The sequence below is a fragment of the Daucus carota genome, chromosome 3 (genome assembly GCF_001625215.2).
Source record: "Daucus carota subsp. sativus chromosome 3, DH1 v3.0, whole genome shotgun sequence".
Lineage (NCBI taxonomy): Eukaryota > Viridiplantae > Streptophyta > Magnoliopsida > Apiales > Apiaceae > Daucus > Daucus carota.
In genome coordinates this window covers 16,736,866-16,867,818 of record NC_030383.2, presented here as the reverse complement: position 1 = coordinate 16,867,818, position 130,953 = coordinate 16,736,866, and the positions used below count along the sequence as shown (strand labels likewise).

The 130,953-nt window shown below is 34.8% G+C and overlaps 8 protein-coding genes and 1 long non-coding RNA gene across 13 annotated transcripts; 3 read left to right on the top strand and 6 right to left on the bottom strand.

The window, feature by feature from the left end:
* Positions 1-14,462: 14,462 nt before the first annotated feature.
* On the bottom strand, positions 14,463-14,922 carry LOC135151627 (uncharacterized). The gene is made up of 3 exons (XR_010290352.1): positions 14,881-14,922; positions 14,672-14,820; positions 14,463-14,590 (listed from the first exon to the last, which is right to left on the bottom strand). It is a non-coding gene; the product is annotated as an uncharacterized LOC135151627 (long non-coding RNA).
* A 16,864-nt stretch (positions 14,923-31,786) lies between these two features.
* LOC108210468 (uncharacterized) lies at positions 31,787-36,874 on the top strand. Its single transcript, XM_017381764.2, has 4 exons — positions 31,787-32,567; positions 33,674-33,898; positions 34,729-35,109; positions 35,892-36,874. Exons 1-4 carry the CDS (start codon positions 32,016-32,018, stop codon positions 36,363-36,365), a joined length of 1,632 nt encoding a protein of 543 aa, XP_017237253.1. The 5' UTR covers positions 31,787-32,015; the 3' UTR covers positions 36,366-36,874.
* Positions 36,875-64,690: 27,816 nt separating this feature from the next.
* On the top strand, positions 64,691-76,266 carry LOC108212334 (protein Rf1, mitochondrial). The gene is made up of 4 exons (XM_064089837.1): positions 64,691-66,691; positions 69,594-69,743; positions 73,037-75,489; positions 76,127-76,266. The coding sequence occupies exons 1-3, from the start codon at positions 64,924-64,926 to the stop codon at positions 74,782-74,784; spliced, it is 3,666 nt and encodes a 1,221-aa protein (XP_063945907.1). The 5' UTR covers positions 64,691-64,923; the 3' UTR covers positions 74,785-75,489; positions 76,127-76,266.
* On the bottom strand, positions 68,530-71,585 carry LOC108214577 (uncharacterized). The gene is made up of 5 exons (XM_064090463.1): positions 71,450-71,585; positions 70,645-70,801; positions 70,422-70,529; positions 69,094-69,168; positions 68,530-69,007 (listed from the first exon to the last, which is right to left on the bottom strand). Exons 2-5 carry the CDS (start codon positions 70,776-70,778, stop codon positions 68,776-68,778), a joined length of 549 nt encoding a protein of 182 aa, XP_063946533.1. The 5' UTR covers positions 70,779-70,801; positions 71,450-71,585; the 3' UTR covers positions 68,530-68,775.
* A 1-nt stretch (position 76,267) lies between the features above and the next one.
* Positions 76,268-80,538, bottom strand: LOC108214576 (sucrose synthase 7). The gene is made up of 14 exons (XM_017386651.2): positions 80,332-80,538; positions 80,084-80,216; positions 79,794-79,948; positions 79,473-79,665; positions 79,202-79,320; positions 78,885-79,101; positions 78,661-78,756; positions 78,378-78,551; positions 78,175-78,291; positions 77,918-78,084; positions 77,551-77,775; positions 76,890-77,456; positions 76,664-76,802; positions 76,268-76,546 (listed from the first exon to the last, which is right to left on the bottom strand). Exons 1-14 carry the CDS (start codon positions 80,406-80,408, stop codon positions 76,268-76,270), a joined length of 2,658 nt encoding a protein of 885 aa, XP_017242140.1. The 5' UTR covers positions 80,409-80,538.
* A 756-nt stretch (positions 80,539-81,294) lies between these two features.
* LOC108210522 (protein argonaute 1) lies at positions 81,295-90,479 on the bottom strand. 3 transcript variants are annotated; one of them, XM_017381849.2, is made up of 22 exons: positions 90,352-90,479; positions 88,536-89,341; positions 88,219-88,427; positions 87,982-88,131; positions 87,715-87,848; positions 87,373-87,482; positions 86,493-86,599; positions 86,220-86,358; positions 86,031-86,147; positions 85,488-85,595; positions 85,292-85,363; positions 83,856-83,978; positions 83,618-83,777; positions 83,275-83,534; positions 83,021-83,163; positions 82,737-82,799; positions 82,588-82,651; positions 82,318-82,453; positions 82,167-82,240; positions 81,970-82,064; positions 81,840-81,871; positions 81,295-81,682 (listed from the first exon to the last, which is right to left on the bottom strand). In XM_017381849.2, the coding sequence occupies exons 2-22, from the start codon at positions 89,331-89,333 to the stop codon at positions 81,471-81,473; spliced, it is 3,306 nt and encodes a 1,101-aa protein (XP_017237338.1). In that variant the 5' UTR covers positions 89,334-89,341; positions 90,352-90,479; the 3' UTR covers positions 81,295-81,470. The 3 variants fall into 3 exon arrangements, with proteins under 3 accessions (XP_017237338.1, XP_063946783.1, XP_063946784.1); XM_064090713.1 differs by having other exon boundaries at positions 87,982-88,427; positions 90,352-90,475; XM_064090714.1 differs by lacking the exon at positions 90,352-90,479 and adding an exon at positions 89,534-89,672 and having other exon boundaries at positions 87,982-88,427.
* Positions 90,480-95,508: 5,029 nt separating this feature from the next.
* LOC108214987 (uncharacterized) lies at positions 95,509-104,557 on the top strand. 3 transcript variants are annotated; one of them, XM_017387275.2, is made up of 9 exons: positions 95,509-95,608; positions 96,651-96,785; positions 98,536-98,691; positions 98,793-98,891; positions 99,505-99,826; positions 100,219-100,353; positions 100,921-101,003; positions 103,803-103,908; positions 103,983-104,557. In XM_017387275.2, the coding sequence occupies exons 3-9, from the start codon at positions 98,555-98,557 to the stop codon at positions 104,088-104,090; spliced, it is 990 nt and encodes a 329-aa protein (XP_017242764.1). In that variant the 5' UTR covers positions 95,509-95,608; positions 96,651-96,785; positions 98,536-98,554; the 3' UTR covers positions 104,091-104,557. The 3 variants fall into 3 exon arrangements, with proteins under 3 accessions (XP_017242764.1, XP_017242765.1, XP_063946553.1); XM_017387276.2 differs by lacking the exon at positions 96,651-96,785 and having other exon boundaries at positions 95,511-95,608; XM_064090483.1 differs by lacking the exons at positions 95,509-95,608; positions 96,651-96,785 and adding an exon at positions 98,294-98,408.
* LOC108214988 (NAC domain-containing protein 54) lies at positions 104,506-109,498 on the bottom strand. The gene is made up of 3 exons (XM_017387278.2): positions 109,233-109,498; positions 108,543-108,823; positions 104,506-105,022 (listed from the first exon to the last, which is right to left on the bottom strand). The coding sequence occupies exons 1-3, from the start codon at positions 109,387-109,389 to the stop codon at positions 104,735-104,737; spliced, it is 726 nt and encodes a 241-aa protein (XP_017242767.1). The 5' UTR covers positions 109,390-109,498; the 3' UTR covers positions 104,506-104,734.
* A 2,325-nt stretch (positions 109,499-111,823) lies between these two features.
* On the bottom strand, positions 111,824-116,202 carry LOC108213472 (homeobox-leucine zipper protein HDG11). The gene is made up of 10 exons (XM_064089158.1): positions 115,738-116,202; positions 115,226-115,343; positions 114,932-115,120; positions 114,334-114,801; positions 114,130-114,231; positions 113,808-114,017; positions 113,529-113,709; positions 113,139-113,407; positions 112,963-113,052; positions 111,824-112,684 (listed from the first exon to the last, which is right to left on the bottom strand). The coding sequence occupies exons 1-10, from the start codon at positions 115,860-115,862 to the stop codon at positions 112,280-112,282; spliced, it is 2,157 nt and encodes a 718-aa protein (XP_063945228.1). The 5' UTR covers positions 115,863-116,202; the 3' UTR covers positions 111,824-112,279.
* Between the last annotated feature and the right edge of the window lie 14,751 nt (positions 116,203-130,953).

Here is a 130,953-nt window from a genome sequence, read left to right as displayed (position 1 = left end):
GGGAAGTCTTGGAAATCACCTTCTTCTGCCTTGCTAGAATCTTTTTTTGTGGCATTATGAATCAAAGCCACTTGAAACGCTAGTCGGTCTCCAACAAGAGTGAGATCAGGAGGATCATTATACTTAAAAAACTCAACGCTTCTTCTCCCATTCTTATACTTGATCATGTTGTTAGCAAGAACATTTAGCGTTCTGTCATACAAGAACTTGGATAGAAAATCCTCATCTTTGAGTTGAAAGCTTTGAAATTGTTTTGACAAAGAGCTGAGCTTTTTAGAATAAAAAGAAAGTTGAGCTCTTTCTATAGGATTCCAATTTTGATAAGTAAGAAGCCTTTGCAGTTGTAATAACATATGATCAAACAAAATATTCATATCTGATATACCTCTGGAAGTAGCAGCTTTCCTCATTCTCTTCTCTCAGTCTTTGGCAAGACAACCCTTGTTACTGCCTTCTGAAATTTGATAGTGGTGGATCATTCTTCAATATTTGTGGGCGTCATCCATTATATTCCAAATAATTAAATATTTACAATTTTAATGAGCAGGTTTAACTTTTAAGTGATTATTAAGAGTAAAATAGAAATAGGTGGCCGGCAATGACAATGACAAACAATGTGTAATCTTATGCCATATAGGACAATGTTGTATTTTAATTCTGGATTTCGGATTAGAGCATCTACAACAAAAACTGCCATAAGGGCTCATAGCAAGTGAGTCAATATTATTTTAAAAATTCTCGAGTGATGTTGCATATGGTCTTTCCAAATTTTGATATGTGCATATTTTGGCCGCAAAGGAGGTAAAGAAATTGCTTGGAAAGCTATTTTTCCAAGATCAATCCAGAACAAAGACATCAGAATCATGAAAGATAATAAATCATATTCATAATAAAATACAAACAAATAGTGATCCAGTAGGAATATTACAACCAAAGATACAGAGGCAACACTGTGACAACAGACATATCATGAAACCACAAGAAGCTTCACAAGTTCTGAAGCCAAATATAACATAAAACCAAATATAAACAAGTACTTATTGTGGTTGTTCCCATCTCAAGGGCTGTTGGTGGATGGTGGTGGGCTGAAGAAAGGAATAGATGGGAATGTCGTAGGAATGTTAATGTTTGGAATGGTAGGGAATGATGCAGGCAAAGGAGGAAGTGCCACCTTCGGGATCGTAGTAGGCATGGTTGGAAGAGTTGGAATAGTCGGTAGTGTAGGGAGAGAAGTAGCTGGCAATGGTGGTAGACCTCCTACTCTCGGAAGCGTTGGCATGGTAGGCAGTGGGGGCAATGAAACCTTAGGCAATGTCGGAATAGTTGGAAGTATTGGCACTGAAGTTTGCAGCAAGTGGCGAGCTCCCAAACTCACATCAATGACGGAAAGTGACAAAACTGCAACCAAAGACAAGATGAATGTAATGCATGGGGAGCAGAAGTCAAACGGAGTCAAAGTTTTCTCAAGACAAAGGAAGAAACATGTGACAGGGGCAAAGTAGGAAAAGGCAGAAGGGAATAAAGAATAAAAGAAATATGTGGAAAAGGTGAAGGGTGGGGCCGTAGGAGAAAGAGGGGAGATAGAAATAGAGAAGGCATGTAATTGAGGGTTTTTATCGAATTGGTGAATTAGTAGTTTATTTTGGGAGAGTAACTGGGGCTCTCGAATTTCCCAGATCCTTGTAATCAGGAGAGTCCGAGTACTAGTAATTGGAGTTTGTTTCCTTGTTTTCGTTTCTATATTGTGCGTTGAGGTGTTCGTTTGTGTTCTCTGTCGAAACTTGCTTGTTAGGGTTGATATTTACATCTCTGTGCATCTCAAGTGGTATCAGAGCGATACGGTCCATGGCACCCACTACGCCATCGTTTCCTCAACGTGTTGAAGAGCTCGAAGATGCAGTTGGGGGTTTGGAGGCGAAGTTAACTGGATTGGTGGCGACGGCGGTTGAAAAGGCTGTTGGGGTTATGAAACAGTCATTGGTAGATCTGTTGTTGGAGGGTCAGGCGGCCGCAACACAGAAACACACCGCGGCGATGGAGGCAATGGGGGGTTTGTTGGAGGGTCGGATTGGTAGGGTTCGTGAGCACCACGACACGATTCTTCACTCTATCAAAACAGATCAGGAGCTCTTTCAAGCAGAGATTCGAGCTGCCATCGCTGGGTTGCAGTCGGTTTCGTTCCCACACTCAGATCGGGTCGATCCGAGTGTTCATCAGCATGATTCCAACTCGCTTGGTCCATTTCAGTCACCACATCGTGGCTCCCAGGGCAATAACCTGTTTGGGGCAGGATCCAACGATAGAGGGTTTTATGGGGGAGGGGGCTCCGGCGGCGGCCCGGGGCACTGGAGATACCGTAAATTAGACATGCCCCTCTTTGATGGGACAGACCCGGATGGGTGGATCATGAGGGTGGAGCGCTACTTTGGGTTCTATAAGTTGTCTGAAGAAGAACGATTGGAAGCTGTGGTCGTCGCACTTGAAGGCGATGCACTACGTTGGTATCAATGGGAGAACAAACGTCACCCCATCAGACGTTGGAATGACCTCCGGGCTTTTATCCTGCGCCAGTTTAGGCCTATGAGTGGTGGATCTTTGTATGAACAGTGGCTCGCGACGGCACAGACCAATAGTGTGGGGGAATACCAGCGTAAATTCATTGAAACTGCCGCGCCACTGGATCGCATCTCTGAAGAGGTGCTGCTGGGTCAATTTTTGAATGGATTGCGGGATGACATCAAGGCTGAGGTACGGTTGCTAAGCCCCTTGAACTTAGAACAAGCTATGGAATTAGCGTTAAGAGTTGAGGAAAAGAATGCTGCTATATCACCTAAGAAAACAGGGGTCAGTTGGTATAAATCGAGCACTGCTTCGTATACTTCTAAAGGGTCTACCCCGTCGGTGGCTACTTCACTGGGAACACTGCCTCCCTCTGTGTCTGTTAAAAACTGGGCTATTGGTTCCAGCGACTCCTCATCTGTCGCCTCACCCAAGTATTCAGGGACTGGTACACCTCGAGCAGGGGGCGAGATGCGTCGTTTATCCGAGAAGGAACTGCAGGACAAACGTGCAAAGGGATTGTGTTTTAAATGTGATGACAAGTGGGTTGCTGGACACCGCTGTAGGCGACGAGAATTGAGTGTATTACTGATGGATGATGATGAAGAGGAAGGGTCGGATGGGCTGGGCAGCGAACCCCCTCCTTCACCTACGGAGGAGCCGGGGGTTGAGGGACGTGGACAGCCCGAGGTATCACTGAATTCGGTGGTTGGGTTATCAAATCCCAAAACCATGAAACTACGAGGCCTGTTGGCTGACAAGGAGGTTATTGTGCTAATTGATCCAGGGGCCACGCACAACTTCGTGTCCCTGGCAACTGCTACATCTTTGAAATTGCCGATCACGGAGGATGCTGGGTTCGGGGTGTCGTTGGGGAATGGTACTACTGTTAAGGGCAAAGGACTCTGCAAAGATGTTATGTTGCAGTTAGACGGGGGTGTGGTAGTAAAGGATGATTTCCTTCCTCTGGAATTGGGAACAACGGACGTTATATTGGGAATTCAATGGTTGGAGCAATTGGGTCCTGTGACGACAAATTGGAAAACCCAAGTTATGCAGTTTAAAGTGGGCAGTAATCTTGTCACCCTGGTGGGCGATCCATCACTAGTAAGGTCCAAGGTGTCTCTTAAATCCATGATGCGCACCTTACGGAAGGAGAAGCAAGGGTACTGGGTAGAGGTGCAGCAAATGCAAGCATTAGCCCCAAGTCAGGAACCGGTAATTCCACCTTTTCTGCAGAACATTGTGACGCAGCATACTAGAGTTTTTGCTGAGCCAGAAGGGCTGCCTCCAGCCAGAGGGCACGATCACGCCATTCCCCTGAAAGAGGGCAGCAACCCAGTAGGGGTACGGCCATATCGGTATCCCCATAGCCAAAAGGATGAAATCGAACGGATGATTCAGGAAATGCTTATGGCAGGGATCATAAAACCCTCCACGAGCCCTTTCTCCAGCCCCGTACTTTTAGTTCGCAAGAAAGATGGCTCGTGGCGTTTTTGCGTGGATTATAGAGCCTTGAACAAAGAAACTATTCCTGATAAATATCCAATCCCGGTCATTGATGAGCTTTTAGATGAACTACATGGTGCTCGAGTATTTTCTAAGCTCGACTTGCGTGCGGGATATCACCAGATCTTGGTTAAGCCCGAGGATACACATAAAACTGCCTTCCGAACCCATGATGGTCACTACGAGTTTCTTGTAATGCCGTTTGGGTTGATGAACGCACCGGCTACATTTCAATCGTTAATGAATGATATTTTCAGGCCTTACTTGCGTAAATATGTGTTGGTGTTCTTCGACGATATTCTGATCTATAGCAAGACGCAAGCAGAGCATCAGATTCACTTGACAGTGGTGTTAGACACGTTAGCAGAACATAGTTTATATGCGAACCTCAAGAAGTGTGCCTTCGGGAAGTCTGAGGTCGCCTATTTGGGTCATGTAATTTCGGAGCAAGGGGTGGCTGTTGATAGTGACAAGATTAAGGCTGTGTTGGAATGGGAAACACCCAAATCTCTCCGGGAACTCCGTGGGTTTTTGGGTTTGACCGGTTATTACAGGAAGTATGTCGCTGGGTATGCGCAGATTGCTGGCCCTCTCACTGACCAGCTCCGTAAAGATAATTTTGGCTGGAATTGTGAAGCTGCCAAGGCCTTTGAAGCTCTGAAGAAAGCCATGACTAACCCCCCTGTATTAGCCATGCCAGACTTCGGAAAAATGTTTGTCGTGGAAACCGATGCCTCGGGGTATGGCATCGGGGCTGTCTTGATGCAAGACAACAGACCGATTGCTTTCTTCAGTAAATTGTTGGGTGTGCGGGCTAGACAGAAATCGATATATGAAAAAGAATTAATGGCAGTGTGTTTGGCAGTTCAAAAGTGGAAGTATTACTTGCTTGGGAGGCATTTTGTGGTGCGGACAGACCAGCAGAGTCTCCGCCACATAACCCAACAAACCGAGGTTGGCAGTGATTACCAGAAGTGGGTAAGTAAACTAATGGGGTACTCGTTTGATGTGCAGTTCAAACCAGGGCGTTCGAACTTGGTAGCAGATGCACTATCGCGTAAATCAGTTGGGGTGGTACATCTGGGTGCGTTACTGGCGTCTGTAGGCTGGGACTGGTTAGCGTTGGATCAGGAAGTAAAGGCTGACCCTGCCTTACGCACCATTATCGACGACATTAGCCAGGGCAAAAGTAATTTGGAGGGTTTTACTGTGGTAGATGGCAGACTTCTGTACCGAGGACGGGTGGTACTTCCTCGTACTTCCAAATTTAAAGAGCTTTTGTTACGGGAATACCACTGTACTCCGGTGGGAGGGCACTCAGGAGAACTGAAAACCTATCTCCGTCTCGCAGCAGAATGGCAGTGGTCTGGGATGCGGAAAGATGTCACTATGTTTGTTCAGGGGTGTAATACTTGCCAACAGCAGAAAAATTCCCAACGCTTACCTGCAGGATTGCTTCAACCACTCCCCATCCCATCTCTAATTTGGGAAGATATTTCGATTGATTTCATCGAGGGGCTTCCCCTGTCATTGGGCATTGATACTATTTTGGTTGTGGTGGATAGGCTTACAAAGTACAGCCATTTTGTGGGGTTACGCCATCCTTTTACAGCGGTGTCAGTGGCTGCTGTGTTTGTGAAGGAGATTGTTCGACTACATGGTATTCCAGCATCTATTATTTCTGACCGTGACCGCATTTTCTTAAGCAGCTTCTGGCGTGAACTGTTTAGGCTGCAAGGAACTGAGTTAAAGCGCAGTACTTCGTACCATCCCCAAACGGACGGTCAAACCGAGATTACTAACAAAACCTTGGAGACTTATTTGCGCTGTTATGCCGGCAACCACCCTCGCCAATGGGCCAAGTGGCTGCCATGGGCAGAATTCTCGTACAATACCTCTCCACACTCCTCCACAAAATTTACACCATTTAAGTTGGTTTATGGGCGAGATCCTCCTACCCTCATTCGACTTAGTCATGGGGCCACTGTTGTTGGAAGTGTGGAGGAAGTACTCCTGGAACGTGATGCTATATTGGATGAATTGCATGTGAATTTAATTAGAGCCCAGCAACGCATGAAAATGGCAGCAGATGCTAAGCGTCGTGAGGAAGAGTTTGCAGTTGGAGACTTGGTGTATCTCAAACTTCAGCCTTACCGCCAACATTCCTTGGCTAGGCGTCCCTTTGAGAAGTTGGCTGCGAAGTTTTATGGTCCTTTCAAAGTGATACAGCGGGTGGGAAAAGTAGCCTATAAGCTGGATTTACCCCAGGACAGTAAACTTCATCCTGTGTTTCATGTTTCCCAGTTAAAGAGGGCTGTGGGGAACCAGCCATCCCACCCCACTGTCCCAGTGCAGCTGTCTACTGATTTGGAGTTGGTCGTTCAACCTGAGCATTTGATTGCAGTACGAAACAAAGGGGGCCCCAATGAACGTCAGCTTGAGGTGCTGCTGAAGTGGCAGGATTTACCTGCATTTGAAGCTACCTGGGAGGATGCTGACATGATCAATCAGCGTTTCCCTGACTTCCACCTTGAGGACAAGGTGAATCTTTGGGAGGCGGCTAATGTAATGCATGGGGAGCAGAAGTCAAACGGAGTCAAAGTTTTCTCAAGACAAAGGAAGAAACATGTGACAGGGGCAAAGTAGGAAAAGGCAGAAGGGAATAAAGAATAAAAGAAATATGTGGAAAAGGTGAAGGGTGGGGCCGTAGGAGAAAGAGGGGAGATAGAAATAGAGAAGGCATGTAATTGAGGGTTTTTATCGAATTGGTGAATTAGTAGTTTATTTTGGGAGAGTAACTGGGGCTCTCGAATTTCCCAGATCCTTGTAATCAGGAGAGTCCGAGTACTAGTAATTGGAGTTTGTTTCCTTGTTTTCGTTTCTATATTGTGCGTTGAGGTGTTCGTTTGTGTTCTCTGTCGAAACTTGCTTGTTAGGGTTGATATTTACATCTCTGTGCATCTCAATGAAGCAATGCCTAGAAGTAGCCATTTTTTCAAGTGAAAAAGAGTTGAATGCTGGTTTATAGCAAGTGAATTCTGAGAAGAGGTTTCTGTGATTTGAGTTAAAAAGAAAGTACATTTGCAATGTCTATTTATAGGATGCATTTGCTACTTGTTTGATGAGATGCAGGTGAAAATTGTGAAGTTTTTGTTAGTTTACCTTCCAAAGTCCATATCACCAAAAAATTGAAACATCTGTGTATACTAGCTTTGTAGGTAAACATCTGTGTAAACATTTTTTATCATTAATTATATCTAACCTTGATGACGGTTATATTTAGACAACATCTAAATATTTAGTAAGATTTTACATTATTATTATTTATTAAATAATAGATTATATATTTATAATAATTTAAAATAATAATAACACGTATTTTAAAAAATAATCAATAAATATAGTCAATCCAATTAAATCATAATATCTCACCGATTTGATAATTTTACAAAATATTTTACGAATTTAGTTTAATTAATTGATTCGTCTAAATTAACAGATCATTTTTAACAAAATTTTAGCTGATTCATATATATATATACTAGCCTATAACCCGTGCGAAGCACGGGCGGGTATATAATTAGTAATTTAATTATTTAAATTCTAACATCATTTTATTAATAATTTAGTATTAATGAGTTTAATTTTAATTAAATTATATTAACCAACTGATTATACGTTCTCAAGAAAATTTGACTTTTTTAATTTATTATCTATTTATAAATATTTTTCTGTTATTAATATGTGATGATTATTATTCAATTAATTTTAAATCAGTTTTCATATATGAGAATGTATTGTCATAAGTGTTTTTAGTATTTAATATTATTCAATTAATTTTAAACCAGTTTTCATATATGAGAATGTATTGTCATGAGTGGTTTAGTATTTAAAACTATAACATCATTAATATATATATATATATGTATATAAATACTTAGATATAAAATTGTTTATGATTTAGATATGATTAAACCCTGACATATTGTTAATATGCATATTATTATCCAACTTAAATAGTTTTATGTTTTTTCTAAATTACTTTACAATTTTGATCTTATAAAATTCAATGGTTTTTTTAAGAAATTATTTATCCTGACTTGTTAAGCTAGGCATAAGTGCATCACTAATCTGTGACGGCCAATATGTATGCTTATAAAAATACATTTTGTAATTTTTTGAAAAATTTAGATGCAAATCTTTACGGAGACCTAATTTTTACCATTTACTGAAGTACCTTGGTTATAGTCTTATTCGTTGAAAACATATTGTCAGGTCGTCTTAGATTTATAGGGCCGTTTGGGTAAACTTAAAATAAATGCTTCTTGCTTAAAGTAAAGAAGAAATTAGAAGCAAGCTAAAACTTATAAGTGATCAAAAAGTGTTCGGGAAAAAAGTAGAAATCATAAAATAAAAGTTACTACTCCCAACTTCTTATAATTACTTCTTAACTTTTTACACAAATGGCACGGATAAGTGTTTTAACTTATATATAACTCAGAAGTAGCTTTGGCACTATAAGCATCTTTAGCATCCAGGCTAAGCGAGTAGTAGATTCACCATAAATACCTGAGATGGAAGAAATACACTGATTAATAGAAAAATGCATGACCTGATTGAGAGCAGGGCCTTTCAAGACAGGATGAATAAATTTTAATCTCTAGAGCAGTAAATTATGCGCAAAACAGAACTTGTAAACAAAATCTATAAGGTTTCAGCATATCATTTCTAAGTCGGTCCTTTTAGCTCAAGGCCAAATTATACACAACTGATAAAGAAAACAATGCAAGACCAAGAAAAGTTGCACTGTATTATGATAATAAATGATTTTTTATGTGCTTTATCAAATATACTTTTATTCATTTGAACTACTTGCTCAAGGGCTTCGAGTTCATGTGCTTGTAAACTGTAATTACTTTGTCTTGTCCTTGGATCTCCAATGGAGAAACTATGTTGTATGCTGATGAGTCTGATGAGTCTGGAGTGCATATAGATCCAGGGGGAAGTAAAGCATTATAAGTAATGGATTAGAATCTAAATCAAGAAAAAGATTGGCCGTGCCTCTAAGGGGTTTCGGGGAAGATTTGGCCCTACCGAGACATTCCTCTAGAATTTGCCCCTACATAGAACCTATTCATTGGACGAAAAAAAACGTAAGGGCTGTTACAAACCTATTTTCTCCCAGAATAAAATTTCAATTTAGATTTCTTATATTTTTAATTAGTTGTATCTAAGTTGTTTTAGACAGATTGAGCTATAATATCATGTATCTATAAAGCTTCTGCTCAATTCATGGCGAGACCCTTATAGTTTTGTCTTGATTCTCTTGTTCTGTTGTTCTATATTGACTGCTTAATTAATATGCTACTGGATTTAACTGAAATGTCTATCAATTGAATACCAAGCACATCTACAAAGAGAAATGGCCACAGCCTACAGATTGCAAACCTGTGAGCCTGAGTGAAAAATTTTGGTGCACCTACCACCACCACCACCTCCAGATGCAAGCAGATTTGTCTGAACTTGGTGTAATCTTGTAGTCTAAGCTCAAATGTACAAATTCACTTGAACAGGTTGTGCCTGAAAATTCAAAACAAATAACTAAAACACTGGTAATTGTTACCTTTAACGCGAAGCTCCAAAAGCATCAGCAAAAAAGATGAGGTCGTCGATAGGATCCATCTCAAATCCTGCTACTAAAGATCGTGCATAAGCCATTGCCTCTTCTTTCTAGAGCACAAATTTTTTAGATTGCAGGACATGCTTAAGATGATTGCTGTCATTAGCAAGACAAATAGTTGCTCCAGAAGAACTTATAGCTTTCATATTGCAATAGGATAAACAGAAAGATGATCTTACCTAGAATTTTCATCTTGCATAGCATTATCAGCTCCATATGAACTACCACTACACTGAATCATATAAAAAAACATAGGCAAAATTTTGTAAGCTTTCAGTTTTTTTACAATATTACATATGTAGTAATGTTTATATGCAACAATAATAAGAAGATACCTTTGTGGATCCATTTAATACAGCAGAGTTTTAATCTGAGCAAACTCTTGCTCTAACGAAACGAATCTCTCAAGAACTTCAGGCGTGCCAACAAAGGCATAATCATCCAAGTGATAGCTCTGAACAATGTCATTGTTCTGTAATATGATTTCCATAAATCCTCTGTATGCGCAATTAATTAAAGAAGTGTCAAATTCGCCATATATCTCCAACAGTAAGCCTGTCGAAATCATTTCGCATGCTAAGATAAGATCATCATATAAAATGTTTTATAGTAAAGGTAAACACAAACTTTCATAGTAAAGGTAAACACAAACGAAAAGAAGATGCCAAATATTTAACATTTCTTGGCCCCTATTTAGTGGTTAAATTATAAAAATGAATTGGAAACAAAAAACATTAACGGATCCCAAACCGAATTAGCTGTGAACTAAAAATTAACATATGTCACTCAACTGAGCTATAAACTTCGAAAAACACGAATTACAAAACCAATTTTCTGAAAAATCAAATTGATGCAAAGAATCGATATAACACAAAACGACATATACACATATTATGATTAAAAAAAGGGGGGGGGGAGAAAAGAAAAGGCGAGTGTAATAGTACCTTTCTTCAGGCTGAAGCTTGATTAGCCTATATAATAGAAGAGAGCGATTAGATAATCTAGTTACAGAAAAATATATAAATATGTGTTTCTGCATTCACGGAGAGAATTGGTACCTTTGCCTGAAGAACTTGAAGTCAGTACCTCTCATTTCTAGCCTTCACAAATATGTAGCCGAAGTAGTAATTTCAGTAATGATTAATAAATAATGAGACCTTTCGATTTCTGCAGGGCACCCTCTTTGAGTTCTCTTTTCTCTGCCGTCTTCATCCTTTAAAATTTTTTGAGCTTCATCTTGTGTAGTGTCTGATCCTCCGAAGTTTGGCAGGAAAAATGGGAGGTTAGTCCTCCACTCAACTCTTAGTCCCTACCCAATTGAAAAAAAGTGCAAGTCTAAATTTTAAATTAGAAAGTACACATTTAACTAAAAAAAAATTATTTCTTATGAAAATAGAGCTTTCCCACAGCACACTCGCTTACAGAAATATTCAAAGGTCTAATAAAGGACCAAAAAATTGTTTATAGTTAAATTCATAATGCAACACCAACAATAACCGTCCCATTCAAAATCCTTTAAAAGCATTGAATTTTACAGAAGAATCATACAATCATGGTCAATACAAAAAACACAATTCCATACAAACATATACCTTATTAGCAAAATGGAAGATTTGTTTTGGACGACACATTTCAAATTGTTTTGGACGACACATAGAGTTGTTTTTGACACTGGTGGCATTCGAGAAATGCATTTTTAGCACCTACTACATTAGATAAGCTGCCAAAGTACAAAGTCCTACAGTAACATGATGAAACCCTGGACTCACCAGAACAAACTGAGAAGACATGCCTAGTAATCACTGGAACAGTAGACAACTTTAAATCAATTAATGAATCTAGAACCATATAACTGAAAAGAAAGAAAATCTTAGCAAGATCATACTTGAGTTTAAATAGGAAAAAAACCCGAAAATAAACAGTGAACAGATTTGGCAAGAGATAATACTTTACATAATACTTGCGCACTTGAGCTGTTTTCAAATACATCATCAAACAGACCTGATCATTATCATCTACAGGTTCTGAAGGGGACTTCTTGGTGTCGGACGGCTTATCAGCCCCACAATTCTGTCTATTGCACTTTGTCCTAAAAGGATAATTGATATTGTTGCATTTCTCACACTTCCAGCTCCCCTCTGCATCTCAGTTTCTGTAAGATAATAGATTTTTATAAGATATAGTTGAAACATGAAATATATTATGATTTTTCTTAGAGGGGATAGAAAAAACATTATATGGACATCTGATAGTTAAATTCAGTACTGCACATGGGGGTTCTGCCTATGTGTATGTGTGTGTTAATGAGGGAGGGGAAGATAATAAATTGCTAGATAGAATATCATTTTAAGTAGAACAATACAGGGATAATGCCATCTGAAATTCGCAGCTTAGTCAGTTCAGTAGCAGTTATTTTAAGCTTCTCAGCCGCCTGCAAATAAAGGAAGTAAAAAAAAAATCTTCCGCAAATTAAACCAGCAAGCCAAGATCTCAAAGTTAAAAATAAAGTTTCTACAACCTTCAGAGATACTTTGGCAGTCTTCCAGAGAATTGCTGTGCATGCTTCAGGACTGGAATGATATATACGAAGGCAACAAAGATTAATACATTAAACTGGTAGATATGTATATATTGGATCTGGAGGCATTCAAAGGAATAAAACAACCTTGTTCACTTGCTAAAACAGGGTACCACTAGTTAAAGTCTGCAAGATACTCTACACATTAATAAAACAAAAATCCCCCAAGTATATTTCTTGATAAGTCTGGATGAGTTCAAGATAAATAATTTTACTCCCTTTGCAATTTACATGAAGTTTTCCTTTTTACACGACTCAAATGCACCTTCACGAGGGTTCTTTGTGAATATGACATCTGCCTTATACTTTGATTAAATTATAAATTAAAATAGAAAGAACGCAATTTACTTGCACATTAATCTTCTTAAACAAACTTTCACTAATTTCTTATCATTAGAACAAACTACAATTCAGTCGAAATATACTGCTGCCTAAATTTGAACATATGACCATACCATATAGCAAATTTTCTCATAGAGCATCTACAATTGCATAAAATGTTTAGTCATTCACGATGTCAGGCGCAAAGAGCACATGGGTTTTAAGAGGCAGAAGGCAACAACACAAAGCTTATTAAAAGTGTCAATGCTAATCCTGATTATCTGATGTGAATGCTGAATTTTAAGGATAGTGATATTACCCAAGTATTGAAATTGTCATACTACATAAAACACTAGAAAGAGAATGTGCCATAAAACCAGAGGAAAACCTGAGAAAAGCACAACAGCAGAATGTAAATACAATAAAAAGGTTACAAAAGGAACTTAGAGGGATTTATTTGAAAATCTCATCCACTTTAGATGTGAATGATAAGATAGCTACAAAAACACTTACTAAAGCAAATGAATTTGGTCTAGAGAATAAATATCTAGAGGAAATGCTCCATCAAACCAAGAAAGAGGTTGGGTCAGTTCAGGGCCTTTATGAAGCAAAATTGCTTGAACTTTTAAAGCAAATACATTCCAAGACAAAACAAATGGAGCAGGTATAATTACAAAGTTTCTCTGCTATTACCAAAAACATGTTGAATTTTGGAGTGTTTCTGGCAAAGATTTCTCTTGTGTGCAGGCATCCAAGGGGGCTCATTGTTATAAGTAGAATATTAACCTAACATAACCAGAGTATCCAAACGCACCAGAACTAATTGAACTCCTGAAATTCAAACTAAGCTCACTCAAGTATGTTAATTTCCCCGGAACAACACTATTGGACGAATTACCATTCTGCCTACCTATTTCTGACACAACTTTGATGAAATGAATCCTTATAAGCAATTAAATTAGATAACAAAGAAAGCTAGTTATTTAGAACATAGAGAACTCATATTCATATATATATATATATATATATATATATATATGTACCCAGATGATACCTTCAGGTGTCTCCTTATCGAGAACCCTGAGTGCAACCACCTGGTATGTACTGTTCCTCTTCACATTCTGGTACATAGTAACCTCCGAATCCTCATCCACAGACGACGAACCTGAGCCCATTTTTAGATAGTGAAAGCATGAAAAAGTAGTGTATGTGCTGATATTTTTAATACATGGTTGTTCATGTATACTTAATAATAACCTGAGCCCATTTTTAGATAGCTGCACAGCCCCTGCACTGGTTAATATTCTCTGCAGTGAAATTATATAAAATCTAGATTATCATAAATCTCTCTAGAGGATATGATTCTGCTGCAGCTCACACCTTTAGCAGGGCATTAAGATCGTCGTGAGGATGTGTATTTTTCATTTCAAATTTGGCTGGCTCTTTCAGGTTTTTCTGGCCATTAAATCTACTCATTTTATCTTCTGAAGCATAGGGTGATACTTCAGGTTTCATATTTTTCTTCTGCTTTGGCTTCTCTGGCTCATAGCTAAACGGTGTAGAACTGCAGGCTAATGGAGGGAACCAACTAAACACTTAAAAATAGATAGATAAATGTAGATTATACCATGTTAGATGTAAAGGTGTAATACAGAAGCATTAGAAGTTTAAATATCTGAATCAACAGTACTTTGTTTACCAGAATCGATTGTACATTGCAACAATAATTATTTGAGCAGCTCTTAAGTGTATCTTGATAACAATTAAAACTCAAAAAACCAAGCTAATTTTAGGTCTAAGAAAATCCTAAGTGTGAATATGAGTAAGGTAATTTAGTTTACCTCTTTTAATTATTTCTTCGCTTCTTTGTATTTGTATTGTATGTCAAGCTACCAATCTCTCGCCGAACTACCTTTGCCTCTTCTCAGATGATTGCTGCATCTCTGTGCTCGTGCTCAAACTTTTAAGGTTCATTTTCATCGAAAGAAATTAAAAGGAAAATATGTGCTAGGTAAATACTTCACCTTTCGGTTCGACTTCAGTGACTGCGCCTACTGGCTCTGGTTCAATAACCACAACAACCGCATTTGATTGGAATACAGCTCCCAGCTTTGATGCCACTACTTTACAGCTTAAACCACTTAAAATACAATTGTCGTTTCTCATAGAAATTCTGATGACATAGGTGAACATAAGCATAGGAGCAGGACGATTAGATGGTTAAAAAGCAAACCTTCTTTTATTATACTGTCATCCATGGCCTTGTATTCCATGTATCCAAATTCAATGGATCACTTATTCCAATGGAACCACAATGGCCACTTTTTGATTCACAACCAGAAAGCAGTACAGGTCTCAGAACATATTTAACTTTTCCCTGCATGCAAGTAATAAAAGAGTTTATATTTACCACTTTTAAAGAATAAAACCTTTAACATAACTTCACCATATTCTTAGCAAGATGAAGAAGAAAACAGCCTATTAAGCTGACATATTTGTTGGGATTTCGGGGCAACAAACGCAGCGGATAATCGACGTAAAATCAAAATTTTCTGAAACCCTAACCCGAGGATCCATCTATAAAGTACGGCTGATCATGGAGATACGAAATAATACCTTGTTGAAGCTTTACGTTAGCGAAAGATGGAGGTCCGGAACGAGCAATCACCACGCAGCCCTCGGTCTAAGGATCGCGTCTCTAAGCAGTCCACACGAACGTCTGATCGCCAAAGATCACCGGAGCCGGTACTAGCCGAATGCAGCCTCTCTCTCTCTCTCTCTAGCCTCTCTTGATCTGGAGCTGCTAGGGTTTTAATAAAACGATCTTATGACACTTAACCCTAAAACAATACATCATTATGTATTTATAGGGAAGAGAGATAGATGGGCCAAACCCTAATCGGATTTGGGCTTCTCCAAACCTAATCCGATTTTGGTTTTAATATTAAATTCGAAATTCTAATGACTTAATTAAGACCGGCTCAATTAAATAATTTATTTCGAATTAATCATTTAATTTAAATTCAGAATTTAAATTAAAACTCCTTTAAACGTTCAAAGTGTGTGACCCTTTAGGTTATTATTACGTTGGCAATAATTTTAATATCCAATAATAAAATTATAAACAATGAGCGGCATCTAGTAATACATCATTGCTACCCAAGTAATAATAATAATTGGTGATTCAATTAAACCTTTTGTGAATAATGTACAATGTAATATAATCCCTTTAACCTTATATTATAGATCAGACTCAAGGCATGTATTGTGTCATCCTCTTCATCGTCTAATCCGAATTTCCTTGATCAATGAGTAGACTATTAAACAAATCAATATTTGAGCACGGCCATGCATTTTATAGTCTCACTCAATCAAGAGGCCAATAATATCACTCCTAAAATAGGAGGGTTAAATCCTTTCTAGATCATTCATATTTCTCATACGATTCATAATATACCCAATGTACATTTCATCATCACCCGGTCAAAGGTAACTTTTAGTGCAACCAAAGTATATTAATTCTCATATAGAAATATAATGATATCAAGTCAGAGGATCATTACATCATTATCACAGTGAGAATTTCCAATGACACTTATTAACATGTAAAATCTCACGGTGGGTCATTCCAGTGCCATGTGTCGATACATGCACTTATGTTCTTGACTTTAGCATTACTATACCTATGATCAATGAGATGTGATCATCAGTCAACAAACATACTAGTCTTAATGCATCATTATTGTCCCTTAACAATAATACTCGACTAGGGACATTTAGGAATATGATATTATTCTCATAATCTCATTTCTAAGTCACGTACTTAGAGATATAGAATTACATATAATATTCCAAGGATATTTATTATGCTTTCAATTTATTACGCAGTAAATAAAGACACAATAAATATTTATTCAATAATCAATATAACATAATCCATAAATGTCAACGATAGAACACAATAGTATTGTCTCTAGGACACCAATACTAACAATATCTCACTTGTACTAGAGCCAATCTCTGATGTATCTAATACCCATGGAACTAGTATGACCTTCGTGCTTCTGCTGCGACAAAGCCTTGGTCAGTGGATCTGCAATGTTATCATCTGTATGCACTTTACATATATGTATATCCCCTCGAGTGTTAATCTCTCGGAGTAGGTGGTATCGTCTGAGTATATGCTTGGTGCGGGAATGAGATCGGGGTTCCTTAGCCTGTGAAATGGCTCCATTATTGTCACAATACAAATCTATCGGATCTGATACTGAAGGAACCACATCAAGTCCTGTAAGAAATTTCCTGATCTAAACAGCTTCCTTGGCTGCTTCACAAGCAGCTATATACTCAGCCTCCATTGTAGAATCGGCAACCGTCTCTTGCTTTGAACTTTTCCAACTAACAGCACCTCCATTTAGACAAAATACAAAGCCAGACTGAGAGATCGAATCATCTTTGTCTGTTTGGAAACTAGCATCTGTGTAACCTTTTACAACTAGTTTCTCTTCTCCTCCATATACCAAGAATTGATCTTTAGTCCTCTTTAGGTACTTAAGAATATTCTTGACTGCCGTCCAGTGACCTTCACCTGGATTAGACTGGTATCTACTCGTCATGCTCAAGGCATACGAGACATCAGGACGAGTACATATCATTGCATACATTATGGAACCAATTGCCGAAGCATATGGAACTTTGCTCATACAGTCCTTATCATCCAATGATTTCGGACTGTTTTCTTTCGAGATCAATATCCCGTGAGACATTGGGACATATCCCCTTTTTGCCTCTTGCATCCCAAATCGATGCAATACCTTATCAATGTATGTACTCTGACTTAGGCCGATTAGTCTTCTTGGTCTATCTCTATAGATCCTGATCCCTAATATATAGGTCGCATCGCCCAAGTCTTTGATCGAGAAATTTTTGCTCAACCAAGTCTTAACAGCCTGTAAAGAAGGTATGTCATTCCCCATTAGTAATATGTCATCCACATATAGCACTAGGAATGCCACATGGCTCCCACTCACTTTCTTGTAAACACAAGGCTCATCTTCATTTTGAATGAAGCCAAACTCTTTGACTGTTTCATCAAAACGAATATTCCATCTCCTTGAGGCTTGCTTCAATCCGTATATAGATCGTCGCAACTTACAAACCATTTTGAGAAATCTCGGATCGACAAAACCTTCAGGTTGTGTCATATACACATCCTCTTCTAGGCTTCCATTCAAGAAGGCAGTTTTGACATCCATCTGCCAGATTTCATAGTCATAGTAAGCAGCTATTACAAGCAAAATCCTGATGGATTTGACCATAGCAACTGGTGAGAAGGTTTCATCATAGTCAATACCATGAATCTGTCTGAAACCTTTTGCAACTAGTCGTGCCTTATAGGTCTGAACATTTCCATCCATGTCGGTTTTCTTTTTGAAAACCCATTTACACTCAATAGGTTTAACTCCCTCGGGTAAATCAACCAAAGTCCATACTTGGTTTTCATACATGGAATCCATCTCAGATTTCATGGCATCAAGCCATCTCTTGGAATCTGCAGTGTTCTTAGCATCTTTGTAGGTTAGAGGCTCATCATTATCCATAAGCATCACATCACCAGTTTGAGTCAAGAGAAAACCATAATATCTCTCTGGCTCATGGCGAACCCTACTAGATCTACGAACAACCTGTGTTTCCGGAACAGGATTACTCTCAATATTTTGATGTACATCCTGCTCAGGTTCCTGCTCTGGTTCAATGTTATCATGTGGTTCTCGAACTTCATCGAGATCTATTATCCTCCCACTGTTTTTCTTAGAAAGCGTCTCTCTTTCAAGGAACACAGCGGTTCGAGCAACAAACACTTTGTTCTCAGAAGGATTATAGAATGAATAACCTCTTGTTTCAATTGGGTATCCCACAAAATTACATTTATCAGACTTAGGTCCTAGCTTGTCAGAATTTTGACGTTTCACAAACGCCTCACATCCCCAAATTTTCATAAATGACATGCTATGACGTTTCTCAGTCCATATCTCATATGGAGTGTTCTGGATCGTTTTAGTAGGAACTCGGTTAAGTGTATAGGCAGCCGTCTCTAGGGCATAGCCCCAAAAACTAATTGGAAGATCTGCATGACTCATCATTGATCGCACCATGTCCAACAAGGTACGATTTCTCCTCTCGGAAACTCCATTCCATTGTGGTGTTCCAGGAGGAGTAAGTTGTGATACAATACCACACTCTTTTAAGAAATTCTTAAATTCTTGGCTTAAGTATTCACCTCCACGATCTGATCGTAGAGTCTTAATACTTTTGGTAGTTTGCTTTTCTACTTCAGCTTTGTACTCTTTGAACTTTTCAAAAGAATCGGATTTATTCTTCATAAGATACACATATCCATATCTACTGAAATCATCAGTAAATGTTATGAAGTAGTAAAAGCCACCTCTTGCCATAGTTCGCATTGGACCACATACATCACTATGTATTAGTTCCAATCTCTCAGTGGCCCTCTCACCTTGTCCTGTGAAAGGTGCTTTAGTCATTTTTCCAATGAGACATGGTTCGCATGCTTCGTATGATTCAAAATCAAACTTATCCAAGTATCCATCCTTATGTAACTTGGAAATGCGCTTCTCATTTATATGGCCTAAACGACAGTGCCAGAGGTATGTTTTATTTGAGTCATCAGTTTTAAGACGTTTATTATTCACATTATAGATGGGAGTATCCAAGTCAAGAACATATAAACCGTTAAATAAACGTGCAACCCCATAGGTAACATCATTCAAAGAAAAGGAACAACTATTGTTCTGAATTGAAAAAGCAAAACCTTTCTTGTCCAAACAAGAAACTGAAATAATGTTTCTGCAAATTGCAGGCACGTAAAAACAATTCTCAAGTTCTAAAATAAGCCCAGTGGGCAACGATAAATGATAAGTCCCTACAGCTATAGCAGCAACTTTTGCTCCATTGCCAACTCGTAGGTCGACTTCTCCCTTTGCCAACGTCCTACTGTAACATCTGGGATTATCCGTGTAATTATTTGAATGATTAATGAATATTATATGAATATTATGTGAATTTCTGTGAATTAATTAGTTCCTGTTCTATTAATTTAGTTATGTATTTCTGATTAAATTTGAGGAATACCAATTTTTATATGCTCAATACAAAATATAGTTTATTTAGATATTTTCATATCGATTTATGCATTGTCGTATGATTTTATATTTGATTTATGGATTTAATTACGTATATTATATTTAATTATTAATTATTTTGATTTTACGAAAACTGTCAACCTGTAACGGTACCGAGATTTTACTTCCCGAAAATTTCAACAAAATTCACCTTTAGCCTAATTTGAATATTCCGGACACTTTTCATGTTTTGACTTTTTCGATCCGGAGTACGGTTTGTTCCGGAGCCGGTCCGGCGGAGTTTTTCGGTATTTTAAATTATCGATAATTATCTGGTTGTCTCGATAAACGTGAAACTAGATATTTTGATTATTATATTCATCCTTATCTTATAATAATTGCAATGGGACCCGCATACTAATGACTAATTAAAAAGCCCCGTTTTGATAGTTATCTCGAAAACCGGTACCGATTGAACCTGTTTTATTAATATAAAGCTATTAAACATTGTATTTTCGTGTCATATGTGATCCAAAGGGGTATTAATTTTCATAACTATAAATAGCCTTAACCGCACTTTATTTCATTTGGGGAAATCATAATCTCAGTTAAACACGGGTTTATCGAGAGAGTGTTCTTCGTGTTCTTGAGATTCAAACGAAGATTTGGAAGCGTTATCGGACTCAGATTTCAGTGTTCAAGTATCCAAATCGAAGGTTTTGAGGAGTAGAAGCTGATTTTGTTATTAAAAACATCAAGAGATTCGCAGGTGAGGAGAGATTTAAGGTTTTTAATTCGAAATAATTAAGATTAAATTAGGACTTTTTGATTTTGGAGTTGTTTATGTGATTTCTTGATTGTATGTTGTAGAGGACTGAATTGTGATCATTTTGGTATATCATATGCGTGGTTTGGAGTTCAATAACATAGTTAAAAGTGGGTTTGATTTTTCTGTGTTCAAGAACTAGGGTTCTTCGTAGCTTTGAATGATTCTAATTGAAGTTTGGGCGTTTCTTAATTGTTAATTGTATGCTTAATTGGTTTATATGGGTGGATTGGTCGTGAGGAGAGGAACTCAACCATGTGATTGGAATTGACGGACGACCTCGGAATCGGTCGCCGTGTTCTGAAGAACAACTCGTCGGCGGCGAGTTTGTTCGGTCTTTTTCCGGCCGATTCCGGCCTTTTCTGATGAATCTGATTGCATGGATGAGTTGTGGAGGTTGAGTACTCTATATCTGCACTTTATGGAAGCCGTTGGTGGCCGGAATCGCCACCTCCGGCGAAGCCAGGGCGGCGGCTGCAAAACTTGCAGTTTGCCCCCTGAACTTTTGGAGGTGGTGAAGTCTAGCCACCCAAGTTCCAATTCTGTCATTTTGACCCCTGAAGTTTTGAATTGTTGCAGCTGGCACCCTGCGACAAAAGTTTTAAAACTTTACAAAATAAACCTTTTCAATTTATTTTCAAAAATCATTTTCAAATTATTTTTTTTATTTCAAAAATAGTTTTTAATTATTTATTAATTCAAAAAATAAATCTGATTTAATTTATTAATTATTTTTAATTAATAATTAATTATTATAATTGGTCAATTAATTTAAATATTAATTGATTAATTGTTTTAATTAATTATTAATTAATTTTAATTGATTTATTAATTAGATTTAATTATTTTAAATGATTTTAAAATTCCGAAAAATAGTTTCGAGCTTTGAAATATTATTCTAAAATATGTTTGAAGCTCGTTAATTGATTTCAAATGATTTCGGATTTGATTTCGAGTATCCAAAATTGATTAATTATTTATAAAATGATTCTTTGACCCGTTTTAATTCCGAAAAATGTTTCAAAATCCATATCAAATGCCAGAAAACTCCTTTTGACTTCAAACCTTCTTTGAAAAATAAATTTTATTGAATATCTTATTTGATATGTGTTATATGATATCTGATGGGTGTGTTACATGCCTATGCGAACCTTATATGATTGTTTTTGACATATCTTTTAATCCGTAAGTCGGATTTAAATGAAACGAAGGGTAGTTAGGAACTCGTTACGAAGGTGTGATGATAATAATAGTATGAGATTATATATTGATAGATGATTGTTGTGATTAGCAGAACAAATGAGGTGTAGAAAGGAAAAGCAAGTGGCGATAGAGTAGTATAGCGAGCAAGTGTAATTGAAACTTGAGATCAGCTATATAAGGCAAGTTCCTTGATACTTTCCTTCAATTATATACTGTATCTGTTGTAATTATTTAGTGAGCTTTCTGATTAAGCCCGGTGACCTATTGAATTATAGCATGGATTATTTATCCTATTGATTCTTGAACCTTCAACCAGATTTCTTGAATTATATTATGGATTACTTATTTTATTAATTCTTGAGCCTTTGACCTGATTCTTTGATACCTGCTACGAAACCTATTTCAATTGTAAACCTTCAATTTTTAAAACTTCTAAATGATTACTATAAGAACCTAATTTCATATCTAAAACATACCCTCGATACCTCAACCAGTTATCAATCACCCATCTTTCAGACCTTAACCAGTTAATCAACCCCAAATAACGTTTGTTATGATATATACCTTACAGTTGATTGAGACTTTCCATAAACTCCAGTTTCTTGATCTTAAAAGCATTTATTTATACTTGAATTCTTTTTGTGAACCTAGAAACCTTCTTCATAAAAACACTAAACTTTGATATGCCTTGCCATCCTATAAGGCAATGTCTGATTCTTTGCTAAACCATGAAGATATTTCTTAGTCCTTCTTTGAGATCCATCTGAGACACTTTGAATAGTAGTCTGTTTCTGCTTCAAAATTTATTTATGATGTTGATGTTTCTATTTTATTGAATAATATTGTTGATTATCTTGATTGTGATAGAATTGGATAGTTTTCTAAACTTGGACCAAATGAGTGGTCAGACCAGATGAGTGGTCGCTTTAGGCCAATGTGTGCCTTGGATCCAGTAAACGAGCATGGTGGGACCTGCTCGGGGTTAGTGTCTGACTGATCAGCAGCCTAACCTTTGATTTTTTAAAAATAAATTTAATATCCAATTCTAATTGATACTCTAAAAACAAATCTTGATATTGAAATTGATTCCATTAGACACTGGTTCCCTTCAGCTTTTGATTAATATTTTAAATGGATATTGTTATACTTGCTGAGCTTGTTAGCTCACTCTTGCGATACTTTATGTTCTTTCCAGTGAAGGCAGAGAAAGTTGGTAACGATGACCCTCAGGCTAGTGGTAAGGCCAGGATTCCAGGCTAAGAGATGGAGAGAGCTATCAGCAGCAATTGGCTTTATATATATGTACTAGTTTGAATAACAAGACACAAATGAGGTGTAAGCTTGTAAGAATTAAGTTTATATTTTGGGATTTGGGTTTGTAATAATTAAAGTTATGTTGTGGCTTGTTTTATACTTTAACCTGTTGCGATCCATGGACAATTAAGGGTCACTGCATATATTATATTAATTACAGGTTTATGTTATGGTGTGGACCCCAAACTTCTGACCCGGGTTTGGAGGGCGCCACACCTACTTCCCTGTAGCTCCTGCACATTTATACAAATGTGAGAACCACATCCAGTATCTAATACCCAAGATGTTGAAGTAGACAAATTGACTTCTATAACATAAATACCTGAATCAGAAGCGGCAGCAGCCTTCTTCTTCTTCAGATCCTCCAAATAAGCATGACAGTTCATCTTCCAATGACCTGGTTTCTTGCAATAGTGACAATCACCCTCCTTCTGAACACCACCTTTCGGCTTCAAGGCCTTAGTTGGACCAGGTTTCGGATTGGCATTAGAATTAGATCCCATCTTCTTCTTGCCTTTCCATTTACCCTTTCCTTTGGCCTTCCCCTTATTCACCATCAATATGGGAGTAGGGGACGCCTTCTAAATGTTGGTTTCAGTAGTTTTCAACATTGCCAACAATTCGGCGGGGTTCTTGTTTATCTCATTCATATTGTAATTCATTACAAACTGAGAATAGTTATTGTTTAGAGATTGCAAGATCAGATCAATTTGGTGCTCAGGACCAATCGGGGCACCCAATTTTTCAAGATAATCAATATACCCTATCATCTTCAGAACATGCGGTCCTACCGGATCACGTTCACCCTGCTTACAAGCATTCAAAGATTTGAAAGTATCAAACCTCTCCTGACGAGCCTGGCCCTCAAACATAAGCTTAAGGTGCTCAATCATATCATAAGAATCCATATTCTCATGTTGTTTCTGAAGTTCAACACTCATGGTCGCTAACATGAGACATTGAACATCCGTGTCATCATCGATATGCTTCTGATAAGCAGTATGCTGAGCACGGGTTGATCCTTCAGCGAGAGGTGTAGGGCGAGGAATATCTATGACATAGAGCTTGCGCTCTTGTTTGAGGACAATCCTCAAATTCCTTTGCCAGTCAAGGAAGTTGGTTCCTGTCAGCTTGTCCTTCTCAAGGACTGATCGTACAGAGAAGTTGTTTGAATTATTTGCCATTGGATATCTACAATATTTCAAATGCATAAGATAAATTAGTCTACATATGTTTATTAAATTATGTTCAAGTGATTATAAATATATATTCAAAATATATATCTCCCACTATTTTGTTCAAATCAATAGCCCTAACTATTAATTCGGAAAGCATTTCTGCAAATCTTTCTAGTGAGCCAAGATCCATATTTCATCCATGTTTTAAGTTAGCGTGGGCTAATACTCTCAAAACATGACTATTTAGGTAGACAACATTTGTCAATTATATCAAATATAACTCTTGGATAGTTTGGCGGAGCAACCCTTTGCACATATTTATGTAATAAATCTCACCAAACTCCATGCCTCTAAACCCACAATCCTATTGTGATGGTTTAGTTAAGTTAGACCCAATAATTCAATAACTAAGTACATTTACTTATCACGTCTTCCCATGATTGATTAAAGCACTTTGCTTTGGCAAACCTACTTCTTTCAATCTAGATCTTGACGAGTATTAATCATTGGAAGGCATCTGATTAACTTAATATTTTAATTAGGGATTTTATTAAAACGACCATGATCCTGTCATAAAGAGATCCTCAATTTTTCCTTGAATCAAATATTTCAAATCAATACTCTTTGATTGGTTGAAAACCCGACCTGAGGTGTTGGCACAACGGCTATACTTAAAAACCCCAAATCCGACGGAATCTTCCTCTCATTGAATATCGAAAATCCATAATTAATTCTGTGTTTCATAAACACGAGAATCTCATGATCGTTGTATTCCTTTTTAAAATCTTGAGTCGTTACAGATTTTATCTTGTTTAAACAAGCATGGCATGGGTGTCGTATCGAATACATACATCTTAATCTAATTAAGCATGCATCTCTATAACTACGCATACATATCATCATCTCATGCATCATATATGTAAAGTGCAGTATGTAAACGTGCATGGTTATGGCCTTTATCCTATATGATTCTTTCAAGCTAATGAAAGAATCTAGGTCAATCTATGGTGAAGATGTATAACTATTACAAGTCTTCATGCTCCTTGATTGCCCCTCCTTGTGGATCATCCTTCAATCTTCAAGTACATTACAATGAATAATTGAATATAACCTATTCTAATGTACTTACATGAGAAAACTCGAGTTACATTCGAGATTAAAATTACAAGAATAAATATCACGACATGCAAGTCGTATTTATACAACCAAAACCAAAAACATTAAACTAGGGGTCCTTAAGGCCATAACCAGCACCATGCTCAAGTAAACAAACAAGAACACATAACCATACAAAGCGGGGGTCCGGGGGCGGCAGCCCCTTTGCCTCTTCTCAGATGATTGCTGCATCTCTGTGTTCGTGCTCAAACTTTTAAGGTTCATTTTCATCGAAAGAAATTAAAAGGAAAATATGTGCTAGGTAAATACTTCACCTTTCGGTTCGACTTCAGTGACTGCGCCTACTGGCTCTGGTTCAATAACCACAACAACCGCATTTGATTGGAATACAGCTCCCAGCTTTGATGCCACTACTTTACAGCTTAAACCACTTAAAATACAATTGTCGTTTCTCATAGAAATTCTGATGACATAGGTGAACATAAGCATAGGAGCAGGACGATTAGATGGTTAAAAAGCAAACCTTCTTTTATTATACTGTCATCCATGGCCTTGTATTCCATGTATCCAAATTCAATGGATCACTTATTCCAATGGAACCACAATGGCCACTTTTTGATTCACAACCAGAAAGCAGTACAGGTCTCAGAACATATTTAACTTTCCCCTGCATGCAAGTAATAAAAGAGTTTATATTTACCACTTTTAAAGAATAAAACCTTTAACATAACTTCACCATATTCTTAGCAAGATGAAGAAGAAAACAGCCTATTAAGCTGACATATTTGTTGGGATTTCGGGGCAACAAACGCAGCGGATAATCGACGTAAAACAAAATTTTCTGAAACGCTAACCCGAGGATCCATCTATAAAGTACGGCTGATCATGGAGATACGAAATAATACCTTGTTGAAGCTTTACGTTAGCGAAAGATGGAGGTCCGGAACGAGCAATCACCACGCAGCCCTCGGTCTAAGGATCGCGTCTCTAAGCAGTCCACACGAACGTCTGATCGCCAAAGATCACCGGAGCCGGTACTAGCCGAATGCAGCCTCTCTCTCTCTCTCTCTAGCCTCTCTTGATCTGGAGCTGCTAGGGTTTTAATAAAACGATCTTATGACACTTAACCCTAAAACAATACATCATTATGTATTTATAGGGAAGAGAGATAGATGGGCCAAACCCTAATCGGATTTGGGCTTCTCCAAACCTAATCCGATTTTGGTTTTAATATTAAATTCGAAATTCTAATGACTTAATTAAGACCGGCTCAATTAAATAATTTATTTCGAATTAATCATTTAATTTAAATTCAGAATTTAAATTAAAACTCCTTTAAACGTTCAAAGTGTGTGACCCTTTAGGTTATTATTACGTTGGCAATAATTTTAATATCCAATAATAAAATTATAAACAATGAGCGGCATCTGGTAATACATCATTGCTACCCAAGTAATAATAATAATTGGTGATTCAATTAAACCTTTTGTGAATAATGTACAATGTAATATAATCCCTTTAACCTTATATTATAGATCAGACTCAAGGCATGTATTGTGTCATCCTCTTCATCGTCTAATCCGAATTTCCTTGATCAATGAGTAGACTATTAAACAAATCAATATTTGAGCACGGACATGCATTTTATAGTCTCACTCAATCAAGAGGCCAATAATATCACTCCTAAAATAGGAGGGTTAAATCCTTTCTAGATCATTCATATTTCTCATACGATTCATAATATACCCAATGTACATTTCATCATCACCCGGTCAAAGGTAACTTTTAGTGCAACCAAAGTATATTAATTCTCATATAGAAATATAATGATATCAAGTCAGAGGATCATTACATCATTATCACAGTGAGAATTTCCAATGACACTTATTAACATGTAAAATCTCACGGTGGGTCATTCCAGTGCCATGTGTCGATACATGCACTTATGTTCTTGACTTTAGCATCACTATACCTATGATCAATGAGATGTGATCATCAGTCAACAAACATACTAGTCTTAATGCATCATTATTGTCCCTTAACAATAATACTCGACTAGGGACATTTAGGAATATGATATTATTCTCATAATCTCATTTCTAAGTCACGTACTTAGAGATATAGAATTACATATAATATTCCAAGGACATTTATTATGCTTTCAATTTATTACGCAGTAAATAAAGACACAATAAATATTTATTCAATAATCAATATAACATAATCCTTAAATGTCAACGATAGAACACAATAGTATTGTCTCTAGGACACCAATACTAACAATATTGTGGTGATTATGCAACATCAAAGAACACATATATAGATGACTCGGCATTGACACACTTAGTAGGGAAAAATCCCAAAAAGTATGTATCTCAATATAAGAAAAGTCTGAATAAATGCACTTCTTTTTTCAACACCTTTTAGTGGAGTACATAAGGAACATTTCTTCAAGGAGAGCGGGTAAAAAATTTTGAAACTTAAAAATCAAGAGGTCCTCCCAATAATCCAAACTAAATCCAATGAATGTCCAGATAGTGAAGGATTATTCCATTCTGTCATGAATACAAAAAATCTTCAAAAAAGGGAACTACGAGAGAGAGCCAACGCAAAATCCAGGTGTTATAAGATATTTAAATATAGTGATGCATTCCAAAAGCTTTCAAAGGACAAGAATATACTACACTGTCAGTAATCAGTATAGCCTTGGTGATGAACTTCAACATGAGCTAGTACAAAATTTAAGAACCAAAAAACTTGCTGAGAAACATCTGACCTTACACTTACCTTACACCAGTCTACTAAAAGATACTGCCTATAAATATTGCTCTTTTTGCAAATCAACATAAATTTATATTATCTATTTAGATTTGTATAATGAAAGAATATAACATATAAAAGCAACTGCTACGTTTGATTGTATTCACTTTTATATTATTGTTCTTTCTGAATTATAAAGATAAAAGAGCAACAAGAATTGAGGCTCTTTAATAAGTAAGATCACTTATAAAATATTGAATAATTGAGTATCAAACCTCTTTGACTGCTTCCACCAAAGTCACATGGAATTCCCTAAAGCAATGAGTCCCGAGATCTCCATATAAAATGGCAACTGGACCCCCAAAATTTGAATCAAAATGTACATGATCAAAGTTATTTAATCATTTGCACAGATTTTACAATTCTCACTGCCTAGATAATTTCTAGAGCAGAACTCACGAGTTGCTAGGTTTACGAAGCCATTGAGGTAACTCCACCACATCAAAAAACACTGGATCTGGAGCTGCTAGGGTTTTAATAAAACGATCTTATGACACTTAACCCTAAAACAATACATCATTATGTATTTATAGGGAAGAGAGATAGATGGGCCAAACCCTAATCGGATTTGGGCTTCTCCAAACCTAATCCGATTTTGGTTTTAATATTAAATTCGAAATTCTAATGACTTAATTAAGACTGGCTCAATTAAATAATTTATTTCGAATTAATCATTTAATTTAAATTCAGAATTTAAATTAAAACTCCTTTAAACGTTCAATGTGTGTGACCCTTTAGGTTATTATTACGTTGGCAATAATTTTAATATCCAATAATAAAATTATAAACAATAAGCGGCATCTAGTAATACATCATTGCTACCCAAATAATAATAATAATTGGTGATTCAATTAAACCTTTTGTGAATAATGTACAATGTAATATAATCCCTTTAACCTTATATTATAGATCAGACTCAAGGCATGTATTGTGTCATCCTCTTCATCGTCTAATCCGAATTTCCTTGATCAATGAGTAGACTATTAAACAAATCAATATTTGAGCACGGCCATGCATTTTATAGTCTCACTCAATCAAGAGGCCAATAATATCACTCCTAAAATAGGAGGGTTAAATCCTTTCTAGATCATTCATATTTCTCATACGATTCATAATATACCCAATGTACATTTCATCATCACCCGGTCAAAGGTAACTTTTAGTGCAACCAAAGTATATTAATTCTCATATAGAAATATAATGATATCAAGTCAGAGGATCATTACATCATTATCACAGTGAGAATTTCCAATGACACTTATTAACATGTAAAATCTCACGGTGGGTCATTCCAGTGCCATGTGTCGATACATGCACTTATGTTCTTGACTTTAGCATCACTATACCTATGATCAATGAGATGTGATCATCAGTCAACAAACATACTAGTCTTAATGCATCATTATTGTCCCTTAACAATAATACTCGACTAGGGACATTTAGGAATATGATATTATTCTCATAATCTCATTTCTAAGTCACGTACTTAGAGATATAGAATTACATATAATATTCCAAGGACATTTATTATGCTTTCAATTTATTACGCAGTAAATAAAGACACAATAAATATTTATTCAATAATCAATATAACATAATCCTTAAATGTCAACGATAGAACACAATAGTATTGTCTCTAGGACACCAATACTAACAATATTGTGGTGATTATGCAACATCAAAGCACACATATATAGATGACTCGGCATTGACACACTTAGTAGGGAAAAATCCCAAAAAGTATGTATCTCAATATAAGAAAAGTCTGAATAAATGCACTTCTTTTTTCAACACCTTTTAGTGGAGTACATAAGGAACATTTCTTCAAGGAGAGCGGGTAAAAAATTTTGAAACTTAAAAATCAAGAGGTCCTCCCAATAATCCAAACTAAATCCAATGAATGTCCAGATAGTGAAGGATTATTCCATTCAGTCATGAATACAAAAAATCTTCAAAAAAGGGAACTACCAGAGAGAGCCAACGCAAAATCCAGGTGTTATAAGATATTTAAATATAGTGATGCATTCCAAAAGCTTTCAAAGGACAAGAATATACTACACTGTCAGTAATCAGTATAGCCTTGGTGATGAACTTCAACATGAGCTAGTACAAAATTTAAGAACCAAAAAACTTGCTGAGAAACATCTGACCTTACACTTACCTTACACCAGTCTACTAAAAGATACTGCCTATAAATATTGCTCTTTTTGCAAATCAACATAAATTTATATTATCTATTTAGATTTGTATAATGAAAGAATATAACATATAAAAGCAACTGCTACGTTTGATTGTATTCACTTTTATATTATTGTTCTTTCTGAATTATAAAGATAAAAGAGCAACAAGAATTGAGGCTCTTTAATAAGTAAGATCACTTATAAAATATTGAATAATTGAGTATCAAACCTCTTTGACTGCTTCCACCAAAGTCACATGGAATTCCCTAAAGCAATGAGTCCCGAGATCTCCATATAAAATGGCAACTGGACCCCCAAAATTTGAATCAAAATGTACATGATCAAAGTTATTTAATCATTTGCACAGATTTTACAATTCTCACTGCCTAGATAATTTCTAGAGCAGAACTCACGAGTTGCTAGGTTTACGAAGCCATTGAGGTAACTCCACCACAACAAAAAACACTGCCCCACCAGTGTCCACCCAACAACATTTTCCACCTGGACTTCTCAGGTTCACACCTGAGAGCAAAGTATCTACCTTTTTGGTTTGCTTCTTATGTCCATCGGGAGAGTTGTAGCTAACATGATCATCTAGCGGGAAAGAGGCAAGAGATTCCTCAGCCAAGTGCTGATAAACAACTAATCTAGAAGATGTTGAACGAAGAGTGAGAGTAAATTCAAAAATTGATGCTAAATGATTAACAGTGGTTTGGCACTGTTTACTATTTTCTCTAAGCAATCAAATAAATACTCCCCCCCCCCCTCTCAGCTACATTTTAATTATCCGAAGCCAAAATACTTAAAAGTTAGTTCTTTTTTATTCAAGGTACTCATAATCGATAACCAAAACGGAGAAAATCAACTCCAAATTAGATTACAATAATCAAGAAAATCAAGAATAAACACCTAAAATAGCTTATGTAATCAAGCAACAAAAAAAACAAGAATGAATGCATAATGCATAAAAAGGAGATTAAAAAAGTACCCAGTTTCCAAAAGCAAAGGAGTGCCAGACCATTTGGCCTTAAGAGCAACTTGTACATTTTTAGGTCTTCGAGTTTGTGCAGAAACACGAGAAGAAGATACACAAAATAACAGTATAATAACAATAAGTGTTACAAACCTAGATCTAAAATGGAGCTCGCCGAGATGGAGAGGAAGACAGAGGCGGTGGTTGAAGTGTATGTTCTGTGGTATTTGCTTTGGTATGTCCATTAGGAGATAGAATTCTATTAGGAAACGTTTTTAAGTAACGCTCCAGGAACGAAAAAAAAACTGACCAAAAAAAACTGACGAAACCAAAAAACGTGAACAAAAAATGGGACTACAAATTATACCTATGTTGATTTATTATAGTATAGTATAAATTTTCAGGAGCACCCTAGCAGATGCTCTGGCTACAATAAAACTCTGAAGCTGCTTCGGAGAGGCTTCAACTTCAACTGGTTCCTTGTCTTTCACAAAAACCCTGCGCCTCAATCTCAAAATTATTACAACCATCTCTAAACTCTATACATCAAATACTCCTCAAAACCTTAAACCCCCGTTACAAATCCCCGAATTTCACACACAAACACACAGTGAGAATGTCAACACTATCAAACTACATCATCGGAGAGCAAGGCTTTCTGAAACATCGCTTCTTGGGCTTCTTAATCTGGCAAACAATCACATCTCTCTCACTCTACTCTCTCTCCAAACTCACCCTTTTCTCATTTTTCACTCCTGCCCCTAAACTCACTCCCTCTCTCCTCTCTCTCTTCCTTCTCCTCACTTTTCTCCTCTCTAATCTCCTCTTCTCGACGGCCCTCCACCTCATTTGCTCCCCTCATCAACCCCTTTCTTTCGCTTCGCCTGTCGAGATGCTTTTCGGGGTTTTTCGATTGCTGTTCTTGTCTGGTGCTGGGCCTGTTGGGAGTGAGGGGAGGAGGAGAGTTGGGGCTTCTTTAGGGTTCGTGGGGTTTGTGTTTTTTTGTGGGGTTTCGGGTGCCGTGGCGGTGGGGAGTGTTTGTTGGAGCTGTATGGAGTTTGGTGGGGGGTTTAGGGAAGTTGGGTTTAAGGGGTTTGTTGTTGGATTGGTTTACGGGTTGGTGTTTGTTTTTAGGAAGAGGTGGATTATCGAGTTTCCGATTGTTCAGGTGAGTAGCTTGTTTTTGTTGGATTTAATGTGTTTGTTGTTGTGGTATGTTTTGGTTGAATTTGAATGTAGCTTATAAGTTAAGCTACTGTATAATATTTGACAAAAAATGTGTTGATCAGAGTGGAAATGTTCAGGGCTGAAATAGTTTATTAATACTATGATTCATTGTTTAAATTGTCTGTTTTTGTTTTGTTGAAGCTAGTTAGAGTTATTGAATCCTTTTGATTTAGTATAGAAACCGGCAGGGTGAGAGTCAAGTAGTTGCAATTTGGTTGCCTGTCTTTAGAAGATTGTATGCCAAATGACATTTGAATACTAAGTCGACAGTTGATCAACTACACTACTTAAAGAGTTCAACTATAGAATAAATATTTCCTTAATTACTTGCATAAGTGTAGAAGTGAATTCAAACTACAGAAGAATCTTTCTTTGGTCATGAGATAATAAGTATCCAGATTCCATAAGTTTGCCACTTCTAGTAGATTCCTGCTTTTTAGCTCTAATATTATCCCTCATTATTGTAAATGATTGGTTTCATGAAAATGTATGGTTTCAAAACAATGGAATTCGTTGCAGCCATGGTCTTGAAAGTTTATTTTCATTAAAATTTGTTGCAGGCCAGAAATAACTTTTGTGTTCATTTTTTATACCATCTTGATTTAAAGTTTTTTTTTTGGTGTTCTTTGTTGCCTCATTATTGTTGATAGTGATTATTTGACCTGTTTATGAGAAAATAGTTGATCAGATCATGAATTGAAATGTAACAGACAGATCAATACGTTAATAAATGGTGTTTAAATTATTAATTTTACTGTCTGTTTATTTGCAACTCATGTTTGAAAAATGTTAATGAGTTAATGAGTTGAAATTGGAATTGTATCTGTGACATAATTCTCTGGCTTCTTTTGACTAAGGGGAAGCATTGAGAAGTTTTGTGTACTTGAATACAACTTATCACATTTTGGAAAGATAGGAGGGGAAGAAACTGTCTGCTTAGAGAAACTTATTGTTTGAAAAAGAAAAATGAACACAGACATAGAAGGCATACTGTCATGTATCTTCCTTATTTTGATTATGGTTGCTGATTCATGTTTTCATTAACAGCGCCCATTATTCTTCAGCTTCAAGATGGGAATACCTTCTTCTCTTAGACGAGCTTTGAAGCTTTCATGCACTGGATACCTCATTTCAACTTTTCTTGCATTCTTTTTACCTAATGAGTTCAAAAGTATGGTCACATTGGGAAAATTCATAAATGAGCAGATCCTCCTTTTTATCGGAATCTTTCTAGTTCTTATTTGTTGGGAACTATGTCTTCATCTACATCAGGTTTGTTCTTTAAGCACTTGCGGGGATGATTGAAACAATTCCTTACCTTACATTCTACTTCTTCTTTTTTGTTGTTTTGTACTTTAGATATCTGTGGTCCCTAGTACCCTTCTTTGAAAATGTTTGCAAATTTTTTCTACCAAAGACTTCCTGTGAATGTTTTTTATTGTTCTCCCATTATGATTTTAATATTCGCCGTTGTAGTTTTGTTAAATTCAGGTGTTCAAACATAATTAGCAAATAAAACTCAAAATTTTAAATTGGCATATGGCGAATATATCAGAAGCCATAGTACCTTTTAGTTTTCATTTGTAGAGAAGGTCAGGAATTTTGTGGTTATATTTATCAAAATAATTCTACTTAGGACTTCCAGAAAATAAATAATTTTATATACATTAATTTGTATGTGACATTTCTAGTTCATCTCGAAGGTAATAAATTTTTGGGGAAGATAATAAAAGAATAAATATTATTGGAAAAATGTGAAGACAGTATAGAGTAACACAATAACTGAGCAATTAGGCTCTTTTGTTAGGCTTAGTATATTAGATATATAAAGATTAGTATAGTATTTATCTTGGTGGAATTGTGGCTTACTGGACACTAGAACTTTGGATCTGCATATATTTGCAACTATAGAGATTAGAGATATAGTAAAGATACTCTCATTGACATTAGAGTATATACCAGTTATTTTCTTTTTATAACTTGATACGTTGAGTAATGTCAAAGTCTTTCCTGTAGTCACGGTTTTGATTCTAAAGTAAGCTGAAATACATATCTGTTTTGATTAAATGTCAAAGACATAAATTTTGTTAACGGCTATTTAGGTTCTGCACACGAAGAGATACTCGTTTGCACCCCCAAAAGGTTCAGCTGCAGCTGAAACAAATCCTAGTGAACCTCTTCTTGCAGCTCTGGAGGAAAGCCATGCAAAGACTCTTCTGAAATACCTGGCTTACCTTGACCTTTATATGGTTTGTGAGGGTAATGCTAATACGTGGCGCCGTGCTGCCTTTTTTGAAGAAAGTGGTGAAACCTACAAAAGAGTTATAGCTGTTTGCCTTAAGCCTCTTGAACAACTGGCCGTGGAGTTGGGTGAATGTGTTGAGACTGATTCTGCTGATGCTTTCAAAGTGTCTAGTCAATTAAAATCACCGACTGAAAGGGTGGCAGAGTCAAGACTAGAACAAGCATTTTATAATATCCAGGTATATACGTATTCTCTAAAACTTATTTGATAGTACTCTTTCAGTCTCTATCTCATTTTCACTATCAATCTCTTATTCCGAAGCTTGAATTTGTACATGTTTAAGCATCTTTGTGCTCCAAACTCTGTAGGTAATAGAAGAGATCCTCAACTTTTTCTCTTAAGCAATGCTGTTCAGGCGATTCATGATATAAATTACATCTATGTAGAACTTGGGATTTGTGAACAGATAGTATCAAACCTTTATTATAAAGTATAAATAAAGTTATTTCTGCCCTTAAAATGTGGTTTTTAATATATTATGAAGTACTCCCTCTGTCCCCTAGGTTCTTTACGTTGGGGACGGAGGCACGCATTTTAAAGTTCCTACAAAAATATAGTTTCATAAATTATTTTAAAAAAATCTTCTGAATAAAAGTATAATGTTTAAATTTTTATACCAAAAAATAACTTTAAAAAAAAGTTATGAAACTATACTTTATAGGAGCTTTCAAATGCGTGACAAGTAGTGGAAAAAAACGGTAAGGAAATGAGAGGGACGGAGGGAGTATAAATTATGTTATAAACCAATGTACATTTATATATATCCTAAATAATAGGAGTATTATTAAAACACATTGTGAAATTGTGTGCCTAGCTTCGAAGAAGCGTGCGCCTCGCTTTTTCACTTTACGCCTAGGCTCTAGGGAGTTTTGCGCCTCGGTTTTAATAACACTGGAGTTGATTCAATTAGCCATTAGATTTTTCGCTTAGTTTCAGATCCTAACTGTATATACTGCGCAGCTATGTGCATGGAGCGCTGGAATTACAGCTTCGTTGACTGTACATTCACGCAAAGAGGATCGTTTTGGTGTAGCTCAGCTTACTGAGAGCAATGCTGCTGTTGTATCAACTTTATTATCTTGCTTATTAGCTGTTGAACTATGCATGGGAAAGAAGACCAGTGTACATTCTGCACAGTATTTAACAGGTCCCGCTGGTATCAAATGGGCAACTCTTAGCAATGGAAAGAGAGACCCAGCAGTGAGCACAGTGGGAAAGAGGAAAGGCAGTCCACTGTACTCGAAGGCATATGTAATGGCAGACATTCTAAGGACATCAATATACCGTATTGTCTCGGCCTTTCACAAAGAGATGCTTGATAGTACCAAGTCCGGACTTCATGACAAGGACTGGATCATATCCTCAAAGCCTTGTTATGGAAGCCGTGAACTTCTATTACAGAAATTAAATCTTTTTCTAAATTTTGAAGGTTAAACGATGATACATTTGCGAAGCAAGAAGATATCCTTGTATTAAAAGGTTTTGGGAATATGACCAAGTTGGGTTGAGGCAACATGATTGGCGAAAAACAGAGTTGTTACTTTGCTTTTGCTTGATAAACTACAGTATGTTATAGTCCTTTTCAAAGTAAAATATAATATGCTCTGGTGTTTGGTGTTGCCCTTTTTTTGTAGAAACATGTTCATTATTATATCCTTTAGTTGGTCGACGGTTGATCAAGTAATGTGCGATAGAAAGAGAGATCCTTATAAGCTGTATCCTGCCACGAGACAAAGTATTTTGCCTTGGGGGTCTTGAGGAAACTTCCATATTATTGTTGTTGAAGCACTGGCAGTAATCTGTGAGGCTGCAGTTGAGGAGTTTTGTAGTCAAGTTGGTGAATGTTGAATTGATTGAGGTTGTCTTGTTTGATCATCGATGTTTTTAAACTTTTGTATGGAGCATGAGTTAGAGCAATGTTTTATGATCCTTATTTTTCTTTATCTTATTTTCCACGTGTATTATCTATTTATCTAATAATTCCTGAATGATGCCCAGTCACAAAGTCCACGTAATTCGTTAAAAGTCACGTAAATGCCACATAAAATCCACCTCAATGGTTACTTTAAATATGTAATCTCATATTTTCAGCCTTGATTTCTGCTTCCTATTCTAGAAATGCCAAGTCATAAAAACCAGCTCATTGAGTACTTTAAATTATCATCACATAAATTATTTATGTCAAGTATACCACACAATCCCATAAATTAAGCAATCATTCCAGCTTTCGTTTTTAATTGTCTTAACTAATATGTAAAGCATGATTTTTTTTTCAAAATCAAATCAATTCTTATCATCTATTTGAAAAATTCAAATTCAAATTCATCCTCTAATCTTTTTTGTTTTTCTCCTCCTCTCTAAGTATGGTTTCAAGCTCTATGTTAGTTAAATAATAAGTATAACTTGCACGAGAAGTTTACTAATTATAACAGACTTTACATTACTAATTTTGATTCTTTTAATTGATTTCATATGTATGTGTATATATCCATATATTTGCGTATCTATAATTGTAATTAATTACCTTCAATGTCTCTCTGATTAAATATGGGAAGACTTCCAAGCACTCCGAAGACTTTATTGTACGATGTTGCATGAAAAATTAAAAATTAAAAATTGAATTATCTCTTAAATTGCTAATCTCCTTTTCTTAAAATATTTATAATTAAAATATATTTAAAAAATTCAAACAATAATTTTCTTATCTTTATACATTTAATTTATTTCACATCTACATGTATATTTTCGTACATTTACCTATTTTTAATTGTAATTGCTAGCTTCTTATTTTTTTCGAATGAAATTTGTAAAGACTTCCTAAGCACTTAGAAGATTTTTTGTATGATGTTGCATCAAAAATTCAATAGATTGGAAAGGTGATTACTTCTTAAACTGTTAATCGTCTTTTCTTATTATATTTAAAAATAAAGTATAGTTAAAATATTTTCATGAGATTATATAAAAAAGAATAAGGTATTAATGCACGATTAAATATGTTATACTATTAAAAATTATGATTTGACTATTGTTTTGTTAAATTTATTCATGTGTTATTGTTTTCTTCATTATTTTATTTTTTTCAGTTTTAATAAAGTAATTCTTATATATAAAAAAATATGAGATGTGTCATTATATATGTTTTACTCTCTAATTTTTCGTTTTAAAATAAATATGAAATTAGTTCAAAATTATATACCAGAGCACTAACATAACGTCGTAATGGTAATATGTTGTGAAGCAGCATTTAATTGATATTTAATTGTTTTGAATTTTTTTAAATTTGTTTGAAAAATAATATCTTTTGAGGATCGAAATTGGATCTGAGAGCACATTCAATTTTATTTCACGATCATCATATCAAGATCATAATTTCAAAATAGCATTAATCACGCATCCTTGAATCGTGCCACTAATCACGACGTCAGTTCAGATTTAAGTTTTGCTACTTATTTGCATATGATATTCTTATCAGATCAAAGCAAAATATTTGAATTTCACATTCGAAACCATTCTTTCTTCGACGCCTCTAATCGTGACGGGTATGTTTTCTTGCTTGGCTTTCGAACTGATTTGTGTCCTCGATCAGATTTTGCGGCAGTACTACTGATCTTGGCTTTCTTTACACATTAATTTCTCTATCTACGGACTTTGCTTTGTGCTTATTTACTGTATTGTATAATAGAATTCTACTTATCTTACACAAATCACGTTGATCCGTGTATACATCAGGTAGTATCCGTCAAAGCCTCTTGCGACGATGCTTCGACAATGGATGACGTCTCGAAGTCGAAAAGAGATTAACACAATTGGTCGTGAAATAGGTCTGCACTATTTCTAGCTTAATTTACAATATTTGCTCCATTGTGTATATTTGTTCATTCTATTATTGGTGTACGGGTTCTGAAGTTTGTTGTTTGAACGCTGCAGGTATCATAATCAACACATGATTTTGTATTTAACGTGTTTGATAGTTTGCTACAAAGAAAAGCGGAGAAATCCGTCCTCACGATTTTAGTTGATTTCATAATTTGTAATTATTTTTTTTTACATTATTTTTGCATAATTTCCATTCGTATTGATAGTGATTATGATGCATATATGTCCTCTAATGCAATTATTGAGACACTTTTTGTTATTGAGTTTTCCTTGCAGCTGCTGAATATAGATGATTCGTACAGGCCACTATCGGATGTTCATCGTGTGAAGATTTATATTCACTTTTCCTCAACATCTGCTTATTTCTCTAGACTTTTTGTTTACATCTTACCGTGGGTCATTATTGTTTGACAAGAAGCACCGAGAATGAATATGACGCAATTTTCGTCCAGATACATGAATCTAGCCTGTTGTTATATGTAAATAGGGAAAAGTAATCAAAATATTGATTTTGAATGATTTTTGCATTAATCCTTTTTTGTATAATATATAGTTCTTTCCATATTCACTATATTCAATTTTCAAATCTCGACCTTTTTTTTATAATTTCAAATTAATGGAGTCCTTTTTCACTTCAAAATTTTAGCTCTTGATAAGGAAATTTTTATATATTAGATTTTTAAATATTCGGATACATGGATCTAGGTTATAGCTCAGATCCAGATAGGGAAGTTAGACTCTGTTTGATTTTTACTGATTTTGACATTAATTACTAAAATACTTTTTTATTTACTTTTTGCGTTTCAAATTAAGACCTTTTGTTATAATTTCAAACAAATATAGTACTTTTTTCACTCCATAATTTTAGCTCTTGATAAGAAAGTTTTTTTTATATATATTTGCCTTTTTAATTTTTTGGATACATGGGTTTAGCCTGTTGTAGCCCATATATAAATAAGGAAAAATAGTCAAAGTTTATTTGGTTTAACTGATTTTGGTCGTTATTATTACAATCCTTTTTTGTACAATATATACTGGTTTCCATATTCAATACATGTGATTTCCAAATCAAGACTTTTTGTTATAATTCCTAATCAATGATGCCCAGTCAACAAGTCCACGTAATTCGTTAAAAGCCACGTAAATGCCACGTAGTCCAGAAATGCCACGTAATAAAATCCAGCTCAATGCGTACTTTATGTGACGCCCCCGGCCCGGGATGACCTCAGAAACCCGACCCGGGGATGCCAAACAAACTAACCAACTTAATATATGCTTACACAACCTTAACAACACTTAATAATATAAAGTTCTTACAACGTCTTCAAGTTCGTAACAAAAGATTACATCACAAGCTCCTAACTTAAACACAAACACAAGCATATTACACTAGCATCTTCCTTTACTTGCTACAAGCCTCTCGTTGTCACTAAAACCTTAGTTCATCACATTCTTATCCTTTCCAGAACATCCTTCTCCAAAATTCTTTCCTGAGAAAGTTAGTGACATAAAAGAGTGAGCTCATAAAGCTCAGTAAGCATATATTGTACGATTCAACTGAGGTTTACCCAAGAAACTAAAACAATCTTTCGATAAAATAATCATCAAGAATTTATCCATATCATCAAAGGTTCATCACAGCAAAATAGTTCACATAAGATTAAAACCGAGTATTCAAGCATGATTAGTTCATCAATTCATCAAGTTGGGATCCCGGCCAGCTAAACAATCGGTTTAGCTTTACTTCCAATAAGGAAGCATCATCATCAGTTCATCAAATATCAATGCAAGAATACCCGTTTTTCATCAATAAAATACCATTCCAAAATCAAATCATCATTTAAATATTAAAACATCAACAGTGAATAAGTACAGTATATACTTACCTTAAATCGCTTCTAAATTTAAATTCTTTCTCGGTCTCGAACCTCGGTACTATTAACCCGTCCTAACAATATACATCATAATTCTCGATCAACAAGTTTTACTTTATTAGATCTCAAAGCTAGAATTTCTACCAACTAAAACCTTACTAACTAATTACAATTAAATAATAATTATTAAATCAATAAATAAAAAGGAATAAAATACGAGGACTTACAAGTTAAAAGCCTTCAGTTTCCTAATTAGGAAAGTTGACTATCATCGGGTATTTATATAGGGAAAGTATGAGAATTCTTCAATCTTGCTCGATGTGGTACAAAGTATCCACCAATTTTGAAAGTAAACACACGCGCGCACAAGTGACAACATCTTGACAAAATGGCAAGCTGGGTGAAATTAACTGTGCCTCTATGACAATCGCCGCAGATGTGCATACTTGCTTCTTAACATTTAGTTGTTACTAAGGATTGAGGTCTTTTAATTTATAGCCATAGAAATTCTTTTATGTTATCAAGGTGGTAGTACGGCTTCACTTCCTTTGTATTTTCATAATATCCCACATAGAGATTGTTAGGGAGTATCCACTTCTCTAGTTCTATAAGAATGCCTCACTTAGTAACTTGTTTAACAAATTTTATCTTGTCCCACATCGAGTGGAACAAGAGTGCCACTACTTGAAATTTCTATATAATCTAGTTGAAATATTCCTTTTAACCACAAGGGCTTGCAATGCTCATCTTGGCTCCACCTTGTTGAGCCATAAAAACTTCTGAAATGCTTCTTGCTCATCAACTCCACCCGAGTTACTAAAGAGTTAAAGAAACCTAGATCGAAGTTTAAGCTTTTATGAACTTGTGGAGAATGCTATCCCATGGCATCCCACATTGAAGAATTTATAAGTATAATTCCCTCAAACCTTATAAAAGAATTATATTGCTTTCTCCACATAAGGTAGTGAGACTAATTTAAGTTTTCACAATTATTCTTTGTCCCACATCGATGGGTTTAAGAAAGTATCCTTTATTAAGTCTATATATAATGGACTTGGGCTTAAAATTACACCATCTCAATTCTATGTTGAGTTCAGGTACTACTCTCAAGTGAAAGCTTAATAGTGAAACTACCTTGAAAATTAAAGTTCAAAATTTTAAATATAAGCGAAGCATTTGGGTGTTCACAAACACTCGGGCACTCACTTTTTCCCCTATTGAAATGATGTGAAACAAAAGTCTTCTGTGAACATTTTAGGAGTAAAAAGGCATCATGTCTTTTGCCTATAGTTCTTGAGAATCCCACATCGAAAAGGTTAAAACATTGATAACCTTATTTCTCTATATAAAGTGACTTAGGACCAACCTGCTACTTAAAACAACTGGACTTGGAAGCTCATGCAGCTTTTAGTTTATAAATATTTAGTCCCACATCGAGAAGATGTAATACTAACTATCATACTTGCTCTATAAGAAAAGCCTTACTACAAATTTTATTTTCAAGACAACAGAAATTCTCCTTCCTACTAGATTTGTCTAGTAAAAGATGCAACAATACACAAGACAAGATTTATTTAATACTTTAATCAAATATTGTAATAATATGAGCACATAAATTTATTTTACCTAATTAAAATTCTGTCGGGATATTACATTCTTCCCCCCTTAAACTAATTTCGTCCTCGAATTTAAACTCAATTCGTACCTGACTTATTGAATAAATGGGGATACTTTGATTTCATCATTTCCTCGGGTTCCCAAGTTGCCTCCTCCACATTATGATTTCTCCAAATAACTTTGACCAAAGGTATGATCTTAGTTCTCAACTTCTGCTCGCGACGATCTGCTATTTCTACTGGGAGTTCTTCGTACTGCATATTTTCTTGAATTTCTATTGGTTCATAATCTATGATATGCGATGGATCCGAGACATACTTCCTCAAATATGACACGTGAAATACGTTATGAATATGTCCAAGACTTGGTGGTAGTGCTAGTTCATATGCCACTTCTCCAATTCTTTTAAGAACTTCGAATGGCCCGATATACCGAGGACTCAACTTTCCTTTCTTGCCAAATCTCATAACACCTTTCCATGGAGAAATTTTAAGAAACACAAAATCTCCTTCCTTAAACACCACATCTCGGCGATCCTTGTCTGCATAACTCTTTTGCCTACTTTGAGCCGTTAACATCCTCTGTTGTATCAACTTCACCTTCTCTGTAGTTACACGAATTAACTCAGGCCCCAACAATCTTCTTTCCCCAAGTTCATCCCAACATAATGGTGTTCTACATCGACGTCCATAAAGAGCTTCATATGGAGCCATTCCAATTGTCGCTTGATAACTATTATTATATGCGAATTCTACTAAAGGTATATGTCCTTCCCAACTTCCTTTAAAGTCCAACACACAAGCTCTTAACATGTCTTCTAAAATCTGAATTGTACGTTCTGATTGACCATCAGTTTGAGGGTGAAATGCCGTGCTCATACTTAGTTTTGTACCCATCTCTTCTTGAAAGCTATTCCAAAATCTCGAAGTAAATCTAGGATCTCTGTCAGACACAATTGACACAGGTACTCCATGCAACCTAACTATTTCTCGTATATACAACTTTGCTAACTTCTCTAGGGGTGATGATTTTGATATAGCCAGAAAGTGGGCACTCTTTGTTAGTCTATCCACGATAACCCAGATGACATCATTTCCTCTTTGTGTCATTGGCAATCCTAATACAAAATCCATGGTGATGTGTTCCCATTTCCATTCAGGGACAGGTAATGATTGTAATAAACCTCCTGGCCTTTGATGCTCCGCTTTCACTTGTTGACAGACTAAACATCTTGCCACCCATTCCGCAATTTCTCTCTTCATCTTAGGCCACCAAAAATGTTGCTTTAAGTCCTTATACATCTTCGTAGATCCAGGATGTACCGAAAAAGATGATGAATGTGCGTCCGACAATATTTCCTTCTTAACCTCTATATCTGATGGTACACATATTCGATCGCGAAACCTCACGATGTCGTCGTTTCCTTTCCTAAAATCCTTCCTTCCCGATTCTGAATTAGAATTATTCAAAATTTCCTTTAATCGTTCATCTTGAATCTGACTTACCTTTATCTTTTCTAATAACATCGGTTTGACCTTAATTTGACACAGTAAGCTCTCATCCCTCTTTTGCATACCAAATTCTACTCCAAGTCTTTCTTCTTGAACATCCAGTGATTCTACTACGACACTCGCATAATTCCCGACTTCCTTCCTACTTAACGCATCAGCTACAACATTCGCCTTACCAGGGTGATATAAAATTTCACAATCATAATCCTTTAACAACTCTAGCCATCTTCTCTGTCTCATATTTAAATCTTTCTGTGAAAAGAGGTACTTTAAACTTTGATGATCTGTAAAAATTTTACACTTTCCTCCATACAAGTAATGCCTCCAAATTTTAAGCGCGAAAACTACTGCAGCCAATTCTAAATCGTGGGTAGGGTAATTCTTTTCATGATTTCTTAATTGTCGAGATGCATAAGCAATTACCTTATCACGTTGCATTAACACACATCCTAATCCTTTTCTTGACGCATCACTATAAATAACAAAATCTTCAGTTCCATCTGGTAATCCAAGTACTGGAGCAGACGTTAGTCTTTTCTTTAATTCAATAAAACTTTTCTCACATTCCTCCGACCAAACAAACTTAATGTCTTTTCTTGTGAGATTTGTTAATGGTTCAGCTATCTTAGAGAAATCTTGAACAAACTTCCTATAATACCCGGCCAAACCTAAGAAACTTCGAGTCTCTGTCACCGTCCTTGGCCTCTCCCAATTCATGATCACCTCAATCTTTGAAGGATCAACCTGTTAGGAATCAATAATTTTTGATGATAACATAAACATTTTGTAACATGTCTTACTTAGAACCTTTATCAAATTTCAGTTGTAATTGTTATGTTTCTTGTCTTTGGGAATTATCAACGGATGGGTAGAATAGGATGGCTAATTGTAAATATCCAATGCCATGTAATTTTATCTAAGTGAAGGATATTCAACTGATGAGATGTAACTATTCAACTGATGAAGACTGGATGATGTTTCAACTGATGAAAATCAAGCATTCAACTGAAGACAAAGTATTCAACGGATAATGCTGAGGAATTCAACTGATGAGACTGGAACAGCATTCAACTGATGGAGTTTGTAATTCATTCAACTGATGAGCCAGGCATTCAACTGATAAAGTCAATAGCAGTTGAAAGCAACCAGAACCTTCAACTGATGAAGCAAAGAGCAGTTGAAAGTGACTAGAGCTTAAGTCTGACAAATCACATGGATCGAATTACACTAAAATAGACATGGAAGCCTAATTAGGAAAATAAAGAAGAAGCAGAAACATACTTATCTCATGCAGTGCAATCTGGATCAAATCAAGATGATGGTCAAAGATGAAGACATCTCAGAAAGCATGCATAAGACAAAGTTGTGCAGCATTGTTTTTAGATTAGAGTGCATTTTGTAATCTAGCTAAAAGCTTTGTAAAACTTGGAGTATATAACCAAGTTAGTAGCATCAGTTGAACTTGTTCAAATTACTTGAGAGAAAAATCTGAGAGTTAGAACTTGTTTGAGTGATGAACCAGCAGCTGTGCGAATTGTAAAACAATCCACAGATTCTTCTATATAAAATCTCACGGGTGGATCATTCAATCCACCCGTATTTTTAATACTTGGTGTTTTTCTGTTTATTGTGTTCTTAGTGTATTGTTCTTGAATCTTTTAAATTTGTAAAAGATTGTATTCAACCCCCCCCTTCTACAATCTTTCTCATAGTTGGTGTAAAATAACAATTGGTATCAGAGCGAGGTTCCCAACAAACAGGGAAAAAGATCAACACTGCTAGAGAAAGATGGGAAAGAAGGATGCTGGAGTGAAGATTCCTGTTCTTGACAAAGACAACTATTTTCACTGGAAAGTGAGAATGCATCTGCATCTGTTGTCCATTGATGAAAGCTATGTGAACTGCATTGAAAAAGGACCTCATGTCCCCATGAAGGTCTGCACAAGTATGGGAGCTGATGGTGAAGACATGGTAGGTAAGATGATTCCAAAACCTATCCATGAATATTCTCAAGAAGATACTGAAGAAGTGCACAAGGACAAGAAAACCATGAACCTTCTGTTCAATGGTTTGGATCAAGAAATGATTGATAGTGTTATTAGCTGCACAAGTGCCAAAGAAGTTTGGGACACCATCAGGACCATCTGTGAAGGAAATGAGCAAGTGAGAGAGAACAAAATGCAGCTTCTGATTCAACAATATGAGTCATTCCATTTCAAGGCTGGTGAAAGTTTGAGTGATACATTTAACAGATTTCAAAAACTGTTAAATGGTCTAAAGCTCTTTGGAAGAGTATATCAAGTTAAAGACTCAAACTTGAAATTCTTGAGAGCTCTTCCTAAAGAATGGAAGCCCATGACAGTCTCTCTCAGAAATACACAAGAGTTTAAAGACTATACTCTAGAGAGACTGTATGGAACCTTAAAAACTTATGAGCTTGAAATGGAGCAAGATGAAGAAATTGAGAAAAGCCAAAGGAAAGGACATTCATCTGTGGCTCTAGTTGCATCTCTGGAGGATACTGTCAAGGACAAGGGAAAATCTCAAGTTGAAGAAACTGAGAAGTTGGTCAAAGAGGAGAACTCAGAGTCAAGCAAAGGAAGAAGAAAGGAGAAAGAAGTAGCTGATTCTGGTGAAGAAAGTGATGGAATTGATGAACATCTAGCCTTCCTGTCAAGAAGATTCTCCAAACTGAAATTCAAAAAGAATTTTAATTCTGCAAAATCTTTTAAAGGCAATCCCAAGTCTGATAGAAGCATGGTAGACAGATCAAAATTCAAGTGCTTCAATTGTGGGAATGCAGGTCACTTTGCAAATGAGTGCAGAAAGCCTAAAGTTGAGAAGAAGTCAAGTGAAAACATTGACTACAAAAAGAAATATTATGAACTTCTCAAACAAAAGGAAAGAGCATTCATCACAAAGGATGATTGGGCAGCTGGAGATGATTCTGATGAAGAGGAGGAGTTTGTCAATCTAGCTCTAATGGCCAACTCCACAGATCAAGAAGAAAACACTGGAAGCAGTAGTCAGGTATTCACTACAAACCTAGTTGAGTTAACTAAAGATGAATGCAATGCTACCATTAATGAAATGTCTACAGAATTGTATCATTTGCATGTTTCTTTAAAATCTCTCACTAAGGAAAATAGTAGAATTAAGGAAGCTAATACCTTTCTTAGTGATAGAAACAGTGTTTTGGAAGCTCAATTTATTGAGTTTGAGAAGCTGAAAATTGAGTGTCAGACAGCCAAGGATGATCTCTTGGTTGTTCTGAAAAGAGAAGAGATCATAAGAAAGCAGCTTGATAAGGAACAAGAGATTATTGCCAAATGGAAATCTGGTAGGGATGTTTCCACCAATATCATCAACATGCAAGGTAGAGAGACCTTTGTAGAAAATGAGTGGAAGAGGAATAAGAAAGTGCTTGAGAAATCTGGGAGCAGTTCAGGTGATGAGAATACTGATGATGATCATCAGTTGAAGAACAAAGTCTCAACTGATGAGAGTCATCAGTTGAACAAAAACTCATCAGTTGACAAGAGTGTTCTCAAGAAGCTTAACAAGAAATATGGTCCTGTTAAAAAGAATTTTGTTAAAGGTGAGAATAGTTCTTCTGAGACCAGTGATAGTGTTAATAACACTCTTCATTCCAGTAACAAGAACAAGAAGAAGTTGGATACTAGTGAGCATAAATCTGAGGAGACTAAAAAGAAGAAAGGAAATAGAAATGGCAAAATAGGAGTTAACAAGCACACCAATTACACTCCCAATGCTAGTGCTCTTAGGAAAACCTGCAGTAAGTGTGGTAGTGTAAATCATTTATCTGCTAATTGTAAAACTGTGGTTGCTCCTAATTTATCCTTGCCTATTCCTATGACATCTGTTCCTCACATGAATTTATCTGCTATGAATATGATGCCTGGTTTATTGCCTCACAATCCTTATTCTCAGCCTAACATGCCATATATGTTCAATCCTTATTTCAATGCCTTTAACATGCCTCAATTTCATTCAAACTTGCATGGAATGAACAATTTATGCATGTCTCAAAGGCCTGTGTTTGAAAACAGAGTTGATGTTCCAATTTCTCAACCAAAACCAAAGATTGAACCAATTCAATCCAAGGAAAAGGTTGAGAAAGTGGAAAAGGCTGCTAAGACTAACAAATCTGGACCCAAAGCAATTTGGGTACCAAAATCAACTTGATCTGTTTGTAAAATGTGTGCAGGGAAACCACAAGAAGAATCTGTGGTACTTGGATAGTGGATGCTCCAGGCACATGACTGGTGATTCCTCCCTGCTCACAAAGTTTGTGGAGAAAGCTGGCCCTAGCATTACCTTTGGAGATGACAGCAAAGGATATACTATGGGATATGGCTTGATTGCAAAAGAGAATGTCATCATTGATGAAGTTGCATTGGTGTCTGGTCTCAAGCACAACTTGCTTAGCATCAGTCAGCTCTGTGACAAAGGTTACAAAGTCAGTTTCACTCCTGCAGCCTGTGTTGTCACCAAAGGAGATGACAACAATGTGGTTCTGATTGGACAAAGAAAAGGAAATGTGTATGTAGCTGACTTCAATTCTGTCAAGTCTGAATCTATCACTTGCCTTCTCAGCAAAGCAAGCTCAGATGACAGTTGGCTATGGCACAAGAGATTGTCTCATCTAAATTTCAAAACCTTGAATGAGTTAGTAAAGAAGGACTTGGTAAGAGGTCTACCAAAGCTGGAATTCTCAAAAGATGGACTTTGTGGAGCCTGTCAGCTAGGAAAGCAAAAGAGAAGCTCTTTCAAAAGCAAGACTCTTTCATCAATTGTGAAACCCCTTCAGCTCTTGCATATGGATTTGTTTGGACCAGTCAACATCATGTCTATTTCAAAGAAGAAATATTGCCTAGTGATTGTTGATGATTTTTCAAAATTCACTTGGACTTTCTTCCTGCATTCTAAGGATGAAGCTGGGAAAATCATCATCAATCATATCAAGGCATTAAACAACAATCCAGATGTCAAAATTGGAAGGATAAGAAGTGACAATGGGACAGAATTCAAGAACTCAGTGATGAAAGAATTTTGTGAAGAAGAGGGAATTATTCATGAGTTCTCTGCACCAAGAACTCCACAACAAAATGGTGTTGTTGAAAGGAAGAATAGAACTCTTATTGAGGCTGCAAGAACCATGATTAATGAAGCTCAACTTCCAACCTATTTTTGGGCTGAAGCTGTGAACACTGCTTGCTTCACTCAAAACATTTCACTAATTACCAAACCTCATAATCTAACTCCCTTTCAACTCTTCAAAGGAAAGAAGCCAACAATTAGCTTTCTTCATGTATTTGGATGCAAGTGTTATGTTCTAAGAAATCAAGGTGAAAATCTTGGAAAATTTGAGGCCAAGGCAGATGAAGCTATTTTTGTTGGATACTCTGATGGAAAATCATTTAGAGTATATAATCTGAGAACCAACATTGTTATGGAATCAATCCATGTGGTTTTTGATGATAAGAAGATTCAAGGATTTTCAGATGAAGGATTTCATGATAATCTCAGATTTGAAAATGAAGGTGAAGGTGATCTGTATGACAGTGATGATGATGATGACATTATTCAAAATGTTGGAATTAATCCTGGAATTAATATTCCAACTGATGACCCTCTGGTGCAAGAAACAACTGCAAGTGGAAATTCAACTGAAGCATCAGTTGAAACTACATTGGAGGGATCAGTTGAAACACCTCAAGGATCATCAGTTGAAAGAATGTCTCAAAGTTTCAATCAGTCTAGAAATAATGAGATGTCAAATTTAGGGGGAGCTTTCCAACATGGAAACCTGAACTTCAATAATGAAGCCACATCATCAAGGCAATCACTTCCACCACAAAGAAAGTGGACAAGGGATCACCCCTTTGAGCTAATTATTGGAGATGCAAATGCATCTGTACAAACAAGAAGAGCAACTCAAGATGAGTGTTTGTACAGTGCATTCCTTTCACAGGATGAACCTAAAGTCATAGAAGATGCTCTCAAAGATGCTGATTGGGTTCTTGCTATGCAAGAAGAATTAAATCAATTTGAGAGAAACAATGTATGGAAGCTGGTACCCAAACCTAAAAACAGAACAATTGTAGGAACAAGGTGGGTATTCAGAAACAAGGTGGATGAAAATGGAGTTGTCACCAGAAACAAGGCAAGGCTTGTTGCTAAAGGATACTCTCAATCTGAAGGAATTGATTTTGATGAGACCTTTGCACCAGTTGCAAGACTGGAAGCAATAAGAATCTTCCTGGCCTATGCTGCTCATGCAAACTTTAAAGTTTATCAAATGGATGTCAAGAGTGCTTTTCTAAATGGTGAACTGGAAGAGGAGGTATATGTCAGTCAGCCTCCTGGTTTTGAAGATCCAGAATTTCCAGAGTATGTTTACCTTTTATTAAAAGCTCTCTATGGACTAAAGCAAGCACCCAGAGCATGGTATGACACTCTGTCTCAATTCTTGTTAGATAATCATTTTTCCAGAGGAACTGTGGATAAAACACTATTTTACAGAAATGTAAATGGTGCCTTTATTCTGGTTCAAATTTATGTAGATGATATAATCTTTGGTTCTACAGATGAGAAACTTTGCAAGAAGTTTGCTAATCTAATGAAAAGTCAGTATGAGATGAGCATGATGGGAGAGCTCACCTACTTTCTTGGTTTACAAGTTAAACAAGTAAAGGAAGGTATATTCATAAATCAAACTAAGTACATTTATGATCTACTTAAAAAGTTTGATTTATTGGATTGCAAAGAAGCTAAGACTCCTATGCCAACAGCCACTAAATTAGAATTAAGTCCTAATGAGAAATCTGTGGACATCTCTAATTATAGAGGCATGGTTGGTTCTCTTTTATATTTGACAGCTAGTAGACCAGATATTATGTTTTCTACATGTCTCTGTGCTAGATTTCAATCTGATCCTAAAGAATCACATCTTATTGCTATAAAAAGAATATTCAGATATCTTAAGGGAACACCAAATCTTGGTATTTGGTACCCTAAAGACTCTGGATTTGATCTAATTGGATATTCAGATGCTGATTTTGCAGGATGCAAAATTGATAGAAAAAGCACAACAGGCACCTGTCAATTTCTTGGTGACAGATTGATTTCTTGGTTTAGCAAAAAGCAAAATTCTGTATCAACCTCTACAGCTGAGGCTGAGTACATTGCAGCTGGAAGCTGTTGTGCACAATTATTGTGGATGAGAAATCAATTACTTGATTATGGATTAAATCTCTCAAAAATCCCAATATTTTGTGACAACACCAGTGCTATTGCTATAACTGAAAATCCAGTACAACACTCAAGAACCAAGCACATTGACATCAAATATCACTTCATAAGAGAACATGTGATGGCTGGTACTGTTGAAATGCATTTTGTTCCAAGTGAAGAACAGATTGCAGATATTTTCACAAAGCCTCTTGATGAATCCACATTCACAAGGTTGGTAAGTAAATTAGGTATGTTAAATTTCTCCTAATTTAGAGTGAATTTTTCTGTAATTTGGCAGCCAGAATTTGATTAATTTTGATTTATCAAAATTGAATTAATTCTGGATAAAGTCTATAATATCTCAACTGATGCTTGAAACAATATCCTCTTGCGTTGTTTTTCATTCAACTGATGACACCAGTTGAAGACGCCTTCAACTGATCCTCATCAGTTGAATAGGAAGTTTAAAGAGGCGCTTATTTCATCCGTTGAAAGTATTATCAGATCTGAGCCGTTGAAATTTCTTTTGTCTCTCACCTACTTTATACACACGATCGTGTGTGTAATTTTTGTAGAGATAAATAAGAGTAATTTCTTCTCAACGGTAATTTCTCAGCCAATCACAGCAATTTTCTGAGAAAGTATTTAAGTGTTTTAATTCATTTTCATTTCTTTTCATCTCACTCTTTCGAATTCTCAAAGCTCTCTTCTCTCTCTGTGCAAAAACAAGTTCTAATCTCTCTTCAAGCTTTCTCTGTAACTGCAATGGCACCAATGAAGAAGTATACTGCACCGAGTGGGTTTATCTATGAGAAGAACAACTTTGCGGCATTTGTGGATACCAAGGCCGTGGAGGAGAAGGAGTATCACAGGATGATGGAGTTCATCAAGTCAAGCCAGCTCTCTTATGCTATGACTGAAGCTCCCATCATTCACCATGAAATAGTGGAGGAGATGTGGACCTCTGCAGAGTTTAATAGTGAGAATGAAACTCTAACTTTCTCTATTAAAAATGAAACTCATTCTGTTAATGCTGATATTATGAAAGCATGCTTTAAGATTCCTGAAGATACTGTTTTATCTTTGCCTAGTGATGTTCAGTTGGTTAATTTACTTTATGCTATGAATTATGTTTTACCAACTGATGCCTTAGGTAAAATAGAAAGGAGGGGTCTTAGGAGAGAATGGAGTTATTTATGTGATGCTTTTATTAAGGCATTTTCTGGTAAAATCAGTAATTTTAATGCTCTTACTTCTCAGATTTTACAAATGCTTTACATGTACCTGACTAATGAATATTTCAACTTTGGTGGTTTGATGATCCAAGAAATTGGGGAGAAACTAGGTGATAAAACTGATAGACCTAGGAATATTTATTATGTCAGATTTCTTATGATGCTAGCTAATCATCTCAATGATAAGCTAGTTATTACTAACAAGGAAGCCAAGCTTCCCAGTTTTGTGCAGGAAAAGAGAGTCTTTAAAGACCTCTTTAGGATGAATTTATATCCTTCCTTGGAGGTGGTGTACCTGCCAACAATGGAGGCTGGAAAGCACAAAGAGGTACATGGCTTTCCTACTACTCTTTCTCAACCCTCACCTTCTTTGCTTTCTGCCATCAGGGCTGTTGAAGAGGCCCATCAACAGTCCACACAAGTGGCAAAACCTTCTAAGAACAAGTCTTCTAAACCAACCTCAGATGCCTCCCAAAAGACATCTGTTGTAAAATCCAAGAAACACAAACCTGAGGGGAGTGTGATTGGAGGTTGTGAGGGGGAGGGAAAGGGTGAACATAAAAGAAGCCCTAAGAATAAGGATGGAGAGATGTGTGTTAACCAGCCAAGCCACTCTGCAGTCTCCCAAAAGACTGTAGATGTTAATATGGAATTAAACTCATCCCTAGCAGCATCCTCCCAAAAGGATGTTGCTATTGAAAATAGTCCTCAACCAGGGACACAGTCAAAAAGGGGGAGGGACACCACTTCTTCACCAATAAAAGCTTATGGGAGAAAGAAGCTGAGAAGTGAAAAACTGAAGCACTCTGCACACACACAGGCATCCATTCTGGATTTTATGCCTTTAACTTCTCAAAGTCAGATTGATGTGACTCCAATAAATGTGGAGTCACAGCCCCTCTCTTCATCTCAACCAATCACCCATATTTGTGATCTTACCATTTCTACTCCTCAAACACAATCCCCAACCTCTTCTGTGGATGTGGAATTAATTCACACCACACTTGTAAATTCTCCATCTTTGGATTTCATGGAGAAGCCCCCATCTGAGATTGATCATCATCATTTTGATGATTTGTTGGATCTTTCTCTTCCATTTCCTTCTTCTGTGACAGTGTGTTCTGTGGATTTTCCCTTAAAATCAATCACCACAGACTCAACTATCACAGCTTCTAAACCTATTTCTTCATTTTCTTCAACTGATCTCCCTCATCAGTTGACAAGTGTTTGTCCTTCAACTGATCTGCTTAACAGCGCTCATCAGTTGAATGCCTCTTCTACTCATGTTTCAACTGATGTCTCTCATCAGTTGACAACTGCTGCTACTTCAATTAATTTACCTCTTTCTACAGCAGTTGATCACATGGTAGCACAAACACTTTTAGGATTGAGTGGAGTGAGCTATGGAGTGGAGAGGCAGCCTAGTGAGCTGGCAAAAGGAGAGGGTGTGGAGAGTCTGGCATTTTCTTCTAGCCAGGAAAAAGGAGAGGATAAGAGTGACCCTTTAGTAAGGGTAAGTGAGGGAGAGGTGAGTTGTGTGGTGAGCCAAGGGGAGCCCTTGATGCAAGAAAAGAGAGAAATTGAGAGAAATGCAGGTGTCAATGAAGGGTTTAGTGAACAAGAGTTTCAAGCTGAATACAGATCCATATTGGATGGTGTTTCACTAGACCCTGAGACTTTTACTCATGGGATGTCCTCCATTCAAGACTTTGCCAGATTGGACAATCAAGCAGCTGAGAGGCACCTCAATCTGATTCACACTACATCTTCAATGCTTAGAGCAAAGGAGGCATTAACAGCTCTGCCTGCCAATGCTGGAGATGATTTTCATTATGATGATAGTGATGAAGACCTCAATGATGCTCTTGAGGAATCCCTTGTTGAACAACCTACAACTTCTCTACCTTCATGGCTCTCCATGCAATCTGCAAATGCAATTGTTGTTAGCATGGAGCTGGAAAGGCAAGCCTCCACTCTTCTTCAATCACAACCTGGAAGCTCATCTTCCTCTCAAGCCATCTCTGCCACCATTGCCAGTCAAGCTCTAGAAAACCTCAAGCTTCACAAATATCAATCCCTCCACTTTCAGAAAGAGATAGAGCATCTCAATTCTCTCATTGCCTCTGTTAAGACTGATCTGACCAAACAAATTGATGAAAAGCTTCCAGCTCAGGTCAAATCAGCTCTTTCTGGTTCTGAGCAAAAACAACTGCAATTGGAAAAGCAAGTAGAAGCTCTGGAAGGCAATGTATATATCTTAAACTCTAGAATGGATGAGATGTTGCAGCATCAAAGAATTCAGACTGGACTCCTTCAACATCTTCTTCTTGCCTCTGGTGCTTCTCTTCCCAGTCCATCCCTTACACTTGCTGCTAACAAAAAGGGGGAGAAAGAATTACCAACTCCTGCAGAATTAATCAGTCAAATTCCTCCTCCTTTCCACACTGAAAGGGAAAAGCAAAAGATTGAAAGGATGAAAGAATTGGACTCCATTGCAAAGAGAGTGGCTCAACTGGGCAAGAAATCATCTACATCTTCTACAGCAACCACAGCTCAAATCTCTTTTCCAACCACAACCACAATTCTCAGGGTAATTACACCTGAGATTGTTATTCCCTCCAAGACAGAAAAGGGTGAGCCATCATTCTTGAATGAGTTCAAGCCAATTCTGTTTCCAAACAATTGTGGTTACTCCAGGCCTGGAAAAGACTCAAGCTCAATCTACTTTCCACTAGCCAGGCCTGACAAAAATGAATACAAGCTTCTGGGCCAAGAAATCAAAAGTTATAAAGATTGTGCAGATGTGGCCTTAAAAGCTCATTTTGCCATCATCCACAGAGAAGGCCAGAAGCTGTTTATTGGAACTGGCCATCCTCACTACTCATTTGCAAAAGCTGAAGAGGTGGCCAGAGAATGTGAAAAAGAGGAGTTTGAATCCCAACTCTCTTTGAACCAAATAGAGGTGGATGAAAGGTATGCTATTGAGCTGGAAGAGGAGTTGACAGCTGAGCTTTTAAATGAGAAAGGATTGCCTCTTGAATCTTCTCCAAAGAAAAAGAGAGTCAAATCTAAAACTAAGATGCCTGAGGCAGCCAAGAGAAGAGAAGAAGTGCCAGAAAAGCCTATCTCAAAGCCTTCTTCTCCAATCAAGGATACCACAGTAGTACATCCAGATGTCAACTTCCATGATGAGCCAATAATGCCAAAGGAGGAGCCAATTGACTTGGAAGATATTCCAATTCCAGCTTTTCTTGTCCAAGAATCTTCCAAGCCAAAGAAGAAGGTCAAGTCTGTGGCTAAGAGGATGGCTAACCCTCCTAAACCTCCAAAAGAACCTGAAAATCCTGATGACTATCTGATCATTGCTAACATTGAAGAAATTTCTGAGTTGGAGCTGGAGCTGGATGATCTTCAAGAAGTAAGAGGAATAGAAGCAACTTCAAAGTTACCTGAAAGATTGGTATTCTCTTACAAAAACAAGGGTGATGTCATCTGGCCTCTTCACAGAGTTCTGAATTCTGAGGGATTCAGTTCTCTAACAAAAATATATGGATCTATGAAGAGGACTGGAGGATTTACACCACCTGCAAAGCAAATGGTACTAAAGAGAATCCTTGAGATCAGGAAGGAATGGAACTCAGATGCTAGTCTACAAAGAAGGCTGAAAATTCCCTACACTGGAAAGAAAATTCATCATGAACCTACTCCAGTTATGGAATTTAGGGACAATCAAGGTGTTAGGAGATTTTTCAGACCTAAAGATCAACTCAAGGTTGCTAGCTTGAATACTCTGAAGACTCTCCAATCCAAGCTCAACAGACAAGATAGTGATGAAGAATGGTTCTACAGGATCTTTCAGAAGCAAATCAATATTCTTGAAGAAAAACTTAAGTCCAGAAGAAGAAGATCTTCTAGGAACAAGTAACTGCTCAGTCTAGAGGAGCATAATCATCTGTAATCTTTTCTAACTCTTGTATTTAAATTCTGCATTTTATTTTATTAATGTTTTTGTTATCATCAAGTGTAGAATTTATGTCTGCATCTTCTCCAGTCATAAATTGGGGGAGATTGTTAGGAATCAATAATTTTTGATGATAACATAAACATTTTGTAACATGTCTTACTTAGAACCTTTATCAAATTTCAGTTGTAATTGTTATGTTTCTTGTCTTTGGGAATTATCAACGGATGGGTAGAATAGGATGGCTAATTGTAAATATCCAATGCCATGTAATTTTATCTAAGTGAAGGATATTCAACTGATGAGATGTAACTATTCAACTGATGAAGACTGGATGATGTTTCAACTGATGAAAATCAAGCATTCAACTGAAGACAAAGTATTCAACGGATAATGCTGAGGAATTCAACTGATGAGACTGGAACAGCATTCAACTGATGGAGTTTGTAATTCATTCAACTGATGAGCCAGGCATTCAACTGATAAAGTCAATAGCAGTTGAAAGCAACCAGAACCTTCAACTGATGAAGCAAAGAGCAGTTGAAAGTGACTAGAGCTTAAGTCTGACAAATCACATGGATCGAATTACACTAAAATAGACATGGAAGCCTAATTAGGAAAATAAAGAAGAAGCAGAAACATACTTATCTCATGCAGTGCAATCTGGATCAAATCAAGATGATGGTCAAAGATGAAGACATCTCAGAAAGCATGCATAAGACAAAGTTGTGCAGCATTGTTTTTAGATTAGAGTGCATTTTGTAATCTAGCTAAAAGCTTTGTAAAACTTGGAGTATATAACCAAGTTAGTAGCATCAGTTGAACTTGTTCAAATTACTTGAGAGAAAAATCTGAGAGTTAGAACTTGTTTGAGTGATGAACCAGCAGCTGTGCGAATTGTAAAACAATCCACAGATTCTTCTATATAAAATCTCACGGGTGGATCATTCAATCCACCCGTATTTTTAATACTTGGTGTTTTTCTGTTTATTGTGTTCTTAGTGTATTGTTCTTGAATCTTTTAAATTTGTAAAAGATTGTATTCAACCCCCCCCTTCTACAATCTTTCTCATAGTTGGTGTAAAATAACACAACCGAAATCCCTTCTTCTGAAACCACATGTCCAAGAAAACTTACTCTCCTTAACCAAAACTCACATTTTGAAAACTTAGCATACAACTGCTCTTTCCTCAAAGTTTCTAAAACTATCCTTAAATGTTCTTCATGTTCCTTCTCAGTTTCCGAGTAAATCAGAATATCATCGATAAACACAATCACAAACTTATCCAGATAATTCCTAAACACTCGATTCATCAAATCCATGAATACCGCAGGTGCATTTGTCACCCCAAACGGCATCACTACAAACTCATAATGACCATATCGAGTCCTAAACGCCGTCAATGGAATGCTTTCTTTCTTCACTCTCAACTGATGATAGCCTGAGCGCAAATCTATCTTCGAAAAGTAAGTGGCTCCTTGTAATTGATCGAAAAGATCGTCTATTCGTGGAAGTGGGTATTTATTCTTTACCGTTAACTTATTTAGTTCTCTATAATCAATACATAATCGTAGAGAACCATCCTTCTTCTTTACAAATAACACTGGTGCTCCCCAAGAAGAAACACTTGGTCTAATATACTTTTTATCCAACAACTCTTGTAGTTGTACCTTGAGTTCCGCTAACTCGGTTGGTGCCATCCTATACGGTGCTTTCGATACTGGTTGTGCCTCCGGAACCAATTCAATACCAAACTCAACCTCTCTTTCGGGTGGCAATCCTGGCAAATCCTCGGGAAAACATCTAGAAACTCTCCAACCACATGGGTATTCTCAAGTTTATTTTTAACTTCCTCCTCACCAATCACATAAGCTAGAAATCCTTCACATCCTTTTCTTAACATCTTATAAGCTTTCAGAACTGATATCATGACACTAGGTTTTTCTGACCTGTCTCCTTTAAAATAAACTTTCTTTTTATCTAGCCTCCTTAAACATATCCGCTTTTTACTACAATCCAAATTGGCTTTATACTTCGTCAACCAATCCATTCCCAAAATCACTCCAAAATCCTTTAATTCTAAAGGTAACAAGTCTACTAGAAAAGTATGTCTGCTAATTACAAGGGGGCAATCCTTATAAACTTTGTTCACAAACAAATTCCTACCATTAGGGAGTTTTACTAGTAATGCATTATCTAAACTTTGCGCAGGAATATTCAACTTATTCACATACTTCAAATCCACAAAAGAATGAGTTGATCCAGAATCAAACAAAACATGCATATCTTGAGAACAAAGTTGAAGTATACCTGACACAACATCATGAGATTTTTCAGCATCCTGAGTTGTCATTGCGTAGGTTCTTGCCACTGCCCTAGGGGCTGATTGCTGAAAAGGTCTTGTTGTAGAAGTCCTATTTCCTTTAGTTTCAACTTCTTGTTTGACTCCTTTCTGTGGGCAGTCCCTCGATACATGACCTGGTTTTCCGCAGCTATAGCAAGAAATTACTTTCGGTTTTGGGCATCTTTGTCCCACATCGATGGGTTTAAGAAAGTATCCTTTATTAAGTCTATATATAATGGACTTGGGCTTAAAATTACACCATCTCAATTCTATGTTGAGTTCAGGTACTACTCTCAAGTGAAAGCTTAATAGTGAAACTACCTTGAAAATTAAAGTTCAAAATTTTAAATATAAGCGAAGCATTTGGGTGTTCACAAACACTCGGGCACTCACTTTTTCCCCTATTGAAATGATGTGAAACAAAAGTCTTCTGTGAACATTTTAGGAGTAAAAAGGCATCATGTCTTTTGCCTATAGTTCTTGAGAATCCCACATCGAAAAGGTTAAAACATTGATAACCTTATTTCTCTATATAAAGTGACTTAGGACCAACCTGCTACTTAAAACAACTGGACTTGGAAGCTCATGCAGCTTTTAGTTTATAACTATTTAGTCCCACATCGAGAAGATGTAATACTAACTATCATACTTGCTCTATAAGAAAAGCCTTACTACAAATTTTATTTTCAAGACAACAGAAATTCTCCTTCCTACTAGATTTGTCTAGTAAAAGATGCAACAATACACAAGACAAGACTTATTTAATACTTTAATCAAATATTGTAATAATATGAGCACATAAATTTATTTTACCTAATTAAAATTCTGTCGGGATATTACACTTTAAATATGTAATCTCATATTTTCAGCCTTGATTTCTGCTTCCTATTCTAGAAATGCCAAGTCATAAAAGCCAGCTCATTGAGTACTTTAAATTATCATCACATAAATTATTTATGTCAAGTATACCACGCAATCCCATAAATTAAGCAATCATTCCAGCTTTCGTTTTTAATTGTCTTAACTAATATGTAAAGCATAATTTTTTTTCAAAATCAAATCATTTCTTATCATCTATTTTAAAAATTCAAATTCAAATTCATCCTCTAATCTTTTTTATTTTTCTCCTCCTCTCTAAGTATGGTTTCAAGCTCTATGTTAGTTAAATAATAACAATAACTTGCACGGGAAGTTTACTAATTATAACAGACTTTACATTACTAATTTTGATTCTTTTAATTGATTTCATATGTATGTGTAAATATCCATATATTTGCGTATCTATAATTGTAATTAATTACCTTCAATGTCTCTCTGATTAAATATGGGAAGACTTCCAAGCACTCCGAAGACTTTATTGTACGATGTTGCATGAAAAATTAAAAATTAAAAATTGAATTATCTCTTAAATTGCTAATCTCCTTTTCTTAAAATATTTATAATTAAAATATATTTAAAAAATTCAAAAAATATTTTTCTTATCTTTATACATTTAAATTATTTCACATCTACATGTATATTTTCGTACATTTACCTATTTTTAATTGTAATCGTTAGCTTCTTATTTTTTTCGGATGAAATTTGTAAAGACTTCCTAAGCACTTAAAAGATTTTTTTGTATGATATTGCATCAAAAATTCAATAGATTGGAAAGGTGAAAACTTCTTAAACTGCTAATCGTCTTTTCTTAAAATATTTAAAAATAAAGTATAGTTAAAATATTTTCATGAGATTATATAAAAAAGAATAAGGTATTAATGCACGATTAAATATGTTATACTATTAAAAATTATGATTTGACTATTGTTTTGTTAAATTTATTTATGTGTTATTGTTTTCTTCATTATTTTATTTTTTTCAGTTTTAATAAAGTAATTCTTATATATAAAAAAATATGAGATGTGTCATTATATATGTTTTACTCTCTAATTTTTCGTTTTAAAATAAATATGAAATTAGTTCAAAATTATATACCAGAGCAGTAACATAGCGTCGTAATGGTAATATGTTGTGAAGCAGCATTTAATTGATATTTAATTGTTTTGAATTTTTTTAAATTTGTTTGAAAAATAATATCTTTGAGGATCGGAAATTGGATCTGAGAGCACATTCAATTTTATTTCACGATCATCATATCAAGATCATAATTTCAAAATAGCATTAATCACGCTTCCTTGCATCGTGCCACTAATCACGACGTCAGTTCAGATTAGGGGTGTTCGCGGTGCGGGTGGTGCGGTTTTTTCCTAAAACCGCAGACCAACCCGCATATGCGGTTTGGTTAAAAACTTAAACCGCGACCGCACCGCGTAAATCAAAAACCACGTAAACCACACCGCATAAATGCGGTGCGGTGCAGTGCGGTTTATGCGGTTTGTGCGGTCTAACAATTTTACTTTTAAAATTATAAAAAAATTAAAAATTAAAAATTACAATAAAATTTAGAAGTCACTAAATAATTCGTCTCTTCATTGAGTGGCCAAATCAACATCCGAGTGTAAAATCACATTACAAATAGTCAATTACAAACTCAAAAGCAGCTTCATATTTGGCATACTAGACAGTGGCAGGAGCTATTACAGTGGTATATAAAAACAAGTACATGTCAAATGAACTGTGAAGAGATGAGAGTCGTAGGGTTAATATTAGGTTACACTATTGTTGGGCTGGGCTAATCTGAAATATGGGCCAAAATAAATATATGATATAAATATTATATATACATATATTATATTATATTATATAAATATTATAATATATATATATTATATGTGGTGCGGTGCGGTTTGAACCGCGATACCTAAATCTCAAACCACAACCCGCACCGCACCGCGCGGTTTGTAAAAAATTCAACCCGCAACCGCACCACAAAAATTTAAAACCGCATTTTGTGGTGCGGTTCGGTGCGGTGTGGGCGGTTTGTGCGGTGTGGGCGGTCCGGTGAACACCCCTAGTTCAGATGTAAGTTTTGCTACTTATTTGCATATGATATTCTTATCAGATCACAGCAAAATATTTGAATTTCACATTCGAAATCATTCTTTCTTCCATGCCTCTAATCGTGACGGGTATGTTTTCTTGCTTGGCTTTCGAACTGATTTGTGTCCTCGGTCGGATGACGTCTCGAAGTCAAAAAGAGAATAACACAATTGGTCGTGAAATAGGTCTGCACTATTTCTAGCTTAATTTACAATATTTGCTCCATTGTGTATATTTGTTCATTCTATTATTGGTGTACGGGTTCTGAAGTTTGTTGTTTGAACGCTGCAGGTATCATAATCAGCACATGATTTTGTATTTAACGTGTTTGATAGTTTGCTACAAAGAAAAGCGGAGAAATCCGTCCTCACGATTTTAATTGATTTCATAATTTGTAATTAATTTTTTTTACATTATTTTTGCATAATTTCCATTCGTATTGATAGTGATTATGATGCATATATGTCAAATAATGCATTTATTGAGACACTTTTTGTTATTGAGTTTTTCTTGCAGCTGCTGAATATAGATGATTCGTCCAGGTCACTATCGGATGTTCATCGTGTGAAGATTTATATTCACTTTTCCTCAACATCTGCTTATTTATCTAGACTTTTTGTTTACATCTTACCGTGGGTCATTATTGTTTGTCAAGAACCACCGAGAATGAATATGACGCAATTTCCGTCCATATACATGAATCTAGCCTGTTGTTATATGTAAATAGGGAAAAGTAATCAAAATATTGATTTTGAATGATTTTTGCATTAATCCTTTTTTGTATAATATATAGTTGTTTCCATATTCACTATATTCAATTTTCAAATCTAGACTTTTTTTAATAATTTCAAATTAATGGAGTCCTTTTTCACTTCAAAATTTTAGCTGTGGATAATGTAGTACTTTAAATATATTAGTTGTTTCCACTGATTTTGACATTAATTACTAAAATACTTTTTTATTTAATTTGTGCGTTTCAAATTAAGACCTTTTGTTATAATTTCAAACAAATATAGTATTTTTTCACTCCATAATATAATTCCATGTATATTTAAATATAGTGTATCTCTTAAATTTAGGAAACATTTAGATTCAATTAAGTATAGGTTATCCGTTATAAATTTTAATGCGGTTTGAAATCTCAGTATATAAATTATAATCCGTGATTCTAATTTATTGATTTAATATCTTATTCATTTATGTAAAATATATAATAAGCAATGATATAATTAGTTTAGTTCTCCATTAAAGACGTTTTTATTTTATTTAACTATTAATCAAATGAAGTGTAGAGATGAAATCTTTATATATTTTTAATAAAAGACATATTATACATATTTTTAGAAAGATTATATTTAAGTCAAGTGAAGTGAATCAATTATAATTCTACGTTGACTATCCCTTAAAATATATACATACATTATAGCATTTGTATTTAATTGAGATAACTAATCGGTGTTTTTTAACCGTCAACTTTGAATGCTTGATGAAATACAAACTATATAGTCTGACCAATACATGGAACAACATGTCTAAATTTGTTGGCTGATAATCGATATGAAGGATGGAAAAATTCGTCTATACTCTCATTGAAGAAATGAAGACTACGGAAGGATACTAAACCACCTGGTTGTGAAATTGTTTCTTCAAGTACCTCCGGAGTCGGAGCTTACGGTCCAACTTGCACTTGCTCAAAATGAGAATTGCAAGAGTAATACAAATATGATGCATGAAGAAATAATGGGTGGTAAATCTGATGTTTTCATATCATGGACGAAGTAAATTCATCTGGTTTTTTTAAACGAAGTTTGCTAATCCATGTGTAATCTTCCATTTTAGTATATCACAATATTTGCAAATTATATTCCTGTGAAATATCTTGATGAATTACTGCATCAGCCTTTAAATATCAAGTTATATCTGCGATTCATATTTATCAAGACGATTTAGAAACACCAGTAATCTTGATGAATTACTGCATCAGTCTATGTTAATCCAAGTTTGAGTGCGGTATATAGCAGTGAGACATAGATATTTATTTAATTTGCTCATCATTCACACGGAATCATATAATTGTATATTTGATTTCAAAACAATACGAGAATAATTTATAAAGTTTTTATGTCGTTCTAAGCTTAATCGTGATAAATATGTATTACTGCTAGATCTCTGATTATAATATCTTCGAGATAGCTGAATAATCGTACTACAATATTTAGATTTTTATGAAACAATAATGTAATAAAGTATTTGAGAATATGCTCAAATCCTTTATATATAAGACTATGAGTTTTTCATCCGGACTATGTTGATTTTAAATGACGTTTTATTCAATTTAATTTAATTTTAAATTTTGGATTATTTGATGGTTTGATTTTCTGTTCTTAATCATAAAAATTATTTCCCAACGCCACAAAAAAACAAACAACTACAATATCTAGACACCCGTGCGCGGAGCGCGGACAAGAAAAGCTAGTGATATATAATAACTAGCGATGTTTGTATTCAGCAATACATGGCAATACGGGGTATAAATCTGAGAAACTGACATCAACCTTAAAAATATATTTTAAAAATAAGTTAATGTAGTTTCTATTAATATATATTTAATTTTGTAATATATATAAATTTTAATCAAAGTATGATCAGATTAATCGCAAAAAATCAACAAAATAAAAACTTAGATACATAATAAGTAATTAATCGCAAAAAATCAACAAAATAAAAACTTAGACACGTAATGAGTAATTTATCGCAAAAAATAACAAGATATAAACTTAGACACATAATAAGTAGTTTATAGCAGTTGTACTTGTTCGAAAAAACATTGAGCTACTATTCATTTCTTTGGATCAAGAAAAACAGAAATCTCAGATTAATTTGATATAATTTCCCCGAAATTATATGTATATGTGTATTCTTGGATAAAAAAATTGTGTATATAAAAATGACATAAAAAAAATGTGTATATTATATCAAAACATAGTTATTTTATTAATAATTCAAGAAAGATATTATGGATGTATTCTCATGTGTTAATTAAGCAACTAAAAAATTTTGATACTTTTAAGCATATATATTCATAAATTAGGTTAGCACAAGGATTTTCCTAACGTGAATGCAGAGAATTTTGCGTAAACTAAAAAATTTGATCATATAATGACTTATGTTGTATACGTACTTAATAACTCCCTCCATATTCCCAAATACTGATACATGATTTGAAATTCTGATTTCCTGAATCGAGTTTATTACCAAACGCATGCATAGTTATACTTGGGCGGGCTTGCTTGCATCGGAGATGGCCTAACCACAGAAGCAATCAGTGGTGTTGAAGATGATAAGACATGTTTATTTAAACTTGATAAGCAAAACACCACCTCATTCTCATCTTCCCCATGTTCACTACTGCTCCAAACCCCATTTGCCTCCTTACATTTCATTTGAAAATGTTCAGAGCATTGATAACGCCTTCCACGTGTTTGATCAAATGCTCCACACAACCCCTGTTCCCTCCGTTTATCACTTCACTAGATTACTCGATAGCGTCGCAAAGATGAACCACCATGACTCTGTTCTTGTACTATTCAAAAAAATGTGTTTCTTGGGGATTCCTGTTAATCATTACACGATGACCATAGCTATCAACTGTTATTTTCATTTGAGTTTGCCTGGCTTTGCTTTTTCCGTGTTTGGTAGCTTCTTTAAGCGCGGCTTTGCACCCACTTTGCCTACGTTTACTGTACTTATAAAAGGGCTTGCGTTAGCGGATAGGACCCTGGATGCTGTTAACTTGTTTCGCAAGTTAATTAGGGAGAAGCATTGCAAACCGGATAAAGTTATGTTTAGTACGGTTATAGGTGGGTTATGTAAAGCTGGACAGACTATGAGAGCTGTTCGTTTGTTTAAGTTGATGGAACAGGTTAACTGTAAAGCACATTCTATAATTTATAATACTATCATTGATAGTTTGTGCAAAGATAGACTTATTGATGATGCGCAGGATCTTTTCTCTGAAATGATTGGAAAAGGGATTGTACCAGATGTTGTCACGTATAACTCGTTGATAAGGGGATTATGTAGTTTAAGGCGGTGGGATGAGTTAATGAAAAAAATTGAAGAAATGGGTGCCTCAGGAATCTGTCCAAATCTGTACACTTATACCATATTAGTGGATGCATATTGTAAAGAAGGTCGAACGGAAGATGCTGAATTTGTCTTCCGTAGCATGATCGCGAGAGGTATAAATCCTAATGTTGTAGCCTACACTGCACTGATTGATGGATATTGTTTACAAAGGAAAATGGATAAAGCTATGAAGTTGTACAGTGACATGAATATTAATAATGTTTTCCCAAATACTGTTACGTATAACAGCTTGATTAACGGTTATTGCAGCTGCAAGAAACTGGATCAGGCATTGCAATTGTTGCGGTTAATGCCAATAAAAGGAGTAAAGCCTGACGTTATAACTTACAACAGTCTTATGGATTTGTCATATCGATTGGGTAAATGTGCATTAGCTCTTGAACTCTATAATGAGATGCAAGCAAGGGCAATCATGCCAGATATGTGGACTTACACAACATTACTGGATGGACTGTGCAAAAATCACCACATTGATGAGGCGATGTCATTACTTCATATGTTGGAGAACAAGGGACTATCTGACATCAAATGTTATACTATCATCATTGATGGTACTAGCAAGTCCGGGGATTTCGATACGGCTCGGGCAATTTTCGACGACCTTCCCTCGAAAGGTGTGAAGCCTAGTGTTCATACATATACTGTACTAATAAATGGTCTTTGTTTGAACAAGCAATTTAAAGAAGCCAAAGAGTATCTTGTGAAAATGGAAGAGGATGGTTGCTTGCCAAATAGTGTCACCTACAATGTTATTGCCCAAGGATTTTTCAAAGGAAATAAATGTGTCGAGGCTGTTACAATTCTGAAGGAAATGGTCGAAAAGGGTTTTAGACCTGATTCTTCGACTTTTGAATTGTTACTGCACCAATTGCCGGCTGAAGGACAAGATTCCACTCTGATGGATATGATTCAAAACTTTGCTCCAGGTGATACAATTGTCTCTAGTTCTAGTAGTTGAAATGAGTTTTAGATATAGCGCAAAAAGAAGATATTTTTGGTAGTGGGCATATGCAGAGGCTACTTGAATCATCATAACAACTGTTTCATTTGTAAACCAGAATGTACTTTAGAGAATTTTTCCCAATTGCAAGACTGCAATATACTAATTTCATCTTAAGTTTAACGTTGTGCCTTTCTGAGATACATTATAAAATTTCATGATGCACTGCAACATAGTTATTTAGTTCTGATTTAGTGAGAGGATTTTACAGGAGGACGACAGACAGAATATTTTTTGGTGGGATTTATACAATTTACAGCAAATCATTTTGGAAATTTATGGAGTCATACTATCGGTGCCTTTATCTCAGTTATTATTATAATTTTACCATCTGCCCAACTATGTGTGTTGTGCAATTATGTTGTTCGAAAAACTAAAATAACAAAAATATACGTCATTTTATTTTAGTTATTTTGTCACATTGTTTTATATAGATAGTATCCCCATTCCTCAATTATCCGCATTATTTAAATAACAATATAATTATCACTTCAGCGATATCAAAGATCCGTTTGAAATTCTAATGAAAACTGGTAGTATATTTTTTATTTTTTATTGATTATAATTTTCTAAATATCTTTTGCTGCTAAAAAACCACACTAAATACATTGCGTTTATTTTAATTATTCGTATACGTTATTCTTAGATAACACTCTTCATACTTAAAAACACGTATTGCTAGCTTTATTGAGATTACAATGCATTCTTATTCCTTGAATAAACGTGCTATTATTACTATATAATAATCTCCTCTGTTCTAGAAACGGTGATCACAGATTAATCGGTGTTTCATAATTCGTTGAATTGATTAAATATGTGATTAATCTTTATTCCGTGTTTTCACCGATTAACTCGGTTTCGCACTTGCCAGACAAGGATCTTAGATATAAAGAAGGTATAACCTTTACCCAGCCAACTAGGTGACCACCGACAATTATACTTATTAGGTAAACAATAGCAATAATTCAAACTTAGGTCGACAGGTAACAAGTCGGATTCATGTGCAAACAATCACGACATTTCTAGAAACGTATTCATAATTTCAAACTCATGGGGACAGAATATAAGTTCTCCTTATTGCGGTATATCTAAAATTCCCCTTGTTTGATCTTCTAATCATGATTTCTTAATATAATTTATAATACGGACGGTTGGGTTTGTATATTTGATTAAGGGTTTGTTTTGTAAAACAGGGGATTTATTTTGTAATTGAGATGTAAAATAGGAGAGGGCAGGACCTCTGCTTGCTCACGGTCCCTGGACAACTGGGCTTAGTTTTAGTTCAAAAAATAAATTTGCAGTAGGCGAACCCTGGCTATCTCAACAACAAATCCATTCTTCAATCTTGGGGCGCATCAACCTGCCTCCCCTTCAAAAACATTTCCAAGTGGTGCAAGTCGGCAGGTGAAGCTAATCTGAATACAACTTTAAATTCCCTCCCTCTCCTGCATTCGAGGGAAGATAACAAAATATTAACAGCTGTTTTGAGCTCCAGAATATTTTCAACAATATAAGAAGTCCAGAAGAGTACCTTGCAGTGCCCGATCCATCATCTTCATCAGTGAGGGTAATTCTGATTCATTGATTTATATTTGTATTAAATTTTACATGGAATCGGTAAAATAGATATAATAGTTTAAACAAAGTTCATTCCTCATACCTCTCCCTCGTAGGCTCATACCCACCTCCCCCTTGGGTATGAAAGACCTTCAACTCGGGTGTTTAAGAAGTCAGTTGAAATTATTTTCTCAACAATATAACAATATTGCAAGAATGATGTAAAACACACACAAATACACTTAACATGCTTTCATCATCCAACTAATGAAAGTCAAACATAGCATTCTAAACTCGTTATGCCACAGGATTGTAAGTGATAAATGTTTGGTAAACAATGTTCCCAATGCACGAGCTACAACATATTTCAATGCTCATAGAAATTGGAAAACAAAATTTAGTTCAACCATAACGAGCTAATAAAGGTCACTAATAAAAAAATTCCCGAAGCGATAGTTGCTAATATAAATTATTCTGAACAATTCAGTTCATCGCATCATAATCATCAAGCTGCCCATTGTATTCCTGCACTTTTCTCCTTATCTTGGAAGTATCCACCCAGGTAACAAAGTCTTCCATATTTCTAGTTACAAGAAATGCTGGATCTGTCACTGTCTCTGGACCCACTCGGACATGGCCCTGCTCTATATATGTAATAGCTTCTTTAAGATGTTCAGCAAACTTTAACCGTACCAAAATGGTTGAGAGCCTACGGCTGCCAATTAAGACACGGGGAGTTTCGCATTAAAACATACCATATTATAGGACTCATCAACTGTAATATGGAGACAAGCTACTAACCGACAAAATGAGGAGACAGACAGGTTCTTGCATAAATTTAAATCTTTTCTGGATGGTATAACACCCATATTATACCTACAATAACAGAGATGTATTATGTTAGATCCGAAAAAATCAAGAAACAAAATCTACAAAAGAATTCTGGAAAAAACCAAAGAGATTCCTCATATAATTATATAAATTATAAGAAAATATAGACATTAACTGGTTTATATTTGATCACTATCATATAATACATACATACACACATATATATATATATATGCAATTGCTCAAATACAAACAACTAAAATAAAAACTAAAATTACAAGCCAAGAGAAACTATACCTAAATGACATCACTCACCCCCTATATGTCATCACCCACCCTCTATATATCATCATCCATCTAGGGGCCACCCTCGCCCCCACTCAATCCACCCCGAGCCCGCTAGGGCCTCGCCAAGGCTCCGCAAAAACTAAAAACCAATTTAATTTAGTGATATTCTCAATACAATTTAGTGATTTGTGTTGCAAAAGTTGGTGAAAACTTCCAAAAATTGGGGAAAATCTGCAAATCTGTTCTTGTACTTGATTTTGGTGGTGGTGACGGTGGTGGTGGTGGTGGTGGTGGTGGTGGTGGTGGTGGTGGTGGTGGAGGAGGAGGGCGGGGTTGAGATGAATGTGGTGGACATGGAAGTAGTTAATGGAGCAACAATTTCAGCAGATTCAACATGGTGCTCTGTTTGGTAGTTGCTGACATAATTGAGTCTCTAAAATTGGCAGTAAAGCGGGGAAGATGAAGGTGCAGATGACGGAGGTGGTGGTGACGCAAGTGGAGGTGGTTGAGGAGGAGAAATGAAGAAGGAGAAGGTGGAGGTGGGTTGGATTCGTTGGTTGTAGATACGGTTGAGGCAGACATGGATGGAGTGGAGGCATGAAGTTGCTGGAAGTGAAGGTGGAGGCAGGGTTGAAGGAGAAGATGGGATTGTGGGAGAATTTAGTGATATATTCTTTAGAAATTAGTGATGTTCCAGCTGGGTTTTTAGTTCCTAGAATAAGGAGGTTTGTAGTGGAGTATGACACTCTCTCTCTCTCTCTCTCTATATATATATATATATATATATATTTCTGACTATGCCCAGTACAGCATATACAATACTAAAATATAATGTTTTATATAATGACCAAAGTCAATCTGTTAATAGAAAGCATACTAGATTTAGTCTGGTTTAGGCATGGGGTGATCCATTGTTTCCCTATAGAACACATATATACATGAACATACATTTTAATACAGTCATATACAACAAAATATCTTCAGCAAAAAGTTAGAAGAACAAAACTCACAACTTCTCCAAAAGGGAGGCTGTCATCTGAATACGTTCTGGGTCCCTTTGGTCCATCTGTTTCAATATATTCACCAGCTTTTGCACCATTCTACATATGCTATTGTACCTATACAATTAGCAAAAAGATTCAACCAACTAGAGAATTTTTAAAAAGAATCAGATCATGGCATATTTACATGAAATTCACATATATACAGTATTAAAGTGAGGGGATGCAATACTTCTTATAATCATCTCGTGCAGTAAGATGGTAACGTTGCGTGACATGGGTTTCACGATGACCACCTTCTCTCTTCCAATCCAAAAAATTAACTTTCTTCAGCAATTTCTTCTCATGAAATTTTAACTTCCTCATGCTTCAACTATCAACTTCTGAATCTACGAACAGAAAAAAGAGAGAAGTGCTTATAACACCCTGAATTAGCAAGAAACTTAACTGGAGCAAGCCATGATTTATTCTGCTAATTGGAAGAATTACTACCCGACTCAACTACACAACATGTTGTCGCTTTTACATTATTGTCAATATACTCCCGATTCAAATGCAACAAACATATAGCTGACAATATCATGTGATGATTCATATAACCGTAATTTTTAGAACAGCCTAAACTGAACTTAATTGGTACATAAGAACAGTCCAGGCCAATATATCCAAAGCATAGATTTTATCGTTAAAAAACATATTAAGATTTACAAAGGCTATGTTCTAGTATCCAGTTCTGACCTTAACGAAACCGGTCTAGATAAGAGAGGCACGAATAAATGAAAAGTTCAAGCAAAAAATTGGAATGAAGCGACACAGAAGCTAGTAAATAACCCATCAAGTCAAAACAGATGCTTGAGATTATATTTCTGTGAGGACTTTGATCAAACACTTGGCACGAAAACTCAAATTCTTGCTTCATTTAAGTTAAAAGTTTAAAATTTTCAATGTCTGGACTCTAGAAATCACTCTTTTAAATACCCATCAAGAAGGAGCACTAGCAATATCAAATCAAATGAAAAATAAAAATTGGATATTACCTCAACCTGGAGAACTTTGATTTAGATTAGGGCACGAGAAAGCGCGCATACAGTGTGTTTTTCAACTGTGTTTGTGAAGCTCTACAAATAAACCGATAATGGGCTTGGTTTTGATACGGACGGCATCGGGCCAGAATTAAAATCAAATGAAATTTTTAAGAGGCTTGAGTTGGCCCAAATATATAAATTTGCAAACGCATAAATTCTTAACTTTTTTTCAAAAGAAATTCAGTGAATCGTGTATGGTTTTTTTCACCGCTCGACACGTATTTTAAGACTCTTATAAAATATAATTTTATAACTTATTTTTAAAAAAATTATATAAATATTATATTTTTACACAAAAAATGAAAATCTTAAAAATAAAATGCAGAACTATACATTATTGAAGTACTAAAATTTATGTCGCATTCTCATTCTCCAATATATACTATTGGCCGATATATACTATTGACCGAGACGGAGTTAGTGATTATTACTGCATGAGTATCAAAGCACGCCATCATCTTTCCTCCTGACAGAACGAGATACCAATATACCACTTGTACTCATTTTTCAAAAATCGGCGAATAATCACGATACGATTTATCACTGATTAATTAATATTATAACTCTTCGAATTAATTAAATTTTAATTTTTTAATTAATTTTCAAGAAATACTTATTTTGTACATTAAGTTCGATTTACACTTTCTATAATTACATAATAGCTATCATTTTAAGAGAAATTTTTAAAAATGTTTATCAATATTTTAATTTGGTTTAATTTAACATAAAATCCTCCAAGATTTCAATTATCCATATTTATACGGAGAGATACATATTGGGTCCGTTTGTTTCGCAGAAGCTGCAGTTGCTTCTGGCTTCTACTTCTCTTGACCCGTTTGTGTAAATAAGTAGAAGCACTTTTAAGAAGCTGAGAATGTTAGTTTCTCTCTCTCACAACTTATACTTCTTTTCCAAACAGTTTATTAACTTATTTACTTTTCGCTTCTACTCCACTTCTTTAGTTTAAGCACGAAATCATTTCTTTTAAACTAACCCATACTATGTCTAACCCAAAGGGCCCAAATATGTCTGTTATTATACTCCAAAAGTAACTTGCACTATTGCAGTGAGGATTTATATGTCACTATGTCAGATGTGGATTTTTTGGTCTCTTGAGTCTTGAGTACGGAAAGATACCAGAACATACCTCAATTTTATAAGAGCATCTCCAGCAGAGTCTTAACATGTTCCCTAAATATATAATAAAATATTTAATGTTTAAAGGATTACTACATTTTATTGAATGGGAACTCCAACAACATTCCCTATTTCTATTCCCTGTTATTATTATAATATTATATTCAACTTGTAAGTAGGAGAGAGAAAGGAGGGAAAGAGGAAAAAAAAGGAGAGAAGTGAATATTTTATTATTTAAAATAGTATGAGGAATGGTTCCACAATCCTTAAAAATAGGAATGAAGTGGGCATCCTAACTTTTTAAGGGATGGCTAGGACTCTGCTGGAGTTGTGTTTTATGTCATATTCCTTATATTAATAGCTTAGGACACCATGTAGGGAAGGTGCTGGAGATGCTCTAAGTGTTACAGAAGACGATGAAGCATGTTTATTCAAGTTTCATGCGTAAAAAAACATCCCATCTTCAATATTTTTACTATTCCTCCAAACCCCATTCGCCCCCACACATTTCATTTGAAAATATTCATAACCTCGATGATGCCTTCAAACTGTTTGATGTAATGCTCCTGAGACACCCTGTTCCCTCCGTTTATCACTTCACTAGATTGCTCGATTACGTCGCAAAGATGAACCATTATGATTCTGTCCTTGTACTATTCAAGAAAATGTGTTTCTTGGGGCTTCCTGTTAATCATTATACAATGACCATTGCTATCAAGTGTTATTGTCATTTGAATTTACCTGGTTTTGCTTTTTCCCTCATTGGTAGCTTCTTTAAGCGCGGTTTTACCCCCGGTTTGACTACATTCACTGTGCTAATAAGAGGGCTTGCTTTAGCTGATAGGACCCCGGATGCAGTTAACTTGTTTAGAAAGATAATCAGGGAGAAAGTTTGTAAACCTGATGTAATTATGTTCGGTACAGTTATAGACGGGTTATGCAAAACTGGGCATACTGATAGAGCTATTTGTTTGTTCAGATTGATGGAAAAGGTTAATTGTAAAGCAGATGCTATAATTTATGATACGATCATTGATAGTTTGTGCAAAGAAAGACTGGTTGATAACGCGTTGGAGCTTTTCTCTGAAATGATTGGGAATGGTATAGTACCGGATGTTTTTACATATAGCTCGTTGATTCGAGGATTGTGTATTTTAGGGCGGTGGGTTGATGTTAAGAAAAAATTTGAAGAAATGGGTGCCTCGGGAATCTCTCCGGATTTGTACACTTATAATATATTAGTGGATGCATATTGTAAGGAAGGTAAAATGGAAGATGCGGAATTCATGTTTCATCGCATCACTGCAAGAGGTATAAATCCTAATGTTGTTACCTACAGTACAATGATCGATGGTTATTGTTTACAACAGAAAATGGATAAAGCAATGGATTGGTTCAGTGACATGAATGATAATAATGTTGTCCCAAATAATTTTACGTATAACAGCTTGATTAATGGGTTTTGCAAGAGCAAGAAAGTAGATCAGGCATTGCATTTGTTTCGGTTCATGCAATCGAAAGGAGTAAAGCCTGACGTCGTGACATACAACACTCTTATGGATTCTTTATATCAAACAGGTAAATGCACATTGGCTCTTGAACTCTATAACGAGATGCAAGCAAAGGAAATCATGCCAGATACGTGTACCTACAAAATATTACTGGATGGACTGTGCAAAAATCACCACATTGATGAGGCGATGTCATTACTTCATATGTTGGAGAACAGGGGACTATCTGATATCAAATGTTATACTATCATCATTGATGGTACTAGCAAGCATGGGGATTTCGATACGGCTCAGGCAATTTTCGACGACCTTCCCTCGAAAGGTGTGAAGCCTAATGCTCATACATATACTGTACTAATAAATGGTCTTTGTTTGAACAAGCAATTTAAAGAAGCAAAAGAGTATCTTGTGAAAATGGAAGAGGATGGTTGTTTGCCAAATAGTGTAACCTACAATGTTATTGCCCAAGGATTCTTCAAAGGAAATAAATGTGTCGAGGCTGTTACAATTCTAAAGGAAATGGTCGAAAAGGGTTTCGCACCTGATTCTACAACTTTTGAATTGTTACTGCACCAATTGCCGGCTGAAGGACAAGATTCCACTCTGATGGATATGATTCAAAACTTTGCTCCAGGCTGAAGGACCTGATTCTTCGACTTTTAAATCATATGTTTTCATGGGACCGAATTTGTATAAAATGTTAGATAGATCCATAGTATTCTTGAACTTTATCAGCAAGTGGTGAATCAGCTTAGTTGTGGCAGTTTTGCGTGGCTTAACTTTTATTTTGCTTATAACCAAGTATTGTTCTATGGTAATAGAATACGTCAAGTGATGGTATTAAGAACGGGTCAAATTTGAGGAAGTGAAAGAGTGTCTCTTTTAAATGGAAAATGGTGGCTGCTTGTCAAATCCTGCTACTTACGATGTTGCAGTCCAAGGATTTTTGGAGGGAGACAGATTTGAATTTTACATGTCTGATAGATTTCTTAAGGAAACTGATGTCCTAAAGGACAAGATCCTACTTTCATGGCTGTGATTCAGTAGTATGTTCCAAGTAGGATTTTCAGGACAAAATTCCGCTTTCTGGATATGATTAAGTAGGAGTATGTTCTAGATGATAGAATTTTCCGTAATTCCAACAGCCGACTGGGTTCTATCGACTAAGGCTGAAAAATACAACTGATTCTTTGCCTCCATCCATCGGCCGTTTTTCTATGTGTTTGTGTTATATATAACCGAAATACGACTCGACTTGTTAGATTTTATGGAGGTGAAGAGGAACAAATCAGCAGTGAGCAGGCTATGGTGATTTATACTTTGGTTTCCAAAATATCTAGAAAGGTATGTTCAATAAAATTATGTTTTTTGAATAAGCACATCTGTAGTGTGTGTATGTCATTCGCGATCATTACTTTTATCTAAACCCCAGTTGTTCAATGTGTTCAAAATAATAAGTACATTGCACATAGGTTTTGAGAATAATTTAAATAGCTTTGAATTGTTTTGTCAATGTTTATATTATCTAAATTGTTAGTTATTTGTTAGTAGGATTGGTAAAACTAGTTCAAAATATCAGAAGAATAGTTAGTAGTTATAATTATTGGAAATCCTATCTTTTAGGAATAATTATAAAAAAAATATGTATTAGTCTAGAAAAGCCAAGTTGATAGTATTCAGAATAAATAAATGAAAGTAATAAAATCATTCTTCTTGGCATGAAAAACTAACAGCGAAAAGTTTTCCAGATAAACATTCTTTGCATTTTCATTGTTGCACACATATCTATCTTTAGTAAGAAGGTATCTGCAGCTTAAAGTCATAGTTTCATAATTTATGTGAGTATTTAGCAATATAAAGCTTAATTGCTTTATAATTAGCAAATATTTGCTGTTGCACATCAATAATGAATAACCGGAATTGTTTCAAATTCAGAAGTTCAAATATGTACGACTATTTACTCATTCTTTATGATGTGCAGAGATGTAGGAAGCAATACAATCTGCAGAACCAAGGCCAAGAGATTTACTATAGATGCGTATCATTTCTTGCATAGCAAATGATATTTCTCTAGGCATTTTATTCTATACGCCCTTAAAAAATGATGGAGAATTTTACTTTTTTAGTCGCCACGTGTATAGGCTACAATCTTCATGAGCCAGTAGACAGTAATAAAGGAAGCCAGACATACACGGAGCCACCACCAACAGGGGCAAATTACAGGTTCATCTGAGGGGAAAGTGAGTCGTGGCTTATCTTTCCTTGGTGTTATATTGGTTTGTCTGGGCAGTTCTACAGGACTCGGTACTTCTGCGACTGTGAGGGTTGGTTGTTCAGGTTTTAGGGTCGTTGCTATAGCAGACTTCGAAGGTTCCTCCAATGTGAATCGTACAGTTTTTGCCTGGAGCATTTAAAATTAATTAGTGAAGAATGTGCAGTAATATACAAATTTGCTAGCACTGATCGATAGTATATGGGGTAGGCCATTTTTGTAAAATTTGAAGATGGTGAGACTCACCAATTTTCTGAACTGGAGACTATAGAACATGTCAATATATCTTTGCTTAGCTTGCTTCTTTTCTTCATTCATCTGTCTCCAAACCCCATAGATGGCTCCCATTGTCAGGACATTGCTGGCATAGATCTTCCACGTGTAGCTGTAGTCGAAACAAGATCATCAAGACGAGATCATAATAAATATGTTTGTGCAGTTCCATTTGTTAGTTTATAAGATGAAACCATACCATTCATCAATACGCTTCAAAGCATCCTGGGACAGCCTGTTCCAATACTCTCTGTCCACGGTGCATTTTTCGAAGAAATCAGCAATCTTGTTGCTTGATTCTTCTCCTTTTGTAGGATCAATATGAAATCCTGAAATCCCGTCAACAATAATCTCAGCTGGTCCACCGTGAATTGTCGCGAAGGTAGGAAGTCCACAGTTCATTGCTTCAATAACGGTTAACCCAAATGCTTCATACAGTGCAGGCTGCACAAAAGCACCTTTCGTATCTGCAATGCACCGGTATATTTCTCCGTTACGATACCTGTCAGTTTGAGCTGCTATCCATCTGACATGACCCTCAAGTTGGTGCTTCTCTATCAAGGAATGCATCTTATTTATTTCCACCATTTCTTCTCTGTCTTTAGATTTTGATGGATCAAAGAAGCCTGCAACAATTACCAGGTTCACCAAATTTTGGAGCCTCTTATTCTTTCCATACATCTCCACTAGTCCAGTAATGTTCTTTACTGTATCGAGCCTCGCCATGGAAAATATTATCGGTTTCTTCCTGTTTGCTAGAAATCCGCTGCATAATTCAGGCAAAATTTTGATCAATATTTTTATATATTATATAGCAAAGAGATTGGATTTCTTGGTAAACTTTAAACTACTTTACTAACATGGCTTCATTGTTATTATTTCTACTGAACAGCAATTGGTCTATGGCGGAATGAAATTTGCTGAATCGCTTCTCTTTCTCTGTGAACGGAAAGTAGACTGATTGTTCAGCCCCTGGAGGAGCGATATTGAATTTTGGATCGAAGACATTGATGCCTGATACCACTCTACAGAGACCTGGCATGGTAAATGCTGCATGACTTTCATATTGTCCTGCTTTTTTCTTGCTGAGGAACAAAGAATAACAGTTAGATCTCCCTGGAAATTAAGGTATCTCTAAATGATAGAATAATTGAGCATTTTTGTGTTTAGCCGAAACTTTTTACTGAGAATTTAAAAGTTTAGGCCAAATCTTAAACCAAGACTAACCTTCCAGCAATTTCTTGATATGTGCTTGTTATGATAAAATCAGCAGAATTCATCGCTATCAAATCAGCCATAAACTGGCATGAGAAGTGATATTTTGGATCCAACTCTTTCCATTTTAAATCAGAATCTTCGTACTTAGTTTTCTCCAGAGCATGAGCAATGGTGCCCTATGTTATGAAGCATTTAGAACTTCAGATACTTACATTGTAGATTACATAGAACACTACAAAGTTATCAGACTAAATTGCGAAATTAACCTGGGTTACTCCTAGTCTGCTAGCCATCAAGGATGCTACAATATTTCCATCAGTGTAGTTCCCTATTATAAGATCCGGTTTACAATCCAGCAACTTCAGGATCTTTTCAGTAGCATCCTGCTCATCAGAAAAGAAATGATGAGATGATCTTAGGAGAATCATGTAACTGCAAATGAGGGCAAAGAAACACTGGTAGAACTTGCCTGTGAAAACCTCTCCAAGAAAGGGTAAATGTCAAACCTAGAAACCCATTGCTTTAGAATCCCGTTGTCAGTTTTAAACGGAATCCTAAGAATGTGGGAATGCATGGTGTTGTCAATAGGCTCCATCTCCACATTGCACTTTGTACCTTGAGCATCTGGTATTAGACGAGTGACCTGCAATTCCATAATTTAGGTAATAAATGATAGCAGAAAGCTTAGTTCCATAGAAGTGTTTAATTAAACAGTTAGACTGGTAACTATATAATATGCATGTAAGTCTCACCACTATGATCTGAGGCTTTATGCTCAACCCTTGCTGCTTAATCCGGAGCAGCAGTTCCTCCTCTAAAGCTTTTACTTGGTCTAGAATATAAACCACCTGCTTGCCATAAAACTTTCTTAGATTTTGGCCTTATGACTCGAGTTAAGTCAAGTTAATTGAGTTCACGCTCAGGCTTTTAACACATGTCTGAGTCCATACTAGACAGATTAAAGACTTCGTCATACCTGTCCTCCTGTATCTGGTAATCCAAGAACATCTGACTGGCCAAAATACCCGTGGATGGAGAGGACTACCACGTTGAATGTAACCGGAAGCCTCTGAAACAGCAACTCCATGCTAATAGGATCTGGAGCCTGTAGTATCTCAGCAACTATCCTCATTGTATCTCTAACTCTTTCTGTAGTGTCTCCCCACCCTTTCTCGAATCCCCACTCTTTAAGCCTAGTGGATCACAACATTTTAGCAATTTAGTCAATTAAAAATAATAATAAAAACTTTTCATGTATTCCTTTTATTATAAAAGGCAGACGGTATAATTTACTTTTGCTCAAAATTCTGGTAAGGTGCATCTTTTGGAAGGACGGAGAGGAAAACATCAGCAAGCAGTAATGCTGCCTGGAGCTTGGCAACTGTATTAAGAGTCTCGTTGATGATAAGATTCTGCACATGTACATTACAGTATATTTGATTGTTATCTCTGTTAGTACTGACTAGTAATCAAAGCAACTATATTTAATCGTGAATTTGAATAGAGTATCTTGTTCTCTACTTTCTTATTATTGTTTCTGGTAAAGATGAGGATTATTCCCTACCTCTCCTCGATGATTTAGAGCTAACAAATACTCCACCAAAGGCATTGCACTTTCTGGATTTCCACTGAACTTAGTTGTCATGATCTTTGATATGAAATGAACTCCTTTTCCAATAGAAGAAGGTAAGGTTAGGCAAGGAGTGGTGACATCAAATGCTCCAAAATCTACTTCTAGTGAATTATCATCATTTGCCCTGCATAATTTTGCATGAATGAGCACTTGCTCTGATAATCTTGTAGCTACTCCACAGAACTCTAGTTTACACAACTCAAAAAGCTGTAGCATAGATAAATTGATACACACACATGCATGCAAACGCACCATTTTTCATCGTATATCAGCTCCTTGAACTTGAGGTACTCTGTGGAAGTGATGGCATCAACAGACAGATCATTCGCTTTAACCTTGACATATTCCCAGCAACCGGGATTTTGTCTTACAGCAAAAGCAACATCAGGTGGATTAACAGCCGCCTCCTGCAAATTTATACTTTATTTTTTCAAATTATATGTTATTTCTACCTTTTCATTGATCGGATCAGACTATATATGACTTGTATAAATATCTGATATATGCAGGTCTAGGCGTGGAAAGAGATCATGAAACATTACCTGTGTGGAGCTCAAGATTTGGCCAAGTGAACCTTCCAAAACCTTGCTTCTTTCTGACTTGTCCTCAATAGATTCTTCGATTTCATCCATCAAGGTTTGATGTTTCATCAATCTTCTCCCACCTCCAACAAATCTGTTTTTCATTGAAAGTAGTAAAATAAAACAAAAAGTCAGGACTCATGCAGCTTATATATCCTCTCAGTCTATACAACTGATAAAACCAATAAGGCCTTGTATAGTACGTCTACCTCGAAAAACATTTCTTCATATGGTACCGGCTCTGCCTCAAGGCCTCCGGCATGCTATCAGCTGTCGCAGAATCCATTATATAATGACTTGTTGAGGATGAAGACAACCAAAGCTGTTACTGGTATTTCTATTAGTCCCTCAAGCATGAGAGTATTTATATGTAAGATGGGAACATAAGAAGTGTAAAAAACCTCTACAAGACGAAATGAATGAAAAAGTTACAAGGAAGAGAAAGAACATTCTTTGGTGCAAGAAAAGAATGCGTTTATGTTTGTGTTGAATCAAATCTGATATTTGCCTTTTTGTCGACTTAAAGTTTGATATATATACTGTCTCCATGCTCTTGCTAGATTCTTTTCTTTAAATGGTTGCAGTTTCATATGCAGCCATGCACAGACAGCACGTTACTATTGCTTCTTTTCCAAATTAGTTTCTTCATTTCGCTTTGCCCTTACTTTCTATCAGTATCACGTGTGATTTGCATGTACTTTTATTCAAGGGAGATGACCTCACAATCGAGATTTCACGACAAATTTTATGCGCTTTTTTATAGCGGAAAGATAGAAACTCTTAAATGAGTGTCTAAGGCACATATAGGTGACAAATTTTTGCGCTTTCTCACCGCGAAAAGATAAAAATCCTAAAATGAGCCTAAAGCACGGATATGTATTCACATAAAATATATGTATTCTGTTTATAAGCAACAGAATACATATATTAGAAATTGATCATTAGCTACTAAGACTCTTTATTTAATATGAAAAATTTTGTCCGACTTGTTACATACATATCTATAATATATTATTAAAACTAAACATGAAATCTTACCGATCAAATCTTACTGAACTAAACAGATCTTACCGATTTGTTTTCAAGTCCTTTCATTTCTTGCTTGGTTACACCCTAACTCTATAGCTATGAATATCCGAATAGCACCATTAGAATTTTAAAGCAATCGCAGATAAACATAGAGGAAATATTAGTAGTTGAACAGAACTAGCAAAAGTAATGAGTTTTTTACATTTGTGGTATCCAAAACACAGGAGTTAATTAAGTGCAATAACAAGTTCTTCACTATTTTTAGCTTCCAATGCCGATCAATCTAGTTTTGTCCTTCAGGTCATGCAAATTAGAACTTCTAACAGTAAAACATCACCCTCTTAACATTCTCTTTCAGTGCAGGTAGGGGCCTCACAGCAGCATTTGCCAGACCACGTGTACTTCTTCCAACACCCATTCCACCACGTCCAGCCGCTGCACCACTTGTCATTGAACTACTGTCGGAGGTATTAGGCTCCATATAGAATCGTGCACGAAAAGCTGCAAGGTGAGCGTAGTATGCTGGTGGTACTGCATCAAAGAGAACATAATTTAGTTGCAAACAGTAGTTAAAGAGCCACGATAACACAACATAAGCACCTATCTACGTTAAGAACCAAAATGACATGATCAAACAACCAAAATAAGGATGTGATCTCTCTCCAAAGTCTCGAGTGAAGGTGCTTACCAATCGACACAGACCGTGTGCACCGAGCATATCTGCAAACATAAAACAAAACTGATTAGCAATCAGATTAACAGCAGCAAGCAAAAATTTGACAAGCAACACAATTAAAAAGTTCAAAAAATATACTTACGTGTAGCACAAATTGTTTGTAAGAGATTGTAGACCATCTGCTGAGAACTTGTTCTCATCCCAAAGGACATGATAATGTGCTGGCCGGCTCGTTCCCTGTACATACAAGTTGATCCCATATAATAAAGAAAAAAGCAGATGGTGAACATATATTGAACAAAAGCAATTGATCAGACACAAATCAAAAGGTATAATTACTTGAATGCCAGCATGGCTACACAGGTAAAAATCAAACTCAGTGGGGTGGCAGATTTTAGAGTCTACAACAGTCCCTGAAATATCCAACAGAGAAGATAAAAATACTGTTCCTAGATTTTGACTCGAAAAAAAGAGGGAGCATAAGTAATACCAGGCAATATATTTCCGCTCCTGTCAACTTGATGACGGTCATTATGATTATTGGCAAACAACCTTGTGTGGTGACGCTTCTGAACAACAACAAATGTAACTGGAGGCTGATAATGTGGCTCTAAAGAAGCACATGCCTGAAATTAAATTTATTTTAATATTAAAAGCAGCAGAAGAACAAAAAAAAAGGTTCTACATAGCACCTAATCTCCCAGGGGACACCACAACATATAAGAACAGACATTTTATACAAAAGTTGAGTACAATATACCTTACGAATTGCATCAAGCTCAAATAGCAGAACTTGATAGAACTGGCCCTCACTGACACCATCCCTAAAAAAGAATTATTTTACTGTAAAAACAACTGACATCATAGACGGTATGTGTGAATCATGATAAACTAAGCAATAATACATGCCTGTAAAATATTATGCGCTGTGGTTTCTGCCCAGTAGCTCTACGGAATGATATGAGCAGTTCCCTGCAGTAAATGATGATCAATTTAGAAGTTATTCGCTCTTTGTAGGTTACACGACCTTTAGGGTTGAGGATTTAAACAAGAGAAGATGCGTTATTACTAGTTGAAAGCAATCTATCCAAATGAGCATAGCTGCAGTACAAATTAAATAATAATAACAATATTATAAACATATTCATACAGGAAAACACTTTTTTTTTAATTAAGACAGCTAGTGATCATACTTTATCATGCCACCAGTTACAGTTCCTCTAGTCGGGTCTTGCCAGGTTTTGAACAGATCTTGGATGAGCTCTTGTCGATGAGATTGGGCACAAACTAAGCCAGCATACTTTGTAATCTCTGGCCAATCTTGGGAAGCAACAACCTGTATATCCATTTGAAAAATGTCACATTGGAGCCCGATGTACATTTTAGCAATATCAATATTTCCAGGATAACCACAAAGCTTTTATATTATATCCAAGCCAAATCTTACAGCTGCTATTGAGGGACTTGAATCTTCCCCAGGGTGGGGGTGCGTGACATCAGCCCCAAAAATTATAGTAGGCCTATCACTAACTAAAGGAATGCGCCTTGAAAGTGCATCAACAAGAACTGTATTTCTTCCTCCAACTTTAACATTAATTTTCAGTGTCACATTAGCAAGATATTGCTTGCTCATTCTGAACACATGCTTTGCCAAGCAGCATTGTGAAATTATGCCAAGATCTGTCTCGCAAATTCTTTTTATATCACCTACAACAATATAAAAAGAAAATTACCAAACAAAAGATGAGAACACCGAGACCGACGTCATTATCTTGGTCAGAATCAAATACCATAAAGAGAGCCATTGTTGTCAGGAAGAATAACAATTAATAGATCAAGCTCCTTTTTTGGGACTTTTGAAATGGCCTCCTTGAACCGAGCTTTTAGCACTCTTTCTACTTGATCAGGACGGGCACTGAACGCTGGAAGGACAGGCTCAGGATTGAATTGCTACAGAAAGTAGTCCATGTCAGAGAGTTCTGTCATCAATAGAAATTAACAAATCATTGAGGCATTTAAGACCCCTACCATGCCAGATACCATGCACATTTGTGCAAGCTCATGACAGAACCCACGGGCAGCGCTCTCTTGCACATTCCGTGCAAAGTTAACACAGATCCAAGTGTTGACTATACCACCATTGACCATTTTCTGAAACACAGGACAAACAACAATAAACGAAAGATACTTCTCTGACTTTGCATTGCCAAGTAAAGATTGTGCACCAGATATATATATATACAGGGGACGATAGTACGATACCCTATATCTTTTAGCCATTGCACTGAACTAGTAAACTCTGAAAAATATAATATTTGCAAGACAGTATCTCTTCATGCTTTAGATGCTTTAAAATAATGAAGTCTTCAAGCATGTTGTTATGTTTCTCTAGCAAGACAGTTCTCCAGCTAAACAAAAGTAACTTTTGTAAATACAAAGGTTATAATATATATTGTGTCTATCTCTTTTACTATATCTACATGGTAAACTCAATCACATGCAATCAATGATAAATTGCATCTGTGTGCTCGTATTCTCAAGCATAGCACAAGGCAACTTTCAGGTTCCAGAAATTACAAATCTGCAAAAATCATACCAGGGAGATGTTGCGTAATAACAACTGCAAATTCAACATGACATTACAAGAACCTAAAAGGCAATAATTAGAAACTAGAAAGTAGAAACTGACAAGTTTGGAATTAATACACTTTGAATACAAGCTTTCTACAGACTTGATTCATTTCATCGCATGTGGAATGAGCAAAAATGCAGAACTTAATACATTTTTATGAAGTATCTTCTTTTTCTTTAAAAGAATGCAACAAACACACCTATAACAAAAAATTTAAGAAAAATAACTTTAAGGTTACAAAAGTGTTTTCGACCATAGGGAGTACACGAATTTCTTTTTAACTTGAGTAGGTTATACCCAGATATCTTAACTACAATATGACAGTGCCTAAATCTTAAGGGAAACCATTTCAGTAGTTAGAAATAAAATATAAAACAACACAGATTTTAAGAGTTTGTGAGGGTAAGTGCCCCTGGCCCCCACTGCGAACCTGGCCATGTCAATACTTAATATAGAAAGACAGATCCCTAACACAATATGTGAAGCAGAAACACCTAGCAGCAAAAGAATAGCACGTAAAGGTGTTACAGTAGGTCCAGTTTAGTATCATGGCCTTATACCCATCTGCAGTAGTGACAATTGGAATTGGTGACATGAAAAGTGTGAATATCACAACAGGTTTTATACAAGCAAATGTCTTCCCACTCAAATTTTATATATAATGAAATTCCAAAGAGTAAATTATGTGACTAAAGTGCACATAGGTTAAGGATTTTAAAAAATGATTGAAAAGTCACCGGAAAGAAAGGTAACTGCAAGTATTATCCCCAATTTTAATTGGAAATGACGAGATCTGATCTAAATGTGGTAATAGCCTGAGAAAAAGAAATACCTTGTTCATCATATTCCACTGGCCAACTTGTGGAAGACAATCCTTCTCACGACCTGTCTCGTGATATTTTAGCTGTGCAGGAGTAAGGCACTAGTTATTCACCACCCTACTCAAACTATCAATTAAACACAAGCATGACAACATGAACAACAACAATCAGATCAACAAGTGACAATAAAATAAAATAATCAGTTACCCACGGAGGAGGCAGAATTCTAGCTTCTATTGAAGCCAGTTTGTCACTAATTCTTATGCCGAATTCCTTGGCATAGGGATCTTCATCATAAGCATTATGACGAACAGTCTGCAGGATGATACCCATAAAAGGTATGTAAGACCAACATCTTAGATAGAACATCAACATTAAGTCATGATTCCACATATAGTGCTAACGTGAAGCAAATATTTTACATTGATTTCCTATATCCATCAGAATTCAGAAATAATTTCTTATAATTTCTGTTATTTTGAAACACTAGGGACAATGTAGTATTATGGGCATCAAGGACTGCATGCATACAAACGGTGCAAAAAAGAACGTCTTGTTTCTTTTATCTTCTTAAACTTCTATGTATTTCTCAGTAAGTTGTTTCATGCAGAACATTTACAGGAAACATAAAGAAAAGAGACTGCATATAAAAATAAAATTACAAAAATTCAGATGTGACTGTCACTACAAATTATAAAATTAAAGAATAGGGAATAGGTTGAAAATAAAGTTAAGTTCTGTAGAACAAACCCTCGTAATATCATTCTCCCTCTCGCCAGGGCGCTGACAGGTAACCTTCAGCAAAGCAGTAATTTGTCTTTCATTCAATCGCTTGGAATACCTTTGACCCTCCACGATCTTGCAAACCTAAGAAAATATTGAGATAAGCATTATGCATTTTTTAAATCCTGCAAGCTTATATGAATATTTTGCACAAACCTCCATAGGCAGATAATTTGGTCTTTGTGGATTACCAACTTGCAGACAAGGCCATTGAGTATGTTGTATGCCAAATCCATAGGTCTCCCTGAAGTACTCCACCACTGATTTTGCAGTACCTCTTTCATCAACAAGAAAGCTGATCAAGTGAAGTGAATAACGTGTCAGACATGATGATGTGCTGAGTGAATGTGATGCATAATTGATATTAAGTAACAATGATAATGAAAATACAATTGAGATTAGCTAATAGTTATAGTCTTTGATATATACGTCAGCTCTCGTGTTGCCTGTGATGTTAGACCGCATATGCGATACTTCCTACGCATGATTCCACGATGTGTAACTTCAACTTTTATTCCTCTCAATGCTTTTTTGATCTGAACAAAAGAAGCCAGCACTAAGAATAAGAACAGTGTTTACTACTAGGCCACAAAAAAGCCAGTGGGGGCTAGATCTGAAAAATATCAATGTAGGACTAGAGTGCAGCCAGCTCGAGAGGAGGACGACACTAACAAAAAAAGATGCTTTACCTAAAAACAAAAAAGAATTTAATGCTAGAAAAAAACACTATAAAACTTATTTCGTAAAAGAATCCATAGCTGGTGATAGAACTAGAACAGATATTTTTTAGTTCCTTGAAATGATTAGTAATTTTTTTAGCGCGGGTCAAAAACCAAAAACTAATACAATAAAATGTACTGATACGCAGTTACCATGAGTATAATTTGTGTTCTTTCAAGCAATCCCTCAAATGAGTACAAGTGAAACTTTATTTACTGGAGAACTAATATCACCGACATTCTAAATAGGGAATATCTGAAGGGCAATACAACAATTTCTCCCTTTGATCATCCGACAGTGGAGTAATCTCAATTAAATTTACTAGAGAAAAAATCCTAATGTTTAGAGGCAAAGTTGACATTCTTAAACTACTGATGCTTTGAATTTCACAAGGGTAAAAAGTTTAGCAGATAGGACATATCATGTAATCTCATCGAAGGAGGAGAGTCAATGTCTGCTTTTATATTATAGTAAGAAAAAAGAAACCTCAATCTAAACATATAAGAAGAATTTGTAAAGTTAGCATGGAAGACAAATACAAACCAACAGCCTTCAGAATTATTGCTTAGTGAAGGGGAAAGAATTGGACCTTTACACGATCTGCATCAGACAATGGCCTAGAAGAGATCTCCCTGTTCAAAAGCTGTGACACGAATTCGATAATAGGCAGAGGTTCAATAAATGCAGTGGATGACATATCTGCACCACCAAAAGAGTCATGTTATAATATGATACAAACCAGATGTAACTTATGAAGATTGATATGTCAAAAAAGGAAAATAAAAAAGGAATGGTAAAGGAAGTTCATTTGACATATACATCTGCTATTACTAGTTCATTTGTATAATGATGAATTTCAAGTTTGCTATACAATCATATTAATGAAACAAGAGGGTGTAATAATACAATAGTGTAATATTATATGACACACCAATGTTCAGTGACAATCCCATCTGAGTTGGCCGGATACTCTGATAGAAACCCCGCCAGCTCTCCAATCCATCACCCAGTGGGTGCCTTCGTCCCAGATCAGGAGAATAGAATGAACGACCAACAGGACAATACCTGTATCCATATACCAAAATCTAGCCAGATAAATACCACCTTTTTATGTACATATATTGCTTACATGGACAATAGATACAAATTTAAGAAACCTAAAGAAGTTGGCCATAAGTTATAGTTGATGTAAACCTACCTAGCAGTAGGCAATTCACGTAGCACAATGTCCAGAACTTGAAGTGCTTCTTGGGGTGCATCAGCCTGCCTCCCCTTCAAAAACATTTCCAAGTGGTGCAAGTCGGCACGTGAAGCTAGTTTGATTACAACTTTAAATTCCCTCTCTCTCCTGCATTTGTGGGAAGATAACAAGCTATTAACAGTTGTTTTGAGCTCACGGAATATTTTCATTAATAAAAGAAGTCCAGAAGAGTACCTTGCAGCGCCCGATCCATCATCTTCATCAGTGAGAGTGATTTTGAACTCTTTCAAAATGAAAGGCATAGGCCCTGCTGTATATAAGCTCTTCCTACCATCATATGCAGGAAGACGCTTTCCCAGATGAGAATCTCTGTATAATCTCACGAGTTCTCCCATAACTGCACGGTTGACGCAACGCGATGTTACCTCTGGAGTAATGGTGACCTAAACAAAATAACAATGAGTATGTGGTGTCTCAAAAAATGCAAAATCAAATTCTCAGATATGCAGACCAAGAAATATAAATATTTCACAGGACAAGGTGAAACTCACATCATATTGATGCAGATCCTTGTCTGGCAGTTCAGCAAAAAAGTGATTAGCCTTCACGATACAACGGGAACCAGTACTACCCTTGCCTGGACGAAGAGGAAATTTGAGTGATTTGGTTGAAGCTGGAATAGGCACAATCTCACTGGAAGAGCCTTCTTGCTGGACAGAAAGCTGCTGAAACTGCCGGGTCACCTGAGAAGTTGGTTCGGGAACAAAGGACAAAGAACGAGCCTCGGGCTCAACCCCCCCAGTTGGATTCACAAATAGCAACGGTTGGTTCTTGACCCCTGCTTGATGTAAAACTTGGGAAGCTTGGTGCAGCTCGGGGTTAGATGGCCTGGAAGGTACACTAGTAGAAGATACAAAACCTCCTCGGCCAGCACCACAATGCTGTTGGGTTGATCCTCCTCCTGGCTGTTGATACAGCTGCTGTTGTTGGGGGTACTGATGCTGCTGTGTTGCCCTGTCTTGCATCTGATAGTACACAGATGGGCCTCCATAGTGCTGCTGCTGCTGTTGGGATGTTCCCCTACCCTGCTGCTGAATGTAGTAGGGAGGCCCTCCATAGTACTGCTGAGAAGCCATTCCACCCTGCTGACAGCCAAGGCCTCCTCCATAAGTTCCACGACCTTGATTTCCACCTGCCTGGTGCTGAGGAGCATAACCTCTTCCACCAACTTGGTACCCTCCACCCTGTTGCTGTTGCGGAGGTGCACCATCCCTATGGTCTCCATTCACTTCTTGAGACTCAGAACTCTCACCCCCGCCTGACTGTTCATTTCTCCTTTTCCTCACCATGTTAATAACTGCAGTGGGCTCTCAAAACATAAGCACCAAGTAAAATTTTTTACAGAACAACCATTCCGAAGAAAAAAACATCATGCAAACACTTTAACCTGGCTATTTAACTATTAAAACAAGCAAGTTCAATTACAAGAAACCGAGCCATCAAATAAAGCAATACCAAGGTAAACTCCCAGAGAAAACACAACATATACCTTCAGTTCTTCAAACTAAAGAGATACATAAATGTATCTGTATCGAGAGAATATGTTATCACAGTTCTAGGCAAACATGGCCGGATGGATCAGTTAGAAAAATGTAATAAACACAACTAAATATTAATTAGGAAACTAACAATGCTAAGCATCTGTTCAACTAATACTGAGAAAAAGCTTAATGGTCAATCCCTATCACAAACTAACAGGTTCCAGACATTCTCAAAAAACACCAAACATTAACAAACCCGAAAAAGAACCTCTCCCTCTCTTACAATCTACTATAATCGACAAGGCCAAAACAACACCTACCACTCCGGCAGAGTTCATCAGTAAATAGACAATGATCGAAACATAACAAACAAACTAAACAAAACAATGCATACACAATAAGCAACAAAATGCCAACAATAATGTACTCAACCTGTCATAATCATACCAGACTCAACAACCACAACTCATTAATTCTTAAACAACACACTCCAGAACCAAATAAACACAGGAAAAACCTCCAAAACTTGCACAATCACTATAAAATAAACATTTAACATTTTCTACAATCCAAACAAAATATATGATAATATTTTATCAAAAAAAAAAATATATGATAATATAGAACATAATGAGAAACAAAACACATTCAACAACAAAAAACAGAGCCTTGAAACAAAAACTAAACCAGATCCAACTAAGCTAGAAAAACAAGATTATTTAGCAATTAACATAAATAAGCTCATATCAGCACATATTATGAGAAACCAATATAAAAATAGTAACCAAAAAACCTTAAAAGACATAGTAATAATGATAATGCTTACCTTAAGAACAGCTCTCTTTGTTAATGTTCTCACACACACTTGTAAGTTGTAAGTTGTAACCAAGCTGCACACACCACTATGTGTGTGTTAGTACAATGTAAGTGTAGTTTGTTTTGTTGTGGGTGTTTAGAGGAATGGAGTGATGGTGAGTGAGTGTTAATAAGGAGAGCAGGATCCGCGAAATGACAAGAATGTCCCTACACTTGTTTCCTGTCTGCTTTTGTACAACAGTCAATCGTTTTCATCTTCTAGTGACGTGGCAGCATCATTGTGGGTCCCACTTGGAGATTTAGTTATGTGGCATAACTAACCATCAAAACATAACAGAAGCTAACACAAAATCAGATAAGTTTTGAAACAGTTTGGAAATCCATTTAATAGGGTACTAAATACAAAATTATTACTATTTTACTTGCTCCACATTCTAAAAAGCATCCCCCAGCTCCAAATTTCACCTCACAAAATTACACCAGGATTTTTGAATTGCTTTCTTATTGGCTTAGTATTTCAACAATATGCTGCTATTTTACCAACTCCATGGCTACCTCGGAATCACACCTTTCATTTGGAGGTGTGTCATTTTAATTGGTTTTATCTTTCTCAACAACTCCTCTTATTTTTCCTAGTATTTGAGGGCGGCTTTTGAATGGACTTCTGCAAGGTTCTGTTCCGTTAGGACATCAATAACAATTATTTTGTTGAAAAATATGTGAAAAATTATTTAAAAAATCTAAAAACAGTGTTTCTGAATATCAAATTTTAGATGAATTTTTATGAATTTTTCCGGGAGGTGTCACAAATTATTCTATTAATTCTCATCAAAAGTATAAACTTTAAATCATATCTCAAAACATGATAAAAAAAGAAACAATTGTCTAATGTTTATAATAGAACATTTTCTACCAACACTGTTTCCAACAACACATTAATTTTTAAAACAACATGTTGTGTTTGGTTGGGTGAATGAAAATAGAGAGAATGGAATGAAGATTTAAACTATAATTTAGTTGAAAATATAATAATTTCATTCTTTCCACCATTCCATTCCTATCACCCTTGGCTAAAGCTCAAAACCTCCATTTTGTGAAGGAACCCAAATCTTATCATACAAAATTTGCACTCATTCTTTTTCCTCAGAGTCCTCCCTCCTCCACTCTATTATTTTCTTTTATTTATACTCATTCCATTCCAATCACCCCAACCAAACACAACATAAATTTCACATCACAATTCTCAATTATGCACTCTCCATGTTTATATGAATTATTATTTTACACGTATTTTAGTGTAAAATATAGTTATAAGTATATTTTATAAAAAATCTTTTTTTGAAATTTAATATCTAAATTGTCAAGAAAATTTTAGAAATAACATATGAAATACAAAATTTTCACACCTCAAATTATTTACGAGATATAAAAACGAATATTTTGAAAATAAAAATTTGTAATTGTTGAGAAAATAATGTTCTTGAAACTATACATATATTATAGCTTAGTCAAAGATGTATGCTCTCTTAATTTCCAGAAAATAACTTCATCGATGGAAATTTTCAACTAAACATAATTTTCCTGCAAGACAAAAATAAGCAATGAATGTCTTTCCCCCGAAAATACAACAAACCAAACATCTACGGTCATATTGTTGCTGTCCCCGGGACGGCACTGGGTTAGAGCAAGTTTGTTTGGATATATGGTGGAGAACAGTGCATGTCAGAGTGTTGTCCAAACCCATTTTAGCAGGGTTTTAAGTTTCACCTTATCTTAACGGGATTAACGCTGATAACTTGCAGAATCTCCAGGCACACACCAATTGACCTACTATTTCATGTTTTTTTAAGATAATCTTTTTTTGAAAATAATATTTATAAATAAGATTAATTATACAGTCAAAACTCTTAAAAATACGTGATAAGAGTTGACAAACTATTATTTCTTGACGGAGAAAATATATATTAATGTAATAGGAGACACCGTTTCTCATTGTTGCATTGGCTTTCAATGAATTAAAAAATTCTAATAACTTCTGCAGAACCAAAATCTATTAAAGTCGAATTTTTTGACCGAAAATTATATCTTCATTAATTTTATAACTAGAGAAATTTGTTTTTTAATAGATTACTATCACATAAAAAAAAGCTTAAAAATTGAAAATAAATATACTACTATGTTCGTCCCATCCAATTGTATATATTTTGGATAGAGGGATCGAAAACATTCTCAGTTTCATATACAGTTTTTGTACGGTTTACTCATGAACACATGCCAAACACTAAAATTTTAAATTTTAATTGATTCTAATCGGTTCCTACTTACTATTATTTAATAATAACGGACTATCTGTATACACAACAACTGCATCAATCAAAATGTGTTAAAAAATAAAATCTAGCTAGCATGTGCCATACAAGCCGTTCATATAAACAAAATATAAACAAGTAGAGTTTAATAATTTATTTTATATATTTTATTTTTTAAAAATTTGTACATTTTTTTAACGGTGGTACAAGATTAAATAACCCGGTAAACCGGTTAAAAGACCCTGTAAATATTAAAATTTAAAATTTTTATATTGACGGTCAAGAACTATGTATGCTGTTTAACATGTCAGTCGCATAAGTATGATAATATTACAAATTGATTTTTAGTAAATAAACTTTTACAGAATACTATACTATACTAAGCCAACATGGGTATAATTCGTAGTCCTAGGTTTTAGTTATATTTTTTGGTTTGGTACTCTCCTTTTGGTACTATAAGTCTACAAATGTGGAGTCTATTAGTATTATAAACAGTTTCAAATACTAAAAACACTCGTAACAATACATTATCATATAATATTCCATTAACAAAATTATAATGATATTATAAATAAAATTATAAATATACAACTTTGAATATCTTTTTTTTAACAAGAACATTCATATAACTCTTTTTAAATTTTAACGTGTTCGGTTTCTAAGATAAACACGAACCATTACATAACCCTTTCTAACTCTAATCTTATAAGTTATTGTTGTCAAAAAAACCAAGATTACAAAATTACGTTGAAATTCGATTTATTAGATTACGGAATCTTTCAAAAATATTACACGATCGGTTTTGTTTGGAAAAGATTTGAATTTTCTGATTTTTTTTATTTTTAAATCTACGTGTACTAAATTCGGATTAAATGTACTAAAATCCTGATATGAAAATATAGTTAGTTGAATAATATAATTTAATTAAAACTCAATCCATTAATACTAAAATATTAATAAAATAATGTTAAAATTTAAATTATAAATAATAAATTACGAATTATATATCCGCCCGTGCTTCGCACGGGTTAAAGGCTAGTACTATTAAAGGCTTAAAGCCGAAACATTAAAAGTTTGGTCGGTCGGTACGTGGGCCGAAGTACGGGCTTATCTGTATAACTCATTATTCTTTTAACTTTGGGCCGAAATCTATACTATACTTTTAAAACCGAAACATTGAAAGTTTGATCGGTCGATATTTGGGCCGAAATACGGGCCTATCTATATAACTAATTATTTTTTTTAACTTTAGGCCGAAATAAGGCCTATTTATATAACTAATTATTCTTTTTAACTATAATATGTTATCTTTTTTATATTTTCAAATTAAAAAAACTCAAGTTTCAAAAATAACATCGAACAATATAGTTATTACCTTTTTAACTAAAAATACGTTATCTTTTTTAAGGCTCACTATACTATTAAAATCGAAAATTGAAATTTTGGTATGTCGGTAATTGGACCGAATAAGGGCCTATCGACATAACTAATTATTCTTTTTAACTTTGGACCGAAATACATGCCTATCTATATAACTAATTATTTTTTTAAACTATAATATGTTATCTTTTTTATATATTCTAACTAAAAAAACTCAATTTTCTAAAATAACATCGAGTAATAGTAATTACCTTCTTAACTAAAACACATTATTTTTTAAAAAATTTATTGATTGAAAAAATTGATCTTCTACAATTAACACGGGCGACATATATATAAAAATATAATATTATTATTAAATAAATAGTGATATTTGTCGATCAAAATATATTAATGTTACTTTAAATACTCTATTGATCTAAATTTGAAAGTAAAAATTACAAATCTATACTATACTATATATTATTATACTATTAAAACCAGTGTTGTGAAAAGCGCAAATCGGTTCTAAGCGGCATGAGGACCTTCTAGCGCTTAAGCGGTAAAGCGGACGCTTAAGCGGAATTTTAAGCGGGTCAATAAGCGGATTAATTAAATATAATTAAACATTTATTTATAATATTAATATTTTTAAAAATAATATTATGTTGTGTTAAGAATATGCATTTTTTATATTTTTGATAAAATATATTTTTTTAATTTTATAATATAATTATAGTTATATTATTAAAAAATTAATATTTCAAAATTATTTTTTTTAAAAAAATTAGCAAGTCAACATCATTTTGACCGCTTAATTACCGCTTAATCCGCTTAACGACCGCTTAATCCGCTTAATTGTCTGCTTAATTTTCAAAAACGCTTAATCCCTCGCTTAGTACAAAATCGAAGCGCTTTAAGGCCGATTCCGCTTAGGCGGCCGCTTAATCGGCCGCTTAATGCGCTTTTTAGAACACTGATTAAAACAAAAACATGAAAAGTTCAGTTGGTCGGTCGAGTTTGATAAACCGGTTCATATTTGATTCATGGACCTCCTTAATTTATAACATATTCTAATATATTTTTTATTGTCTATTAAACCACAAAACTAAAAATTAGGTTAGTGTTATGGATTAGTACACTTCCCTTTAGCTTACAATATGTTTTATACTTCTATGATTCTATTTTAAGGATTAATTCTATATTATTAATAACAAAATATTAAAAGGTTGATTGAGTTGTTTAAATCTAGGTTTATGTGTTTTCTTAAATTATAACATATAAAAAATATAATATATTTTAACATTTTATTAAAATATTTGACTTATTTTTAAATTAGCTATTTGACGGATTTAACTATTAACAATTCATTCAGCCGTTAAATAAAAGTTTTATTTAATCACATTATTCTATCATAATTCAACTTTCAATAAAATTAGTTAAATCTAAAATATATACTATAAAATAATAAATATTATAACCGCAAGCGGATTGCAAGGTTTCAAGATGGTAAAAATAATACAGCGACTTGAATATACGGGACGAATTGGGGGTTAGGGATTGAGGTGACAGGGGGTGGCGCTGAGAAGTTAGACAGAGGTAATTAAAATCGATTCCTGCTTCTTTTAGCTGCTTATATATTTCTGTGTTAATATGTATCACGTATGTATACCTCTTCTCTGTTTGGTACTGTGTGTGGCGGTGGTGAAAGAGTATGGTGTCAGCGGCGGTGATTGTTTTGATTGTCGGAGTTGCAGGGCGGCACAGTGGTGGTTTATTGGCTCGTTCGGTTCTGTTGCAGTAGAGGGAGAGAGTTGCAGTTGTTGATGGTTTTTTGGCGGAGGCGGAGGCTGCAATTGAGTTTGCAGCGAGAGAGGGAGATGAGGGATGCCCTGCCTGTGCAGGGTGTCTTGAGGAGGGAGTACCCGAGAGTGGTTGGTTTGGTAAGAGTCCTACATTTGCGGAGGTATAAAGTTGGAAATGGCTGCCGTTCAGGAACTTGTTACTGGAGTATATCGGGGGAACCTCAGTTTTTATTCATCGTTGTTTAATAGACATCTTGACTGAAGTATAATTGCAGTTCAGCTAATATCAGAATGATGTCATTATTATTACTAATAATAATAATGATAATAATACTAGGAATCATAGAATTATAAGTTTAGAAAACTAGTTCATGTGTATATTCTTAGCATATAATAGGTGATACTTATGCTTGTCTAGCTGTAAAGATTAGTATTATTTGAAACTCTTGTTATCAGTTTTAGTGGTAAAAGATGTGTAATTATTAGAACTGAATGTAAATAATCGGTAATGCTTGCAGACAAGAGATTTAAATAAATAAATACTGTATATGTTATAATTCCTTTTTCTACTCTTGGTTGGTTAAAGTTATGTAATTATCATATTAACAGTACTATCACCTAGTGCATAAAATGGAGATTTCTTGTTGTTAATAACATGTTATCATTACATAAGTTAAATCATCATGTGTACTCATACATGTATATAAATAAATTAGATATATATGTATGTAGATATATATGTTTGTTTGTGAAGGGTAGAAGTTAAGATTTTTGATTGTTAATCTCGTTACAGAAATCACGTCTGTTCGTCAACTAAATTACTATCTTTTGTTTAGTTAAAGGCGTTGAGAAGAGAGTCCGAGCCAGACAGTGGATAGACTAGGGGTTACTAAAGAGCCGAAGTTGAGGCAAGAGTGTGCCGTAAGATAGTCCAGTGGAGTTTATTCAAAGCAAAAATTAGTAACATTGAGGTAATTATTCCTATTCATCCCTTATATTTTAAAAACAATTTTTTTATTATTCTATTATATTTAAAAAGCAAGTTTTGCACTCTTTTTTTTATCCTTTCTATTGTTTTTCAATAACAGATCCATTATACTGATTATAACTTAATGATGTACATATCCTTGTTTACTTTGGTGGCTAATGGTTATGTCTTGTTCAATATTCCTTTGGATTGTATCTCATTGAGAATGTTGAACTGAACCAAATTAAACTTGATTTTATATTTGGTTAACAGAATTATTTGGTTAATTGATTATGAAACCTGTTAACCCATTGGACTCATTTGTTGGACTGTAATGCCGGTCATGAGTTACATGTTACATTATGCCAGTGTGTGCCTTGGGCATCCCTCTTTATTTTTGGAACAAGCACCAAGCAAATGTCTTTCACCTTATGTTGAGCATCAAGTACCGGGCGTGTATCCGGTGCGTGATGCTCGGCTGATTATCGTGTTAGCACATGCATGTCTTTCACACAAAAGAATCGAAAGATTTTGTGGTTTATATTTGGAAATTGGGGGTTAAACAACTATTTCTGTTAAATAAAAAAAGTGTCTTTTCTATTCAAGCATTGTGATTTAGTTTTATTTGCTCATATCATGTGACTCTCATGTACATTGATGTATATATTCTAGGAACCTTTGATTTGCAATTATTCCTGTTCAATTACCAATACTTTTATATTTTAAGTTATTAACAATACTTCTTATCGAAGTCTTGTTATTGACATGGCTTAAGTTGTGATAAGATTTAATAATTTATTTCTGATTTTAATACTGTAGCCTATGTGCGATCCTATTCTCAAGGGGTCAAATTGATTTTTTTAATCTTTTAAAAATATCCAAGTTTTAAATTATTTGCTTTTACTATCTTCCAATTATCCAAGTTTTAAATTATTTTTGTGTTAGGGACACCAGATTTAGACCCCGGATCTTAGGGATGTCACATATCCTTCTTTAATACGTAAAAAAAATACATCTATTATTGATTGTATTTTGTTATTGTGATTTTATAATTCAATCATCCTCAAAACTTTCATAAATACTTATTATGAACTTAAATCAGTAATATGATTGTAAATAATAGTTACGAGACTTGCTTAGATCTTGTAGCCGCTGTTACAAGGGAACTTCGAGGGGAATTGGAGAATTCTTCTCCCTTTTTAAAAAAATTATATGTGTGTTTGTGTGTGTATGTATATATATATATATATATATATATATATATATATATATATTAATTTGTAACTAAACTTACGTTAATAAATAATAACATATAATATTTTTATTTGATATCGTATTTTAACTACCGATTATAGTTAATCACAACAATTTTTTTTTTAGAATTATTATAGTCATTTGTATTATATTATATAGAATTTCGAGATGGGGAAACACTGGCTACTGTTCGACTTTGGTCCCATCTCCAATTTTTTTTTTTATAAAATTGTTCTACATTTCTTGTTGCGTATTCAGAAAAATTCCCGATTTCTGACCTGAACGGGAGGTTAGACTAGTGTCGCATAGGGCCGAGAGAATAAGCTTTTTTGAAATATCATGTTCTGAAATTCATTTGGATGGAGATGAACAGTTACAACATTTCTTCTTTTATCATATAAATTTTGATAATAGGACAAATAAAGACTGATTTTGAGGTAATAGACTAATCAATAGCCCTTGTAATTTTGAAAATTGGTGCGTGTCACTTTTTTTTCCAGAGAAGTAGAAAATATAAACATGATGAAGAAATCGGCAGTGTTATATCACTATCCCTGCCCAGATGGCGCTTTTGCTGCGTTAGCTGCTCATCTCTATTTTTCTGCTACTTCAATGCCCACCTTTTTCTTTCCTAATACTGTCTACACCCCTCTAAGGTATTCATACATACACTACATACCTTTATTGTCTTTTCAAATTGGAAGCTTCTTTGATGTTCTTGAACTAAATTCTACTGACTCCAGTTGTACTTTTTCAGGGTTGAGGAGCTTCCTTTGTGTGAAATCGATGTTGCTTATCTTCTTGATTTTGTGGGTCCCCCTGGTTTTGTTCAGGAGCTCTCTTCTAAACTTGAATGGTTTGCTTTTATATCCCTTTACTTTAAGTATATGTTTTTGTACTAATGTGCCACACTGCTACACACCACTTTTGATTGTTGTTTTTAGTTTTAAAATATGCCTTTGCTCCTTGCTGTATGTTTAATTTGTGTTTTGGTTCCACTAGTCCGGTACTTAGTACTAATATAAACTGCATTGGATGAGAGCAACATATGTAATTAGTTACGAGTATTGCTAGAAATTGTTCCAAATGACGTGACTTTTGGAACGTTTCAATTGGTGATACTGATATTCATGTGAATGCGGGAGCGTCCATTGTTCTTCCTTTTTAATAGAGGTATAGACAATTAGAAAATGACAGGTGGCATTGTTGACTCATTTTTGGGATCCAATTTGAAACCTTTTAGCCTTTTCCATTTAGTTTTATATAATATTTTGTGAATTGTCCACCTTTTCGTTCTATGTTAACTCTTTTTTTAATAAAAGAATCTCATTCCAATCAAAATTTATGTGAGGAATTTGAATGAGATATCCCTGAACAAGGCTATTGATAGCACAGATATAATTGTATCGTTTAGTTTAACTATGTATATCTATTGATTATTTGATTTAAGTTTTCTCCTTGCTATATAGTGTTGTCGTATTAGATCATCATAAAACTGCACTCGAGACGCTGAATCAAGGAATTGCTGTGGGGGGGAATGTGAGCAAGGTGATCGATATGGATAGGAGTGGGGCTACAATCGCTTACGATTTTTTTAAGGAAAAGCTTCTTGCAATAGGTGATCATGGAAAAACTATAAACAAATTTGAACGCGTCAGGCCATTGTTTGAATATATTGAAGATGCCGATTTATGGAAGTGGAAACTTCACAATAGCAAAGCTTTCAGCAGTGGTTTGAAAGATTTGAACGTTGAATTTAATGCCAACTTGAATCCATCTTTGTTCCAGCAGGTAATGTAATCGTAATTACCATTTAATCACATAATTTCTAAATACACCGGTTGTTTTGCGTATATGAATGTAATGTGGTTTATAAATATTGTATGTTATATTAATTGTTAAAGTAGATAATCTCACCTTACTACTTTCTTGTGATGGGGCTTTTTGTGTTTCTTGGAAATTGTTACCAGTTTTTATGAATGTCTTTAGGAAGAGATTCGCCTGGTGAAATTTTTTGTTTGTCTCGAGAATTGTGTATGTATATGGGGTGTATATTTGATTTTGGGCAATGCCCCTCATTCTTTCCCTAAATGGGTATGTTATGTAAAATGACAAAAGAATTTTCATCGGTGCCTTGTTATTAATTTTTGTTGATTTTCTGATGAATGGTGGACCTTCTGCAGTTACTTTCGTTAGATCTGGATTCTGTTATAAAGCAAGGCATGTTAAGCTTATCACACAAGCAGAGATTAATAGATGATGTTCTTAGTCAGTCATATGAGGTAGCACTTGGCGGGGGAGACTTTGGACGATGCTTGGTATATTTCATATCAAGTTTAATATATGAATCTTTGTTGATTTAGTTAATTTTTGGATACTTGTTTGGAACATAGATCCAGTCTGATGTCGTGTCTTCAGCAATAGGATTATGACTAGATCTCTAGAAAGTCTTTAAATTTCTTTATGTGCTTAGCTTTTAGTCTTCTTAAATCTTACCTCCTGTTGTGCTTTAAAACCAAAATATGGTACATAAATTTACTATATAATTTCTTGTATAACAATAGATATGGAATCTGTAAATAATTAATAATTCTTTGTCCAGTATGACTTATCAAATAGTGGTAGTATATATTTTGATTAAACAGTCTGCCTTTGCCGATATAGGTTCACTACAACTTTTGTTTCAATTATGATGAATTTAGACAAAACCAACAACAAATATATGGGTTGACATCTACACCATGCTAGACACGAGTACGATGGATTAATTTTGTGAGAAAGTTGATGTATTATTGGTTCATTATAATTTACTGTTACATGGGCTTGGAAAGGCTGAACTATCTATTGATTGTCCAAAATGAAAAAAGAATATCTAATTATTGCAGGCTGCCAATGCTGATTCTGTTACTGAGTTGAGGAGTGAACTTGGACACCAGCTTGCTAATAAAAGCTGCAGAATGAACTTGAGGTTTGTATACTGTATTAATTTTGTATCACATCATAGAAACATCTTGGGTTCCTTAATTATAAGTTTGGATATCTAGTTTCAGTATCTTTTACGAAGTGCTGATGTATCTGTTAGTTCTTCTTAGAAAGATGAATTCGGAATGGTTTTATCATTTCAAAGGTCGACTAAAAATCTATTCCGTGCATATATTATTCTCACTTGTAATTGCAAAAAAAGATGCAGGGTCGTTTGTCTGCAAACTGGGTCACCGAGGAGTTTGTATTGTATAAACTAAAATAAAAACCGTAATGGGTAATATCGAACAGTTTCCTAGATCTATGTAGTCTTTCTTGTATTGATGAAGGTGAAACAGAAACTTGGATGAGTGAGAAATGAAGAGGGGTAAAAGTGAGTATGCCATGGGTAAATATCTATAGACTTAGGCGGCTGGAGCATATAAATTATTTACTACACCTGAAATTGTCAATAAAGCTGAAGCCTTATTACTATTAGTCATATTAGCTGCCTTTCTGTGGAATTTCATCACAATAAAGATAGAATTGTTAGTTCTTCCAGCTACTCATATGTAATTGTAATTCCTTCAGGCCAAAATAAAATATAGGAGCTGATGGACAGGCTTAATTGGGAATTGAATTTCGGGCTTCTAGTAAGTAAGACTATGATTCCTTCGGAAACTTTCCACTCAATATATGTTTTGTACTTTAGTGCAAAATGAAATAAGGTGTTTGGTATCGTATCATAGTTTCATTATAACATTATTATAGTTCCTTTCTGGGATAACTAATAAATTCAGTAGTTCAAGTTAAAACAGAACTTTCATTATGACAATCTATTAACTCCTTCAATACAGTTTCTATGTAGTGAATCTCTTTTAAATAAAAATCTACTCCACAAGCCTTAAATTTTGCAAGCTTGGTATTAAAGATTGACCTTTTAAGTCTGTTCAAGGCCCTTAAACTTTCCTAAGATGTATTCAATCTCTGTCCCTCTCAACCTCAAAAGTAAAAGTGCGTGTGATGAAATAATATGAAATTTCTGCCTGGAGCCTATGCATAAGTGTTCTCGCATCTTTTTAAATGTTATCCGAATCTTCGTACTCTGACTTCTGAATTCTCATTTTACTATTAGGAAAATAATTAGGCTGTGGACGGACTAGGAAGGTTAGGATAGGTTGTACTCCAATATACGAGCAAAAATCATTTGCCTCTTTGCATCAGTTCCTTTTTAACTAGAAATATCCTTGGGTGAGACATTACGGGCCTTAGAACCTTGTACTGCATATGTGCTTCTCGAGAGATAATGGTGCCATCTGCAACTAGTATTATAGTGAATGTTTATTCTTACTTCCTTAGGTGAATGAATGACAAAGGACTATAATTAAATTGATTTATATAAAATGATGACAATGGTGTTAACAGATCACATAATGGAATGCTATAGGTAATCAGTGGTAAACTATGTGCAGATTTGAAACTACTTGCTCCTTACGGAAATAGTACTTTCTGGATAAGGTATACTGTACTCTAGCCTTGGAACTCAAACAACAGCATATTAGAATTTCTAAATTATGATAATTTGTAATTTGTTTGAAACTAAGCATCTATTTTGGTGATTTTGTCGGCAACTTGAGGAACTATACAGTTAAATATATTTTTTCCCAACTGATATTAATAAATTTATATCACCTTTAGATATATTATGCTGTTCGACTTTTAAAGTCAAATTGGGACTTATTTTCTGAATAAAGTGAAGGGTTGTTTTCTATCAGAATCTGGCTTTTGGATCTACTGATTGAAGCAGTGGGACAGTTGCAGGACAATTTTATTTTTATTTTTTAGGGATGATGCTGTAAAAGCTGCTAAAATCCTTTAACACCAACTGACAACCTAAGAGACAAATCTCTTTCAGCTTGCAAATTCATAGGGTTACAAGCGGATGATAGTATGAAGTAGTTACTAGTTAATAGCTTTCTCTTTATGAAGAGTACCAGTGGGCACTTATTTGGTTTGGCTCCAATTTGGTTTGAGCTGAATGGCATGAAAAGTGTAAAAATGATTTAATATGGATAGAACATGTGAGAGATGAAAATGTACTTTACTTATTATGTTTGGGGATGATGTACCTGTATGAGGAGAGAAGGATTGGTCATTCATTTCTACACTAGTAGGAGCGAGCTTTATGTTGTGTTTGGTTGGGATGAATGATTTTGGAAGACATGGAATGAGATTTGAACTATGTTACAGACAATTGTTTATCAATTTCATTCCTACCTCCATTCCATTCCTTACACTCTATACTAGAGATTACACCCCCAATTTTGGAAGGAATGCTCCATTCCCACATATACTCAATTTCTTCTCAAATCTCATCATAACAATTTTGCGCTCGCTCAATTTTTTTGGAAACTTCCCTCCTACCTCTATTATGTTCATTTATATTTACAAATTAATATCCATTCTCCCCACCCAAACACAACATTAGTTTAAATTGTGGAATGGAATGGAATGAATGATAATCATGCTAAAATGCCCAGACAGCATGTATAGCCTACGTATAAAAGTTAAATTTTACAGTTCTCTGAAATAAATTAAAATTGGTCATATTGAGAACTTTTTTTTATTAGGAGATATTTTTAATCTGTTTTTCCTGTATGTCTTGATATTCTGTTCTTATCTGCACGACGCTTTTTATTAAGAATTAAAGTCAGGAAATGGCAGCTGTTCTTTAAAGTATTAAAGTCTGTACCAGTTTAATGCAATAAGAATACAGTTATATAATTATATGTTGTGATACTTGTAGGGGCATTGGAGCTGTTGTTTATGGAGTGCCTGAGCTGAAAAATGACCAGATGTTAAAAATAAGCCTTAGGAGCATTGAGAATGAAGATACAACACCCATATCCCAGGTAAGGTGGTTGTAAACTTGTTTAACAAGTAGATATTAGTAAACATGTTAATTTCATCTGTGATTGTTTTTCAGAAATATGGAGGTGGTGGCCATCGAAATGCCAGTTCATTTATGCTAAGGGCTGATAGTTTTGAGCTGTGGAAGATAGGTGGGAAGGAAGCAGGGAATTTCAGCACTTGATAACTTCCAAGTGACTTTGATTATAAAAGGGGGTGATAAACTGGAGGGATTAATAGCACTCTGCACTGACATGTCTGAGGTCTGCAATTACATTTTTAGTTTGGTTTGGACCGAGGCTCTTCAAAATTTTGTTGCCTTTTAAGATGATTGTTTATGAGAAAGACATAAGACCAGGAACTCAATGTAGTAGTCACGTCCGCCGAATTTCTCGGAAAGTTGATTCATGGCAACAGCTGTAGTTTTAGACTTCTTGTACTGCAGGGATGCCATGAGCATAGGTGCCAAGACTACCAACACCAGGTGTGAGAGATAAGTTGTAAAACAAATAATAATTTTAGGACCATTGATTCAAAAAACAGCAGAAACTAGAATGTAGGGGACCTTGCATAACAAATGCATGCCCTTTATTCAAAAATTACACCAATGTAAATCCATTAAAGAGTTAAAAAAGCTTTACAATCCAGGAACACCCTATCCACAATGCACAAAGAAACTAGGCACAAAGAGAATTCAAGTATACAAAGCAGACACAAGTTTAAAATTGTTTTTCATGTTTTTATGCGCTTTTGCATGAGGGTGTTTATTGATGATGTTATACCAAATCACATATCAACAGCCCATACTTAAACAAATTGGTTATTTAGTTAATTAGCGTCTGTAACCTGTGAAGTCTCTTCTCCCAGGATGGGAGTGTTGAAAGAACACCATGCATCATCTTTGATGAACTGCATCCATGAATCATCTTTATCTTCGTCTTCAATGCATGCACTCGGCGCTGAGGGAAGAATGTTCGAGGGTGACCCTGTTTCGTACTCTGTCAGGATGCCCTGCGGAATTTCTTCTGTCAGTACCATGTTTAGTTGGCCTTGATCTTCCAGTTCTGATCCGCATATACCATTTTTCTTGAAGACACGACACAATGCATATGAGTCCTGCAAGTTAACAGATTAGGTTATCTGTAGAATATGATGGAAGAGAGTAAGAAGACATATAACTAGCCTTAAGAAATGTTATAACTGAGCAGTGATTACAAATGGAAGAAATGCAGGGTCAAATTGGACCACAAACTTTGCCTTTTCACAGAAATGGAGATAAATGCACTGAAAACTCATGAGACTTTATTATGAAAATGTTTATTCAACTTTGTCTCTCCTCAACATCTGCCTGGAGAAACGAAGAAAGTTCAAGACATGCTCGCTAAAACTTTTTGCATCTGGGTTTTAGCTTGTTGCACACACATCGAGAGGGGGACAGGGAGGGGGAGCATATATATTGTCCAATCTTCAGTAAGAATGTAAGCTCCTGGTGCTATGCTATCCCATCCGCCGCTGTACACGTCGTTGAAGACCTCCAACCGTAGTTCAAATAAAAAGGTCTTTCTAGTGTGTGCCCATGAGCACACATAATACACTAAACTTAAACTTGATGAGTTTGGTGAATTTTAATTGGTGGACTTGATGCAAATACAGGGGGACCATCCTTATTTATGATTAGATGACCAATAAAAATATATCAAACTCATAGAAGTTAGTGCTTATTGTGTGCTCATTGTGTGCCCATGAGCACACCATTAGGCCTGGCAATTTGACACGTAACACGCTAACACGAAACGAAACGACACGAAAAAAATGGATACAGGTTTTAATTTTCGATACACGAAACACGAAAGTACACGAAATATTTGTAGATTATATATATTATATATATGTAATGATATATTAAATATATAATTGAGTATAAAGTATATATTTATATGTATGTGTGGATATATATTGTAGATACATTAACAAATTTATAAAGAATTGTATATAAGTATAATATATATTATTCACATTTAACAAATTTATAAAGGAAAATATATATTAAATCCATTTTTTGATTAAAATATATATATATATATATATATATATATATATATATATATATATATATATATATATATATATATATATATATATATATATATATATATATATATATATATATAGGCTTAAGTTCAGTGGAGACCAACATTATTTGGAGTATTGGAGTCCTCCATCTGGTCCGTCCATTTTCTTCTAATCTAACGACTATCTTTTTTTCCTGAATTGTGTATATTATGCTTGCTTATTCCTATACTTATCTTTATACCGTATAAAAAAATTATAACGGTCTTTATGAATCATGCGCCATATTAGGGACAGTTTTCAATCATGTTTATCTCCCAATTTGTCCCCTGTTCTGCTTTATCTTGTCCCCCTGTTCTGCTCTTTGTAGTTGTCCTTTATTTCTGAGTTGTTTTATTACTTCTTTCAAGTTTATACTTTTCCTGTTGTTTTGCAAATGATTTTACACTAGAATTAATTTTCTAATTTTGTTCTAGAATTTTATTTTCTGTAAAATGTCACAAGCATTTTCAAAATAATTTTCATCGGTTTCGCTTGTAAACTTTTATTTTTTTCAAAGGGCATGTTTAACCGTTTTATATTTGTAGATTATATATATTATATATATGTAATGATATATTAAATATATAATTGAGTATAAAGTATATATTTATATGTATGTGTGGATATATATTGTAGATACATTAACAAATTTATAAAGAATTGTATATAAGTATAATATATATTATTCACATTTAACAAATTTATAAAGGAAAATATATATTAAATCCATTTTTTGATTAAAATATATATATATATATATATATATATATATATATATATATATAATATACACGAAAAGTACACGAAATATACACGAAACGATTCGAAACGGATACGGGTTTCAAATTAGGTACACGAAATTAATAACGGGTGGATACGGGTTTCACCTTCGAGTACACGAAACACGAAAATACACGAAACGAAAGTATACGAAACGAAACGATTGCCACCTCTACACACCATAGAAAAACCGCAAATAAAATTATGCTGATATTGTCCGTGGCTCTCGGCTGTGGCTAAATCCACTCAAATTTGTTCGTGGGGTTCCCTCCAAAAAGACATCATACTAATTGACTTATTTGACTCTTTATATTGTATATGATTTTTACTTATCTTGACAACGTGAAACTTAGGTTCACGCTAACTCTACGAGAAAATAAAATGTAGTTCTTGTCAATTATATGTGTAATAAAGCTACAGTCAATGGAGGCTGCATGTGCCTCTTGTCAAGTAGGTGTGTAACAAAGCTACATTGAGGCAGTGGGGTACTTGCCCTACTGACCTTCTCCTACATCTTTAATAAAAGAATTGTTTTTCCGTCACGATTATGGAGCTCAACCTTAATAGAAAAATTGTTTTGCCGTCATGATTGTGGAGCTAGACCTTCCTAGTGAAGGCACAAGTTTGAATCAAACTTGTGCCAACAAAGTTGTTTTATCGACGGAAATTTCTTTTGTCTATGAACTAAAATCCTAGCTTTATTACTGGATACATAAATCTTGAACTTGGTATATTTTGTGTAACAGATCGAATAACCCTAAAATTAAAACTATATATAGTTGAAAACGAAACTCGGGGACAACTGGAAAAGATACAAATAAAGTACAGGTCCAGAATCATTAGGGTTGGTAAGATATACAGTATATATTGAGGTTACGAGAGTATAGTATATCTTTTGTCTCATTGGATAAAGATAAAGTGATAAGCCATGCTTTTTCCATACCAAAGAGGCAAAGATCTTAGACCAGTTTTGCAAGCAACGAATAAGCAATTTGTTTACTCTTCACTCTCCACATGCCGCAAACACATGTATATATATATATATATATATTAGAATGCGTAATCAAGGGCCAAACTTTTCACCCACGCTTCCATGCATCCCCTAGCTCGTTAATCACGTACATGCACAAGCTTTGGTTCATCTTTGCAAGGGGTAATGAAAGTAATTATAGAAGTACTGGTTTTGATCTGGCTTTAATATGTTTCTCACGTATCTTAAAGCAAATTCTATTATCTTGCTTTGTATATGTCTTTGGAGTAAATGCAAAAAGAGGAGATGAAAATTTGTAAAGAGAAGGATCTTACTATGAGAATGTTATGTAGATTTTTTGACAATATCAAAGGAGGGAGTGCACATCTATAGGGGGCGTTTGGATTAATGTTGAGTGGGAATCGAGAATGAAAATGGAGGTTATGGGGATGAGGTTTAACGAGAATGAGAATTGTATGGAAACACAGGGGGTGAGAATAGTATGATTTAAATGGGTTCAAGTTCCATACAACCAAATAATTAATCAAAATACTAATGCATGAGATTGAGGTTCCGATTTCTGTTAACCGGCCTCATTAACAATGAACCAAACACCCCCGTAGTGTGTTTATAAGTGAAATTAGAAAATATTATAAAACGTCTTCTCTATATTGCAAATATAATATAGTGCATGCTAAAAAAGTGGCGTGTGCTTGGGAACAATGTTAAACACTAGGATATGCTGCAAACAATGATTTATCTTTAACAATATACCTGAATTCCGGAGGTACTGTCATCACACTCCTTGTCGTCGAGGCGATACTCATGCATTACCCAGTCAGTTCTGATACCCTGAGGAGCCCTACCTCTGTAGTAAACCAATGTCTTCTTCATTCCGATGGGATAATTCTGGGAGGAAACCTTTCTGTCTTTGCCCGTGGATTTCCAGTATCCTGCTCGGGTTGCTCTATTTGTTCTGAATCCATTTGGATATTTTCTGTCCCTGGGTCCGAAAAAGTACCATTCTGGGTCCCTACTAGGCAAAAATGATTTCTCTGCATTCAGTCATGCATGATGCATGAATCAATGTTATAAGATGAAATAAATCAGTACCAGAGGTTTCAAGTTTTCCAAAATTCCAAACACTTATAGCTCGATATCAGTTAAATATTAACTATTTGCTGTTTAAAGAAAGAAATCAATATGTTCTAAGAAATTCTCGGGTGAGGCAGGGTCGAACTCAGGACCTGAGACGACAGATGATAAACTCTTAACCACTCCTACTCAATAATTTTTAAATTACAAAGTTTTACACTTGTATGATCAGATCAGACATGATTCGCTAACAGAACGACTAGATACCATTATAACACTCACGTGAAAATGATCATGCACACAAGCATTATATATGCCAGAACCTATTGGATGAAGTAGAAGGGATTCATAATGATGAATTTTACAAACCTGCTAAATCCCATGGCTCACATTTATAGAGATCGACCTCTGGAATTATGTCGAGCTCGATCTCCAGCCCATGGATTTTCCGCTTAAGATAGTAATTCACAAGCTCTTCATCAGTCGGATGAAATCTGAAACCTGGAGGCAATCCCACTGGAGACATTTTTCTCCCAGCTCCACCGCCCTCTCGATTTGATGCCTTTCTTGTTTTTAAATTTTTCAAAATGGAACACTCTTATATTTATAGAGATAATTTGTTATATATACATGCATGATGCAGGAATTAGCCAGATGAATACATATAATGAATGATTCAAAGTCCCTTGTCTTTGAGTCATTTTCCACTTTTCCTTTTCCAGATTCTCATCCCAGACAAACGTTTCTCGCAAGCCCTCAGTAACTGCACCCATCACTTGTTATAAACTGACACATCTGCCTCTTTTGTAGATGGTCCCTCTGTTTACGGGGATTTAGTAACTTAAACTCCTCTTTACTAGTCATACCTCTTGGCTCTTGCAAACAATGTCTACATATTTTAGATTATATTTTAGTGTGCTGGTCAAAGTTTTCAATATTTTACAAAATATTGACTCAAGTTCTAAAATAACAAAATCGTGGGTTTTTCCGTCGTTTTAAAATAAAGTGACTATCGTCAACTCCATTAATGATATGCCGTTAAGGATGAAAAATTGAAGAATAAATTTCAAGAAGTTTGCTAAAGTTTTCACATTTTGACGAAATGTTGGGTGAGTACTATTAACAAATGTTAGCCACCATCTTGAAAATACTTTTTTAATTTTTAATCTTTAACGCCGTATCGTTAACGAGAGTTGACGGCAACCACCTTTTTAAAAAGCGGAGGAAAAGTCTAGCCATGATTTTGTTATTTTGAAAAAAGCGAACATTTTATGAAAATTCGAATTTTTTAGCCACCATCTTGAAATAATTATATATATATTTTATCATTACAGCCAACTCACAATGAGTGCATGACACCCCTTGAATATCCTCTGAGATGATTTATTTCCTTTTTGCAGACACCCAGAGGGCGTCCAAGATCTAGGCTGTAAGTCGACTGAACTTGAAAATTTAATATAGAACGGTTTTTTGATCTCCTGATATTATCTGGCTTAATTAGAATGGCTTATGTTGTTAATCCCCACATGTTCCTTATCTGGTGGAAAACAAAAGACCCTTGTGAAAGTAAAGTGATCCAGGTCGATAAATATACTTGATGATGTACTTTTACAAGCAGTCAATAATTGGGGCTAATAGATCTGCAGAGATATGATTATTGATAGCAAAAGTGAGCAAATTGAAAAAGACTGCAAAATGCAAGTAACAAATCCAATACATCTGTTATCAAAGATTTTACGTACGTACTTGTTTTCAGGGGCAGCAAAGTTCAATTTACGCTTCTTTCTCACCAGTCACCACCTATCTTCAGAGATGTTGATTAATTAAAGAACTTGTTACCAGATCCTACATGCAATATTAATTTCAAGTTATATGCATTGCATGCATTGTTTATTCTATTTCAATTCTTGTACTAGAATACTTCCCCAGTAGATGCCCGGCTAAAATTTAATTTATTTGCAACTAATATCATAGATTATGAAAAAACATTTTTTGATTATGGGATCAAAACTTCTAAACAAGTATTTAATGTGCCCATTACCCCAGTGCCAGGAGTTCTTCTTCACAGGCCAGTGGCCACTGTCCAAGATCTTCGATCACACAACTGCATGCAGCCCAACTCCAAGTTCAAATTTCTAACCATTAGTTCTACACGCAACATGGATTGACTCCATATTAATATGATATATTGTCTCTTTCAAATCATGACTAAACATATTTATTTTTGGATTACTCTCAAAAGAACTCATTACTTAATTTTTGACTGCTTATATTAAACACAAATCTTCTTTCCATTCGAGCATGTTGTATACGTTCACTGTTTGCACGCATTCTGAGTCTCTTGAGATATAGTTCAATAATGTTTTTAAAATTTTTCTTTTTAAAAAATAAAAGTTTAAACATCAAACTTTATTTAAGGGATTTTTAAAAAAAAAACATTATAAACTATACTCCCTCCGTCCCCCTGAGTAGTATACATTGGGGGACGGGGACGCGGCACGGACTTTAATGCTCCCGTAAAGTGTAGTTGTGTAATTTATTTTTAAAATTTTCTTTTTCTGAATTAAAGTTTGGATGTTATATTTTTATACAGAAAATGAAAATCTCAAAAATAAGTTACAGAACTATATTTTATAAGAGCATTGAAATGCGTGTCGAGCAGTTAAAAAGAAACGTATACAATTAAATGGGACAGAGAGAGTACTTTTTAGTAATCTCAAAATACGTGTAAAAAAATCATAAAAAACCCGGTGAGAGAGAGTAAAACAACTCTTTGACTTGATGAAATATTACCCCCAGATGCTTGAGGCCCGGGCTGATAACTAGTTTGATTGCGGTGACAACGAATACACAGTCCGCACAGATGGTCTCACTTGGTCCATCCTGTAAGAGTAAATCTAAGTACACTATAAATGTGTATCACATCAACTTGACAAAATCCAAACTTCATTAATCCATGCATAAAAAAAGAAGCAAAAGTATACAGAGTTCATCAACAGAAGTCAATACCCGAACCATACATTGTCCTTGCTGTGTTACAAAAAACACACATCACGAAAAAAATTTAAAAATTCAGCAGAGAGATTTATGAATTCTCAGACTCCTGCAGCCTCTCATCTATGGTGCGTTCTTGACTCCTTTTGAACCACAAAAATAAAAATCGAACCACAAAAATATAACTCAAACCACTAACAAACTATATAAATAAATAATAAATGGTTGTCGAAAGTGGTTGAAAATGGTAATGAAGTTGAGAAAAGTAAAAACACTTTTCCCCGGTTGTCGCAGAAAGGGTGTGCTTGCAGCAATAAGTGATGAGCTTCATAGCTATTGATGATACTGCATTCAGAGCTCTCAACTAACCAAGCTCAACTCCCCACTAAATATTAACTTTTTCCAAACTGAGCTGATTAATTTCAACAACTAGAGCAATTCAAGGCTACTTTAATTTGCTGCACTGTATTTCCCATAAGGTTATTAACCGTGTTCACCGACTCCTGGCTCATTTTTGGGCCGCTTGATGCCATATTATGACTCACCATGATTTGTATCACAATTGTTAGCAGTGACCCTGACGTTGTCGTGGCACTGCTACTTGAGGCTCCCTGATCATGAGATTTTGAATGTTGTGATATATCAGTCTTACCATCCGGAGAAATTGTGAATCCTGAAGGGAGGAGGGGGATGAATGAAGGGTCTTCACCGCTCATGGCTATGTTTATGGAATGTAGGTCTACAGGGCTGTACACGACTAAAGAACCCGAAGAGTCTATGCAGCTTTCCTGGAGGACTAACATGTTGCTCTGGCTAGTATTGAAAGCCTGGTTTTGGCAAAATAAAACGTATTGAAAGCCTGGAAACTATTAATGAAAGATTCCTTCAATGAGTTATGAATTTAACATTTTGATGGTAAGAGTAATTACAATATATTGGGGATTTTAATGTTGCCTGCTGGAAGGGAACAATCATGCAGAATTTATACAGTGCAGATTTATTCTACCTAAACCATAAAGAATGTATATGATGATATTTTTACCTGTACAGATTAAAGAAATTAAATAGAAGGGATAAAACTGTCCTTCAAATTAAATGAGCATACCCGAAGAACAGAGATACAGTTCCCAGGATGAGATCCGTTGGCAATGTGAGCAACTTCATGGACAGGATTTTGATCCGAAAGAACATCCCACTATGCAAATTTAAATGATTGTATTATTAAAAAATTGATGACATTCATAGAGAGGTGTAGGGAATTCAAGTGGCCAAGCTTTGTACCTGAGCTCGAGTTCTTTCATCTTTGAAGAAATTGAAAACAATTTGTGAAGGAACTGGCAGCCAAATAGTGGTGGCTGCGCTAAGGACCATGCCATGAGACTGCCCAGGATTAGTAAATTTGTGGATACTGGCTCGAACTTCCAACTCATCTGTCCCAAATAACGCAGTCCATTGCTGACTGTTGGGCAGATTAATTATAGAACAAAAGTTGTTGACCATCCGCTGAGAAAGTTTCATCATGCTTCGTTTACCATCCGGAGATGTTATACCTGGAAAATGGGTACAGTATATAATAGTGCACATTTAGTTATATACTACTTAAACAAACACATTTACGTAGATTATACAATGATATGATGAGCAGAGCTTGTAACAAGTAAAATCCGCTACCTCCTCCAATATCATGAATTGAAGGTCCAATAACCAGTGAGCAGGCTATTCTTTCACAAGATCTTTGAAGAGTAGAAATCCATCTTTCAGCACCAAAAGCAAAGCCACTGTAAATGTGATCTCTGTAAAGCCTATGAATAGGTACTTTATCTTCAACTTCCATGTGTTCCATCCAACTTACCTATATATTCGTGAGAATCAACTGTTAGTATATTATGACAAAGCAGAAACAAATTAATCACAGTAGTATAAGTATATGATAACAAACGAAATTATGACCTTGGAGTAGCCATTAGGCATGTCTTGAATTAGGCATCCAGAAGGCAGCCGCTGAACTTGGCATTGAGAAGTAAACGTGTTATTTTGCGGAAGATCATAAGAAACATCAACCAAAGCCCACGAACCTTGCTCAATTTGCTGACAGAATCTAAGGAAACAAAATTGTCGAGTTGGTACCAGTGGCGATAGGACTTGCAGCTCTTGGTACATCTGCCATTAATCAAGGTTCAAACAGTTTCCTCTTTGCTATAATTAAGATGCATGCACATAATATTATTGAAAAAATGGAAAACAAAAATCACTAAGAATTGTTAATGCTTACAAGTTGTAGGGAACCACTTTGGCTACCCATTCTTTCAGAAGAAATTACTTCGATTGTTGCAGCTCTCGAGACAATGGTGGGAAATAGCTCAACCCATTTGTTCTAACAATCGAAAACAGAAATAAATAATTTTTTTGAAAGAGGCAACCTATAATATGGCATCTTAAATAATGCTAAATCCCCGAAAAAAACACAAATACTAACCGAGTCCATGAACATATTAACTAGTGCCAAACCATTCATGATCACAACACCAGAATCCCTTGAAGCCTCGATATGAACATTAGGATTCTTCAAGTGACTATTAATTCTTGGAAAAATCCTCTCATAACTTTCAAGATTGAGTACTTCTTTTCCGTCAGCAATGGACTTCATCCAAAATGGCTCATTGCTTTGCAACAGCCGAATCAACTCACCCATAGAATTACCAGCAATATCAGCCATAAGTGACTTATCCATATCTGTTAAGCTCACTCTCTGATATGGAATGTTTGGAACATTCGACGAACTACCAGGGAGAAGATCGAGGTCAAATGAAGGACCAGGCATTCCTTGAAATCCGAAACTTCCCATGGATAAGTCTAATGAAGATATATGAAAAGGTTGAATTGGTGGGAGTTGAGAAATAGGCCTCCCAATGTACCTTCCAGCCATATTTGAAATTCTGTCAAGCTGCAATTAAATCATGACATTATCTCACTCTCAGGTTGAACTTTCGGAGCATAAGCCCAAATTTGCATTAACCAAAATTAAGTGATTATGCACATTAATTGGAGAAAGTATTACACAGTCTAATATTAACCTCTTCTTTCAGTTGTGAATTCTGTATGCGCAACTTTTGTTCATCAAAGTATGGATCTTCTCCACCAGGAAGACCACCACAAGAAGGGCATATTACATTCCTCAAGGCCTCTCTGATTGCAATGTTTTCACATCGAATCTTATCATTTTCAGAACGAAGTGCACAGTTATCTGCTCTCTCATGTTGCGCCTAATCGATCGAATCAAATACCAAGAAACATATTATGTATACGCTAACATATATAATGAACCAAAACAAATCAACAAAAATAAAGATTCACAAATCAACAAAAACCTTCATTTGGGTTCTCCGGTTTTGAAACCAAAACTTAATCTGACGAGGGGATAAACCCAACTCTCTGCTCAATTGCAGTCTCATCTTCTCATCTGGATGTGGAAACTCTTTGAAAATTCTTGATCACGCCCATAGAAGCATTACCAAAAAAAAAACCTTCAGTATCTCACCAACAACATCTGCTTAATCAAACTACACTACACACATGACAAACTCAATCTCCATAACAAGATTTTAGAAACGGAAACAATTCACAAGACCTAAAACATGTTAGGTTAAAAAGTGAAAATTTTAAGACTAGTCGCTAGGTTTTGCAGCCTAACCAAGTGCATGCATAAATCATGATAAATGCCCCGAAATCTATACTAATATTATAACCGAACTAATTAAAGATCAGTAACCATAAAGTTCTGGGTTAATTTCTTGATAAGGCATTAATATATAAATATTAAAAGAAGTATAACTAACTAGCTATATATATGCAAGGTAGCACAAAGTTTAGTTAATTATACCCTTCAAGCTTCTGAATCTGATCAGCAGTATGGCGATGATAACGTTTCTTTCTACGGTAAGGATCAAAGGCATCGTAGTGATCGTCCCCGGAGCCACCGCCTGCTCCAGCACTGCCGAACTCCATGTAGCTAGAGAGGCTCCTAGTAGAAACAAAGTCTGCAGCAAGTAGTATGGAAGAAGAATAAGTAGTTGTCGTGTTTAGAGAAGTGTCGTAAATCGCCAAATCCCATGATATACGAACCAAAAATGAAGCAGTAGGAAATACAGATAGAGAATAATAAGATTTTACGGACAGAAGATGTGATTGTAGGCCATGAAGGAGGAGTGAGAATATGTGTGGTATTTACAGTGTAGGAGAGAGAAGATTGTGATTGTGTATCAAATGAGAATTAAAGGGATGGAAATGACGAGTATACGGGGTAGGAGAGGGAAGGTGAGTAATTAAGAGTTTACGCTGTTTTACAAAAATTCCATCCTCAATTCCTCATTCACTTCATACTGTATCTTACTCCGCACACATACGCTGTTACATTTTATTAGTGTTCCATTTTCTTAGAGCATCTCCAAGGGGCTCTCTAAATGAGCTCTTAACTTCAAATTTAAAGAGCAAGACAAGAATTAGAGCTCCAATGGGCTCCTTGAAGCTCTTTAAAAATTTAAGAGCTCATCATCTCTCCTCTCTTTTAAAAAGCATGTAGGAGCTCTTAACATTTTTTTCATGAATATAATATTACTTTCCCTCCAACTTTACCACCAACATTTCTATCTTTTTACTTTTCTCTCTCATTTATATGAATAAAATATGAATAAGGAGCAAGTATAAAGAGAAGCATTGGAGATTAAATCTTTTTCATTGTCTTAACTCACTAGGAGCCAAATATTATATTATATTTTAAAGAGTGATTTAAGAGTCCCATTGGAGATGCTCCAAGTTAGGGGTGAGTGTGGTTCGGTTCGGCTCGGTTTTGGGTCGGAACCGCAACCATAACCATAAAACCTCAGTTTTTAAAATTGAAAACCGTAACCGCAACCCAACCATCGGTTCGGTTTCGGTTTGAGATTTCTCGGTTCGGTTTAAAATGGTTCGGTTTCGGTTAAAAACCGGGTCATTAGAAAGCTGCATTTTTCGAAACATTGGTTCTGACTTCTGAGATTTCCTTCACTTGTTCAACAACTCATTGGGTGATACGAGACTGTGAGCATTGGATTCAAATTCTTCACAGCTAGAAAGTTAACAATCAACCTCCTCTGCTCAAGGCTCAAGCATAATTAAAATAACAAAGCAATGTTTAAAATTAGAAAACAATGTTTAATATTAACAATGCATGCTACACCTACTGTAATTATATGCAAAAGCTGTAACTGGATTAATTTACATGTATAATAAAATACCTGTAACATCATTACCATAAAACCAAACTTGAATAAGTGGAACAGAACAACAATGCATAACTGCAGCACTCAAAAATTAGCAAAGCCATACATATTTATGCCTGCAATAAGAAATTATAAACTCCCGCACAATCAAACATTGCAGGCTGGGCACTAGCTATGGAAATTGTAAATAAATAAACAAATGTGATTATACCTCAAGGAAAACTGGAAATATATATAATATTTTTTTTATTTAATATACGGTTCGGTTCGGTTAATTATGGTTCGGTTTTATTTCAAAACAAATAAAACCGAAACCGAACCACATGAACGGTTCGGGTTTTCGGTTTTTCGGTTTTAATTTTGGTTCGGTTATATATGGTTCGGTTAACATCGGTTTTTATCGGTTTTGGTTCGGTTTTGGTTACATTTCGGTTTTTTGCTCACCCCTACTCCAAGTAGTGCCGTTAACGAACTGAGCTTTATAAAAGAAATTCTGACAAGCCGATCGAGCTTTTTTATCGAAAAAAATTGTGTTCGAGCTCGAGCTCGAGCTCGTTAACTAACGAGTCAAACACGAGTTTGTTCGTGAACAAATACAAGCAGAGCCGAGCCAGAAAAAAATAAGGTGAACTGCTAGTTGACTCTTAAAATAGCTGCTAACAGTCAAAGCAGTAAATGGTGAAGATGACAACCGGCTGGAAGTGGGTTTTGTGATTGAACAATGCAGAAGTTGAGATCGATGGCAGGTGTTCAAGTCACTCATATTCGAAAGCAAGCTAACGGAGTAGCTCATGCTCTAGCTAAAATTCCGTGTAATAGCAATTGCCTTAATGTTTTTACATCTCCTCCTAATGTTTTGAAGGAGATTATCTTGTTTGATATTGAGAATTAATGAAAGTTATTCTGTTTCCAAAAAAAAAAAAAAATTTGAAATTTTGGTTATTTCACTAAAATGTATATATATATATATATATATATATATATATATATATATATATATATATATATATATATATATATATATATATATAGGGGAGAGTTCTGGTACAAACTTACAAACTTTTTTTGTTCAACACATATATAACTTGAGTAAAACATTTTTTTAACATATTTTGTTGAACATCGATTAAAATAGTGGTGGAGAAGTACATAAACCAATTTTTAAATGTAAGAACTAAGGTAAACATGTTATATAAGTAATATTTATGTTTCTAGACCCTACCCAAACCCTAGAGGTATAGTTTAAACATTTTTTTAGATATATTCAACACAATGATAATTAGTGTTCAACACCCGATGTTGAACCTCAGTTATAAATGTGTTGAAAACGCGATTTATTTATGCGTTATTTTTAAAAACTGTGATGTTTTTTGAAAAATTTTCAACATGGATACTTTATATAACTAAGGATTAACACAATGGGAGAATAAAAAAAAGTTTGTAAGTTTGTAACTTAAAAAAGTTTTTATTTGATCCTATTCCTATATATATATATATATATATATATATATATATAGGCTTAAGTTCAGTGGAGACCAACATTATTTGGAGTATTGGAGTCCTCCATCTGGTCCGTCCATTTTCTTCTAATCTAACGACTATCTTTTTTTCCTGAATTGTGTATATTATGCTTGCTTATTCCTATACTTATCTTTATACCGTATAAAAAAATTATAACGGTCTTTATGAATCATGCGCCATATTAGGGACAGTTTTCAATCATGTTTATCTCCAATTTGTCCCCTGTTCTGCTTTATCTTGTCCCCCTGTTCTGCTCTTTGTAGTTGTCCTTTATTTCTGAGTTGTTTTATTACTTCTTTCAAGTTTATACTTTTCCTGTTGTTTTGCAAATGATTTTACACTAGAATTAATTTTCTAATTTTGTTCTAGAATTTTATTTTCTGTAAAATGTCACAAGCATTTTCAAAATAATTTTCATCGGTTTTGCTTGTAAACTTTTATTTTTTTCAAAGGGCATGTTTAACCGTTTTATATTCGGCGCTCACAACTGATTCATAGCAACTGCAATTTAGAGTTTGGTTTAGTAAGTTCAAAAATGGAACACGCCTTTATGTACACCAGCCCTTTCAAAGCACTTGATACGAAAAAGTGAAGAACCTAGGCATACATATGAAAGAGATATTACGAGGATGGGGTATTTGCATAAGCCAAAAACACGAAAAAAGATATTAGGACAAGGTGGGAAAAACCTCTTTGTATATGCCGAAAACATAATCAGCTCAAAATACATACAAGAAGAGAACTGTGATAACACAGTACGTAACAATGCAACAAGGTGACACCCAAACCAAGCCAAACGAAACCAGTAAAGCACTGATGCATGGACCGACTTTTCATCGCATAACATTAACTATACCAAGACCATAATTACACATCGATTAACATAGTGCATGAAACATTATGCAATGAAGTAACTACTAAAACGAGCATAAATTACAAGATAACTTCCTCTAGTGTCATCTTTAGCTATGTCTTGTGCCTTTATCATGAAATACCGAAAACTTGAACTATAGAGTCTACACGAATGATACAGGACAACAACAGCTAAAGGTAGACACATAATCTAGTCCTTGGACAATTTTGAAAATGATATTCTCCTTTTTCCGTGATGATCCTCAAATGTATCACATTGCAACACAACCATGCTCCAGCAGATTTAATCGGTTGTTGCATCAAAATTATCCATTGCGCCACCTCTCTTTTTCTCTCTCAGATTCTTAGCCCACACTTTGCCTTGGCTACTGCACGCTCTCTATCTAAATCTCGCTTCTTTGTCTCCCTAGCTCTTCCTACACTAACATGGTTATCTCTTTGAGAATCTGAACGCTCTAGTCTAAAGCCCATCGTCTTCCAGACCCACCACTGGTTTCATCATTCTGCGACTTTATAACAATTGACAAAGGCACAGCGCTGAAAAACCTAAAACAGAAAGAGCATAAACAATTAAACAAAGATCACATTTTCATATAGTCTTTCTGAACTTGGCATGAATTTCAAAGTAAATAAACATAACCCACAATCAACACAATACATATATTTACCAAAAAACTTGGTTTCCTCCAATTATATATTAAACCGCAATCATCAGATTAAGGGGATACAGTGGATTAATCCAACCATTTTCGAATTTCATACATATACATATCAAGTGAGGAATCTATTACTACAACTCATCTCTTAGAGTCATTTTCCAAGCAACAAACACTAGTTATCGTACAATTTGTAGCAAAATTATTTTAATTTCCAAAATTATGGTTGTCCCCCAAATTACAAAGATAAACGAAACACCACTTCAAATAATAAGATAGGGCGAAAGTTCACCCACATTAATCTAATAATTCGTAGGAACACGTCTAATTACCAAAGGCGGATTCTAATACTTGATTTAACACTCGTATCATGAACTAATTCAATTACTCAGTCCCCCAAAATCGACCCATAACCCATAACTTTGTCTCTCAAATCTCAAATCAAAACAAGAAACGGGTGACAATGATAAATTGAAAATAAAACCCAATAAACGGGTAACAATAAACACCCACAACACATTTTTGTATAGTCCTCATGTCTACAGCATTCAAATCAAACTACAGAACAAAACCCAAAAACAAATTAACAGGCATATTGTCTACAAATTGATTAGGGACAAGCAAAATAACAATCGCCCAACGATTTATCACTGTATAAATGACATGCAAGTACAAATTGAGCGACACAATGGTTTCGCATCAACAAGATGGATTAGCATTTCACTTGTTTACAACTCGATTTGAACGAAACTGACCTGAACTCATCCTTCGGTTTCACATTAATATTATAGTGGTGGACACTTATCACAATTGTTCCACTGTGTTCCCCGAGCGATCGTCCGTGTTTATCTGATTAGGATGTTGGTTTTGATTTTAGGGGAGTGATTTTTATGGGAAACAATGGTGTAGTAACTGTCACTTGAATGACGTAGTAGACGATGATACGATTATGAAGATATACGATTTGCACGCTGCTGTATCTAGTGTTTCTTAATTTAAAAAAGAAAATGCCAGTTGTCACTCGGATCTGCCATCCATTCATCTTATAATCCAATGGTTCTAGAGTAAGTCTCCAAGTACTCCAAAAAAACAAGACTCCGAAGAGCCCAACTCTCTCTCTCTCTCTCTCTATATATATATATATATGTTAAAATCCATACGGTTGGATCGGTGATTTTTTTTAAATATCAAAACACTAAATTAGGATTAAACACTAATCAGCAGTAATAGTCAAACCTCTACTTGACTGTTAAAATAACAAACCAAATAAAATTATTATTTCTCGAAATTTTGATTACATCACTAAAATCTATAGATATATTATATGTTGAATTCTGAGTTTAATAACATATATATTATACAAATACCCAGAAAATATTATATTTTTTCGAGTTTTAACGAGCCGAAATCAATTCAAACGAGCTCGAGCCGAACATACTAAGAACTCGATCGGCTCGACCTCGTTTTATTCACGAACAATTTTTTGTATTCGAGTTCGAGCTCAAGCTCTTAACAACCCGAGCCGAACGAGCTCTTAACAAGTCGAGCTCGAGCTTATTTGCGAACAGTTCGGTTCCTTAAACAGTCCTAGTGTCAAGGCTCTGGTACTACATTACTTAGCGCGTCTCTCCCGTAGAGATATGTTAACCAGTTTATAAACTGTGATTCGTAGCGGTATCATAATATTTTTTTAAAATGGATTCATAATCAAATGAATATTAATCTATTATATTATATTATATTATATATAGATTATTATGTAAAATAAGATATTATAAAATTTGATCATTATATGAATAAATCACATAATTTAATGTATTCATATATTTTTAGTGGGTAATTGTATTCTTATGTAATATAATACAAAATTTGAGAATTATAATCAAATTAGAATAAACTAAACTCGTACGCTACATATTACACCTAATATTTAAATTTAAATAATAAATATTCTTTTCAATTTACTTTAAAGTTTTTTTAGTTTATTCTGTTGAATTTTTTTGACTTATTAATTTACTAAAAAATTTTATCGAATATATTTGAAATTTAAAAAATAATTTTGATTATTCTTTATAATCTTTTAACCTTCTTCAGTTTTTATTTTTGATATTTAAAATTCAAAATTCAAGAAAAGTAGAAGTTATAATGTAGTTTGATTTTTATATATTGTAATAATTCGTATTTGAAAACTTCCTTTCATTAAATATGTTCCACTATTGTCTTTACTACTATTTAGAAAAACTAGAAAGATAATTTTGATTTTTTTCAAGTAAATTATCAACTTCTTTTCAAAAATTTAACATAATTAAAGACAATTTTTATATGTGATATTTAAAATTCAAATATTAGAGACAAACTATAAAATTATAAAAATATTCGAGAGCTATTTGGTAACGTAAAGAATATTATTTACAACTTAATTATATTTGTAGTTCAAATAGATTGGAATTGAATGAATGAAGGAATGACAATTATCTCAAGGAATGACAATATATACATTTTTCCGATCAACCCCAATTTAGATTACAAATTTCATTCTATTCGCCACTCATTCTATTTCATGCAAGTGAACGCAATCTCAGTATTCGAGTTTGAACTATTGATTAAGCTACTCAGAAGTACACTAATGTTATGTTTGGTTGGGGTGAATGATTCCGGAAGGAATGAAATGAAAAATGAACTATCTTATGGATGATTTTTAAGAAATTTCATTCCTTCCTCCATTCCATTCTCTACATCATATGCTAGATATCATCCCTTCCATTTGAGATGGAATGCTCCATTCTCTCTCATTCTCAATTTCTTCTCAAATCTCATCATAGCAATTTTGCACTCCTTCAAATTTTTTCAAAATTTTCTTCCTATCTCTATTAGTTTCAAGTATTTTTTACTCATTTCATTCTATTCCATTCCATTCTCCCCAACCAAACACAACATAACAGTAATATGAGAATATACTAATTCACCTCCTATATTATTTAGATGTTAGAAATACACGGAATTAAAAAAACTGTCTGATAGTGAAAAATATAGACACCATTGTCATCCTAAATAAACTTTCCCGTCTTCTTTCCGATAAATGAAAAAACTATCTGACAGTGAAAAATATGGACATTATTCCGACGAGAATTCTAGTACAGAATCGACCTTTAGCATGGGTCAAATGAGCCTTTAGCGTTAACATTCCCGATATATTTCGGTATTGTATATGAACTTGACGCTATAGGTTGGACCTATTGTGTCAGGTAACGCTCAAAGCTCAAAGTCCATGTGTTGGTAAATAATGACGCAAAAGAAATTTTAACCGATACTGAAAATTATTCATTTGCATGGCGTAATTAAATAACCGTCACTAACGGACCTGCTCAGTAAAGAGATTATATATTTGGATTAACTAATTTTTCTGGTTTTTACATATATCACATGCATATATATAAGTGTAGCTCCGCATAAGAAACCTTTTTTATTAATTACGGCTACTTCGTAGATGCAGAAAAACTGAGAAACACCATTACAGCAATTACTATGGCTACACTTTAATTATTTCTGTCACTAAATAATTGCTTTTGCACACCATTACTTCTACCACACAGTGTTATAAATTGTTTGCAATATATAGAATGTTCATGAAAGATGATGATAACTCACAGACAGGTGCGGTCACAGTTAGGGATCGAGCTTTTAAGGCTTGAAATTATTATTCAATCTTCTTTATTTCTTGCGCCCTTACCATTTTCCAGTGGCAATGATTTTCCAAATGGAAAAACTAACCCCTACAATCATTGTCCAGCGGATTAATTTGACACCTTTAAAATAGAAAACCCTAAGTAAAGAAAAGTTTCTCAATTGATTATGGGTTATGAGAGAAAAATTGGAATACGAAACCTTTTTTCAAACGCTAATATATGTAAGAAACTAAGATATACGGTTATACACCACTTTCTAGAGATTTAAAAGACTTGGAGAATGTGACAGGGCTCATTCAAGGCTTTTGATTTGTGAATAATTGAAAGGTCGTAACTTATGAAAATTAAATTTATCTCATGGTCTCTTGTAGGAGATACCTTATAAAAACTATATATATATTGTTAAAAATGCTTGACTAATTCTCTATAGCCTCTCTCTTGTCGTAGCCGCATGGAGTTTTTATCAGTTTTCACCGGTGAAAAACTCCAAATCAGTTAATTACTTTGTTTTCTTTATGGTTTTTGAATAATACTTTTTTTTTCGGGAGACTTAGATCTAAAATCATCGGAGATTTCGCTGTCTCTCTTCTAGAGTGGGTGGGTTTTTAGTCCGAATTCTTTTGTTTTTGTGGTTCTGTTCCGGATCTAGGGAAAATTCTTAGATCTAAAACCATCGGATGTTTCACCGTCTTTCTTCTCTGTTTCAATCGGGTGGATTTTCAGTCTGATTTCTCTTGTTTTTGTGGTTCCGCTCCAGATCTAAGGTTGTTTTCTCTCCCTCGTGAGAGCTTTGTTTTCGCTTCTTCATTGTAAGCAGGTGTCTTGATTTGGTGATGAAAGTTTGTATGGAATCGCAGTTCTGGTCGATAACTCAAACGATAGTTCTATTAGGGCATGATGAAGAGAGTACCGATGATTCAATGAGGATGCATGAAGCGAGTACTTGTATTTGTATATAATTTATCTTTAAAATATCGTTTAACTGTCTCTTCATGAGAACAGCCGATTGTAATTTTCAGTTTGTTCGACTCGAACATTGGTGTAGATGTCGTATGATTTTTTATTATTAGATTAACACATTTGTTTCAAAAAAAATCATATAAAGAATTGATTATATTAAATTTGTTAAAATTATGCTATTGTTAGATCGTCTATTTGATTGAACATATTTTAAATTATTTAAAATTATAATAGATAAAATACATTATTTTGATATTATGATTTATGAGTAATAAATTTATACTTTTTTTGTCAAAGCCTCCTTTATTTTTTAAAAGATATTTTTTTAATTTATACACATATATTTTATATACATAACTAAAATTAATATTATTAAAATTTTTTTTGCCATAATTATTAAATTTTTTTAAAAACAAATAATTAATCAAAACTTTAAATAACAGAACTTTCTCTAAGTAATAATTTTAGGGCACCAATTAATAAGCCAAATTTAGTAACAAATTTATCATTTTAGTTTAAAATTTAAAAATAATAGCCGAAGGGTTATTCTAATTTTAATCCGATAAATACGCACATGCGTCTTACTTTCCAGGAGGGGGTCCAAAATCCAAATAGCGTGAAGTATGGAAGGGGAGTTCATTGTTGTAAGTTATACAGTAACATTTAAAATATTAATATTTGCTCGTAAGATGTAAGTTTAATATGGAATATATCTTAAACCAAGTCGTAGATGGTTTCTTATTACGGTTAGAAGTAAATGAATTCGGGGTTCAAATATTAATTAAATGAAGTAATAGTGAGAGGATTTTTGGAATAATTTGTCCAGCACCGGATAATAATGGCCAATATCAATACTGATGCATGAAGTAGATATATTTTCAATTATTCTCATAAATTAGACTTTCAATATGCCTTTAAATATATGTTACCTATTTTCTCTTCCCATTTATATCTCTTTAATTTCTCTCATGATCAGTCACATACATGAGGTTAATACTTTTCCTCTTCAAATTTATGAGAAAATTTCAGAAATCTTATTTCATATAAATATAATAGGTTACATTCATTCAACAAATTAAAACATATCATGGATTTTTCGTGAATGATTTTAGTACTCTAGCACCCCTCGAAATTTATATACTCGAATTTATTTTATATAGAGACTTTTCATTTATTAAAAAATGTTTATCATCTAATCGAAAGAAGGAGTTTAGACAATAAATTTTAATATCTGAAATATAAAATTTTGTAAGGAATCCACATGTATCTTACATGAAAAAGAAAAAATAAGAGGTAAAAAATTATGACACCTAATATAAGATCTTGAGTTTCCGTCATAAAAAGCCTGGTTTGTTGTAGTGAACGGAGAATTCAGCTTTCCCCTCGTTTGAATGTTGTGTTGATGGAGCAATTTCGTATCCAACAAATTCAAGATTGCTTGTCATAATTATGATATGTAATTAATGATAGTTTGTTTCGAGAAAACTCGTCGATGAGTGATGGTTTTATGTGTAAATTTCGGCCGAGATAAAAAAAGATTGTAGCTAGCTTGTAGTTATCTTTCAAAGCTCTCAATTTTTAATGTGCCTAAGTACCTGGTTTTCATGGAATCAAGCCCACTTAATTAGTTCTAGAAGAGTAGGAACCAAATTCTAATAGACTTTACTCTTAACAAACACAAGCCTAGTATGAAAGTCTAAACTCTTCAAAAAAGAGTGGCTAATGAAAACAACTCATTAGAATACTGATAGATAAAACTCGTTGAAAGATTTGGGATATGATCCCTCTCTTCCTCTAGAGTACAAGACGAAAGAATATAGATCATTTTCAAATAACTTTCGAGTAGTCTTTCATGATCACTTCTGACTCTTGTACGAGCACAACTCGTCATATTATAGGTCAAAAAATTACCTAATATGCAGAAGTTAATCTCCTAGTGTTCTTCATTTCCATGAATATCTAGCAAGAAAGCCTCTATCCGGATAACCACCTGTTAACCTTCATAACATCAAACATTTCTTAATAATATTGAAGAGGTCTGAGCTCTCCTCCTCAGCCGCATAACAAAACTAGGATACTCTAATTACAGGAAGTTGAGGACTTAATTAGTTGTGCAAGATTCCAGGAGATGTTTTGCTTTGGAGATGTCTATGCTTTAGGAAGACGTACGTGTATGACTTCTTTTTATCATGTAGATTTAAAGCTACGACAAACAAGGTATTTACGACGGATAACTTACGACGGATTCGTTGAGCGTCGAAACTTAAGACGGATAGTTGTTTTCCGTCGTATTAATTTACGACGGTAACACCTTCCCTCATAAATTCACATATAAATATTTTTTTGATTAAAAAGTAATCGAGAATATTCCATTGACGCAAATATTTTGAATTTACTACGGAATAAGTTCTTTCCGCCGTAAATTCATTCATCTACCGTATTTAATGTCACCTGCAACCACTTTTAACTTGTCCATCGTAAATTGGTTTGAATAATCACTACGGCCCTCTTTCTATAATTTCCCACTTCTCCTTCAAAACACCATACTTCTCCTTGTGATTTCACACAAAATATGACATAACAACGGCCATTATCACTTGAATCAATGTAAGTATATGACAAATCTTTGCTTATTCTTCTACAGTTTAATTATATGTGCATTAATATGAATCATTTAATATTTACATGTGTTTTATTTGTTTGTTTATGTATTTTTGTTTATATGCATATTGAAATTGATATGATATTATTCATGCATATATAGATGTCTTATGATCGAAGTTGGATCATTTGACGGAATAATTTCTGATAATTATAGATTTACAGATGAATATAATAAGGGGCTTAAATATTTTTTGACATATTGCAAGAAGTAATTCTAAAAAATCGCATGATCCACTTCAATTCTTTTCATAAAACAACCATTATTCATGTGAACCACTTTAAATTGAAGGCCAAAATTACCTTCAACAATTTTAGCCCATAACAACTTGAAATTTCTGATCCTCAATTTATATCCAAATTTTGTTTCTTAATTCCGTTGACTACTTGACATAACCTATTTAATATGATTCCTCAAACAAATAATAGTCATCTCAACCCTTTATAAAAAAACTAAAATAAAAATAAAATTCACTTCAAGCTAAAATCCTAATATATGTATTCTTAAATTAATTTTGTTTTATTAACACTTTATCGAAACAATATATATTATTTTATCTCAAAGCAAAGAAAAATTATTCGACCACACATATATATCAAACTTTAGGTTTAAGAACAAAGAACCGTGAGAAAAAAAAAATCCAAAAATAAATATAATATATGATGAGTCACGAGCAATCACCATCTATAGACTATAAGTATAGGTTTAGTTTTCCATTTCTTTTAACCCCAGAGAAACTATGCAGGTGGTTCAATATCGCACCTATTCAACGTTCGCCTAACAGCTATAAACTTGACGCCTATTCTATAAAAATTCTCAAGGTTTCGATGCCTCTCTATTACTCCCTCCGTCCCAATGAATAATATACATTTTGATTGGACACGGAGACCAAGAAAAAACGTAAGAAATGAGTAAAGTTAGATGAAAAGTAGGTAAAGTGGTGGGACCCATTTATTTTTAATAATAGATTTGAGATAGTGGAGAAAATTAGTTGGTGTAATAGTGTTTTTATTATTATAGAATGGAGATAGTGGAAGAATGTAGTGGGTGTAATAGTGTTTTATATTATAAAAAGTTGCTATTTTGGGAATGTATAGAAATGATGGGACATCCCAAAAAGGAAACTGTATAGAATTGAATGGGACGGAGGGAGTAAAGAATATAGTTATTTCGTTGACCTTTGAAACTTTCAGTGTCGGATATTTTTATGAGTAATGCTACGTCCACATAAAGCGCTACAGAAAAAAATTACAGAATGACCTGGCAGCGTGAGTTGGATGGAGTATTTAATATGTTGTCGGCCACTTACCTGCTTATCATTTCAATTCCTTTTTATTTTCATTCTTTTTATCACTTCTATTCCTTTTTATTTTCATACAACTTATCATTTCTATTCCTTTTAATAAAAATAAAGAGTCTAATTTAAATATTTCTCATGTGATTTTTTCAAATAACTAATATAATTTTAAAAAAGTTTAATTCATATGAATTATATTTTTAATTTTTATTTTATTTTCTTCTTTATGTATTTTACCTTTTAATTTTTACTGCATTTTCATTTTTAATTATTTATGTCACTTATTTTAACTGTATATATCTTGGTGTAATTTGATGACTTTGCTATATTAGACTCCTAATATATATAATATGTGAGGGGGTTTTAGTTATTCTTTTACCTTTTTTATATGTAATCACTATTTCAGTTTTTATTATTCTATTTTTCAATGTATCTATGTCGGTTATTTGTACAATATAATTAATGAAAATGAAGAGTCTAATTTAAAGTTTATGTGATATTTTCAAATAACTTTCAGAAAAATATAGTTTATTTAAATTATATTTTTAGTTTTATTTTGTTTTTTATGTATTTTACCGTTTAATTTTCATTATTTTTTTTAAATTATTTATATCACTTATTTCATTTTTGTAATATTTTGATGTAAATTGACAATTTTATGATATTAGACTTGTAATATATATATATATATATATATATATATATATATATATATATATTATGTGAGTTTTTATTTTTAATTATTTTTTATTTATTTCTATACAGTCATGTTTTAAGTTTTTATTACTTATTTCCTGATGTATTTCTGTCACTTATATTTTTTTGATTCACCGGTTTCATCACTTATTTCAACCAATTTTTCAATTGGCCTATTTCATAATATTTTTCAACTGATTTTATGAATCTAATATATTTAAAATATTAATTTCAATCAAAAAATTAATATTAGAAATAATAGAAAAATATAATCGATATAAATACATCGGGAAACAGAGTAATAAAAACTAAAAATGTTATTACATATAAAAAACCAAAAAAATAACTAAAAAACCCACACATGTTTTATATATTAGGAGTTTAATATAGAAAAGTCATCAATTTACATCAAAATATTATACAGTTAAAATAAGTGACATAAATAATTAAAAACAAAAAGGCAGTAAAAAATAAAAGATGAAATACATAGAGAAGAAAATAAAATAAAAACTGAAAATATAATTCATATGAATTTAACCTTTTTAAGATTATTTTAGGTATATGAAAAAATCACATGAGAAATATTTAAATGAGACGCTTTATTTTCATTAAAAAGAATAGAAGTAATAAGATGTTTGGAAATAAAAAGGAACAGAAGTAAGAAGTATGAAAATAAAAAGGAATAGACCTGATAATCAGGTAAGTGGCCACAATAAATTAAATACTCCGTCCAACTCAGACTGCCAGGTCAGTCTGTAAGCTTTTTTTTGTGGCGTTTTCGGTGTACGTAGCATTCCTCTATTTTTATTTGGTAGTGTGGCACTAGGGTTTTCTGAAGGATGCCTGACGAGTACTAAAGGAATTGGAAAGAGCCGTTTTTTTTTACCTATATAACACCAAACGGCAACACACCAGATTCAACATTCATCCAGTAATTAAGTGTAGTCTTTTATTAGTTTCACACCATTTTTTCTATATATCGAATGACCACAATATACTTTTTCATCGTTTTACTCGTGTTTATATTTTGTTTTAAAAATAAAAGGGCACAATATGTTTCAGGCATAATGCTTTATTGTGTGCTCAACAAATACTGAACCTCCCTTCACAACGAAATGTCTCGGAATTATTTAGTTACTCAAGCTAACCTAAAGGCTATCTACTTATATATATATAAGCCCAACAGGTTCGTGTCAAGCCTCCCTCCTGAGCAAATAAATTACCTAGCTCCGAACCTGAGCCTAACTCCGAACCTACCTGAGCAAATAAATTACCTAGCTCCGAACCTGAGCCTAACTCCGAACCTAACATCTTCTCATATATATATAAAAAAGATGTTATTCATGAGGTTTGAACTCGGGACCTCTCCAATACAAATACATCACTCAAACCACTTGAGCTACACAAACAATTAGTTTATTATTCAAAAGCATTAATCACATACTTTAAAACTTTTGTATTTATATTCGTCTCAATATCTTATTTAT

What these genes read in the sequence shown, in the direction of transcription:
- LOC108214988 (XM_017387278.2), bottom strand. Translation starts at nt 109,389, where the DNA reads ATGTCTCCAGTGGGATTGCCTCCAGGTTTCAGATTTCATCCGACTGAT. An exon ending in TGAGCCATGGGATTTAGCAG is followed by an intron (nt 108,824 to 109,232) that starts GTTTGTAAAATT and finishes GACTGAATGCAG; the next exon opens with AGAAATCATTTTTGCCTAGT. An exon ending in ACAGTACCTCCGGAATTCAG is followed by an intron (nt 105,023 to 108,542) that starts GTATATTGTTAA and finishes GTTAACTTGCAG; the next exon opens with GACTCATATGCATTGTGTCG.
- LOC108214987 (XM_064090483.1), top strand. An exon ending in ACTGTCTACACCCCTCTAAG is followed by an intron (nt 98,692 to 98,792) that starts GTATTCATACAT and finishes GTACTTTTTCAG; the next exon opens with GGTTGAGGAGCTTCCTTTGT. An exon ending in AGCTGCAGAATGAACTTGAG is followed by an intron (nt 101,004 to 103,802) that starts GTTTGTATACTG and finishes TGATACTTGTAG; the next exon opens with GGGCATTGGAGCTGTTGTTT.
- LOC108214576 (XM_017386651.2), bottom strand. Translation starts at nt 80,408, where the DNA reads ATGGATTCTGCGACAGCTGATAGCATGCCGGAGGCCTTGAGGCAGAGC. An exon ending in CTGATATACGATGAAAAATG is followed by an intron (nt 79,666 to 79,793) that starts GTGCGTTTGCAT and finishes AAAATTATGCAG; the next exon opens with GGCAAATGATGATAATTCAC. An exon ending in GCAGACTAGGAGTAACCCAG is followed by an intron (nt 78,085 to 78,174) that starts GTTAATTTCGCA and finishes TTCATAACATAG; the next exon opens with GGCACCATTGCTCATGCTCT.
- LOC108210468 (XM_017381764.2), top strand. Translation starts at nt 32,016, where the DNA reads ATGTCAACACTATCAAACTACATCATCGGAGAGCAAGGCTTTCTGAAA. An exon ending in TATGTCTTCATCTACATCAG is followed by an intron (nt 33,899 to 34,728) that starts GTTTGTTCTTTA and finishes ACGGCTATTTAG; the next exon opens with GTTCTGCACACGAAGAGATA. An exon ending in AAGCATTTTATAATATCCAG is followed by an intron (nt 35,110 to 35,891) that starts GTATATACGTAT and finishes TATACTGCGCAG; the next exon opens with CTATGTGCATGGAGCGCTGG.
- LOC108210522 (XM_064090713.1), bottom strand. Translation starts at nt 89,333, where the DNA reads ATGGTGAGGAAAAGGAGAAATGAACAGTCAGGCGGGGGTGAGAGTTCT. An exon ending in GGGAGAATGATATTACGAGG is followed by an intron (nt 85,596 to 86,030) that starts GTTTGTTCTACA and finishes ATCATCCTGCAG; the next exon opens with ACTGTTCGTCATAATGCTTA. An exon ending in CAACAATGGCTCTCTTTATG is followed by an intron (nt 83,535 to 83,617) that starts GTATTTGATTCT and finishes ATATTGTTGTAG; the next exon opens with GTGATATAAAAAGAATTTGC.
- LOC108213472 (XM_064089158.1), bottom strand. Translation starts at nt 115,862, where the DNA reads ATGGAGTTCGGCAGTGCTGGAGCAGGCGGTGGCTCCGGGGACGATCAC. An exon ending in ATGAAAGAACTCGAGCTCAG is followed by an intron (nt 113,053 to 113,138) that starts GTACAAAGCTTG and finishes AAATTTGCATAG; the next exon opens with TGGGATGTTCTTTCGGATCA. An exon ending in ACTGTATCTCTGTTCTTCGG is followed by an intron (nt 112,685 to 112,962) that starts GTATGCTCATTT and finishes TGCCAAAACCAG; the next exon opens with GCTTTCAATACTAGCCAGAG.
- LOC108214577 (XM_064090463.1), bottom strand. Translation starts at nt 70,778, where the DNA reads ATGAGGAAGTTAAAATTTCATGAGAAGAAATTGCTGAAGAAAGTTAAT. An exon ending in GCACGAGATGATTATAAGAA is followed by an intron (nt 70,530 to 70,644) that starts GTATTGCATCCC and finishes CTAATTGTATAG; the next exon opens with GTACAATAGCATATGTAGAA. An exon ending in TCTGTCTCCTCATTTTGTCG is followed by an intron (nt 69,008 to 69,093) that starts GTTAGTAGCTTG and finishes CTTAATTGGCAG; the next exon opens with CCGTAGGCTCTCAACCATTT.
- LOC108212334 (XM_064089837.1), top strand. Translation starts at nt 64,924, where the DNA reads ATGATAAGACATGTTTATTTAAACTTGATAAGCAAAACACCACCTCAT. An exon ending in TGTCTCTAGTTCTAGTAGTT is followed by an intron (nt 66,692 to 69,593) that starts GAAATGAGTTTT and finishes AATACAATTTAG; the next exon opens with TGATTTGTGTTGCAAAAGTT. An exon ending in TGGTGGAGGAGGAGGGCGGG is followed by an intron (nt 69,744 to 73,036) that starts GTTGAGATGAAT and finishes AGATGCTCTAAG; the next exon opens with TGTTACAGAAGACGATGAAG.